Source organism: Equus quagga, chromosome 13 (genome assembly GCF_021613505.1).
Source record: "Equus quagga isolate Etosha38 chromosome 13, UCLA_HA_Equagga_1.0, whole genome shotgun sequence".
Taxonomy (NCBI): domain Eukaryota; kingdom Metazoa; phylum Chordata; class Mammalia; order Perissodactyla; family Equidae; genus Equus; species Equus quagga.
This window is the reverse complement of record NC_060279.1, coordinates 34,679,933-34,824,111: the sequence shown is the minus strand read 5'-3', so window position 1 is coordinate 34,824,111 and position 144,179 is coordinate 34,679,933. Positions and strand designations below refer to the sequence as shown.

Below are 144,179 nucleotides of genomic sequence, written 5' to 3'. Positions count from 1 at the left end.
TAAACCGTAGCACTAGAGGTGGAGGTGGTGAAAAGAGACTTGCAACTGTGTGTTTTCAAAATAGAAGGAATAGGACTTAATGATAGATTCTATCTGTTGTGTTAGAAAAAAAAGGAGTCTGGAATGACTCCAGGTTTTTGTTTGGAGAAGCTAGAATTCCATTAGGAATTACAACCAAGATAGATGAGATTATGGAAAGAAAAGATTGGGAGGCCAAACTGAGTATTTGGTTTTGGATGTTTAGTTTGAAATGCCTGTTATGATTCAGAGTGAAAAAATCAAACCGGCCATTAGGTTTAGGTCTAAAATTGAGAAGTATCCATGATAAAGACACTTATTTGAGAGAAATAATGAAAAGTTTAAGAGCTACTCTACAATGGTGGAGATAGCCATATGAACAAATATTTGGAATACAATGCTATGATTGCTGGTCAGAAGCCAGTATTCTGTGTTGTGGGTTATGTTGAAGGCATTAGAGAAGGAATGGCCAGTACTTCCTGCGGGATTACAGGACAGACCTCAGAAATTCCACTTAAACTGAAAGTCAAAGGATGATCAGTACACCAGGTCCACTCGTGGGGGAACTCCAAACTTAGGAAGTGGAGGCACGGAGATAGACAATGTTTCAGTTTTGAATGTTGTGGGGATTCTGAGTATTTGGAAATACCTGAAGCATAGAATGCCATTCTAAATGTGGTCCAAAGATGAGAATGAGCCTAGGAAATATTTGTTACTCGTTTGTGACAAGTATAGAAACTGAAAGTAAATGTTTAGGAAATTTTATAACAATTCAGCAGAGTAATTTTTTGTCTGTTAATCTAATAGTAAAACAAGAAAAGCTTGTATACATCTTTTTTGTTTTGTTTTTGAAATAATTATTTTCCTTGTATTTTACAGAGTTGTTGGCACAAAGTAAACTTGGGGGAAAATTGGTCTTTCACCTCAAATTGAGAAGCACAGACATAGAATATGAGGAGGGGAGTAAGGCCATATATGAGACTGGAAATAAGGAGTAAGACATACAGACCTTTGCACATCGTGTTGCATTATTTGGATGTGGGCTCATAGAAACAAAAGGCCATTTGTTTAAAAAATATTTTAAAAATCTTCTTAGAAAAATTTATCTCAAGAATATGTCAAAATTTACTAACGTACTAGCAAGTAAACCAGCAAGGTGATGAAACAATAAAAAAGTGCAAGTTTCAGGTATGTTATGGAATCGGAGGAGTAATAAATTGGGGAAACAGAACACTTATGAAGTAAGAGGGATTATAATATAATTTTACCGTTGTATAAGCCATCATTAAATGCAGAAGCAGTAATGCAAAGAATCAGGAATGCAAATTCTAAGACATTTCCTTTCTTATCTAATTCTTCCCTTTACTTGTCTGTTAAATATCCACCTGGTGAATCATCAGCAGTAGAATACAAATGTCAGAATCTCCACCTACATCTGACATATTCTGAATATGTATGTGTAGGGGCTGAGAGTATGGTACCCTCACCAATCTCTGAAGTTGTCCCCAAATACACTTGCATCAAATTTAATTTGGGCATATGTATCCACTGGTGTAAGAAAAATACACCCTTTCCAAAGTCAAAGAGAAGGTGTAATTTGGAGGAAATGTAGTGACAACAAACTATAATGAATAGAGAGACGAGCCATCTAAAATAGTTTCTACCTTGTGTATTTTATCAGGGCTCTAAAGCCAATTCAATGTTACACTTATCTTCTCCCAGGACAGTCTTCACATTGTTGGGAGCATGCTTTGTTCTCTGCTCAAAAGAGACATATGAAAATCACTGGGCTCAAAGTCTAGATTCTTAACTTTATCACTGCTAGTTTAGTGACATTGGGAAAATCCCTGCACCTTTTGTGTCTAAGTTTCCCCGGCTGGAAAGTGAGGAAAATGTCCTGATGTGGTACATGCTTCAGCTTTCTCTGACAAAGGATCAGCAAAGGGGAAGCCCCACGGGGACTTAATACAAAGACTGATAGCCTATGGCAGTGAAGATTCTAATGTGCCTACACCTGAAGTGTCATCAGAGTTTGGATCCTAGCTCAGTCCCCACCTCACAAAAGCCAGCTAGGACTTGTCTGCCCATAGCAGCATTGCCAACAAAGCCAAAAAGGTAACCCATCCTCCACCTCCCACCAAGATAAGCAGTATCCTAGACCACAAGACAAACTTCAAAGAATTTAAAAGGATGAAAATCATACAGAGGATGTTAAGATTTTCCAACGATAATGGAATCAAGTTAGCAATAAGTAACAGAAAGACAATGGAAAATCTACAAATACGTGGAATTTAAATGACTCATGGGTCATAGAGGAGGTCACAAAGGAAATAAAAATAATATATATAGCTGAACAAAAATGAAGTTACAATGTTTCAAAAGTTGTGGGATGCAGGTAAAGCAGTATAAAAAGGGAAATTCATAGCACTAAATGTTTACATTAGAGAAGAGAAAAAGTTTCTAATAAATAATCTACACCTTATTTCAAAAAACTAGAAAAAGAAGAAGAAAATGAGTGCCCAACTTGATCTATAGTTTAATGCAGTTCCTTTTAAAATCTCAGTGTTTTTTTAATAGAAAAGAGAAACTTATTCTATAATTTATATGGAAAATCACAAGCCTTTACATAAGTGTCACAGCCTGAAAAAGAAGAAAAAAATGGAAATAAGTACTCCTTCAACTATTAAGACCTACTGTATAGCTACACTACTCCACATAGTGAGATACTGACAGGTATGAACAAAGAGTCTGACTCCATTTTATAAAATGTGTAAAGTCCTTCCTCTTTTCCTTTTTCCACACATCGGGGAAAGCTGATAAGAAAGCCTGGTGCCCCTTCTTTTGTCATCTGTGGGAGGTTGAAACCATGCAAACCTCTGCACCAGAAATCTCACCCTGCCTCCACTCACTAGTCACTGAAAAACCCCCAACCCAGTCTCCTTTTTCAACCAAGTCAAGTCATTTTGGATGGAACTTTTTCATAAATAAAACACAAATTTCCATTTGTGATTATTAAAAGATCTAAACACACTCTAATGTTTAAGGTATAATATTGTTTGTGAAGTCTGAAAGTTGCTTGTTGCAGAAAAATTGAATTCTGATTTTCTTTTCTATTTTATTATGTATTTTTAAGGTGTACAACCTGATGACTCGATATATATATATATATATATATATATATATACATTGTGAAGTAGTCACTACAATCAAGCTAATTAACATATCAATTACCTTACATAGTTACCATTTCTTGTGTGTATATGGTGAGAAAAATTAAGATATGATCTGTGAGCAAATTTCAAGTATGAAGTTCAGGATTGTTACCTATAGTCACTATTCTATACATCTGGTCTCCAGAATTTATGCATGTCATAGAACTGAAAACTGTATTCTTGGCTGACCTCTACTAATTTCTCCCTCCCTACAGCTTCTGGTAACCACCATTATATTCTCTGTTTCTATGAGTTTGACGATATTAAATTCCACATGTAAGTGAGATCATATAGTATTTATCTTTCTACATCTGGTTTATTACAGCTTATTTCACTCAGCTTAATGTCCACTATGTCCATCCATGTTATCACAAATGGCAAGATCTCCTTATTTTCTATGGATGAAAAATTTTCCATTGTATGCATATACCATCATTTCTTTGTCCATTCTTCCATTGACGGACATTTAGATTGTTTCCATATCTTGGTTATTGTGAATAGTGCTACAATATAAGTATAATTCTAAAGGTTTTATTTTTTGATGTTACTGATATTGATGTTTAAAAATATCATTTTTTTGTTTTTTGTAACTAATATGAAGAAAAACAGTTGATTTGAGACCTTGCTAAATATACTTATTAGGTTTATAGCTTCTGATGTAGATTTAGTAATATTTTCTAGGTATTCAGTCATGTCATTTGCAAATGAAGAGTTTTATTGTTCCTTTCAAATCAATATAAATTTTAAACCTTTTTTTACATTATTGCACTGCATTAGACCTCCAGTATAATATTGTATAGAGACAGTAAGAGTGGTCATCTTAGGAAAAATAGTTCAATATTTCACAGTGAGGTAGGGTATTAGTTTTAGTTTTTCATAGAAATAGAATTTTTATCAATAATGAATATTGATTTTTACAAATGATTTTTCTATAAATATTGAGATGAGTAGCTTATTTTTTAACCTTTGTTTTGCTGATGGAGGGAATTCTTTTAACAGATTTTCAAATAATAAACCAGGCTTTCATGCTTGGAAAACATTCCTTTTCTCATGAAATATTCTTTTTATATATTGCTGGGATATATTTTCTAATAATTTGTTAGGAATATTTTTGAAACTACAGTGATATGTTATTGTGGCCTGCAATTTTGTTTTCTTATGCCATGCTTGTCAGGTTTCAGTCCCATTGTTATTCTGGTAACATAATTTAAGGTATAAATTGTTCTCAACATTATATTTCCTGAAAGAAATTGTGTAATTTTGTTTTTCTTTTTTCCTTAACTGTTTGAAAGAATTAACCAATGAAACCATGTGAATCTGGAGTTTTCTTTGGGGAAGTTTTATATTTGTTTAACAAGTATTGGACTATTCAGATTTTCTATTTATTTTTGTCACTTTTGATAGGTTGTCTTTCTAAGGGATTGTTTTTACCTAAATTTGTTGATCGACTTTAACTTCTTCATGATGTGTCTTCACACTCTAATTATCTGTAGGATCTGAACTAATACTCCTTTGTTCATTTATGCTTTTTCTAACAATTTTCTCTTTATCCCTGACCAATATTGTTAGGGATTTATCCATTTAACTAAGAATTTAAAGGACTCAAATTCTACTACTGCTGACAAATTTTTTCTATTATATACTTTTATTATTTATATCTTTATTATGTTTTTTTCTCCTTACTTTTTATTAATTTGACTAGTTCCCCAAAAAAATTAGATTCTTATTTTTTTAGCATAGATCATATTCTTGATAAATTTCTTTTTTAATATAAGAACTTGAATATAAAAATTTTCCTTTAAGCATTTTTTAGCTGTATTTTACCAATGTAAGCATTTTTTTTTATTATTATTGTTAGGCTAGAAATATTTTCTTATTGCACTTTTCTTCTTTGACCATGGGTTATGTAAAAGAAAAAGAAACATCCGTTTCTCTGGCTTTATTTGCCTGCACACTGCTTGTACCAATTACTCCAGCCAGAGGTTAATATACTTTGATTGGTCCAGATAATATCAGGTAGACCTCTTGGACTGAGGCATGGGTTGAGTGGGTAGGATATTTAACCATAAATAGAGTGAATGGAGATGAAACGAAGGAGTTAATAAGGACTTGAAGAGATTCAGTGATTCCTTTCATAGATAAAAATTATTAAACATGGACAAAAACATTAAGAAGAAAATTCTAAGTGACTAGAAAGTGACCAAAGTCAATGAGAAGTTTGAGAAAAAGGAGTGACATCATATCATGGTGGAGTGAGATTTTCCCCTGGGCCCTAGCCCCTAAGACATAATGAAAAGGACGTTCATAATCAACAGAGGACATCCACACAACACAATAGAAGTTTGACACATCCACATAGCAATACATCTAACAGTGGGGTTATGGACCCCCCAGAAGGTATAGGAAGGAGGTGAGCAGATCACCTCCCCCTCCCCAGTGGCAGTGATCTAGGTTGCAGGACTTCATGTGGTTGATAGTGTGCAACTCTGAGAGGAGAATGGGGAAAATGCAGCCCTCTGCAGGAACACTTTTGTTCTCAGAGTTGCTTCCCAACCTATGGGGACACCCCATAGGAGGCGGCAAAGCCATCATAGGGGGAGTACCCCCAACAAGCTGAGCAGAGCAGGTAAGCAGGCAGTGAGTGGAAAGCAGGAGCATGGGTAAGAAAGAAGCCCCTCCCTCCCTCCCTATGCATCAATTTGGCTGCTCAGCCAGAGCAGGGGATCCTCACCAGACTGTCTGCACCTGTGTGTGTGAAGTAGCAGTGGCCAGATGCAAAGTCCTATTGTTACAACTTCCCCTTGATGGGCACAATTACCAGGGGTCACAATGGGCTTGGAAAACACAGGTCCTGTCCCCCTCATTGGTGGCAGGGGGAATCTGTGACAAGATCCTATCACTATTCAATGGCAAAGGTCCACCCCATCAATCAACATGAAGAAATAGATTAACACTCCAGACCAGGATAAAAAGGCCAGTATGTAGAAAAAAATCCTGAAGTCACAGAAATTTATGATCTAAAGGAGAGAATTCAGAATAGTTAACATAAAGAAACTCAATGAGTTAGAAGACAACTCAGAAAGACAGTTCAATGAACTCAGGAATAAAATTAATGAACTGAGGGAATTCTTCACAAAAGAGATTAAAACTATAAAAAAAAAAAAAAGCCAAACAGAAATGTTGGAGATGAAGAACACAATGAATGAGATAATAAAAAAAAAAGAAAGAAAAAGAAAATCTGGGGATTGGTCCTGTGGCCAAGTGGTTAAAGTTGAATGTGCTCCATTTTGTTGGCTCAGGTTCACAGATTTGGATCACAGATGTGGACTTACTCCACTCAACAGCAATGCCGTGGAGGTCTCCCACGTAGAAAAATGTAGAGGAGGATTGGCATGGGTGCTAGCTCAGGCCAACTCTTCTTCAGGAAAAAAAAAAACAAAAAAACCCTGGAATCATTAAAAAAAGCAGAGCTGTCATTATGGAGGACAGAAATAGTAATTTAGAGGATAGAAATATAGAAGTGCTTCAGGTGAAGGAGAGAGAATAATGACTAAAAATAAATGAAGAAATTCTCCAAGAAATATCCAGCTCAATTAGAAACTGCAGTATGAAGATTATACATATTCCAGAGGGAGAAAAGAGGGAGAACAGAACAGAGAGATTGTTCAAAGAAATAACAGCTGAGAACTTCCCAAACCTGGAGAATAAACTAGTATAGATGTAAATGAAGCTAAGAGAACTCCTAATTACATCAATAGAAAAAGACTTTCTCCAAGCATATTAGTAAAACTGGCAATAGTCAATGACAAAGAAAAAATATTAAGGGTGACAAGGCAGAAGAAAATAATCTACAAAGGACTGCCTATCAGTCTCTCAGTGGATTTCTCAGCAGAAACTTTATAGGCCTGGATAGAGTGGTATGATAGATTCAAAATACTGAAAGACAAAAACTTTCAGCCAAGAATAATCCATTGAGTGAAGCTATCCTTCAGATATGATGGAGAAAAAAAAAACTTTCCAGAGAAACAAAAGATGAGATAGTTCATTGACACAAGACCCCCTCTACGAGAATGATAAAGAAGGCCCTCATATCAAAAAAAAAAAAGAGAGAGAGAGAGAGAAAGGGTTTACAAAGCCTTGAATAAGGAGATAACTATAAAGACAAAATCAGAAATTTGCAGATCTATATCATCACAGGTTAACAAACACTTAATTATAAATTAAAGATAAAGGGAAAGAAAGCATTGAAAATAACTATAATCACTTCATTTTAATCAGAAACTCACAACACAAAATGGAATAACAATAACACAAACTCACAACACAAAATGGAGTAACAACAATAACTTAGATGGGGAAGAGGAAAGATGTAGAACCTGCTTAGGCTAAGGACATAAGATGCTATCAGAAAATGGACTATTTTGTCTGAGATCTTTTTATATAAATATCATGGTAGCCTCTAAAGAAAAAATCAGAATAGAGACACAAATGATAAATAAAGAGTAAACTGAGAAAACCATCATAAAGAATCGTCAAACTGAATTGGCAGGTGGAAATACTTTGGACAAGAAACAAGGGAAATACAGAACTTTCAGAAAACAAAAGATAAATGGCAGTACTAAGTCCTTATATATCAACAATCAAGAAGAAGAATTAGACAACTTCCTTAACAGGCTGAGTAGATGATTGTGATAACTTAGGTAGGTCCCAGACTCAGTCACTTGATATCCATCTGCCAATCTCCAGAAAAAGATTAATGGTACAGGCTCCTCCAGATGTCATAGTGTAGATGCTTCACTGACTTCTAAGGACATTCAATCATGCAGCAATAATCCAAAACTATTTTTTAAAGGATCTTGTCTTTGCAAATACCTTTCTAAAAGCAGTCTTCATGTCCTTATTCCTGAGGCTGAAAATGAGGGGGTTTAGGAATGGGGTAATGACAGTGTAAGGAACTTCTATCAGTGTCTCATCTCCCCCTGAGCCTTCAGGCTTCAGATAAACAATAGAGGCAAAACCAAAGTGGATGATGACCACTGTGATGTGGGAGGCACACGTAGAAAATGCCTTCTGTTTACCCTCAGCTGAAGGGGTCTTGAGGACAGTGGAAAGAATGAAAACATAAGTGAGGATGTTGAGCAGGAAGGTGACCAGCAAACCTGACATTGAGATCACAGTTATAATCAATTCTATGAGGTCAGTGTCTAGACAGTTCAGCCTCACAACTACCCGCATATGACAGAAGAAGTGTTTGACAAGTTTGGGGCTGCAGAAAGAACCCTTGAATATCAGTGCAGTCTCTATCAGAGAGATAAAGAATCCTCCAGCCCAAGCAGAGGCCACAAGTTGTCCACACGCCATGTTGGTCATAAGCACTGGATATCTGAGACGGTTGCAGATGTCCAGGAAGCGATCATAGCCCATCAACGTAATGATGACACAATTAGTGCCACCAAGTCCCAAGAAGAAACACATCTGCAAGCCACAACCTATGACTGAAATGCTTCTACTTTTGGCCAGAAGATCTGCCAGCATCTTGGGGATGATGGTCAGTGTGTAGCAGGTCTCAGAGAAGGAGAGTGCACTGAGGAAGAGGTACATGGGGTTGTGGAGAGCTCTGTCCAACCAAGTAAGACCTATGATGGCCAGGTTACCTGTGAGAGTGAGAAGGTAGAGGCAAAAGAAGACCACAGAGGAATGTCTGTACATGTGGGTAAACAGAAAAGCCAATGAGAACGAATTCCTGCAGGATTGTCTGGTTGATCTTCATTGTTTGAATGTTTAGTATCTGAAAGAAACAGCAAGTAAATATTTACCCCTCAGTATGCTTTGAAAATTGTGATGTGGGTAAGAAAAATGATCAGTTACCAAGTGCTTTTTTAATTTAGTTTAGCAAAACACCATATATATGTAGGTGACGTGTTTCCTAATTTTTAATTCATTCACTTCCTGTTTATTCAGTAACCAATTACTGATTGGTTATGTCACAAGAAGACTTTTTCTGGACTATTTTTTTAAGAATTTTATTGGCTTTTAATATAATAGGGGAAATATTCTAATTGATATCCAGATGAAGGAGATGCGGGTGTATTAAGAAGCCAGATTTGAATCAGATTCTGAATGCTGAAAAAATTACCACATAGCTAATAGACAAACAGGGTCAAGGTTCAACATGGCAACTTTCATGTAATGTATGATCTGTAAATATCTACTGAGTGAAGTTTGATAGTTGACATAATAATTAGGGAACAAAAGATAAACAATGGCTTACAATTATTAGAGAAGTCTAAAGTCATTATTTCTTCTGAGAGAGGATATTTAGATCTGGTAATATTAAAGGAAAGAAAGAACATGCTCCCCTTCCTCCACTCTGAGGATAAAGAAAGAAGATACATCCCAGGACCCCTAGGATAAGTAGTGATTAAATAGAATATGTTCCTGTATTGATAAACAGAACGTTTATCCAAGCATAGTGCAGCTGGCAATTGAGATTGTTCCCATTTCTTCAACACCAAGCTTGGCATCTGAAAATGATAAAGGCTAGTCGTTCTATGAATTCTTTGATAATTCCACATCTGATTTAATCTCATCCTCCTCTGATTTCTACACCATGTTGTTTTTCTCTTATATTTAATGCAATACTTCAGCTTTGTATTATGTCATGCTATTGTTTCTCCTGTCCCACATGCCAACATGTTTAATAACTAGCATTTATAGAGTCTACATTTTGCCAGATTCTTTCAAAGGTGAACTGATTTTACTCTTCACAGCATAAATGTGAAGTGTATAGCACAGCTGTGAAATGTATAGGGCAGCTGTGATTATTTTACTTATGTTAGAAATAAGATAATTGTACCTATGAAATGACATATTTGTAACTAGAATCAAGCTGTCTTGATTTTAAATGTATATTCTTTTCATTTATCAATGTTTTCTTCCTCAGGAAGGAGACTCTGAGTAATATATTTCTGTGTTTCTTAGGGTGATGATATAGAGCATTTTAAGAAGGTAATAATTCCCTACACATGTTGGATGGATAAGTTAATCATAAAAAAATGTCCTGAATCTATAAGCAATTTCTGTTTCACTCAGTTATTCAGCATTACTCAGTATTTGATTTTGAGCATGGAGATGAACATATTTTCTACTCCTAATGTAATTTAGTTCAGGCTAAAAACAAACTTTCTCATAGCAATGTCTAGCTGGTCACTGACAGAAGAGGAAGTAGGAAAATAGTCTAAACTGTAAATGGTTCCAGAAATAATCCACAACCCTATAGACTTTACTTTATAGATCCCTTTGATTCTTTTGCCTTAGAGCTGACAAGACCCTTATTCTTTCAGTCATACAGGAATCACATGACAATCTTTTCTTATCTCCTATCTTGCTCTTTTCCTGTTACCTCTTCTTCTTTTATTGTTTCCCCCTTCTCTGTATCCACACCTTCTTATCTGTGAGTAGTTATCTCCCAATGAGAAGACTAAAGTGTATTTTTGTCTTCTTGCGTAAGTATAAACTATGAGGAACAGTGTCTAAATGATTCTTGAGCTCCCTCATGAGGCCTTTCAGTATAAGCCTCCTTAGTGTCCAAGTTTAGTGTGAATTTCCTTGGTATCCAAATCCATACTTGTAAATTATTGTTTCACTCTTCCCTATAAACAAACTTCTGAGGAATTCTGTACTGTTTCAGAAGACTTTCTCTCCATCTCAAAAATACTTGGTCCCAATACATCCTTCTACTTATCCTTAAGCCATTTTGGAAAATTCCTTCTATCACTAGAGCACTTTATATACTAAGGTTCTTAAATTCTCTTAACTCTTCACAGTAAGTCTATAAGAAATGCAATTATATGGATTGTGGAACTAAAAGATTAACTAAGTAAATAAAAAAGAAGAATATATAGGCAAAACAGGAAGTTGTTTTAGTACCTGGTGCGATGGTGCAAAACCTAAGCTCTTTCTAACATAACTACCTGCAGAACAGCCTGATTTCACATAATATGCCATATGTCCTCCAAGACAGCCAAGAGGGTTATTTTGAAATCCATCATGAAATTTAGAAGAATTTTGAAAATGTGAAGAATCAGCAAGACAAATTCCAAGAAAGGCACTTTCTTATCTAATTCTTAACTTTGATTGTGTGCTAAATACCTACTTGGTGGACCATAAGAAGTAGAGTATGAACATCAGGATCTTCACGTACTTCTGGCATATTCCTAATGTTTGTGTAGGAGGTGAGACTGCTATATCCCACCGCACTCTCACCTAAGTCTGAAGTTGTCCCCAAATCCACTTGCATCAAATTTAATTGGAAATAAAGATCCACGAACAAAAGAAACACACACTCTTTCCAAAGTCAAAGAGAAATAACAATTTGGAGAAAATTTAGCGACAGTAAATTATAATGAATAGAGAGTCAAACCATGTAGAATATTTTCCCACCTTGTGTATTTTATCAGAGCTCCAAATCCTATTCAGTATTGAGTTATTTTCTTCCGTGACAGTCTTCACATTGGTGGAAGCATGCTTTGTTCTCCACTCAAAGCAGATAGTTTGACTTTGTATGAAAATCACTGGTCTAAGATTCTGGATGCTTAACTTTATCACTGCTAATTTAGTGACATTGGAAATTCCCTGCGCCTTCTGGGTCTAAGTTTCCCCAGCTGGAAAGTGAGGAAAAGTCCTGATTTGGTAAAAGCTTCAGTTTTCTATGACTGCAGAGTTTTTTAACATGAGTTGTGAGGGTAAGCCATATGTGCTGTGATCCATTCTCACCACTCACTAAGTCGCAATGGTTTAGACTCATTCTTTCTACTAGTTTAGAGAGATTGTCTGATTATCATGAGGTCCCAAGGTTTCTCAGCATTAGAGGTTTAGTTCTCATTAGGAGACTCAAGGAAATTCCTGTCTTCTTTCATCAGAGGGAACAAGAGAATTTTTCCACTCAACTTTGTAGTTTGTTCTCATTAGTTACAGGGCTTTGTGTAACATATGACTTGGGGAATATGACTCCGGGAATCTCTGGGGATTTAAAACGTGCAGAGTCCATATCCTGCCCATAAACAAGGCTTCCTGCTACTTCATAAGTTTTATTTTGGCAGGGAGGAGAGTGCATGAGAAGTTGCATCCTAATGCCCATTGAATTCGCTCTCTCACTTGCCACAAACACACTTTTTCTCTCTCATCATCCCTTCCTGGATAGTAAGAGGCATTTACACTGTTTAAAGACTGTATTATGGGAGAACTCAGAAAAGTATAAGGAATAGTATCTTCTTAAAAGAAGATTTATACTTCAGTGGTGGAAAAAAGATAGTGCCTATGAAAAAAGAATTATACTAGTTTGCCTTTACTCACAGGGAACACGTTCCAAGATCCCCAGGGGATGCCTGAAATTGCAGATAGTACCAAACTTCATATATACTATGTCTTTTCCTATACATACATAACAATAATGAAGCTTAATTTATAAATTTAGAACAGTAAGAGATTAACAATAATAACTTATAATAAAATAAAAGAATTATAACAATATACCATAATGGAAGTTATGTGAATGTGGTCTTTTGCTCTCAAAATTTATGGTACTGTATTCACCTTATTTTTTGTGATTCTGTGAGATGATACACTGCCTACCTGATGAGCTGAAGTGAGGTGAATGTCAAAGGCATTGTGATGTAGTGTTAGGTTACTATGGGCCTTCTGACAATATGTTTGAAGGGGGATCATTGATCCATAATCATGTCAGTGGTTAGGTATCAGGAACAGATGATGTCAATGGTTAGTTGAACAGAATCATTGTGATACTTCAACTGTCAATATGATAACTGAGATGACTAAGTGCCTAACAGGTGGGTAGCATGGGTAGCCTATATAGCATAGATATGCTGGACAAAGGGATGATTCACGTCTTGGGTAGGATGAAGCAGGATGACTTGAGATGAATCATGCTACTCAGCATGAGCTGAATTTAAAACTTATGAATTGTTTATTACTGGAATTTTTCATTTAATGTTTTTGGACCATGGTTGACAGCAGGGTGACTGAAATCACGGAAATTGAAACCATGGATAAAGGTGGACTACTGTGTGTTGTAGTGTGCTGAAGACTAAAACAATGAACAGACAAGATAAGACAAACTGGACCAGGGTGGTCAGAGAAGGTTCCATGGAGGAGGAGTGTAGGGAAAGGCTTTTAAAAATAAGGGTTAGAATTCCCATTCCTCGTAGAATATAATATCTTCTTGTAGTCCACTACTTCCAATTATGTAATGACTACATAAAATTGATTAAATAAACATATTTCAAAAGTATATAATATAATGACAATGAGATTTTAAAAGCACTCAAAGAATATACATACTTGGGGTATAAGCACTTGAAGAGATGCCCAACATGATCAGTCACTAGGCAATAAAAATTTAAAACCAATGTGATTCTATTAAATGCTATTAGAATTTCGAGAAATAAAAAAATATTGACTATACTAGTGTTATTTAGGATTTTTAAGAATTGTAACTCATACACTGCTATTAGGGATGTAAAAATTATAAAAAAGCTTGGAATTTTGGAAAATAGAGTGCCAATTTCTTAAAAACTTTAATCTATTCAGATTCCAGAAAAACATGGTATATATTCACTTTTCTCTACTCTCCCCTTTAAATGCAACCAAATAACTTGGAAACAATTCAACAGACAATCATAAAATGACTGCATGGTGAATAGGAGAACATTATTGAGTATAATTAATAATACTGTATTGCATATTTGAAAGTTGCTAAGAGAGTAGATCTTAAAAATTCTCATCACAAGAATAAAAACAATTGTAACTGTGCATGGTGCTGATGTTAACTAAACTTATTCTGGTGATCATTTCACAATAGATACAAATATTGAATCACTACATTGAACACCTGAAACTAATATAATGTTATATATGAATTATGCTTCAATTAAAAAAATATAAGTAATTTTTTCTAAAAGGAGAAGATGGGTTGGTTAGTGACCTCAGTACTTGAAGAATGATACCACAGTGAATTCCAAAGGAATTTTTTTATCCCCCATATATCCTACACTGGGGTGTGGAGGACGCTGACACTTGCATCCTGAAACTATCAACAGTCCTAGGCAAAAAAAAAAAAAAAGAAAAGAAAAGAAAAGTAAAGTAAAAAGTAAGGTCCATTCTCTTTGGCAAAGACCTGGAAAAGGGAATCACAATAGGACTTAATAGGGAGACTCATAGCCATTGGCAGTCAGGAGGCTAATCTGCCTGCACCTGAAGTGTCAGCAGGGCTGATTTCCTAACTCAGCTCCCACCTCAAAAAAGCCAGCCAGGCCTTGTCTGACCATAGTAGCAGTGACATAAGAGCCAAGGGAGTAATCCATCCTCAACCTCACACCAAGATAAACCATATCCTAGACCACAAGATAAACTTCAAAGAATTTAAAAGGATGAAAGTCATTCTGAAGATACTATGTTTTCCAGCAATAATGGAATCAAGTTAAAAATAAATAAGAAAGACAATCATAAAATCTACAAACATATGGAATTTGAACAATCCATGGGTCATAGAGGAGGTCTCAAAGGAAATGAAACATACAACTGAATCAAAATGAACTTACAATGTATCAAAATTTTAGGGATGCAGCTAAAGCAATATTAAACACAAAATTCGTAGCACTAAATGTTTATGTTAGTGAAGAGGAAAAGTCTCTAGTAAGTAATCTACATCTTATCTCAAGAAACTAGAAAAAAAGAACAAAATTAGTTCCCAATTTGATCTATAGGCTCATGCAATTCCTTTCAAGGTCCCAGCAAGTTTTTTTGTAGAAAAGAAAAGCATTCTATAATTTATATGGAAAGTCATGAACCTTTGAATAACTACAACAATCTGAAAAAGAAGAAGAAAATGTAAATAAGTACTCCTTCCAATATTAAGATCTACTATATAGATACATTAATCAACACAGTGTGATACTGGCAGCATTGAAGAAAGAATCTGACTCTTGTTTGTTTTCTGATGTCTTTTAAACCTTTAAATGCCTTCCTCTTCTCCTTCTGCCACACATCTTGGCACACCAATAAGAAAACCTAATGCACCTTCCTTTCTCACCTGCAGGAGGTTCAAACCGTGTGAGCCTCTGCATAGAAAATCTCAACCTGCTTCCACTCCCTAGTCACTGTAAAACCCCCAAGCCAGTCTCCTTTCCCTGCCATCTCAAGTTATTTCAGATTTGCTTGGGAAGTGCCTTATAAATTGTGAGACACCTATATTTTTCTGTATATGGGCATAGAAAGAGAAGAGGAAAGAAAGAAAGAGAAAGAAAGAAAGAAAAAGAATGAAATAAAGGATATATAATGGAGATATAAACAAATGAACAAATAAGGATATGTGTATATATAATATACATATTTAAAATTATCCCATATATAATATTCCCAGATACTGTATATATTGATATTTAACATATTGCTATCAGCTCATTTTTTTCTTTTTCTTTTCTTTTTTTTTTTTTTGAGGAAGATTAGCCCTGAGCTAACATGTGCCATCAATCCTTCTCTTTTTGCTGAGGAAGACTGGCCCTGAGCTAAGGTCCATGCCCATCTCCCTCTACTTTATATGTGGAATGCCTGCTATAACATGGCTTGACAATTGGTGTGTAGGCTTGCAACCAAGATACAAAACAGCAAACTCTAGACATTGAAAATGGTATTAAAAGATTAAAAAAACATTCTGTTGACCAAGTATTTTATATCCAGCAAAACCATATTTCACAAATAAAGACAAAATGAAGACATTTTCAGATAAATAAAAATGGAGATAATTTGTTGCTAGCAAACATGCACTATAACTGAAGGAAGGCTGAAGGAAAATAAAACCCATGGTAACTTAGATATGCAGGAAAGAATGAAAAGCACTCAAAGTGGTAAATGTACAGTCAAATGTAAAGATCATATATACAGATATAACTTTTAATCTCTTTAAAAAGCCATATGCCTGTTTAAAAATTAAAACAAAGTGTTGGTAGATTTATATAAAGGGAGCTATGTCATTGCAAATTTTCGGTATTTTACTAGAAGTAATAAAATATTGTTTAAAAACATTAAGTTAAAAATATAAGCTTTAATCTCTAGACCAACAAATAAGACAATAGTGCAAGGAAAATATCTCTAAAGCAAACAGTTATACTAATGTTATACTAGTTTTCACATCTTACTCAATTTTGGATCCTTCTAACTAATACAGGTTACAAGGAATGGTCCGATAGTTAAGAGAATGGGCTCTTTTATTTTTAAGTTTTTCTTGTTGTTTTTATTATTGTTTTAAATTTTACATACAGTAGAATTCTTTTTGTTATGGTGTACAGTTCTGAGTTTTAACACATGTATCATTTCATGGAACTACCACCACAAACATACAAAAACATTCTATCACCTCCCTCAAAAGATACTTTAAAAAATTTTTAATTTAATTCAACTTAATTTCATGATATCATCCATCTATTCCACTTCTGGGTATTTATCCAAAGAACATGAAAACACTAATTCACAAAGATATATGCATCCCTCTGCTCATTGTTGCATATTCACAATAGCCAAGACTTGGAAGCAAAGTATGTTCCCATCAATGGATGAATGATATATATATATCATATATATAATTCATATTATATATATGATATATATATCACTAATATATATCATTCATATTATATATATAATGGCATACTACTCAGCAATTGAAAGACAAAATCTTGCCATTTGTGACAGCATGGATGGACCTTGAGTGTATTATGCTAAGCAAAATAAGTCAGAGATAGAAAGACAATTACCATTTAACTTCACTCTTGTGGAAGATAAACAAACGAACAAATACATACATACAGAGAACAGATTGGTGGTTACCAGAGGGGAAGGGGGTGGGGGAAGTGCAAAAGGGATAAAGGGGTGTGTATGCACAGTACCATACGACAATTAGACTTTTGGTGAAGACGACACAGTCTACAGAAGTCAAAATATAGTGGCATATCCCTTAAATTTATATAACGTTATAGACCAATGTGACTTCAATTAAAAAAAAGAGAGAATGAGGGAGTGACATCAGCATCATGGTGGAGAGAGGTCTCTTAGAAATCTTCCCTCTCCAATACACAATGAAAATCATCCATACTCCAACAGAGGACATCCAAACTCAACAGAAAAATCATCAGAGAGATCCACACAGCCATGCAATGAAGTGTGGAGAGGCTGGAAACCTGCCTGGAGGTGGAATGGAGTAGGAGAAATCTTCACTCCTTCCCCTAAAGACTGTGATCCATGACTGCAGGAGGCCTTCTAGAGGGAAGGAATGGGGGAGGGGATGTTCATGGGAACACCAAAGACTCCTGAGGGCCCTTGCCACCTAGAGGGAAGCCCACTACAGGGGTGAAAGCTTTCATTGAGGGTAACGTCATAAAGCCAACACCCAAGGAGAGCAGAGGGAGAAAACCCTGAGAGCACACAGGAGAAAGTGCCCCTCCTCTCATCCACTTAGAGTGGCTCCAGCCCCTGGGACTTCAGCTGAAGTCAGAGGGCTCAGAATGCATGGCTCTTGACCTCCACCCAGTGGTGACAGCTGGTAACTAGGACCTAATAATGCCAGGATGTGACAAAACAGAGCCTCTAGCAATATCAAACACAATATTAGATCTTCAGGTCAGAGAGAAAATGACAAGTATCCAGAAATCAGTCCTGAGGACACAGAAATGTGTAATTGAAATGACAAAGAATTCAAAACAGTTATCATCAAAAAACTCAACAAGGTAAAAGACAATGTAGAGAAACAATTCAACAAATTCAGGAGCTACTTCGCAAAAGAGATTGAAACTGTGAAGAAGAATCAATCAGAAATATCAGAGATGAAAGACACAATGGAAGAAATAAAACAAAATATGGATTCCCTGAACACTCAAGCAGACACCGTAGAGGAGTGTGTCAGCATAATCTAAGATAGATATGTTGAAGTGATCCAGATAGAGGAGGTGAGAGAACTAAGACTAAAAAAAAAAAAAATGAAAGTCTCTGAGAAATATCTGACTCAATTATGAAATGCAGCATAAGAATTGTAGGTATTCAAGAAGGAGAAGATAAGGAGAATGGAGCAGAAAGCTTGTTCAAAGAAATAATAGGAGAGAACTTCCTAAACCTAGGGAAGGAAATCCATGTGGAAGAGGCTGACAGATCTCCTAAATATGTCAGTGTAAAAAGACCTACTGCAAGACATATAGTAATGAAACTGGCAAAATTGAATGACAAAGAATGAATACTAAGGGCAGCAAGGGAGAAGAAAATAACCTACAAAGGAACCTCCATCAGGCTTTCAGTGGATTTCTCTTCAGAAACCTTACAGGCTAGGAGAGACTGTAATGACATATTCAAATCATTGAAGCACAAAAACTTTCAGCCAAGAATAATCTATCCAGAGAAAATATCCTTAAGATGATGGAGAAATAAAAACTTTCCCAGACAAACATAAGCTAAGGGAGTTCATAGCCATGAGACCAGCCCCCCCCCCACAAGAAATACTCAAGAAGGACCTCATACGTGAAAAAGAAAAGGTGAAAAGTGTTACAAAGCACAGAGTAAGGAGTTAAATAGGAAGACAAAATCAGAGCAGGATAGCAAATACTCAAATATAGCATTAAAGACAAAGAGAAGGAAAACACCAAAAACAAAGATAATCTTGTCATTTTAACCACAATCTCATAACACAACATGGAATAAGATGTGAGAAAACCACTTAGGAGGGGAAAAGAAAAGGGACTAAATCAGTTTAGTCTATGGAAATTAGAGGCCATCAGAAAAGGGATTATCTTATCCACGAGATCTTGCATAGAAACCTCAGAGTAACCACTAAACAAAAAAGCAGAACAGAGACAAAAAAAATAAGGAGAAAACAAGGAATCACAACATAAAAAAAATACATAACTCGATTGGTAGACCAAAATACATAGGAGAGAAACAAAGAAAATGCAGGAGAACTGGAAAACGAGTGACAAAATGGCAGCATTAAGCCCTCATATACTGATAATCACCCTAAACATAAATGGATTGAATTCTCCAATAAAAAGACAGAGTGGTGAGATGGATTAAAGAACAAGACCCAACAATATGCTCCCTCCAGGAAGTACATCTCAGTTCCAATGACAAACGCAGGCTCAGAGTGAAAGGATGGAAGACGAGACTCCAAGCTAATGGCAAACAAAAGAAAGCAGGTGTCGCAATACTTATATCAGACAAGGTAGACTTCAAGATAAGACAGGCAAAGAGGGGCAATATATAATGATCATAGGGACCCTCCATCAAGAAGAAATAACACATAAATATCTATGCATCCAACACAGGAGAACCAAAGTACATAAAGCATCTATTAAAAAACCTAAAAGAAGGCATTAATAATAACAATAATAGTAGGGGACCTCAACACTCCACTCACATCAATGGAAAGATCATCTCAAAATAAAATCAACAAACAGTGGGATTAAATGAAAAGCTAGACCAGATGAACTTAATAGATATATGTAGAACACTTCATCCAAAGACAGCAGAATACACATTCTTCTCACGTGCACACAGAACATTCTCAAGGATAGACCATGTGTTGGTAAATAAGGCAAGCCTCAATAAATTTAAGAAGATTGAAATAATAACAAGCATCTTTTCCAATCACAATGCTATAAAGCTAGAAATTAATTACAAGAAAAGAGCTGAGAAAAGGACAAAGATGTGGAGACAGAACAGCATTCTATTGAATGAGCAATGGATCAATGAAGAAATTAAAGGGAATATCAAAAAAAATCTGGAGACAGGTGAAAATAAAAATATACCACACCAATTCATATGGGATGCCACAAAAGCTGTATTAAGAGAGAAATTCATTTCAATACAGGCTCACCTTAACAAACAAGAGAAAACCCAAATAAGCAATCTCAGACTGCTCCTAATTGAATTAGAAAAAGAAGAATAAACAAAGCCCAACGTTAGTAGAAGGAGAGAAATAATAAAAATGAGAGCAGAAATTAATGCTATTGAAACAAAAAGGCATTAGAAAGGATCAATGAAACAAAGAACCGGTTCTTTGAGAAGATAAATAAAATTGGCAAACCCCCAGCCAGACTTAGAAAGAGAAAAGGAGAGAAAGCTCGGATAAATAAAATTAGAGATGAAAGAGGGGAAATAACAACGGATACCACAGAAATACAAGGGATTGTACGAGAATACTACAAAAAATGTATATGCCAACAAAATGGGTAATCTAGAGGAAATGGGTAAATTCTTAGACTCATACAACCTCCCAAAGCTGAATCAAGAGGAAATAGAGAATCTGAATAGAGCAATCACAAGGGAAGAGATTGAAACAGCTATCAAGAGCATCCCAAAGAATAAATGCCCTGGACCAGATGGCTTCCCTGTAGAATTCTGTGCTTCCCTACCAAACTTTCAGAGAGGATTTAATATCCATCCTTCCCAATCTATTCCAAAAATTTAGGGAAGATGGAACAATTCCTAACACATTCTATGAGATCAACATCACTCTAATATCAAAGCCTGACAAGAACAACACAAAAAAGGAAAACTACAGGCCAATATCGCTGATGAACATAGATGAAAAATTCCTCAACAAAATATTGGCAACCTGAATACAGCAGTGCATCAAAAAGATCATACATCATGGGGTTGACCCTGTGGCCAAGTGGTTAAGTTTGTGTGCTCTGCTGCAGGCGGCCCAGTGTTTCACTAGTTCGAATCCTGGGTGCGGACATGGCACTGATCATCAGGCCATGCTGAGGCAGCGTCCCACATGCCACAACTAGAAGGACTCACAACTAAGAATATACAACTATGTACCGGGGCGCTTTGGGGAGAAAAAGGAAAAAAAAAATTTAAAAATCTTTTAAAAAAAGATCATACATCATGATCAAGTGGGACTGATTCCAGGGATATAGGGATGGTTCAACATCCACAAATCAATCAATGTGATACACCACATTAACAAAATGAGGAATAAAAACCACATGATCATCTCAATAGATGCAGAGAAAGCATTTGACATGATCCAACAGCCATTTATGATGAAAACTCTTAACAAAATTGGTATAGAAGGAAATTGCCTCAAGATAATGAGGCCATATATGACAAACCCACAGCCAACACCATACTCAATGGGCAAAAACTGAACATCATCCCCCTGAGAACAAGAACAAGACAAGGATACCCACTATCACCACTCTTATTCAACATAGTACTGGAGGTTTTGGCCAGAGCAAATAGGCAAGAGAAAGGAATAAAAGGAATCCAAATAGGGAGTGAAGAAGTGAAACCCTCACTGTTTGCAGACGACATAATCTTATATATAAAATACCCTAAAGAATCTATTGGAAAACTATTAGAAAAAATTAACAACTACAGTAAAGTTGCAGGGTATAAAATCAACTTAGAAAAATCAATTGCATTTCTCTACTCTAAAAGCGAACTTACAGAAAGAGAACTCAAGAACACAATTCCATTTACAACTGCAAAAAAAGAATAAAGTACCTAGGGATAAATTAGACTAAGGAGGTGAAAGACTTATTCAATTAAACTATAAGATATTATTGAAAGAAATTGATAATGACAGAAAGAGATTCCACACACATGGATTACAAGAATAAACATAGTTAAAATATCCATCTTTCTTAAAGCAATATACAGATTCAATGCAATCCCAATCAGAATCTCGATGACGTTCTTCACAGAAATAGTGCAAAGAATCCTAAAATTCATATGGGGCAACCAAAGGCCCCAAATTGCTAAAGCAATCCTGAGAAAAAAGAACAAAGCTGGAAGCATCACAATCTCTGACTTCATAACATACTACAAAGCCATAGTGATCAAAACGGCATGGCACTGATACAAAACAGACACACAGATCAATGGAACAGAACTGAAAGCCCAGAAATAAAACCACACATATACGGACAGCTAGTCTTCCACAAAAGTGCCAAGAACATACAATGGAGAAAAGATAGTCTCTTCAATAAATGATGTTGGGAAAACTGGAGAGCCACACACAAAAGAATGAAAGTAGACCATGATCTCACACCATAAACAAAAATAAACTCAAAATGGATCGAAGACTTGAACATAAATCCTGAAATCATAAAACTCCTGGAAGAAAATATAGGCAGTACACTCTTTGACATCGAACTTAAAAGGATCTTTTTGAATACCATGTCTTCTCAGACAAAGGAAACAAAAGAAAAAATAAACAAGTGGGAGTTCATCTGACTAATGAGCTTCTGCAAGGCATAAGAAACTAGGATCAAAACCAAGACGACCCACTAATTGGCAGAAAATATTTGCAAATCACACATCCAACAAGAGGTTAATCTCCGTAATATATAAGGAACTCACGCAACTGAACAACAACAAACAACCCCATCAAAAAATGGGCAGAGGATATGAATAGACATTTTTCCAAAGAAGATATACAGATGGCCAATAAACACATGAAAAGATGTTTAATATCACTAATCATCAGAGAAATCCAAGTCAAAACTACACTAAGATACCACCTTACACCTGTTAAAATGGCTATCATCACTCAGACTAAAAATAATATGTGTGCGAGAGGGTGTGGAGAGAAGGAAATGCTTATACATTGAGGTGGGAATGCAAACTGGTGAAGCCACTGTGGAAAATAGAGTGGAGATTCCTCAAAAAACTTAAAATAGAACTACCATATGACTCAGCTATCCCACTACTGTGTATCTACCCAAACAACTTGAAATCAACAATCCAAAGTAACATATGTACCCCTATGTACATCGCAGCACTATTCACAGTAGCCAAGACATGGACACCATCCAAGTGCCCCTCAACTGATGATTGGATAAAGGTTGTACATATACACAATGGGATACTACTCAACCAGAAAAAAAGACAAATTCATCCCATTTGCAACAAGGTGGAAAGACCCGGAGGAAATTATGCTTAGTGAAATAAGCCAGACTGAGAAAGACAAACACCAGATTACTTTACTCATATGTGGAATACAAACAAGCACATGGACAAAGAAAACAGTTCAATGGTTACCAGGAGGGGGTAGGCCAAGTGGGTGAAGGGGAGCACCTATGTGGTGACAGACAAGAAATAATGTACAACTGAAATTTCACAGTGATGTTAACTATTATGAACTCAAATTTAAAAAAAAAGAGAATGAGTTCTTGAGTCCACTTGCCACGGTGTCACCAACTGGCTGTGTTATCTTGAGTAACTTATTTAATTTTTCTATGCCTCAGTTTTTTCATCTTAAAAATGAAGGTAATGGTAATAATCTTTAAATATTGTGAGGGTTCATTTCATGTAACAACGTTAGCAAAATGTCTAGCATTGAAAATATGTTAACAACAAAGAACTAATACAGCTCAACAACAAAAAACCCAACAATCCAATTAGAAAATGGGAAAAAGATCTGAACAGAGATTTCTCCAAAGAAGACATACAGATGGCCAACAGGCATATGAAAAGATGCTCAACATCATTAGCTATCAGGGAAATGCAAATCAAAACTACAATGAGGTATCTCCTCACTCCAGTCAGAATGGTTATAATTAACAAAACAGGAAATAACAAATGTTGAAGAGGATGTGGAGAGACGGGATCCCTTGTTCACTTCTGGTGGGAGTGCAAACTGGTGCAGCCACTAAGGAAAGCAGTATGGAGTATCCTCAGAATATTAAGGATAGATCTACCATATGATCCAGCTATTCCACTGCTGGGTATTTATCCAAAGAACTTGAAAACACAAAGGCATAAAGATCCTTGCACCCGTATGTTCATTGTGGCATTATACACAATAGCCAAGACATGGAAGCAACCTAGGTGCCCGTTAAGGGAGGAATGGATAAAGAAGATGTGGTGTATATACACAATGGAATACTACTCAGCCATAGAAATGGTGAAATCCGGCCATTTGTGACAACATGAATGGACCTTGAGGGTATTATGCTGAGTGAAGTAAGTCAGAGGGAGAAAGTCAAATACTATATGATCTCAGTCATAAGTAGAAGATAAAAACAACAACAAAAAGAAAAAAACATAACATTGGAGATTGGACTGGTGGTTACCATTGGGGAAGTGGGAGGGGGGAGAGCAAAAGGGGTGATTACGCTCACATGTGAGGGGATGCACTATAATTAGTGTTCGGATGGTGAACATGATGTAATGTACACAGAATTCGAAATATGATGTACATCCGAAAAAAAAAGAAGGATGCAAACAGTCATGTGAACGTAATAATGATTTTTTAAAATATAGTAGATTCATTTTCTAAAAGATTAGTGAATTTAATGAATACTAAATAGGTGTATTGAATAAATGTTAAAAAAAGAAAATATGTTAATAATTATCATTATTGTTTCTATTGAATCAGTGAGTGTGTGAAAACGTGTATTGGAAGTATAAATCTTCGCATCATTAGTATATTAGAGAAAAATGCACATTGAGAGTAAAGAATTAGATAAAGTGATAAACCTAGATGGACGTTCTGGACATTTTCAGGTTTTAGGACAATTTGAGCGGTAGAAAGTAGATTGGAAAACTGGATGCAGATATTGCAGTATAGTAGAAAGAAAAAAAATAAAAAGAGGTTGAAAATAAGGTAAAGTTGCTTTCAAAAAAATGTGTCTGAGGGGCTGGCCCCATGGCCGAGTGGTTAAGTTCGTGTGCTCTGCTGCAGGCGGCCAGTGTTTCATCAGTTCGAATCCTGGGCGTGGACATGGCACCGCTGGTCAAGCCACACTGAGGTGGTGTCCCACGTGCCACAACTAGAAGGACCCACAACTAAGAATATACAACTATATACCCGGGGGCTTTGGGAAGAAAAAGGAAAAAAAAAAATCTTTAAAAAAAAAAAAGATGTCTCTGAAAGAAATGCAGTAGATAGATATTGATACAGGAAGAAATTGAACCTAAGAGAAATCAGGATATTCTTCAATGTGTGAATATGAATACGTATGAGACTTTGAAACTGCAAACACCTCAGAAATGGTCCTCTCAAGCTCTTGAGACAACAGTAGGGGGAGATGAATTTCTGTTTTCTTACTATACATATTACAGTGTGAATTTAAAAGCATAATTAGAGTGCTGTGATCTTGAACTGACCACTTAAACTCTATCAGACTCAGTTTCCTCTTCTATAAAATGGAACTATTAGCACTTTCTGCTAGTTGGTTGTAAGTTTTAAAAAAGATTTAACATGTGAAAATAATATAATATTTAGCACATAATAGATATATAAATTATTTTTAAATCATGCTCCTAGCATCTCTTTGTTCACATTTCCTTTCCTATTTTCTCCAAAAGAATATTTCCAGATAATTAAAAGCACAATTACATGTGCTTCCCAAAACAGCACCCATTGGGACTGGAGAGCCCTCAGAGAGAGAAGTTGTTTTGATAGAAGCAGATAGGATTCACCACCTGGGGCTAGGGTGTGGAAGGAGATTTCCTGGTATCATTTGGGACATCACTCTTTGCTCAGAATGAGCTTCTGAGATGGATCTCAAGTCCTTTCTCCTGCAGGCAGGCCTTCGTTGGGGCAGTCTAGTGAGTGGCTGCTGAAAAGCAGGACTTGCCCTCGCTGTGAGCCTCTTCAGGTGAGTGGAGAATCCTCCCTTACCTAATCTCTCACATGCCTTGGTTCACAGCAGATTTTTCAGAGGCAGTAGAGCCTGATGGCTGATCTTCTGGATGAGCGATACACAACTTGCCCTGAGCCTTGATTCTTCCTTTGGTGCTCAGCGTGGACTCACATTTAAAAGGACTTGGGGAGGGATAACATAAACACAAGGGATTTTTTTTTTTAGATTGTTACCTAAGCTCACATCTGTTGCCAATCTTTTTTTTTTTTTTTTTCTCCCCAAACCACCCCCCCCCCCCTCAAAATACATAGTTGTATATCCTAGTTGTAGGTCCTTCTAGTTCTGCGATGTGGGATGCCACCTCAGCGTGGCTTGATGAGTGGTGCTAGGTCCACGCCCAGGATCTCAACCAGTGAAACCCTGGGCCGCTGGAAGTGGAATGCGCTAACTTAACCACTTGCCATGCCCCCAACACAAGGGATTTTTGTTGAACAAGCTGTTTCTTATTCTGTATTCATGTTAGTGAGTGTCCGACAATGTCCGAGAAGATTCGTCATTATTGGGAGAAATAATGTTAGATTAGGATTCCAGACACTTTTCTAGTCTTGACTCTGTGTGACTTCAAGCAAGTCACTTGATCCTCTTGGTTCTGTTGCCTGATCTATAAAATAATATCCATCAAGCCACCCTACCTCAAGTTCTAACAGGCAATATGTATGTGTCCAGACGTGTATTTTTATGTGGCAGTGTATGTATTATGTTGGTATGAATATATGTGTGGTACACATATTTACATATGCATGTGCTATATAAACTTATATGCATTTATAATGTATGTGCATGCCTGATATATGTGTGGATATGATCACTAATGTTAAATGTGCAGTGCATAGTTTTGAATGTGTGAAATGTGCATAATTATGTGTGAGTGCTTTGTATGTGGTATGCATGTTTATATGTGCCTGCATATGTGTAGTCATGTATGTGTTTTCATGCATGTGTGTGTGTGTATCTTTGTATGTCTGCGTGTGCATAAGTGCATTTGAGAATGGACCCATACATCTGGGTATCTAATGTAACAAATACCTTCTGAAGTTTGATGGTTAGCTAAGTCAAAACTTCATTTTTCAGTTACAACAGGAACAAAGAAATGAGGATCCACCTCATGTTGTCTTCTAAAGAAGCTAGGCATCTATTGACAAAGTGGAAGGAGTCAACAGATCTATCAAACATGTCACTTAGAATGGAGCACACCAATGCAACCTCCTGGAGGGGCTTTGTCTTCCTGGGCTTCTCTAGCTTTGGGGAGCTGCAACTCCTCCTTTTTGTGTTGTTCCTCTTCCTGTATCTTATCACCCTGACGAGCAATGTCTTCATTATTGTAGTTATCAGGCTGGACAGTCATCTTCACACCCCCATGTACCTCTTCCTTTCCTTCCTATCTTTCTCTGAGACTTGCTACACCTTGGGCATCATCCCTAGGATGCTCTCTAGCCTGGTCATGGGGATTAAGGCCATCTCTTACGTGGGCTGTGCTGCCCAGATGTTCTTCTCTGCCTCATGGGCTTGTACCAATTGCTTCCTTCTGGCTGTCATGGGCTTTGACAGATATGTGGCCATCTGTGCCCCACTGCACTATGCCAGCCACATGAATCCTACCCTCTGTGTCCAGCTTCTTGGCACCTCCTTCCTGAGTGGATACATATTTGGGCTGGGAATGACACTGGTCATTTTCCACCTTCCATTCTGCAGTTCCCATGAGATCCAGCACTTTTTTTGTGACACTCCACCAGTGCTGAGCCTGGCCTGTGGGGATACAGGTCTCAGTGAGCTAGGGATCCTCATCCTCAGCCTGCTAGTCCTCCTTGTCTCTTTCTCCTTTATCACTGTCTCTTACACTTACATCGTGGCAGCAATCCTGAGGATCCCCTCTGCTGAGGGGCGGAAGAAGGCTTTCTCCACCTGTGCCTCACACCTCACAGTGGTCATTGTTCACTATGGCTGTGCCTCCTTCATGTATTTGAGGCCCAAAGCCACCTACTCTCTTGAGCGGGATCAACTTATTGCTGTTACCTATACTGTGGTGACCCCTCTCCTCAACCCTGTTGTTTATAGTCTAAGGAATCGAGCTGTGCAGAAGGCCCTGAGAAATGCTTTCCAAGGGAGATTGCTGGGTAAAAGATGAGACCTACCTTAATGGCACAGTCTTCTCTCTACAGGATCAACATAGACCAGCAACTCTGGCCAAGGGGCCAGGTATTCAGGGCCTCAGGCCAAAGTTTTTCCACCCCCAAGCCCTGGGAGAGCCCCATCCTGCCTCCTGCACTTCCTTTATGGCTGCTGGGGAATGCAGAGGCAAGACTTCCTGCTCTGTTCACTGTGCTACCTCATGCTAAGCTCAGAATCTGAATTTTCAGATCCAGCCTCATAGATGCCACCCCTAGTTACTGAAACCCAACTCATTAAGAATTTTCTGAGTTGAACGAGATGAGGGAAGTTTGGAGTGCTCAAGTTCAAGACAGGGCTGGCTGGGGCCCTATCAAGGATACTGTAGAGATGTCTAAAATCATTACATAATTATATTATCCAATCTATACTATTATTTGGAGATCTGAAACTCATTGAATACCAGTTTGACAAATCAATTTGAATGTGTTGTTAAATGAAAGTTATTTTCTCTCTCTCTCAAGGGGTAACCGAGTGTCTTTCATCTTTTTAGCTAGTTGTCCTCTACCTCTGGCTCATTATTGCTTTGCCCTCTTCCTTTTAATTGGCTATTCTAGTTGGGTAGAATCTATTTCAGAAAATATATTTATTGCCTATTTTCCTTGATAATTGCTGTTGTTCTCTGATGGCCTCATATTCTTGGGTATCAGGTACCCTCCTCACTTGGGTCACTTCCCAGCATGGATCCTGTTCTTTAGAATTTTTGGTGGAGCCCTTTACCCTGCCTATTTCACTTCCCACCTACAATACATCATGCATGGTTCCAGATATTCTTAGGGATAAGTAAAGGTATAATGAATTTACACAGCTCTCAGGTAGGAGTTTGAAGACAGGTTCTGAAATTTACTGTGTGACCCTGGGTAAATTACTTAATGTTTCTCAGCTTCAATGTCCTCATTTATAAAATGGTTGTAATTTCATGGTTTGCAGTGTTGACTAACTAGGATCATGCATGTAAAGAATTTAGCACAATACCTGGATCATAACAATATTTAAATAAATATTGGCTGCTGCTATTGATAATGTGCTAAGCAAATTGATATTGGCTTTTGGTTTAGGAAGAGGTTATTCTCAGTGGAGGATGAGAGAAGTCTTCATGTCTGAAGCAGTACTTGAACTTTCTCCTAAAGGATGGGTGAGTTCTGAAAGTAGTAAGTCGTAAGAAAATATGTTAAGAAAAGAGAACAGAATAGCTACAGTCTCCATAGCAAGACAATATAGGCCTGTTTCAGAGTGTGGTGAGTTGTCCAGAGGGACAATGGAATGTTTGAAAATGTCTCCCAGGTGCTGAGATACTAAGTTAGCTTGGGTTAAGATTTCTTTGCAGACAGTGGTTTGAATACTTTGCTTCAGACCTGATCCTTTTGGCAGAGGGGGATAGGACACAGTAAACCTTTGAGCAGAGAGTAGAGCGGCATCGGGAAAGTGATTTGGAGAATTAATCTAGCAGTAGAGAGGGTGACAGATCTCAGCAGGGACAAAACAGAGGCAAGGAGATCAGTAAGAAATCCATTGTCATCATCCCAAAGCAAGGTAAAGAGACCTGAAGATGGATGGGGTATTGGAAACTGAAGGAAATTACAAACATAGGAGATTTTGAAAATGTAGGATTCACATGATTCAGCAATGAGTTAGGAATGGGGCAAGACTTGAGAAAGAAGGAAGAACTTATGTTGAGGGGATATTCAGATAGGAATCCATATTTTTCCACTCTTCCAGGGAAGAAATACATCCTATAGTTAGGATTTGGTGGAAATAAATTTTCAAGGAAGAAAGATAAATCCCAGAGAAGAGAATACGTTGTAGAGAAGTTGGAGAGTTAATTAGTCAGATGGTAGAAAGGGCCTAGATCAGGGGAGAAAGGCCGTGTACTCTGGGGTGCTTTTCACTACAGGCTAGAAGTAATCCCCCAATTGCACTGAGCCTGTTTGAGCAAATTCATTTCTAAAATCTATTCTGTCCATCTAGCATAATGTTCCCTAAATTCACATTGAGTAATGTTGAGTAAAGGTGTTCTAAGAATTGCAAAGTAATACTCAAATGTCCATCTAACTTCTAAATGTAGTAGTGTTAAGTATGGAAGGCTACAAAAATCACTTGGAGGGGTTTTTCAAAATACGTCTTCCTGGGAACCATCTCTATAGACTTTGACGCAATTTATCTGGGGTGGGGACAGGTTGAAATAGTTTACAAAATCTCCCTAGATGATTTGAATTCCCTTTTTTGATTAAGACTGTGACCATGTGCTCAAAAAAGAACCCTCCTTCCAGGTACACACACACACACACACACACACACAGCAAAGTAGAGGTCCCTCTGATGTGAACATGACCACACATGCCCAACTCATGGTCCTTTAAAGAGCCAATTAAGGCCAGAGTCTCTGGAGTCAGACTTCCTGAGTTTAAAGCCTAGTCTTGCCACTTTTCAGATGTGTGACCTAGGACAAGTTTCTTAACATTTCTGTGCCTCCATTTTCTTAATTGTAAAATGGAATCATGATGGTATGTATTTTATATGGCTTTTTTGTGATGATTAATACAGAGTCTTTAGAACAGAGCCCGTATTACATGAAGCACTCAATATAACCATCTATTATTATTTGGAGTTTCCAGATGGTATCACTTTAGGCTGTCCTATTTGTTGCCTAGTTGATGCTGGCTGAAGCTAGAGCCAGCAGTGTCCACCATCTTATATTTCATGATATCACCAGTCAAAGAAAAGCAAAGTTCTGTTACCTGGCACAACGTGTGACTGGAGAAGGTAGGAGGATGGATCTAGACCCAGAGACTTGGGAAGATTAAGTACTGGGAGATGGCTCAAAATATAGGAAACAAAAATGGCTTCCAGGCCAATGTTTGGCATGAGAGAGTCCCATAAAAAGTAAAAAGGAGTGTTCAGTTAAGAGTGGAAGAGTTTTTGAGACCAAACCAAGCGCAGGAATCATGAAAGAAAAATCAGAATGTAACCATAGGGCTGTGGCTCAGAGGCAGGCTCCAATCTATATGTTGTAAAGAAGAGAATTAGCAATAAGAAGTCAGAGATGCTGGTCTAAAGTAAGTGAACAGAAAGTCAAGAAAAGATAAGTATCAATTAGGGGAAACTTAACCCTGAGATTGAGAGACACATTTGATACAAGTTCTAATTGTCATATTATAAATTGAATATTTATAGTCCCCAATTAAATAATGTATGATAATTCCCATATTACAATTTTTTGCTTGAGTGCATAGGTAGTCAGAATTTAATTTCAGAAGGAGCTGTGTATAACTCTGACAGTTCCATATTCTTATGGCATTTTTGTTGATTCTTCAGAAAAACATTGTCATCACTAGCTTCTCTTTTATAAGATGGTATAAATGGTCCTTTGTCTTAAAGAGCATTTCTTGACCTATCACGTGTCTAATAATCTGATTTAGTCCTTGTAGGGCAGGGGTCAGGTAGAGAATGGAACCATACTCACCTTTGCCTTTGGTTATTTCAAGAACACATTTTTTAGATTTTCCACAGTTGGTAAATGTAATATTAAATTATACAGATTTTCTATGCCATATCGGGCTATACTTTTTTTCAACTGTAACCATTTTTGATAACTCATAATCAGATAATCAGACATTTAGACATTTATGAGCATTTTTTTCAAATACTTTTCTACTGTCATATTTCATAGTATCCAATTGTTTAAGCAAAAATCAGTAAAACCACTTACGAGCAGCAAAGATAGCTTTTTAGTTTTAACCAAAATTCTTTTAAATGGCCTCTGTGATAAGACTTGCCCTGGACTAAGGAATGACTAATTTATATGCAAAGGATAGTATTGAGATTTAAGATTGTAATCGAGTGGCTATACACCTGGGTTGAGAGGTGGAGACTGTTTGTGCAGGATATTAGCAATTTCACAACAGGCAAAGAAATGACCTAGGAATTCTCACAGCAAATGATACCATCAAATTTTACAAGTCTGGATGGAACATCACCATTTGAACCTGTTCAGACGAACATGACCTGAGAATTCTCTGAAGATAGTACCATCTCTTCCTGTTTTTTTCTTAATTCTTGATTTATAAACAATTATACTCACTCTTACACTAATAGGAGATGGAAGTAAATCAAAACAAATATTACTTTTTATCACATTAAAATTTAAGAGGAAATTTGGGGACATGAAGGATAAAAGGAAGTCCTGTTATGCTGGAATTTTGCTATTCTGAGAGTAATAACATTCACTTTAATAGGGAAGCATGAAAAAAGACAGATTATGAAGAAAATAGGTGCTATGCTGGCCTTCTCTGTATGGCTCCATTTTACAGAGCAAAATATTGGGGCTACCCACAATATCAAAATCTTCATTTTCAAATGTAAGAATTTAAACACATTCCAACGCTCAAAAGAAATTCTTTGTAAATCATCCTGGGTCTTTTTCATCTACTCTACCATGGCCCTTATTTACAGTGTAATTAGCTGCCCAGATTTATGTAACAGAACAATTCTCAAAAATGCAGAAGCGCAATTCGGTCAATAACATTTTATTTCACACTGCCCTATTAAAAAGAAATACTTAAAAAATAAATGCTTTTTTAAAAAAGAAAACACCTTAATCTATAATCAAAACAAAATAATAAAGCTATGTTGAACCCCAAAAAGTAAAAAATAGAAAGCTTGGCACCTCTCAGTGGTGACTAGCTTCATACAAAATAAGCCCAAGGCCTCCTCTTCTCAAACTCTGTTAATGCCTTATAGCTCCCAAGCTTGAGATTTTTCCAGGTCCTGCAATAAATGTCATAAAACACACATACACACACACACACATACACACACACACACACACTGGATTATCTTTCCACTCTTCATTCCTTTCTCCATCTTTCCCCAATACTTCCCACCACACCAAGATTTTCTATGATTCAGAAGAAGCTGCTTCTCCATTGGCAAAGTAGGAATTGGTGAAGCCAACATAGTCATAGCCAGAAAGGTGGCTTCGGCCCTCTGGGTCCACATATTGCTGCATATGTGAGGTACAGAATGACACTTGTTCCGGGGTTAGGGCCTGAAACATAAAAAAGAAAGATACAGTTATAAGGATTCAAAATACCTGGATCATTGGGGCTTCCATTATGCCCTAAACCCAGAAAGTGGACAAACTTTGGAAGAAAAAGCCAGCCCTGTTCCTATCGCACACTTTTCTCATAAATCCAAAATTTCTCATGAATAAGACCAATTCATTTCTTCAACTCAGCTCTGACCTCAAGAGTTTCATCTCACTTTGACTACATTATTTATCTCATTCACTAAATTTGATTTATTAAATAAATGGGGTTAAAAAATAGCCTTAAAAACTGAGTTGTAAGTTTGGGATTGACCCTGATAGTCACTAGAGATTGCCTGTAGGTTATTGAGCTTGGTCAAGACAACACGAATTGGTGATCTAAGCAAATGATATCTAGTATAAAGCCATATTTGAGCAAAAAAAAAAAACTGGGTTTGGCAGGGATGGTAGTTGCCTGTAGTAGGCAACCATGCTCAAGGTGAGCAAAATCTAGATTATGATGAGACCATAATGAGAATGGACACAACTGGACTCTGACCTGTTTCATGTCCTCTTTGGTAATATAGGCCTTGCCCTCTGCCAGGGCTTCGAAAGCATTCTCTATTTCATTGCTGGACTTGATGTTCTCTGACTCCTTGTCAACCAGGAATGAGGTATAGTCCTTTTTTGAGACATAGCCCTTCCTGTGGGAGAAACGGATCAAGAACTGTGCCTTCTCAAGATAGAGTGAAAGCAGGCCCTTTTCTCATCTTATTCAGTGTGTCAGAGACAGAGGGAAGAAAGATTCTCCAAGTGACTCTTTCAATTCAGCTCTCTGAGACCATGGGCTATGATCCTTATTTGACCCCTCTCCTCATGCTCTTACAGCCAAATAAGTGGTTTCCAAAGTTCCAGCCTCTGTTTCTACAGGAGTCATTCTGCCTGACTCTCTACTTAGAATTTGCGAATTTCCCATCAACACCAGTCTTTAGATACTTCAAGCTCTTCCAGTTGAGTTGAAGACCTTTATTTCTGGTCTTCTTTGGTCCTTGGCATTAGTAAGAATTACTCCCTAAGGTAACATGATCCCTCTATGACTCTATTCTACCCCTACAAGCACACAACAACCTCACCCCCATGAGTCAGCCTCTGAATCATCCATGTCTCCTTAGGATCTTACACATGTGAAGGGATTCTTCTCTCAAGGTCCATTCTCAGAACCAGCTGAAATTCACAGATCAAACCTAACCCGGGAATTAAACAAATTGCAGAGCTGGTGCCTGAGTTGTAGTTAGTGCCAGGAACTTCTGAGCTAATTCTAAAAGGGCACCAAAAGCTGCCCAATTCATTCAAGGTAGTCTCCATCTTCCTTTTCTTAAGGTGAACTAATTTCATATTTTATGACTCATTTTACTCTCTGTATTTGTCCCTCCAAGCCCCATTCCCTGCTATGGTCTGGCCCTTGGTCTTCCTCCTACCTTCCTGGATCAACAGCATCTAGGAATTTCTCAAACTTGGGCTCAGTTTCATCCTCCTCCACCATGGGCAAGTAGTAGTTGAGTGCTCTCAGGCAGGACCGGAAATCTTTGTGACTCAAGCGTCCTGTTAAATTCTCATCAAAGTGTCTAAAGAATAAAAAAAATTTATCAGATTCAATAGAGAACCAGATTAGAATAGAAAAGAACAGCTGTTGGTGCATCAGCTGGGGCTTTATTAACATGTCATAAGGTTATCAGAGAACTGAATGGAGAGCTTGCCTGTGTTTCTGCATTTTTTTAACCTAATGGATGATGGAAAAAGCATAAAATGTTAAACATGAAAGATATTTGTTTTCTAAAGTCCAGGAATCTCACAGACATATTAAAAACCATGACTTGAAGCAAATAACATATTTAGATCTTCATTTAAGATTCTACTAAGCCATACTGAGGGAAAAAAAAGAATGTTAGTTATTTAGAGATTCAATCTGAACGGTCTGCAAAACAAAGAACCAATCATCTATGAAGTTATACTCACTGATATATTGTGCTAAACTCCTTTAGTGTCTCCTCACTCACACCTAAGGTGTCTCTAAAAGGAAAAACATAAATCAACCCATGAAATAAAACAGAAAAATAGCAGAAGACACGTCATTTGAAACAGAGAGGAATTTTAGTGGGTGTTATGCTATTTGAGTCATTTAGTTCAGGCGTTGGCAAACTATGGCCAGTGGATCAAATCCAGTCATTCACTTGCTTTTGTATAGTCAGTGAGCTAAGAATGTTTTTTACATTTTTACATTCTTAAAAATAATCAAAAGAATAAAAATGTTTTATTAAACATAAGAATTACATGAAATTCAAATTTCAATGTCATAAATAAAATCTTATTGGAACATCTCCATGCTCATTCATTATGAATTATCAATAGCTCTTTTCTCTCCACAACAGTAGAGTTGAGTTGTTACAACAGAGATTATCTGGCTCTCAAAGCCTAAAATATTTATTATCAAGCTCTTTACAGGAAAAGTTTTCCAATCTCTGATCTAGATAATAATGCTGTCAAAAAGCTATGGAAAGCTAAAGCTTGTGTTATATAATTAATTTATTTAGAAAAAAGTGAATTTTGCTCTTCTCCTCTATAGCTTGAATGTTTCTTGATTTCTAGACATTTTAGAGGGAATTTCACAAAAGGAGGTGCTTTCTGAAAAGATCCACATAAGATGGTGAGGAGACTCTGAGAACTAGATGATGAGTAGATTCAGGGAGATGGGAGCGCTATCTCCTATTTCCTAATAGATTCCCATATAAAGAAAAATATCATTCTGTGGGTCAATCAAGAGAGGGAATATTAGTTCTGGAGATGATTTGTGTACTATTTCTGAAGCAGCTCTTTTATCCGGCACCCCAAACTCTAGCCCTTGGAATTAAGTTCCTGACACCTAATACTACCCACACCCTTCCCCACCCCTGGCCACAGGTTCTCAGTACTTGGCTTGGATCTGTTGCTCCAGGTTATGTTGCATTTCCATCCCAAGCTGGGAGAGCTGGTCCCACTGCTGGGCCAGCCCAATGGTGCTGTATTTGATGTCCAGGACCACAGCCTCTTCTAAGCTGTCCCCCAGGTCCCCAGTCTTGGTCAGATTACGCTTCATCGCCTGGATCTCCTTCTGCTTCTTCTGAAAAGAGACAGAAGAAGAGAGGCAGTCACTAAGGGTAGGAGATACAAGCATAAAGATGATAGAGAAGATAAGAAGTTAATGAGTTTGAGTTTCCCCTAATTGCTCCTCTTTAATTATTTTCAGAAATCTTCCTGTACTCTGTGAAAAATCATTTCTGTATTCCTCATTTATAAAATGGTAGGAAGGTTAAGTGATAAGACTCTGTCATTCTGGTAATATGTAATATATAAATCTAAGAGTTAGTAGTTACATACTGCAGATAGAGAAGAGAAGAATTTCCAGGATCGACGCACCATTAGCTCCCAGTGATCTGCATCATGAAATATCTGCACTATTGATTGTGGTTGAGCTTTCAGGCCTACTTAAGCTCCCCATTGTTCATTCTTGGGCCTCCTTCATCTGCTTGGGCAGACTTCCACAGGCTGCTCCTATCATCCAGGTACATTATATTCCAAATTTCTGCATCCAGGCCATGCTTTCTCAACAGGGGACTATTTTTCTCCAAGGAGAGGAGGAGTGAATTGATTCTGATGATGGGGATGGGTGTGAAAACATTTAGATATTACAATGGCTTATAGCCCTCCGAAAATCAATCCTACCCGGTAACGTCTTACTCTTTAGTATTTAAGTTCTTTCATTAGGGATAAATTAACTTTAACTAATTATTTTTTTCTCCTTGGTGGGGGCAATAATGAAAATAAATTTAAGAAACACTGTTCTAGCCTATTGCTTCATTCAATTGTCAAGAGATTATCTAGATTCAGTTGGATTATCTTATCATATCGTAAAATAACAGACGTTTGCTGATGCTCCAGGTTGTAGTCTAGGAGTTTTTGCATTTTTTTCTCTTAAAAATAAAAGTAACTCTATAATGTAGATATCATTAACTTCATTGTGTAGAGCAGAAATTGAAGTACAGAGATTGAAGTCCATGTCCAGGAAGTGGTGGCTGATGGTTAGAATGCAAATTGTTGGCAGGGTTGGCACCAGAGCCTTACGCTCTTGACTTTCAGGCCAGGGAGTTTACCTAAAAGTATCACTAGGGTTGCCTTTAAGTGTTTTTTCCTTTCATTACTTGTAACTCTGGCAATATCTTCAGCTAATGAAGACCATTACTTACTTTATTTGCTTCCAACTTGGATTCCAGAGTTCCTGTTTCTTTGAGCAAAGATCTAGTTAAGAACCAGAGGACAACATTACTCATAGTATCAGAGGTCAACATTTCACAGAGACTGACCACCTTAAAGCCCCTGTACTTCCCTACTTCTGCTTCTTCCAAGTTATGTGGCCTCTCTGAAATGAGTTTTCATAACACCAAATCTTCACAAAACCAAATCCTTCTGTCTCTTGGCAGCCTTGCCAGACATGCGAGAAGTGAAGCAAGGCCTGACCTGGTTCTTCTCTGTCTACAAGAAGGCTTCCCGACCTCCCTCCTAGTTCTTATTTTCAAACATACCCTTAACCTAATGTAGGCAAGACTCCACCTGGTGGAAGGCCAGAATGGTAGGAAGGTTAAGTGTTTCTCTTTCTCACGCTACATCTTTATCTGGGCACCATCAGATTGAGGTGGGATGAAGATGCCTCAGTACTAAGTTCTCCTTAACTAGTTCTTCCAGAATAATATAACAAAACAAGAATGAGGACATAAAATACTGACCCATCCAGAAAATAAGCTCTGGACATGGAGGTCCGGCACAGGAATCAGTGGAGAGAAAAAAGAAATCATACGTTAACATGGATTATTTCAATAATCTTCTTTCTCCAAATTGATGAAACATTCTAAATCTTTGATAGCCATAAAATATGAACCTGTTCCACCTATGGATCCCAAAGTCTCTCCCACACTGAGAACCTCGGAGCCTTCTGTGCTGCAACTTACCTTAGGATGAAGAGCTCAGGTGTCAGGAGATATGATCAATGTTGGGCGCATGCTGCCAGGGGTTGGGGGACCAAGACCAAGGCAGAGGAGGCTGAGCTGTGTTTCTTCTGCCTCTTTCCACGTTTTCTAGCCTTTACAGGGTTTCGTTTGGTTCACTGTCTGATTTATCCTTGTCAGTGGGTTTGTGTGAACAGTATATATCATAGATTTTCTAAACCACTACTTTAACTCTCAAAATTCTACAATTCTGACCCACCTATTGGGTACAGTCTACCAACTTCATTCATTTATTCTAATGTGTTAACACCTTATAAGTCTCCTCTTTTCCAGGTCACTTGTTCCAGAAGATGTGACAAACGTTATTTTCATATATAGAACATTTGCATTTAATAAAAGCAATTAGCATATATTATCTCACTTGATTCTCACCACAGGTTTAGTAGGCAGGCAACAGAATAGCTTCTTATTAGGTGTTCATAGGAGGCTCTGCTTCTGGTTGTGCCAATAAATACACTATATGTAACCTTGAGCAAGTCAATTTATCTACTGAACTTCTTTTCACACTTGGAAACAAAGATAATAAGGTCTGCTCTATACACTTTTCAAGGTTGCTCTGAACGTTAAGTGAGGCAATGGATACAGAAGTACTTTGTAAAGTACAAAGTGGTATGTAAGCATAAGTGACTGTTACTATTTTTGGACTGTAATTACAAGCAACAGGAGAAAAAGTGAAAGCATCAAGGAGAGAATACAGAATGGTACACAATGGGCAACAGGATGAAATTCTCATTTCTTGATTTTGAAGGGATTGATTGAGAAAGCAATCAATTCCAAATATAAAGCACAGGCAGGATATGGTGATTTGGGGACAATATAAATGCTGTGGGAGTCCCTCCTCCTCCCTTCAGATATGTATTTCATCCCTATGGTGAATGGAGTGTGTGACAGGAGGATTATGAGTTTCAAGGTAGCACAACACACCTGTTCTCTGAGACCCATTGAAGGAAGGCACTGGCATTTTGTTCAAACTCCTGGCACATCTCAAAATTCTTGACCTGTCTTGCCTCTTCCTTTTGTAGCTCCTGCTCCCGTTCCTAAAAGCCCAAATCACAGATAGTGGGGTGCACATTGAAGATCTTTCTCTGTGGTAAAATAACTGTTTTGTAGGCTCAGTTACACATCTTCCTTCTCCCAAATCTAACCTATCTTCCAGCCTGCATGTTCATATTTCTTTCAGGCCACCTCTTCTCATCTCCAAAAGGTGAAGAAAGCTATGTCACTTCCCATAAGTATTCACAAGTGTCTCTAAGATGAAGCCCAGTCACAAATAAGATAGCAATAAAGGCAAATCTTTATCTTCTCAATTTTTTTCACATGAAAGTTTTATTTATTTATTTATTTATTTTTCTGCTTTATCTCCCCAAACCCCCTCTGTACACAGTTGTATATTTTAGTTGCAGGTCCCTCTAGTTGTGGGATGTGGGACACCGCCTCAACGTGGCCTGATGAGCGGTGCCATGTCCACGCCCCGGATCCGAACCCTGGGCCGCCACAGCGGAGTGTGTGAACCTAACCACTCGGCCACGGAGCCGGCCCCTGAAAGTTTATTTAAATGAACATAAAAACAGTCTTAAAGGGAAAGGTAATAGTAACAAGCGTTTCCATCTAAAATTGGTAATGTTATGGGATAATATTTCTTTGTTAAACTTTTTTATATTTTCCATAGTTTCTATGATGAACATAATTATAGACAGACAAAAATTAAATACAAACACACAAAAAGGTACTATTGGAGGTGTTTATAAGATAAGGAATGCCTGAGATGACAGGAATATAGACTCTGAACATATATACAAATCCTCATGAACTTTTCATGATTGATTTTTAAAGCCAACTCTTGGAACTTATTTTTGCTTCCCTGAATCACTGCTAAACACCCAGAACCTTAAGGCTCTCTAAACCATGAGGCATAGGGCAATACCTACTGTGAACATACTTCCAAATTTTTCTTAGAAAATCCTATTTGTCGACTGCCATCCCAATATAATTATTAACAATTTTCCTTTATTTTTCAAAAGTCCCCCCAACTTGGATAGTAAATTCATTGGTCATGCTCACAATAGCCAAAGGAACTCTCTGCCATGCCCCAAGTTACCTTGATGATGTCAGATAGGTGCTTCCAGATCTTTTCTAGCACCTCCATTGTTAACCAGGTATAAGGGCTGGAAGGCACATTTAAGGCCTTCATCTGCTGGTCTAGCTCCTGCAAATCGTTGAAATCTGCTTGGGCCTTTGCCAAGGAGGCCAAGAAGACCTCATGGTCTTTCTGCAGCTGCAGAATCTCATTCAGGGAGACACAGTGCACAGGCTCTGACAGGTTCTCCTCAGCATTTTCACACCAGTTGTTGAAAGCTGAAGCCTTTTCTGCAAATTTCATGAATAACTTCTCAGCCTACAGAGAAAAAAAAAATCTTTATCTTTCCCAATAAAGCCCCTCAGCAAGAGAAGACTGTGGAGAAAAAAATGGCTGTCTTTCAATATTTTCAAGGTCAGCACTCTAACAGGGCAGAACTAAAACTAATGAGGACCATGTGATCTGATAGATGGACTGTGAGTTCAAGGTACAAACCCTGGTCTTGGTCTCACTATGTTTAATTAGTCAAGTATTCTGGTACCTACAAGTGAGGAGGTTGAATGACTTCTAGAGTTATTTTAGCTCCAAGATTCCCAAAGAGGCCAGGGTCATTTTCAATGATAAGATTTCATGATTTCTTATTATGAAGACTGTGCTCCAATTCTACCCGGTACTTAGTAAACATGCAAAAATAAATGTTAAATGAATGAAAGGATAAATGATTGAATAAACAAATCTTTTATGAGATAGGCAAATCTAGCCCATCCTTTATCCACTTCCTCTTTCTCTCCTCCAATCTTCTGCAGACCGCGCCTCTCTGATGTCTCTTTGTCTACACTGAGTTGCTTTCCTATCTTCCTTCTAAACTTTGTTTACGACTCATCTCATGCACAAAGCCACTGCTTAAATCCATTTCCTACCCTCTAACTTGCATCCCTATCTCTGCATTACTCTCTGGAGTTAACCATGTGCTCTGGCTGACTGAATTTCTGAATGAGAGAAATAACATGGATTCCAGACAGTAGGCAATCAATAATAGCTTTAGATTTAAAATGTGTCATAGATTTCTGGTCAGCAGATTCTACTTCCAAAGAGATTTATGCTGTGCAAACGAGTTTCATCCCCAAACATAGGGGTTACCGCAGAAAAAATTGGCCCAAATAAATGGGAAATTACAAAAGTATTACACCATTACATCTTGCCTGTACTCACTTCAGCAATGTATATGTTAAAATAGACCAACAAAGAAAAAACTAATTCATCCCTAGACAGGAAGGACATGAAATCCTAAGTGTTTTGCATTATTTTCATAAATTTATGTATCAACCAAATATTTTATAAACAGAAAATAAAATAACAAAACTCTTTGCAGTTTGAAAATCAAGTAAAATTGAGTCAGAATGTGAAATATCTTCCTAGAATAGATTTTATAAGTGTGTAAAGTTGCCATTAATTGATGTAAATTTTCCCTTAAGGTTTATTTCTGTACGTCCCATGTTCTTCAATAGAGTAGAAATTAACTAAGGGTCCAGATTGATTGATTTTTATTTTTGTTTCCTAATTCCCCTAACTCCATACCTTAACTTGTTGTTAGGTACAATACTTCTTATGGTCTGAGAGTGCTCAGTGATTTCACTGACCATCTTGACTTCCTTTTACTGTTGATATTTATTTATGATCAATATCCAATACCTTGATGGCCACTACTAGAAAGAATATTTTAATCACTTATATCGATATTAAGTTTAATGGTTTATACTGCATTTTCCCATCCATTATCCCTTTTAATAGTAGTAACACAGAACAGTAGGAGATGGGTGGTAACATTTATCTATTTCATAACTGGAGGAATCAAGGTTCAGAGGCACATATGAATTCTCCCAGCTAAGAAAGGTCAATACAAGATGAGAACACAAGTTTTACTTGTCTAGTATTTGAGTTAGAGAAAAGCAAAGGTATAACTTTGACTCCTGCCTGCCAGTTTTAGTTCTTCCATACACTAAGATCTTCCACCCTCTTGTCCTACCTACCTCTTCCATTACACGTGCCTGGCTTTCATCTCAAGTCAGCTGGATAACTGATAAGTCAGTCTAAAAAATAACTTCCTATCAATCTAAAAAAATAAATTACTTCTTGCTCAATAAGAACATCCTCTTGATTCTTTTCAACGTACTTATTCAAATGTCTATGGATTATCCAAACATGTTTCTAGTATCTATTTCTGAATTCCATGGCTAACATACAGAAAATCGAAGCCTGATCATGGCTCATAAATTTTTTTTTTACCTCCTCCAGGGGCAGCTGTTTCTCTAGCAATTTATGTCTGTGGGCTTCACAGGCTTCCAGCAGCTGTTCCCAGCGCCTCAGCAGGGCAGCATGGCGCTCCTCAATGGCTTCGGTCTGGCTATGCTGAGCTGCCACCAGTCGGTCCTTTAGGTCAGTTATCTTTGGCAGTCTCTCTTTCTGGAAGCTCTCCAGACTGGCATCCAGTGTGTCCTGAGAAAGACCCACAGAGAGGGTGTGAACAAAGAAATAATGCAGATCCCAAGGAGTTATTCACACTTGGGTTCTATCAGATGTTTATCGTGAACAAGATAAGGACGAGACAAGAGTTCAAGTGATGATGAAGGAAAAGGAAATATGACTTAGAAACTTAAGTGAACACTTAGGATTGGAATTATGGTTAAATTCCAATGGACATATGTTCTGTAATTAGATTTTAGGTTAAGTGTAAAGTTAATATTAAGGGAATATGGGAAGATGCATGATACGATATTTCAAATTTTCCAAATCAAAACTAAATCCTTCCTACAGCTCATATCCTTTCTAAGCCTCTTTTTTATCACTTGTTAGATTTTGTGTTTTTGTTAGTAGCAGTGCACTAAAGGCCTTACATATGCAAACTAACAAAAGACCTCCCACAGGTGCCAATTATACAAATGATTTTTTTTGTGGAAATGTTGATATCAGAATCAGAAAATTTGAGATGTTCCATTTCCAGATTTAACAGAATGGCTTATATTTGACCAATTCTCCCTTTGAGAACAACTTTAACTACTTGATGAAAGTACAAAAACTCAGTAGGTTTGAAAGAAATCAGAATGCAACTCAGGTAGCTATAACGTGAAGGATCAAAATTCCAGAAACAAGTGAATAGTATTGAAGTAAGATGGTAATATTCTCTGTTACTTCTCCCTTTGAAGAATAAACTAAAGAGGTTTAGTGGAAACCCTTGAAAGGCCCTAGGTGTAAGAGTAAACTGGGAAAGGTTAGGCCTAAAAAAATCTGAGTTATTTCTTGTTTCATTTAAATCTCTTGCCAAAAAGTAGGGGTTGGGTGGGATGGAGGGTGTTAGATTATAGCTTTAAATCAAAACTGATGAATTACTTTAAATGAAAATGGGCTCACTGTTCCAATGAAATAATCAAATTAGATAAATAAAGCAATGCTTAACCATATGATATTTATAAAAGCACTCTGCACTTCCATGTTCATTGTAGCATTATTTACAATAGCCAAGATATGAAAACAATCAGAGTGTCCATCACAGATGAATGAATAAAGAAGATGTGGTGTATATATACAAGGGAGCACTATTCAGCTATGAAAAAGAAGGAAATCTTGCCCTTTGCAACAACTTGGATGAACCTTGAGGGCATTATGCTACATGAAATACATTAGACAGAGAAAGAGAAATATTGTTTGATATCACTTATAAGTGGAATCTAAAAAAGCTGAACTTAGAGAAACAGAGAGTAGAGTGGTGGTTACCACAGGATACAGGGGTGGGGGATGGGGAAATATTGGTCAGAGGGTATAAACTTCCAGTTAAAAGATTAACATGTTCTGGAAATCTAATATATAGCCTGGTGATTATAACTAATAATACTGTATTATATACTTGAAAGTTGCTAAGAGAGTAAATCTTGTATTCTCACCACACACACACACACACACAAATGGTAATTATGTGATGGTTTGCAGATGTTAGTTAATTGGTGGTAATTATTTTGCAATATACAAATGTATCAAGTCAACAAAAATAAAATAAAATATAAAGACATAAATGTTAAAAAAAAACAACTAAAGGATGGAAATAGACATACACTACAAACACTAAACAAAAATAATTGAAGACTATACTAGCATGTGAAAACAAGACTTTAAATCAAAGTATGTTATTAGAGAAAAAGAAGACATTTCATAATTAAAAGTATGAATTCATCAAGATGATTTCATAATTCTAAATATCAACACAACTATTAATCTAGCCTCAAAATATATATAAATAACAAAGTATTTAAACAACCTGATTAACAACCAAAATCTGAAAGGCAACATAAACCACTGAAAAACGCAGTTTTCTTCAATTGTACATAGACTATTCAGCAAAACAGACCATTTACTCTATGCAAGTCAAGCTTATAAAACAATATAGAATATGTTTTTAAAGTAAAGTGGAATTAAACTCAATACAAACATCAAAAAATTAATGTGGAAATGCCCCATGTTTAGAAATCAAATCATATAATATTGAATAACCAATGGGTTAAACAAGGAATTGCATTAGAAATGACAGAAAGTTAAGTGAATGATAACAAAAAAGCAAGAACTTTGTGCGATGCAGCTAAAGCTGTGCTTAGAGAGAAATTTATATCCTTAAATTGATATAATAGAAAAGAAAAAAATGGCTAAATATTTGATAATCTAAATATCCATCTCAAGAATTTTTTTAAAAAATCAAGTTAATCCAAAAGAAGGATAAATATATAAAAAGGTATTAATGGAATATAATACAAAGGTGTAACAGAAAGAAAGCAAAAATTGGTTCTCTAATAAAAATGATGAACACCCAGCAGCAAGTCTGATGAGAGAGGGGAAGGGAGGGGAAAGGCAATCGAGAGAGGGAGAAAAAACTAGCAAGTTATCAATATCAGGAAGGAAGAGGGAACAAGATTACAGGTCTTACAGAAAATAAAACCACAAAATTCAGGAATGAAATAATTCTATGTTTTCAGCTTCTGTGTGATATGGGTCTTGGAGTTCACTAGAACCTGTTAACAAGGAGGCCTTGCTCTCACCTGTTTTGCCAGGAGAGCGAGAAAGCCAGCGAGGTCTGCACCATTTCCACTGATCTTCAGGCTTGCTTCCTTCTCAGCTAAAGAGCAAATGTCGTTAATTAGAGGGGGAAGATAGTTGCTCTTGTATTAGTCTTGGTAAGGAGAAAAGGAGTATTTACTACAGTCCACAAGAGAGCCTCTTGACTCTCAAAGTGGGTGATTCATTGAAATATGACAGCAATGGGGACCAGTGGATTTTTTATCTAGACTTATAAAGGATAAAACTGACTATAATAGAGCTAGGGCCAAAAGAACTTCTGAGTGTTTCATATAACAAATGAAAATTGCAGATTATACATAAATAATAATTTAATCAAACACATAGTTTATTTCCTAGACTGTATATTTCCCATGGCTCTATCTTTCTGTATATCACATACGACATCACCAATTCCCAATAAATGTGTTTGTGTTTTTTGGTATTATGGTACTTAGTCATCCCATCAGCATGTTTCTGTGTGTGTGTGTGTGTGTGTGTGTGTACATGAGTGTAATTGTGTCCAGAAAGGATAGAGTGAGTGATGAAGAAAGCCTCTCTCTTTTTCAAGGTAAGTGAGAAAGCCCCAGGAAACATTCTATAAATAAAATTTAGCAGCATTTCTCAAACCTAAGGCCCCTCATACATCATACCTATCCAGGCTTCTACCACGTCAACCTTCCAATTAAATTGCTGAAAGGCATATTCATCTTCTAACTGTGACTTCCTGGCAGCTATTGCCTTGGCCAGAGAAGGGGCCTTTTCATTGAGAGCATATATCTTGGCAGAAATCTTCTCCTTGTGATGACTTCCCTCCTGCAAAACAAGGTTGAGGAGAGAAGGAGAGAGACAGATATATTGATGAGCATCCAGGGCTAGAAATGTGAATTCTTTAGTACGATTAAAAAGCTCTCATCTCTCTCATTCCAAATATATAATTAATCTTCTCTAGGTCTAGTGTAATTATTATATTATTCATCCATGTCCAAGATGGTCATTTCCATTCCAGCATTTGGACAATCTTCTCACGTTTGCCCACAGAAGTGTGATGTTTTTAGCTGGAGTTGTCTCTGCTTAGGCTTTTTTGTATATCACTTTGATCAATGAGAGTTTGCAAAAGCAAGCATTTAAATAAAAGAATGATTCTCAAACTACGAAGAGGTTTCTAGTGGTATTCCTCCATAAAGCCTCACAAAGAAATGTCTTCACATTCTTATAATACTCAATAACCAAAGCAAGTGATAAGATCTTTATAAATGCCACATTCTGCACATAGTAAGAGTATCAACAAAGGATTTAAGAAAATTTGAAAGGTGTACCTATAAGAACTTGAAAAAAGAATTTCCAGAAAACAGGAATTGAACAGATAATTATTTGCTGACAACAGCAACAAAGACAGCCAGGAAGAAATTGTTAAAGTTTTATGTATGCTTTTAGCACTGCTCATGATTCTATATTTGTGCCAATCCCTTTTTGAAAATGATGATTTGACCTAGAATCCCTGGAGGCACTCACCTTGCCCAGGATGTCTTCTCCTTGAGCACACACACTTTGCACTCTGGTCTCATGGACAGCAAAGTCATTATCCAATGCTTCATGCTTCTTTAGCAAGCTCTGAGTAAATGAGTCAGTGAGAATCAAAGCATGCAAGGCTGAACAATCCATCCCACCCATATTCTGAGTCCCTTTGATGCCATTCAGCTAACTTGGCAGAATTGGTGAGTGTCCACTTCTTCCTGTACATCTCCACTAAATTCTTTTCCCATAACTCTTCACTTGCCAAAAAGGACAATCTTTACAGAAAGAAAAAAAAAAAAAACAGTCACAGGAATTCAAGTGACACTCCTTCTAACTTACTATGTTGTGGGGGATTGGAATTGGCCACCCCAAGATATGTCTCTTTGGGATGAGGATTATTTTGGGCTGATTACTTTTAAAAACTGCAGACATGAGAGGAACTCTGGAAAGTAGAAGTTACCCTTTGTTAAGAGACATTTACATTTGTAAAGGAAATCTCCATCTGGAAAGGTGTCTCCCTCTCTCCACCAGGAAGAAGAGGGGATGACCTTATCTTTAGAAACTCTTATCAATGAGGAAGGCAAGGACTTAAATCTGCATAATAACCTTACTCTTGTTTACTGTGCTTTTCTGGTGATCTCCCATAACTGACTCCCCCCCACCCAAACATCCTCCTTTGTAGCTGAAGATGGTATTTAAGATGAGAACATTTGCCATTTTGGTGAGTTGGTCAGTTTTCCTGAGTCTCTCCCACGTATACATGTTATAAAGCTTTGTTTAATTTTCTCCTGTTATTCTGTCTCCTGTGAATTTAATTCTTAGCCTAGTCAGCAGGACCTAGAGTGGGTAAAGGAAATGTCTTCCTCCCCTACAATGTGAACTTAAGCTTTTCTGGATTTTGGAATGAGTGTGTTGATCAAGGTCATGTATAAGGATTTCTCCACATTGAAACTTGTATAATTGAATGAAACATTGTATCTAGCAGAAAAATATCAAGAACATCCTATACTAAGAATGGATCCTAAAGGAAGGTAAAGCATTGAGCTGTCTTTGAAAATCATTCCAAATCTTCTCTGTTTCTAACTGCTCTCTGGAACCATGATGTCTGTGTAGCTGGTAGGATGGAGAAAGGGGTGAGGAGGAAGCATGACAAGTAGTACTTTTCCATCTTTTGTTGTATTTTCCTAAGTGTCATTTATACCAGCCCTCACCACCATCACCACCACCACTACCATCCACAGCTACCACTGCTACCACTGCTGACTTTCTTCCTCCTGTCATAAAGGCATCCCACCCATTCTTTTCTTCTACACCACATGCTAATCCAGGCTAAGGGAAGAAATGGATTTTGTATGACTAATATAGTTTTTAACTATCACATTTTGAAAATAAAGGAATTTCTAACACATGGTGTTCTTAGGCATTAAAATAAGATGGTTATTCCTTTTAATACAAGATGTGCTACATTATATTTTATGATTTTATTATTTTCATATTTATGCAGAAATGGTAAATGATGATTGGTCAGATGATACACAATAAAACACTGTCTGATTTAGCCATTTTTATATATGTGTGTTTTTATATAATAAATGAAATAAAGTCTCTTTATTTAAGGAGAAGATGAGGTAATTGGAAGCAAAGCTAAATTCAATATTAAATAAACTCTCTTTTCTCATCTTAGCCAACATGTATGGGCCCAGGAAACTAAAAATGCAGAAAGTCAATTTTTTCTTCATGAATGAGGACGTAGAAGGACTATCTAGATAGATATCTTAAGGTAACTCATGAGGATTATTAGCAATAAGTTCTTATAAAGCATTTTATTGGTATTTGTATGTCAGTTTTAAAACTTATTAAAATGAGACTTTGAATGTAATGGTCTAAATATACTAACTAAAAGACAGAGATTGGTAGAGTGGATTTAAAAATTTGACCCAACTATATGCTTTCTACAAAAAACTCACTTCAAATATAATAATATAAAAAAGTATGAAAGCAATTCTTCTGCAGTAAGAAGAAAGCTTTTTCAATGAAAGGTGCTAGAGCAATTGGACATTTGTGGGCAAAATAATTAGCCTTGACCTATGTCTCATATCAGATGAAAATGAGCTCAAAATGGATGATGAGTTTAAAATTAAAATGTAAATCTCTAAACTTTTGGAAAAAGGCATGGGAGAAGATCTTTGTGATCTAGGACCAGGTAATGAATTTTTAGACATTATACAAAAGCACAATCCATATAAAGAACTCTTAAGTTTCCTTCTATAGTTAAACAAATAAAGAAATGATCCAACTAGAAAATGAGCAAAAGACATGACAATATATTTCACTGAAGAAAATATTCAGATGGCAAATAAGCACATAAAATAACATTAAACATCACTAGCCATTAGGGAAATGCACATTAATACCACAGTGAGACATCATAATAGGCAAGAAATGGAAACAATATCCTTCAACAGGTGAATGATTAAACCATGGTACATCCATACCATGAAATATTACTCAGCGATGAAAATGAAGGAACTATTGTTACACACGATAAGCTGAATGAATCACCAGAGAATTATGCTGAGTGAAAAAGCCAGTCCCCCAAAGTTCCCTACTGTATGATTTCACTTATGTAACATTCTTGAAATGATGAAATTATAGAAATGCAGAACAAATCAGTGGTTGTCAGGGATTAAGGAATGGGTAGAGGCAGGAAGAAAGTGGGTGTGGCTATAAAAAAAACATGAGGGATCCTTGTGGTGATGATAATGGTCTGAATCTTGACTGCATCCATGTCAATGTCCTGGTTGTAACATGGTATTATAGTTTTGCTGGATGTTGCCATTGGAGGAAACTGGATAATATGTACATGGGACCTCTTTGTATTATTTCTTACAACTGCATGTGAATCTACAATTCTCAAAATAAAAAGCTTAATTTTAAAAAGGAGAAGCCTTTGAGAGTGTTTGATATGAAACCTTAAACTGCTTGAAAATGTACAGTGGTGTGCACATGTGACAGAAGACTTTCCAAATAAGAGGACTTGTTAGTTTGAATTATATGCTATTCAGGTTTTAAGCTTTCTTTCGCCAGTTTAGGCCTTTCCTTACAACATCTCATAAAAGTGAATTAATCTCCACAAAGAATTCTTGGTAAATCTCCAAGTTTTAAGGCTAGTGGGCACAGTTCTCAAGGTCCCGAAACAGTATTATATTATAATCCTTCTCTCAAAAGCTGTAAAAATCCACCTTAACTCAAGATCACACTGAAAACTTGTTCATTACTTTACTGGGAAACTGAATCCTGTATTTAAAAGTATCTTTAAATTGTGTAAATACTCTACGCACCAAACCCTTCTAAAGTTATATTTTCTACAAACTACCACCAATGGCCAGACATAAGAATTTTTCCAATTCAGTGCAACATTAGCATTTGAGAGAATCTTAGGAAATCTGTCAGTATAAGGAAAGACTTTAACTCACAGAGAGAGCACAAAGCATAGATTAAGCTTTCAGCCCTGCGTTCACACCTGATTGGTTCCATGATCTTGGGCAAGTCACTTACATCTCTGGACCTTGATTTTTCATATTTAAAATTGGTAGAATTAGCAGTATTTCCATCATCTTCTCCCACAAGGAAAAATATTATAATTTCCCAGGTGAAAACATGAGCTACTTAAGAAAAGATTCAAATTAAAGAGAAGAAAATTGATCCATTCAGCCTGTTGCTCACCTGAGTAGCAGCCAATGTGTCTCCAGACTCCCCTTGGGCAACGATAGCTTCCTTTTCACGGATCCAAGCTTCCTCCTCCTTAGCATTCTCCTTGAACTGCAAGTATTCTAGAGACTCTGCCAGTTGAAGCCCTCTATAACAGGGCAGTAAGCCCCAGTAAGGATAAGAAGAAATTAGTAGGCAGTGGGAGTGTAGCAGAGCAGCACAATCTCACAAGGCGGACACAGTTGATCTGGGCCACAGAACAATCTGACATGTGCCTATTGGTCAGCAGTGCTGAGCTCCTGTGACAAGGGGGAGACCCTTGCCCCCAGAAGTCCAGTTTTGTGGCATCATCTACTCTCTAGGAATCTTTGTTGGGGGAAGGAAACCTTGTCCAAACCAAAATGTCAAGATTTCATAATTGGAGAATAACAGCAGTGAAGCAGTGTCTCTACTCTGAGCACCGCCGTTCTTCTTATACAATGAAAGTATCATAAAATGCTAGAATCTCTCTTTTATTCCCCAGAAAAATATGTCTTCCTACTGCCAACAAGCATGAAATTACAGGCAGAAATTATTCTTCTTGCCTATATGGTTCTAATTGGGCATATGGCTCTAAGGGAAACATTATGAAGTGCTGCATGCAATGCTAAAACTAAGGACATATTTAAGTAAAACAGACATGGGGAGAATAACCCTGTATGAAGTATAGCATCTGCAGGGTAACAATGATAAAAGACAGCCACAAGTAAGTGCAGGAGTAGAGGTATATTCAGAACACAAGCAGTAATCACTTTTTCCTTGGAGAAATGAGGGAAAGCTTCGTGGATGATGTGGCATTTGAGCAGTGACTTAGAAGATAAATAGAGATGTGTAGTTGGGGAGAGAAGTCAATGCTGCATTCAATACCTACAACCCAGGAAGAGAACTGAACCTCCTATCCCCAAACTCACCGAGCCTTGGCCAACTCTTTGAGCTTCTCCCAGTGTTCAACAAACTGAGCAAGTCGCTTTTGGATCTCTTCTTGTCCCACAGCAGCCTTGTCACCTAGCTTCTCTGCCATATCCAGCACATTCTGAAGAACACACCCCCTCCATGTTGCATTATCCCACAGTCTCTCCCCATTTAGTCATAGTTCTCTGGCAAAGTATCTAGTCCTTCCTACCCTCCAGATCATTTCTAAACTCCGTGGTACTTAGGGTTGTCCTGAAAATCTTGGAAAAGTGAAGAAAGTTGCAACAAGATCTATCATGCTAAACTTCCCCCAGTATTTGGACCAATCTCTCGGTGTTTACACTGGGCTACTCTCCATGATCTGCTTTATGGATTATTCACAGTCGCAGGCTGATCCTGCTGCCAAACCAGACCCAGAGTTGCCTTCTTCCCATATGGCTTGGCTCAAGTACAGCTTTTCCAGATGGCCCAACCTGCATCCCAATTGTCAACAACGGTGCCCTGAAGTATAAGAGTGCTCCATCCAGGGAAGAGCACAGGTTCCTGTGCAGAAATCTTCTATTCAAGGAGACAAATTGTGAAGGAGAAGAGAACACTTATGAACTCTATGACTGACTTTCTGTGTGACCTTGGCCTGCCCCTTCACATTTTGTAGCCTCATCCTATTTGCCCAAGAAGGTCTACTATCTCTGACTATCTATGTCTTTCCAGGTTCATATTTGACTATTCATACCTGGATGGCAGGTTCATGTGCCACCAGTTCCCCTTCTAGGCGTTTGTGCTTCTTCATTAGGTTCTGAACCCCCAGCAGATCCTTCACATCGTCCTCGGAGCTCACTCGACTCAACCTGTCCCTGGGACCAAGGAAGAAAACAAAAAATTTAGAGTTTAGACATCTGAGGTCATCCTGGAACAATTGTTTTCTAAGAGTGTATGTGTGGCTAGGGGTGGGGAGGTGGTAAATTCTGGAACATTCTGGTGAAAATAACCACAAAGATAATTAGTGCCAGAGGCTTTCAGTGAAATTTCTGACTTATGCCAATACATACAAATTAAAATAACATACTAATCTCCATGATATGCACAGCCATAATAGCCTTCCCATTAGTTCCTCTTCCTGTCTAACTCTGTATCTTTCTGTCTTTGGTCAAGAACATACACTAATATTTTTCTTTCCAAAACAAAAAGTGAAAATTACACACACACATACACATATATAAAGAAACACATGTACATATATGACCTTCATGGCTTTTATTATTTTTGGCCGTTAATATCAATAATGAGTTTAGGTAGAATGGGTGTAAAGAGCTGACGCTCTAGAAGTCATGGCAGGTGGGTTGGTTCCGAGCATAAAATATTTGACCAGCACCACAAAGCACAACCAAACACTACACAGACAAAGTAGTATTATCTTACTGTTTCTAAAAAGTTCCAAAATGTCCTGCTTGCTGCCCTATGTACAGTGCTTCCCTCTAATTCATTGATTACTAGTAAGAATCATCGGGTTTGTAGAAGAGGAACATGATGAGGCAAGCTTAATGAGATGTAGAGAAAATAATTTGATTTACTAAGATTTTCTCAATCGTATTTTTTACAGCAAAAATAGAATTAGTGGGGCCATCCAGGTGGCACAGTGGTTAAGTTCACATGTTCTGTTTTGGAGGCCCAGGGTTCACCAGGTACGAATGTATGCACTGCTTGTTAAGCCATGCTGTGGTAGGCATGCCACATATAAAGTAGAGGAAGATGGGAAGGGACGTTAGCTCAGGGCCAGTCTTCCTCAGCAAAAAGAGGAGAATTGGCAGTGGATGTTAGCTCAGGGCTAATCTTACTCAAAAAAATAAAAAATAGAATCAGTAATGAAACTATAGCAGGTACCATGTAACATTCTCTGTACAGTGTCCAGTTTGGTGTCACAAAAGATACACAGGATACAGAAAGAATAACAACAGTGATCTCGTCAGCCTAGTAAGTTGTAAATGCCCACCTATCTTCATGAGCATTACACATTCTATGAATTGTCTAGAACATTCCTTTTGTTCCCAGAACTTATGTGAACCATTGCCCACTGCATCCACGCTTGTCTCCCTCTGCCTGCATCCAGTGAGAGAATTTGGGTAAAATAAAACCAATGTTAACTTTAGGCTAAGGCACACATGATTAAGAAGTAATACCAACTGCAAGAAACGATTATATATTTCATTTCAGCATCAAATAAGAACATGTTTGGTAGATTATCTATTCTGGATTATTCACACAACATGAGTTGGCAGTACATACTGTATCCAGGATTCCTCATTATCCAGGTCTTGGAAGAACTGGAACAAGGCATAGTCCTCTTTCAGTTTCTCATGGTGTGCAGCTGCTAAGTTCTGGACATTCAGGAAGCGGTCGTTGACATTATCCCTTTTCTCCACAATCTGCTCAACGTTGAATGTCCCACTGGAGAGCAGATCCGTAGCCAGCTGATTCAGGTCCTTGAGTGCATCCTAGAAAGTCCCAGTACACTCAGTGAATAGATTAGTACAGGCATTAAGTAGATCCTTGACTTTAACCACTGCTGGCTCAAGTTCAAAGACTGGGTCAAATAGATTGTTTTCAAAGATATTGAATTTGATTTTATGCTCTTTTAACTCATTGGATAAGGCCAAGTTCAGAGGACGATATAGATAGCGTGACTACATTACTCAAGCTGCACATTTGTCCTTCTGTGTCCTGTTCTTCTTTCTGATGGTTTCCCATATATTTGCTTCCTTTCCTCAACTAGAAAATAACACCTTGGTGGGTAAGCACACTGTCCCCAAACAGGACCGTCTTCTTCACAGTACTGAATTTGATGTAGATTGATTGGCTGAAATATTTAACAAGAACTACTCTATTGGTAACGTTCTTAGACTGGGCACAGAGCAAACCCAGCCTCTTCTGTGTCTGTTTTCATTCTAATTCTGCCTGCTGTCACAGGGAATATCATCAAGACCTGAAATCTTGCACTTAGAATGACTTAGGCTTCTTGTCCTTTCTGTATCTGTATCACCAAATAAAACTGATAACATAAAATCCTCCTGTATAAAATTAACACCTGCCAGCATGTTTACCACTGTTCATGGGACAAATCTCTGCTTGACATTTGAATGCAACTAGAATTCTCCATAGACTTTCCAGAGTTTATATGTAGTTCAACTTTACCGCATACATCCCCATCTGATTTTATTGTTTTTCTCTCTGATTCTATGAAATAAACTTCCATTTTCTTTCAAAGACAGGTGAAATATGTGGCTTTGGGTGACGGTGAGTTTATATGCATGCATCAGTAAAAAAATTTTAAAAAGATAGCTTTTAGGATACACTTCCTGGAGTCTTAGAATCTATAGTTTAACAATCATTGGTTAACAGTGACTGTTGCAACAACTCTGCAATGCATGTGTTTGACGTGGTTATAACTGCTGGCTGAGAACACTAAGGTCAGTTTTGCAAGGCTATGTTCTTAAACTATCTCTTAAGATAGAAGAGAGGAAAATCAGAAACATTTCCATTCCTCCCAGAGGACTTGGATTGCAGCACCACTTACCTCTCGGGTCAACATCTCTGTTTCCAATAGCTGATGCTTCTTGAGCAGGTTTCCTGCAGATGCCAAGTCCCTTGCCTGATCTTTCATGGCCAGCAGTGTCTCTGCCTGGGAATGGAAGAATAAGCAATAAAGCTTCCAGATGAAAACTATCTTTAAGGAGAACAAGATTAGCAACTATGCCCTCAAACTTCTCCCATGAAGAGTCAAGCAAACTGTTCATGCATAAATCCATTTATCTGACAAGTATTCAGTAGCTCCCATGTCCCCACCATTTCCAGGTGCAATCACCTCTGAGAGCCAGAACTCAAAGTCTCGGATGCCTGTGTTGAACCTTTGTTGGCGACTAGCCTCGTTGAGCTTCTCTCCTTTGTCAATTGTTCTTGTATACAGGTCATCCCAGTGTTTCTGCAGCTCTTCCAATTGACCCTAACCCAAAGAAATTGAGGGGTCATTATAGTTTTTAGGATCCTGGGTCCTATGACAACTTGAAAGGATAATGTAGGACGGCTCTGGAGTAAGGTACTAGTCAAAATCTGCCAGTACTTGAATGTCATACATTTTAAATAATTTATGTTTAATCTAGGAAAACAACAAGAAATGTTAGGAAAAAATTTGAAGAAAGGGTCCTGGGCTGATTACGGCAACTGATGTCTGAATGCCAGAAAACTTTTGGCAGTAGGGATAGAAAATGTAAAACAAGCATAATACTTAGGAATTAAGTCTAAAGCTTTTTTGGAGTTCTTGGTACTGACTATGATTGCAGTGATAGGATCTGAGCATCACTGTTTTCCTCCTTCTTTGTGCAACAATCAGAGGGAAGACTATTAACAGAACATCTTTCATATCCCTATACATGAAAACATTGAAAAGTAAAAAATTTCTCTTCCTGTGCCTTTGTAGCCCCCAACCCATCTTAAGCAGAATCCCTACCTTCACGATCTCTTCCTTGCCATCACATGCCCGCCGCTCAATCAGGGAATTCCCCATGTTGATGACTCGGTTCACATGCTCAGCTTGGCCATAGACGTCATTTTCAAAGGTTTGGTGCTTCAGGTATTTCCTCTGAAGGGAAAGCAGAAACTAAATTGCCATCTTATTTAGAGAAGCAAGATAAGGTAAATTCTGTTTATAAAGAAGAGTTAGTGTTCTATCATAACCAAAGTGATAATGACTTCTTTTTTTTTTTTTAAGGAAGATTAGCCCTGAGCTAACATCTGCTACCAATCCTCCTCTTTTTCTTTGCTGAGGAAGATTGGCTCTGAGCTAACGTCCATGTCCATTTTCCTCTACTTTATATGTGGGATGCCTACCACAGACAGCATGGCTTGACAATTGGTGTGTAGGTCCACTCCTGGGATCCAAAACGGTGAACCCTGGGCCACCGAAGCAGAATGTGCAAACTTAACCTCTGCACCACTGAGCCAGTCCCGATAATGACTTCTGAAGACCTGCTCCCCATTTGCCTCAGAAGTCCCTGAGGTCACAGACAGTGGCCTCAACAGTTAAAGAAATATTCAGTATAGGGAGATGGCTAATCATCCAACAATCTGGGTATGCTGAAGTTTTCCAAGATTCCTATTTTGAACTTGCCTGAATGTTGGTGGGGTCTTTGTAGGATTCATCATAGGCTATGGGCAGCATACTGCTGATCCATTCTTCCAGGTCTTCAAGGTCACGGTAGAATTGTTTCAGGTCAGCATAGTCGCCGAGTTTCATCCGCTCAGCAGTCAGCTGTGCTTTTAGTGCCTTCCACCTGGAGGAGGTGGCCAGATCACTCTCTGCTCTCTACCCTTCTCCCAAACTCTGATACCATATCCATGAATCTTCCCATTTTCCAACTTGTTCCTTCTCCTCTCATTATTTATATGTTTATATGTTATGTATAACATCATTTCATCATTTTCAAGTATAAACACAGTGGCTAAGCCAGGTAATTTCTAAGGTAACTTCTCTGTCTTTATTTTATGAAGTCAGAAAGTTTTCTAAAGTTTCAAGATAGTTTTAGGCATCTAGAAATAAGAAGAACTCAGTGTTACCCCAATCCTTAATGCTAGCAAAGAGAGCACTTTGCTACATCTTTCTATAGCTCACAAAACAATTTCTCAGGTCTGACCTGTCTAGCACATGTTGGAGCTGAGCAGCAATCTCTTCCTTGGCATAGTGGTCATCAGCTATGAGCCGTTCAGCAAAATGTTCTAGTTCTGTGATCTTCTTTTCCTAGACAAGGGAAAAATAAAAAGCCCAGGTGGCTGGAGATGATGCCCTTATTGCAACCCTGACCCCTCCTGGAAAAAAGCAGAGATATTCTTTGTGGCTAGACGAAAGGAAACAAAACCAGGCCAAAGGGTAAACACCTTACAAGGAGGTGGCTTTCAACTCAACAAGAGGAGAAACATTGATAATGATTCTGAGATGGGCTACTTGTGTAGTACTGAATTCCTTAAAGAACACACACTTCCCATGGCCAATATCCCACTTCCTGCCTTGGGTGGGATATTGGAATAGACAGCACGCAAAGTCACTTCCAATTCTAAAAGTTGGGTTTTAAAAGGCTGAACTTAAAGTAAGAAATTTCAATGCCACATTATGTCTTCGACAAGACTAAGACACAGTGTCAAGCTGCCCTGCCTACCTCAAACTTTTCTGTAAGAAGTAAATGGGAATAAAAATACTTATAAATCATAAAACTAAAGACTCATGTAAGATTTCTCTTATTATTACTAACAGTTATTATTGGAACTCTTGTATTACTTGTTATTACCTGGGTAGTGATTGCTGTGTCCAAATCATCACGTTTCTTCATCAAGGCCTCTAGACTGTCTAAGAAACCTTTATCATCTGACCTCAGGACATTCTCACGTGCCACCATCCAGCTCTCAGCCTGATCACAGTTCCCTTGGAACAACTATGGGGAATGAAGGTAGAGGTATATGATATATCATTCCAAGGGGACAGAGGAAATTATCTCACCCTCTCCTTTGATATTATATAAGAAATCCTCTAAGTGGTGCTTATATTCTTCCAAGAAGCATTCATACCATGAATCTTAGCTATACTTGACCTTTTACTCTTACCTGAAAACACAATTTTTATATAAGCTATATTCCTTTCTTGGGGTGTTATTTCCCATATCCTACATCTGGTGAATATTGGCTGGTTATTTCTTTAAGACTCTGGTAAACACTATGCTTCAGAGTAGTCTGTGACACTCTTACTTCCTTCTCTCAAAAACGTTAATCACTCCCTCTTCTTTAGCCTCAAAACATTCATACATTTTGTTTTATTAATAGTCATCTTACTGTACTAGGATGATCTTTCTACATGTATAATTTATCTTCTTAAGAAAATGGAAAATCCTACCAACTTTTGTGTTCCCAGGGCCCTGCACAGAGTAGGTTCTCAATAAAAATCAATCAATCAAACTGTCAATCAATAAATAAATTATAATAACCCCACTTCATGCCCAGGACTCCCTCTTATTTTATTTGGCACTTCTAATAGAGATAGGAGCAAAGAATATCAAATGATCAAGCTACAAAGCAGAGAATGCAATGTCAGATAGTCAAGAGACATCCTTGCATTTATAGGAGGAGAAGTCCAGTGAAATGAGTGCCAGTACTAACCATGTAAAATTTCATAGACAGAACAGACTGAGGCCAATCCTGCTTAATGCCTAGGAATTTCCTGTACCTGCAATTCCAGACACTGATCTAGCATCTTCTTGCGTTGTTCCCAAGCTTTCTCCAAATCATCCCTCTCTATCCTGACAGCTTTAAGCTTTTCTTCAATTTCAGGACTGGCATGGTGACCACTGATTATAAGTTCTGTAGCAAAATCTTCTAAGTCCTGGAAGGTGGGAGCCTTGGCATTCATGTCAGCATGATGATCCTGTGGGAAAAATGAGGAGGAGACTGGTGAGGCCAATGACATCTCACCAAAGTTGTTAAGTGAGGGATGGTTGTGAGGTCATGTGATCAGTGGCTATGACTTTTGTAGCCATACCTGATGTCGCTCTATCAAGATCTCTGTGCCAATTAAATCTTCAGCCAGCTCCTGTGATGATACCATGCCATGAATGCCACTGATCCAATTCTGTAGGTCCCTAGAGAAATAGAAATGTTGAGAGTGACAAGAAAACCTTGCAACTTGCTACAGGGCTGTCTGTCCTTGGGCTTTTTCCTCTCTAGAAAACATTTCCAGATTAACACTTTCTATTTGGCTTTATAAACTTCACAGATCTTAGGTTTGTTATTTTCATTGCCTGACAACAGTAGCAACCCCTTGCATTTGAAAAATCTCTTCACATATATTATCTCTTTCAATTCTTGTAATGATCTTGTATAGAATTCTGAGAATTATTTTTCTTCCATTTTGGAGATGAGGGAGTCAGCTGACAGAAGGTAAGTGATTCATCTGTGTGATATAACTACAAGACATCCGAACTAGAACCAAGACACTAGAATTCTGGACCAGTACATATTCCATTACTCTTAATTATTCCTGTTCATTTAAAGTGGATTCTTGGATTTAAAGATCATCTTATTATGGAATCTAAAGGAAGACAAGTCCTTCCTCTTCCTTTTATTCCCAATAGAATCCAGCACATGCTTCTGCCCACCACACACACACACACACACTCACACATGCACACACATGCACACACACAGACACTCTATGTTGTTACCTAAATCAGGGCCTATTTCCTACTCTTTTAGACATCAAGATGTTAGACAAGGAGGGCTAAGGTCCATCCTCACTAGAGGGTAAATGTCAAATAACCATGCATTGAGTTAAAATTATATATGATGGCCAAATTAAGCATCTCATAAAGAGTGCCCTACTCTTGATGCTAAATAGGAATCATGAGCTCTAGGGCAGAAAAGTCTCCTCTTTTGTAAACTGTTTTATTCACTTATTCAAACAACTAAGTTTTGTTGGTGCTTACCAGCTAGCAAACATTGTGAAAAAGACATATTTATGTCTTCTAGGAGCTCACGCTTTAGATTAAAAGAAAGAAAAAAGCAAACAAAATTTAGACACTAATACCTACTAAAAAAAACCCTGAAAAGCAAAAGTGTCATAAAGAGGTAAAATAAGATATTAGAGTTGCTCTGTGAGTGGGATTATTACTTTTCCAAGATTGAAAAGTGTGACTTTATAAAGGAAAAGAGGCGGCCTTTAATTTGGAATCTGAAGTCCAGATAGACTCTGTATATACAGGGATATATGCACATTTATATGCTTTTGGGGAATGAGTATGGACGTTGTTTATTTATACTGTGTGAAAAACTATAGCTTTCCAGAGATGGTGTATTGGGAAAGGGGTTGCCAAGTGCAACCAAAATCATTTGCCAAAATTTGACTCGTTTTTTTCTTCAAAAGTATTGCATTGTGAGCTACTACTTTCTGAACCCTCAATCCTAAATTCTCCTCCTAGCAGACTGATACTATGGGACAGAATGTGGGAATTGTTCCACAGATAAAGTATGTATTTGCTAGACTGTGAAAAGGTCTAGACTCTTTAGTAAGACATTGAAAATTCTCTAGGATTTCATCTCAACATTTCTAAATTTCTCTCCTGCTACTTCTCCTTACCCCTCTGACACACAAACACTGTGCTCCAGCTGCTCTCACTTCACAGACATGCTGCACATTTCTTCTCCTTGTGTCTTTGTGTAGATCCATATATTTGTTAGGATGCATGTTTGGGTTGTATTATGTTCTACCATGGTTATCTGTATCCTTCTCTCTCTCTCTAATAAAATGAAAACCCCTGTATCCTCCTACAACTCCTGACAGAACACATCATATAGTATGCACTCTGTAGAAGCTTACTTAATTGGCCTAGAAGGGATTACATTTCTTCAAACCTCAGTATTTTATGGCTTAAAGTACTGAACCTGGGAGTTTTGTGCCTAACCAGAGGTGAGATCTGGACAGAAAGGTGCCCACCAAATCCAGCAGTGAAGAGTACCCATACCGGGACTGCTCCTGGAAGCTCTACTCAGAGGCTAGACATGAAAATTGCCCACCCCACCTGGTGGAGCTCTTCCTTTTGAGCTTTACCTGGCCTTGCTGAGGAAGAGGTAGAATTTTTGGGCCTCATTTAGATTCTCCTTACGATCCTTTGTACACCCCAGCAGGTTGTCCCAGGCCTCATTCAGCTCCATTCGCTTCTTATTCAGGTCATCAATGGCATCTGGGTGGGCCTCACAGAGCCACTCTGCTGTTGCCCCCAGTACAGTCACCTGGGAAGATGCAAGAGCTCTGATAATCAGCCTAGAGTCATGCCTAAATTCTAGCAAAAGAATCAACCTGAGCCTTAGTGGTGCTCACTCTTCAAATAGACATCAGTGAGGTACAAGAACCTCTTATTACTTTATGAAATAACACCAACCCTTTGGTACACATGATAACTTGATGAAGCAGTCAAAATGGCATTACCATACTTTTTTAAGATTAGAAGGCTGTTAGGCAGGGTGGTTAAGTGACTGCTAGTTAGTAGCAATACAAATTATGGACCCAAAGGTCCTGAATTTAATGCAAACATCTTTCCAATATAGACATTTTCTGTGCTTCTTTTTGCTCTGCATGATAATGCCAAGATGCACGATGCCTCTGGTTCATCTGGAGCACTGGAGAGTGTATCTGGAATGTTTTGGAGTTCATTTTTGGTTGGAGTAGGATTAAGCTCATCTAATTACTTGTGAAAGAAACTCTGCATCATGCTCAGGCATAGTTCTGGTCATCCTGAGTATGGCAATTTCCTGTTTATCTTAGGCTGCTGGCCTCCAACTATCTTTTGTACATTCCGGTCACTTGGAACCCACTGAAGAGGTACTTGGACAACAGAAAGTTCATTTCCAATATGTTTTTCCTCCACGTTAATGTTCCTGGGGGATGTCCTTTTAGTGGCCTTGCCTTAGGGACAGTGTACAAGAACAAGTATGGAATAAGGTAAAGAGAAATGTAAGAAGAAAGGATTGGGGAACAAAACCGAGGACGAGGGTGTTGATAGGAATAAACATGAAGAGGAAAGTGCTGGAAAAGCTTGGAAGCACATGTCTCACCTTTTCCCCCAGGGGTGCGAGATCTCTCTCAAAGCCCTCATGCTGTCGCAGAAGAGCCTGAACACTGAACAGGTCTGAGCCAGGATCAGCGGCACTGAGGGCCTTGCACTTCTTTTCAATCTGCTCCTTCGTGTCATCTGCGTCTCTGGTACACAAGAACAGAGTTTAGGAGTAATAATGTGTACCAGAGGCAGAATAACTGGGCTCATAAGGAAGTCATCACTACCAACAGCATCACCATCTTTTTTAACGTGTTAGAACTTGGGTTTATTGACTCTTCACAACGACTACTTGAGGCATGGTTACTATTACTGTTCCCATTTTACATATGAGAAAACTGAAGCTTAAAGAGGCTATTTGCGCAGGGTTATACCACTGCTAAGTGGTGGAGCCTAAGTTTGAACCAGGCAGCCAGATTGCAGAGCCACATGCTTAACTATTATGTTTCAAGGCTTTCCATCTTAAGCCATTTGAAACAACCAGACTCATCTACATTTCAATTTTCCCTTTTCTGAATATTCCAAAATATATTTATACACAGCGAAAGTGTTTGGTTTCCATTTTGTTTGTTGGTATGTTTGTTTACTTATTTAGTTACATATATGTTTCTTAGCGTAGACACAAATTTGGAAATCAGACATAAAAAATTTTTGAGTCAACAGTTAGAGTCAATGTGATGTCTGTTGTCCTTTACTGTCTACTTCTGGTACAGGAATACAATTACTTAAACCTCTTATTTCTACTTCAAGTTTCATCCACTACCATGAAAAAGTATATAGACTGCTAATTACGTACCAGGGCCCAAACCTAGGCACTAGAAAATTGAAGTTGATTGCCTGGGAGTATCCTATGTGCGAAGTGAGGGATGTACTCCTGAAACACCTGATCTCCTACTATCCCTGTCTCAGGAAGAAGGGTTATACTAATGGCTATGACTGTTCTATAGTAATCACACTTGAGGATTTTTGAGTAGGTTCTAGAGCAGCACTGCTTTTTAGGGTTAAAATTCTCACCTGTGAAACATCTGGACAGCATGGGCACTGCCCAGCATCTGGCGCTGTTCATCTGCAAGCCGCTGCAAGGAGTCCCAGCGGGTATTCAACTCCTAAAAGAGGCAAACATATCACATTTTAGCTAGGGAGCTAACACAGATAGTTCTGTGGTGTGTGAAGGCTAGATGGGGTTTAAATTATGATAGTTTTCATGTTCTTTCTTTCATAAATTACATAAGCTTATTTCTTTCTTGGAAAGCTTGAGCTAGGGCCTCATTTATGCCAGTGCAGTTAAGAAAGGGATTACTTTCCTTCCCAAACTAATGTTCCAGGATGGAGCCATCAACCCTGGAGTAGCGATTGATGTTTGCTGCCACAAAGACTACATCACAACCCCTGAAAATAAGTGGAAAGTGTTGCCTTGGTAGTTAGAAGGTATTCTCAAGGAGAAATATAATAGCTTTCTGCACCCTGAATTGACTAAACCAAGAAGCCTCTTAGAGCCCTACTGTCTGCAGAGAATAAATAAATTGTTCCTATGCACATTCCTTCTCCCTCTTACCCCGTGTCCACTACCACAAAAAGAGGGAGAAAACTCATCTTTACTGGTTTATGACAATCCAGAGAGCTGGACTAGACATTGCATAAATATTCACTAGATCTTTTATGGAACCATAAGTTCAAATCTGAATCAGGTCTAGAATGCCCCTCCTCCGTCTCTGCTGATCTATATTCTTCTCCTTCTTTCATCAGATTTTATCAGAGCCGATCTGTTTCAGTAATGTTTCTTGATTAACCCCTTCTTACTATCACAGCTCCTTTATCTGCATTTTCTTTGTATCATGTATGTAAGCAATGAATTTGTTGTGTCTGTGGTGGTCGGGGGGAGGTGGAGCATGTATTGCAATTTAAGGATTTCTGATCAGCTCAAATGTTTACATGGCTGGACTATTTGGACTATTGTCTTTGATCTTTCTTGTAGTCAGCTCCATGTTCCCATTACCTTCTCCATGTTCTACCTGATTTATGGAATATGAAGTTGAGTATAAGTTAGAGGAAGACTCCCAAAGCTCAACCTAGTAGTGAGGAGAAAAGGAAGGAGAACTTAGTTACCTTCCGTATTTGAGTTCCTTCTGGTGTTAGAAGGCCTTCAAATAGAAGATCATCAGCTATGTTGTTGATATCCTTCAGCCGAGGCTCATTGGTCTTCAAATCCTGGATGGAAAAATTTGTCCAAAGCAATGTAAATCCCCTTCTCAAGAATCTTTTATACTTGTCTGCTTATCTCGCCTTCAATTTGGCTAAATATTAAAACATATTGCTAACTTCACTTGCCATCCACAACAAACCACCTTACTCCATTCTACCACAAGTAAGAGAACCTTTAAACTCCCTGACAACTGGTGGCTATCAAAAACCTGGCAAGAAAACTTTTATTTACCTGGAGTATGGAGTACCTACAGTTTCCTTGATTTCTTAAAAATATCACTACAGATTAAATTACATCACCAGAGGTGTCTATACTTGCAGCATATAATATTCTTTCCTACCAATATAAACTCCTTCACCTTCTACAGAATACCACTGACTGAGTTGCAATCTCTTTATATTAAAGTATTTGTAAGAAACAGCTCAAGGGGGCTCATCACCATGTCTATGGTGATGATATTTTTAATTATGTTATACAATGAACTTTCAATGAGTTTTCTCATGGAACTCTCATTCCTAGTTTTCTTTTATAATTTTACTCTTATTTTTCTCATTCTTATGTTTTCCAAAACTACACACACACACACACACACATATAAACTCTATCTCTATCTCTATATTTATTATCTATCTATCTATTGCTTTGAATTCCATTTGGAAGGTATCATAAAAAAAGAAAAGAAAAAGGAGTTTATACTGATGCTAGTTAAGATAATAGAATGAATCTGAGAGAATATAGGAGAATGGAAGGGTTTTAGGTAGGCAGAAACTTAGGAATTGTCCAGCTGTAAAGTCAGGTTGTTATTCCCATCTTCTCACCCCAACTTCTGCCCCATAAATAGACCTTACACAGAGTCCCAAAACACCCCATCTCAACCTGGGCATCAGCATGAACACAGTACAGTATAGGGCAAGTTTTTAGGAGACCAGCACTCCCAGTAGTATTTGGGAGTGGCAGGGACCGTGGCTGCAAAGTTAGGGTCACTAGTTTCCTCAGCACCCTCTTTGCATCTACAATACCCAGAGGAAGATGTGAAATATGGAACCGTCAGTGGCTTTGGGGAGGATATTTAGTAAATATGAAATTAAGGAGTTGCTTAAGAGGAGTTATAAGATAAAAGAGAAAAATGATAATCCTTAAAAAGCTGTCTAGAGGAGAAGGTTCCTCTTTCTCACCGTTTGGAACTCATCAAACTTTTTCTGCAGCTCCCAAACATCATCTAGGTCTACCCCAGTGTTTTCTGCCTTTTTCTCTCGGATCCAGTCCAGCATGTCTCCTGCCTCATAGGCCAGCAAAAACTCATTGTATCGTTGCAATAGACGACGTCTGCGTTCTTCTGCCCGATCAAGGAGGGAGCGATACCTGAGTGGAGAAATGAAAAGAACGGGAAAGATGGAACAAAAAGTGAAGAAAACACAGAAGAGTAGAAGTAGGGTGAGAGAGGGAGAGAATGAAAGGGACAAAAAGGAGGTAAAGGAAAAATCAATTGAAGAATGGTAAAGGAGAGGAGGAAATAAAGATAGAATGAAAATAGCATTACAAACAGAGACATACACACAGCGTTCCACCTAAAAATAATAAAAATGTTAATGTTCCAGTAGTGAGACTGGCAACATCCCTTCCCCATTATATGTAAGTGAAAGTTCCACAGGCCTGTGGACAACTGGATATGAAACAGCCTGGTATAGTAAACAAAATTTATATGAAGGTCAGAAGACCTTTCAATAACCTTGAAAGAATGCCAGGTGGGGAGTCAGAAGATGTGGCTTAATTAAGTGTCTGACCTCAGGCAATTGATTTAATGGTTCTGGGCTTCCCTTTCCTCATATCAAAACTGAAGTATCTGAAGGACGCTAAGTTTACTTTTAGCTCTTAAAATCTGCAAATTTGCAGGACATCTCTAGTCTAACAGATGCAGAGTCATGAGAAGTGTCTTTGGCCAGTAGGAAATGTTTGGCCAAACACTGTCCAGTTCTCCAGCCTCCAGAACTTACTGTTTCTCAATCTGTTCCTGGCGCTGGGTGATGCTGCCTGGTTCTTCTCGCTGCCGCTGAGGGAGCATAGGAAACTCATCATGGGCCAGCTTCCTGACATAGACAGCTGGCACAAAGCCCTGGTGATCATCAGCTTCCACCTTCCACCAGTCCTGAAAGGAGAGCAGATCCCCACTCCTTCCTTAGTTCTTGGAAAAGCTACAAATAGGAGAGGCTTCAACTCTCATAACTAAGTCTTTAGGCATGGACATGGGCTAATGGCCAAGAGAAGCAAACCTTTGCTTATGGGTGGCAAATAATTTTCATACATTACAAACAAGGTAAATAAGGAGTTTCAGGAATTGCAGAGATGAGCCTTTGAAATGGAGGAATCTGACATTTGATGTTAGACTCTTAATTTTGTTGAGGTTTTCAAAAACTAGTGACAGTTCTTTTAATGATGGGGCACTCTGTCTACTAGGAATTCACAAAAAACCCACAGAGCCAGAATTGAACTGGGCTTCTTGTGGGTGGAGCAGCTGTGTATGACAGTATTGTGCAAGAACTTCTCCTCCTCATCTCTCTGAAAATTGTGTGTTGCCCTGAATTTCACTTATGTGAATGCTTTATGTTTAAGTATCCCCCTGATCCCCACAGAGTATTTTTGGAGTGTTGCTATACTAACCACTCTAGAGTTAAACTCCTCAGAGAATAATGTACTGAAATGGAGAAGCCTGTGGGCACTGGCACACAGCTTATTTGATAATAAAACATCTTGCTTCTCTAAAAAATTCACTTGCCTTCAAAGTAACGATATCTGAAACTCTCTTCTTTTCTTCCCAATCATTTTTGGAGATAAATTAATATTAGAATATAAAAATTACTTGAGCTATTATGAAAAATATAGTTAAAATCCTAGCCAATATTTTATCAATATTCTCACAGACATAAGGTCTAAAGAAAATCAAGCTGACAAAAGACTTGTCCTTGATCAAGCTTCCCTTGACCTCAGCCATTGTTGTTCCATCACTAGGAACACAGGTACAGAAGAGGAACATGCAAAGAGACAAAGAGAAAGGGACAGATAATTCTTGTAAATATATTACAGAATTGCCCCTCATAGCTTATATGTCTTTAGACTAGTTACTTAAGCTCCTTGAGTCTTCATCTGGTTAACTGTAAAACTGGTATTATTATCCCAAAAGATATGTGCGTACAGGATCATACATAATATCTGGAGGAAAGAAAGTAATCAGTAAATTATGGTTATTTAAGAGAGATAACAAGAGAAAAATGTTGGCTGGCCAAAATATACATATCTGGGAGGGTTGGGAGAGATGACTGTGGAAGAACTACATGGTGGGAAGAAGGTTAGAAAGGAAAGTCACCTTGTTGATGGAACTGAGCAGAGTTAAGACATCACCTTTCTTCATGGTGACTTCTCGGTTGCTGCGGGCCTGGAAGTCATATAAAGCCATAACCCTCACTTCTCGAGCAGCTCCTTCCACTGGTGCAGCCTGTTGTTGCTGAATAAAAACAAGAAGCAGAACATGTCAGTCACCCATTGGAAATATATTCCTGTACAGCCTAACAGTGGTAGGAAGTCCCTGGGCCTAACAGGAGAGAGTTGCCTCTGGTTGGAAGCTCTTACATAGCTGCCAGTACAAAGAGATCACAATATGTTGTTTTCAGAGATACTGCTCAATCCAACACTTCTCAGGGGACAGACGAGCTGGGAAGTTTGAACAGAGAGTAAGCAAGTAAGTATGTAGTTTGTTGGAAATATATTAAGTACTCTAAGACACCAGTTCTTAAAGCTGGTAATAAAGGATTATACACATCAACATTTCAAAAAATTGTTTGAGAAAGTGAAAGACCCACTATCTCTCAACACCATCTCCATTTCCTGGGCTTCTACTGAAAATCCTTCCAACCCCAGGCCTTTACACTATTATTTCAAGGAACTGTGGGATTTCTTTTTTAGAGATGAGTGATCTACAACATAGGAAACACCACAGAATTTTAAAAATTGAGAACATAAACTGAGATCAAATATCTTGTATTTCTCTTTAGCAAGCAACCTGCTCTCCACGGTGTAGTCGTCTCTGATTTTTACTTCCTGCAAACATCTTATCTCCGAAAGAATGAACACAATATACAGCCCTTTCATAAGTAATGACCCACACCTTCTTCAGACTGGAGTTGAAGATTGAAGGTTTACCTCCCCTTGCAGATCTCTTTGATTTTATATCCTTCAAGTACTGTGTTTCCTCATAATGTACAATTCATAAGTCCACCCATTCTTGTTTAGATACCCTCTGTGCACAGCTTGATGAAGGCACAGAGTAGAAATTCTGTAAAAATATATATGACTTGACATGTGGGTCCATGTCTTTTGTCTACCCCCAGTGTATGAATTCAGAGCCTCTCATTAGAAAGAATTCCTTGAATGTAAGAAGTGTTTTTCTTTTTTCTTCCACTACACACAGGAGACACTTGTATCATTTAATTGATCCCAGCTTCGTCACTCTTTGGGACATTCCTTTTCACCTTGCACCCTAGCCATTCTCATATTCTCAACTATTTGTATTTCCAGTTTCCAAAAACTGCTTGACTATTTTATGCTTCAGTGCTTTTGCACTCACAGCTCATTGACTACAAAGGCCCTTCTCATCTTTGTCTGCATAGCAAACGACCTTTTTTTTTTAAGTAACTCAGATAAACTGGTTTGTCTCAGCTATGAAAATGTTCCTATCTTCGAGCATTCTTATTCCAAGAGAACGGAACACTCCTTTGTTTGAGACCATTTTTCCTGTTCATATAGCTATTATGTGCACTTATTTGTTAAAATTTCTGATCACCTAATATACCGTAATTTCCCTGCAAGTCAGGATTATTTTTATTCATACTTGCATGTATCAGACTTTTAATAAGTGTTGGTATAAAAAAAACTAAAGAAGGAAGGAAAGAAATCAGGAAAAACATAAGAAGGAGAGATGTGAATAAAGAAAGGAAGAAAGAAAGAGGAATAGAAAGATAAAAGGAAGGAAAAAGGAAAGCAAAAAGTACATTAACGAACACGTGATAGCACTTATTGAGAACTTGTCTACTAAATTCTGTACATGCTACAAAGATGCTACAATTCCTGCCTATAAGGATCATAAAACTTACCATTTTCTTTGCAATTGCTTCCTGGGTTATAGGAAATAAAAATCAGTAACAAAGAGAATTCCTTTTCTTCTGTGGTGAGGAATGTGATTCTTGTCAACCCTAAGTCCTTACCTGGAAGGCTTCTGCCTGATCCTGTAGAGCTTTCATACTGTTTCCAAATGCTTTGAGATCCACTAGAAAGGCCTCATGCTTCTTTAGAAGAGCCTGGATTTGTTGATGGGAAGATCATCAGAAGCAAATACAGGAAGAACACTGAGCATTCCTGGGGAGTGCTTCAACTACTATTTCGGGTTATACCAATCGTCCTAATTCCTGGTAAGAGACACTTTCCATCTGTATGTAAAGTTCTTTCTTTTTTTTTAACTCTAAATTTGCAAGTATCAAATAGGAGTCAAATGAACAAAAATTTCAATATTTTGCTTTAATCAAAACAAGGTCAAAATTGCACAAGCATTTTATCAACACACCCCAGCTCAAAGAGGAGACTGCTGATAATGTTACTTTGTAGGATTAAACATTAACATTATATTAGATGCCCAATTCAATTATTTCTAGTGCCAAAGATTTGTGAAATACTATACTAGCTTACCACTGGACAATGAACAGAACAAAGGAATGGATGTGAAATACTATACTAGCTTACCACTGGACAATGAACAGAACAAAGGAATGGATATAAAGTGTAATTCTGACCTTTGACGTTCTTCTTGCCCTAACATGTCTGCCTGATTTTATTTCAATAAAGTAATTAAGGTGCTTATATCCTAAAGCCATGGTTGGTTTGTGAAATCCCAAGGTTAGTTTGGGCAGTTTAGGACGGGACCAAGACAGGCACGGATCCCTAGTCATGCTTTTTCAGGTTTAGATAATCTCTAAGGAATCTATGGATTTCTGTGGGATTAGGAAAATGTAGTGTATCTTTTGGGACCTCCATCAACTCTGAGGTCATCCCTGCAGAGGAAGGCCAAAGGCTATCACACTGGAAACTCCAAATAATGTAACAGAAACTGTAGCTGTCCTACAATCTAATTCGGTATCATTCGGTGAGTATTAGACAAGGTTTATTCCCATGCCCACCTTACCTCAGCTGCTTCTTCATCAGCTCCATAGTTAGTGTTGTCTACAATAGGTTCCTTCTCTCTAATCCATGCTTCTGCTTCATGCAGGTCAGCCAGGTACTGCTGGAACTGGACAATGGCCTCAAGATCATTCTGCCGTCTAGCAGCTCGAGCCTGGAGAGACTCCATATTCTCATTCAAACTCTTAACCTTTGAGGCCACATCTTCTGCAGCAAAGTGTCCTATGGAGGGGTTGGAAAATAAGTGAGTGTTACCTTCATTAATGTCCACTACACTTCAATCCTTTTGATTGAAGAGAGAAAGGAAGGCATGAGAATGATGCTGCACGTAGTCAATATGACATTTTTTTTACCTAAATTCCTGGGAATTGGAATGTTGCAAGCAAGATTAAGCACTAATAGGCACTAATGGAGGATAGGTGTGTACATGTGGTGGTGAATGGGGTGTTACAGCCTACAATATACAGACTTGAAAATGGAATACCTATGTGTAGCACTAGTCAGAGATCCAAGAATATGTATTCTCTAGACTAAACAGAAATTCAACAGATTTCCATTTCTGCCCCCAAGGGACTTATTACTACAGGAATTGTTCTCCCCTCTAAACAGCTACAAAACAGAACAGACTATAGATACAATGATTTTCAGACAATAGGCAGAGGACTATAACTGCCGAGAGAAGGGTAAAAATGAGATAGGCCCTATGATTGTCGCAGTTCATGCCTGAGGCAGGTCCTAGGCTGCAGTTCTGGCAAGACTAACGCAAGCAGAACTAGCAGCCACACTGGGTTGAGGAGGCAGAGAGCAGAGTTGGAAGAAGACAAGATAGTTGGAGCTTGTGGAACAGTCCTGAAGAGAAGGTACTGCACAGAAATGGAGCTTTGAAGATAATGCAGAAAGGCCCCCCTAGGGTATTTGACTGATTACTCCTTAGCACACATGTGTAAGAAAACTTCTCAAGGGTGAAGAAAGGATGACAGTAGGAAAGCAGTAGGCCAAAAAATTCCTAAGGGTCACATAGGGCTGTGAATAATTAAAATTAGCACCCACCAAGGTGGAAAGATGTTATAATGCAGGAGGTAGAGTCTTCAGAAGGGTTACACCTTAGTAGTGGACTAATCTCTAGATTAGTTCCAGAATAAAGGCTCCCCTAGAAGTACCATAAGAAAGCACATCCGAGAAGCTCAATGATTGCCCAAGCTGAAGAAACAAAGAAAACCACACCAAGTCATATGGTAATCAAAGTGCTGAAAACCAGTGATAAAAAGCTTGAAAGAGTCAGAGGAAAAAATATATACATTACATATGGAGGAGCAAAGATAGTTATAATAGTAGACTTCTCATCAGAAACGCTGCAAGTCAGAAGACAATGCAGTAGCATCTTTAAAGTACTGAAAGAAAGACACTGTCAACCAAGAATTTCAGATCGAGTGAAAATTTGTTCCAAAAATCAAGGCAAAGTGAAGTCTTGGACCAATAAAAGCCTAGAAAATTTATGGCTAGCAGACCTGCACTACAAGAAATATTAGAGGAAATATATAGAAGGAAAGTTATAAAGGTAAAGTTACCAATGGAGACAAAAGAATGAAGAACACAAATATGTGAGTAAATATTAAAGGATTTTTTCCTCATTTCTTAATCTCTTTCAAAGCTAATTTATTATTAAAGCCAAATTAATAACAATGCATGGTGGGCTTTAAAAGATATGTAAAATTAAAATGTGTGACATCACTGTACAAAGGATGAAAGGGGAGAAATAGAAACATGTTTAAGGCTCTTATTCTACACATGAAATGGTGAGATACTATATGAAGTTAGACTGTGGTAAGTTAAAGATCTATAGTTTAAAACCTAGAGCAGTGACTTAAATTTTTGTTCCTGGAATACCTTTATAATTTTTTCTAATTGCAGTAACATTGGATTATACATTATATATCTTTCGGATGTACATCATAATATATTTCAAATTCTGTGTAGATTACATCATGTTCACCACCCAAAAACTAATTATAGTGCATCCCCACACATGTGAGCCTAATCACCCCTTTTGCCTCGCCGCCCCGCCCCCCCACCGCCCCATGGAAACCACCAATCCATTCTCCGTTGCTATGTCCCTTTATAATTTTAAAAATTATTGAGGACCCCTAAAAGCTTTTGATTATGTAGTGATATCTATTAATGGTTACCATATCAGAAATCAAAACAAAATTTTAAAACAAAATACACAAGTATATATTCCATTAACCATTGAAGCAATGGCATTATCACACATCATGTAGACTCCAGTAAAGTTCACTGTACACTTATGAATGAATGTGGGAAAGGCAAATAACATCTTAGCATCATTATGAAAACCACAAAACCACAAATAGAGAATCAGTATCCTACAATAAACATACCCACACACCCCACACAACTATAGCTAATAAACAACTATGGAGATAAAATGGAATCATAACAAATGCATAATTAATGCAAAGGAAGTAGAGACTGACAAAGAGAAAATAGCCATGATGCTAGATTTAAACAACCATTTTGATAATTGCTTTTTTTAAAAAATTGAGGTAACATTGGTTTATAACATTATATAAATTTCAGGTGTACATCATTATATTTCAATTTCTGTGTGGACTACATCATGTTAATCATCCAAAGACTAATTACCGTTCGTCACCATACATGTGTGCCCTTTTACTCCTTTCACCTTCCACCTTCCCCCTTCCCTTCTGGAAACCACCAATCTAATCTCTATATCTATATGTTTGTTTTAATCTTCCACATACAAATTAAATTATAAGGTATTTGGCTTTCTCTGTCTGACTTATTCCACTTAGCATAATACCTTCAAGGTCCACCCATGTTACTGCAAATGGCATTAAATTTAAATGCTGTAAACACTCATTAAAAGGGAGAGATTATCAAATTGCATAAAAGAAAAGCAAAGCCTAAGGATATGCTACCTATAAGAAATCTGCTTTAAATACAAAAAAAAAAAAAAAAACAAAGTATAAACAAAAGGATAGAGACAGCTGGAGTGGCTAAATTAAAGTTGCACTAAGTAGCCTTTAGGGTATCACCAGGGATAAAGAGGACTAGGTTATAATGTTAAAGATTTAAATTCATCAAGAGGACATAACAAGTTTAAGTGTCTGTGCCGGCAATAACAGCTTCGAAATACATGAAACAGACTGATAGAACTGAAAGGAGAAATAAATAAAATCCACAGTTACATTTGGAGATTTCAAGGGGAGAAAAAAAAGACAGTCACTATAGTACTTAGGAACCCCAAATAAACATTTTTAGGTTTGAAATATTCTTGAAATCTGAATTGTTGCTCAGCAATCTGAATTTTAAACTATACTTTTTATAGCTGGACACTGGTTGGCAGCAATTTATTCCTGAATTAATAGAGGAAAAATCCCAATGTAATCTGCATTGCTTATACCATATCTGGCATATGATGTTAGATTCTGAAAACCATATTTAAGCAGTAAGGATTTTTGAAGATGGGAGACCAGAAGGAGGAGAGACATTAAGACTATACAAAGTAAGAAATTTAAGAAAATGTTGCTGTTTACCATAAAGACAATAAGACATTGGAAACCTAAGACACGTCTTCACAGATCCGGAAGTTCCTATGTGGGAGAAGGACCTGATTTGTTTTACGGGACTTTGTAATTCAAATTCTGAATTCTGTAACTTCTGTAGAAAACATATTGATTATTAAAATAAAAATATTTTACTTAAATAATTTTGGCTTTACAGAATACTAGAAATGACTGGCTTATGAGGTAAGGAGGTTCCTACTACTAGAATATACAAAGAACATTGTATAATCTTCTGTCAGAAATGCCCAAGGGGAATTTCTGTACTGGATGGAAAGGTGGGGTCAGATATCTTTAAATTCCCTTGAAACCCTAAAATTGAACAAACTTCTTCCATAAGTTTGGCATAGTGATGATTGGGAAACCCAATCTGAATCTTACATACCTTCCTCTACCATTTTGTTTCCTCTCTCCGTTATCAATTGAATGCGTGGCTCATGGCTGGCAATGTCAGCCTGAATGACTTGGTGTCTGTTCAGAAGATTCTTGGAGGCAATCAAATCCTTGCCTACAGAGAAAAAAAAAAAATTCAAGTTCTGGTATCGTTTTAGTGTTTGGAATAAGAAGAGACTATTCCCCTTCTTTATATCTCTTGGATCTTCGAGTTCTTCCCTTTGAGGTTCTAATGATTGAGTGGGCCACCTGAAATTTATACCATTTGTCTGAATTAATTCTGTTCAGCTTTGTTCTTCCTCTTGCCTCTTTGTACTAAGAAAATTTAATTAATTATTCTATAAAAGATAATGAATAAATCACTATTCTTTTTGGAAAATAGGTAGAAAGGTATGTAACTTTTCAGCTCAAATTTCCAAAATTGTGTAACCAATTTTCTTTCAGCATATTGTGGTGTAAAAAGCAGTATCTTCCACTTACTAGCTTCTATAGGTGTCAGAAAATTATTAAATTCTCTAAACTAGGTTTTTTCACCATGAAAATGGTACAATGTTATCTGTTCTGAAGATTTTTTTTTTGGTTATCATTAGAAATAACTTTAAAAAAGTGCCTCACTCATTGCTTAACATTAACAAGCACATAACAAAAACTACGGATTGTTAATTTCCTTCCCCATGGAAGATCCCCAGTTCCAGCTGTCTACTTCATCCTCCCTGTCTTCTATCCATGCTTTACCTCTCTTCTTTCCAAAATTTCCCTCCCTGGCTTCACACTATATGCCTCTCCAGAAATTCTTCATGCCAGTCCACCCTTCAAAGAGATCCTTTCCTTTCTAGGAAGTTTTTCCAGACTAGCATCTCCATTGTTGTCATTGTTCAGCCCCTTATAGATGTTCCCAACATATGCGTATTGTTTGAATTATATTTATGTGCACTTTTTTTGTATTTCATTGCAAGTGTCCTGGCGCTGACAATGGTGAACTGATAGCTTCCAAATGAAGGAAAATTTGCACTTTATCCACTGCTTCAACATTTTTATCCTTGTAATAGCTCATATAGCTATAAAAGAGTCATTGACAATATAGACAAAAACACTTGGTACCTCAAACACTAACCATGGCTGCTCAGCCAACGACCTTGGCAATAAAAAAGTTAGAAGAAGTAGCAAAAAGCTGAGCATTCTAGCTCTTCCCAGAGGTGTTAAATTCATGGTGCTGTTCATGTCTGGTTTTAGGAGGTAAACTTTTCACTATGAATTTTTAAAAAATCTTCTTATGGAAGACTGGCAAAGTTTTCATGAGTTGAGGGGAAAGAGCTGAGAGCAAACTTTTCCCCTCTCACTGCTGTATCTCAGACCTCTCAAACAATCTGCAGACCGTCATCTTCTCCTTACAGCTCAGCCTGCTCAGGCTGTACTAACCAAGGTAGGTGGAAGCTGCTGAGGGTTCAGTCTCTTGGATCCAGGCCTCCTCGTCCTCTGTGTCTCTGTAGATCTGATGCAGGAGGAGAAGGTCAATGAGTTTCTTCTTCCGGGTGGCCAGTGGCTCTTTCAGGCCTTCAAACTGGGACACCAGGGACTCCCGCATTTCCTGTATGTCCCCAACCTCAGGATGGCCTGTTTCTTCAAAATATGTTGCCAGGTCTTTAAGGGTGTTCACTTGATCCTGAGGGAGAAATAAAATGGGTGTCAGGAAATCCCATCATTTAGTAGAAAGAGATGGGGGTTTGGTGGGGTGGGTCATGGGGAGAATCAGCTCGCATATGTAATATGTTAGGACTTCTAATCAAACAGAGTGAAATAGAGTGGGAGGAGTTGCTACATTGAGGACCACTTCATCAAACAAAGAGCTATTTATAGGAAAGTAGTTCTTAAACCATATTTCAAAAAGGACAAAATATTTGTAGAGCCAAAGAAATCATAAAAACCAGACTATAGAGCCTTAATTGTTTGGTAGTATTGATAAATTGTGGCCCCAAGGAAAACAGTGTGAGGCTTTTTCTTAGTTCCCCATCCACCTACTTTCTCTCTCTTTAAAATGAGCCTTAATTGTAAACAACCTGGATACTTCTGAGGCTTACGTTTGTGGCATAGCAGGAACAATGCTTATGAGATGAAATGTAATGTTACAAAAACAAATGTCAGAATCTCAGAAAGAGAAATGCGAAGGCCCTGCCTGGCCCACTACCTAGTAGTGTGAATTTGAGTAAATCATAGCCCCCATTCAGGCTGTATCTAAGAAAGGAGGAATACAGAAACAGGATTTTGAAGGATCTTCCTGGAAATAAAATTTTAGCCACATTCCTATATGCTAAAATAGATACGAGATGTATTTCATCTTTATTAGTGAGGTCAACTATAACTGGTCTGGTAGAAGCACAGTAGAGATAAGATTTTTGTTTGTTTGTTTGTTTGGTTTGTTTTTTGGGGTATGAGGTGGTGGTACATAAGAAAAGTTCTTCAAGAGATAGATGAATAGAAGGCATAGGTTTTATTTATTCTATTTTGCTATCCAGTGTTCAACCTATAAAGGGTTTGATTTATCTCCTCTCAATTTGGAACAAACCATTGGCCATCAATGGCTTCTGAAAACATATACTCACTTCTCCATACAGAATTAAGGCTTCATAAAGAATTAAAATTAAAATCTCTCACTAAGGAACTGTTCTCATCTCTTAGGAGAAACACATTAACTTTGGAAAACATCATAGTGTAATAGAGTGAATTAAGACATCATAATTATCATTATCATTATGGATCCACTTTACTACTTGAAAATCTCTACTGTAGAGCAAGATGCCCTAGACTGAGGAGATAGAAGACGTGACTTCTATTCTTGGTTGCTAGTCAATTGCCATTTGATCTTGGGAAAGCTCTTTCACTTTTTTTGATCTTAGTTTCCTCATCTACATAATGAGAACTTTGGGCTAGAGGATATTGAAGATCATTTCCACTGTCATATTCCATATTGAAAATTTCCTCTTTAAGCATTATATCTCAGCCTCTATCCCAAATAGGAGAATGAATTCTTGGTGATTTGCTGCCCTAACTCTCCCAGAGTAACATACTTCTATTACATGTTTACACAGGCTGTTCCTCTTCTTTGTATATTTTTGTTTACTTTTCACCATATCTCATCTTTTCCCTCCTTTGAAAATCATTGCAAACTCTCCTCCTCCACTTAGATTTAAAAGCTATCTTTATATGGTTTTCCAGCCTCCAGCCTTTTACTTTATTTCAAGCCCCATCAAGCCATTCTTAGAGCTATATGAGTGACTGTGTTTGTTTTGCTTTTTCTGTTTTCTGTAGATTATTCTTTCTTCCCTATTTTACTCTGAGTGACCAAAGAACAGACATTATAAAACTGTATTTTAACAAGATAGATCAGTGGGAACTTCTAGGAAACAGCAGAATCATCTTTACATACAAGCTAGAATTCCTGGGATGAGAAATTGAGTGAAGTGAGAATAGATTTCCACTGAGTTCTCCAGATACTCACATACAGTGTCTACACTCTAGAAACCTATTGGATACAGTATTAATAAATAATAGTCTGATGGGATGTCAGGGGATAACCATAAAACTAAGAGCCTGGACATCTGCATCATAGTCCCAGCTCTGTTGCTAATTTTCTCTGTGACATCAGAGAAACCAGTTTACTTCTATGGGTTTCGATTTTCTTAGCTAAAAAAAAAAAAAGGTAAGATTAAAGATATTTTCAAACTTTGAGTTGCAGAATGCCAGAACAAGAAGAGGCAATTTTATCCAAATCCTTATTTCACAGATAAGGATACAGAGTTAAAAAGGTGAAAAGACACATGAAAGATCACATAACTAGTCAGTAACAAGGCTATATATACAACCCAGGTTTCCAGATTGAGAATATGGAGTTACATTTGGAAGATTCAACAAAGTCTTATCAGCTATGGGCGTCTGACAAAAGACATCAGGCACCCAGGAGAATGGTTGGATTAGAAGAGATATTGGGAAGAGACAGTTGACCAAGTAAAATTTTAAAATGTTTACTTTTGGTTTCTTGCTCTCTTTCTCTTTTAATAATACCTACTTATTACGAGTGTGCTCAGAGCATATACAAGTGTTTTAGCCTACAAGTGGCCAAAGAGCAAGCAACAAACCTGACGAACAGCCACAGCAGACTCCAGAAGCCCATGTTTCCTGAGTAGATTCTGTACATCTGCCAGGCCTTTCCCATAGTCCTCAGAGGAAGCCTGCCACTTAACCTCCATCAGCCAGTGCTTCAGATCTTCTGCATTATTTTCAAATTGCAGCAGCTTGTTGGCTTTCTCCAACTCAGTCCCTGGGAGAAGACACTAGGTATCAGACAGGTACCATAACTGCTTCTCATTGCACAATAATATAGCTTCCATCAACTTAAGGAGCAATATAACATTTTGACATTGCAGTGGGAAAATATACAACTGTCTCACGTTTGATTATGCAAAAAATCACCTTAAATTTGTAGAATTTAAATGGTATTTGTTTTTGAAAGTAGTAGTGCTCTCAAAACAAAGATAAACAATAAGTTTATTCCCTGATGAGGTATAGAGCTACTGCATTTTAACCATGTTAGGTATTTTCATATGTCACTTGCTACTCTCTTTGGAGACCTCCCTTTCAAAAGTATTCAAATCCAAACACTGCGCTTTCCAAGAGAAGTATCAAACTTTGAGTTGGCTCAATTTGAAATTTTGAAATGTCTTTTTATAAATGCCTTTCTCAGAACCCTGCTACCTCCCTTTTTTGTACCTGTCCTTCATCGCAAACCACACCACACCACATAATTTTCTCTTCCATAAAATGTCCTGATTATCCTCACTGTACTCAGCTAAATTCTTTATTCTATGGCTTTATAGAAATTATTTGCATTATTTATGTAAAGCAATTATTTCTATCTCCTGATAGTGGAGAGTAGCTGCAACTTATTGTTATAGCCAAATTGGAATTTTTTCCTAAACCAAAAATCAGGGTGACATTCAACAAAATCAGTATTATGTACCTCTTCTGTAACTAAGGCAGAGTCTTGTCTATAGATGATGCTCATAACAAGGGGAATATTCACAGGGGAACCTCATTATTTGTGTCAACTATGACAATTGATTAATTTTGCACAGGAAGATGGAAGGTTACTTGTAAGTAGAGACTGTTTAAGCAGACAGGTGGGAATTTTTTTTTAAGAGCTTACAGCAGAGGCTGAACACTTTCAGACAGGTGACAAAAGCAACAAGTCATCAAGCCCTATTTATAAGAATGAAATATTGTAGGAACATCATATGTGGCATTGACAATCTTTTAATGTCTAATTTAATAACCTAGGTCATAAGATCTTGTCTCATCTTTAGAACCAAAATATATAAAATCTAATTTAAGGAAACTAGTTTTAGGTGCATAGGCAATACTGAAGTCATGGTTCCTGAATATTTATTCAAGAGAAGGAAGAAAAAGTGGGAGAAGAGTGAAGAAAACAAAAGGAATTTCCCTTAAAAAATTCTACATACATGAAGAAAACATAAAATTGTATAAATATATAGTGGGATAAATTTAGATTGGATTTCAAAAACTTCTTCACCAATAGGGGAAGCAAATGAGTAGCATCTCCTCTCATAGAGGTCGCCAGGTAAATTCGAGGTGGTAAAAGATGAAAACAGTAGGTTTCAGAATTTAGGAAGCAACTTTTCACCCAAACCTCTGCTTCTAACCTCTCTGTGCTGTAGCCTGCAGCAATTTCTCCCAGAGGCTGGCAACTTCACTCACACGAGCGGCTGCAGTGTCAGAGGCATAGTGATTATCCTCAATCATTTTCTGGACAGTCATTTTTAGGTTATTGAGCAGAATCTCATTAGCTGCCAGTTCTTCTTCAAAGGCTTGTTGCTTTTGTACCTGGCTCTTCAAGTTCTGTATATCCTGAGACAAGACAAAAAATAAAAGGAAACCAGAAAATGGGGCAGAAATTTTGAGAATGGAGGTTACTTCTCACTGTAAATATAACTGTACTAAGAAGAGAAAACAAGCAAGACCCGTCCTGGTCCAAGTACAGAGCTAGAGAATGCTTAGGAAACTCCTGTGACCAATCCCTCCTTCTCTACACGTGGCGAACTTGGCTAATCAATCCCTGCTTTTATTTCTACAGAACCTAGATCTTTACTCAAGATCATTTTGAATATGACACTCCATGCAAATATTAACAATCAATCAGATCTGTCACAAAAGATGAACTTTTTTTCTATCCCTGCCCTAGTACATGAACCATCCATTCATTGGCTCCAAAGAGAGAAGATCTGTTTACCCTGTATACACTGGAACCATAACTCCTCTAAAGAACACTAACACATATTACCAAGTTTCACAGAATGAAAGGTACAGATAAGATGCTCAGAATTCTATAAAGATATAAGACCAAAGAGATCAGAGGTATACATTTAAGACTACATGAGATTTAGAAAAGTGAATATTGTGAATAGATATTGGCCTAGAAACCAAGAGACTAATTCTAGCCCTGACTGTAAATGTGAAAGCTTGTGAGTATATATATGTGTGAAATAATAGTTTATATGATATAATATTCGTGAGTAAAAAACATCTGTTTTACACAACCGTAGGGTAGAGAAATCTATGGCTCAGAGGTAATTCAGGAATTTCCCAAAGTCACATAACCTAAAACTGAAGAGGGAGAGAATTCAAGCCCAGGGTCACCTTCTCCAGAATTTGTGATTCTAAAACTGATGTTAAACTGCCTTCTAAATAACTGGATAACTTTGGGCAATTCACTTTCCATTTAAAATCTCTGATTTCCTCATCTATAAAATAAGGAGTTGTTCCCTTCTAGCAACAAAACTGTATGTCTATATTATACCAAACTCTTAGGTTACTTTTAAGTTCACAGTAGATTTCAGTAAACTTGAATGCACATTGGGCTTAGATACAATATTTTCCTACTATAAGGGTGCAGAGGGGAGCAGAAGAGGTGATCCAGGGACAGTAAGCAGCTAAATGAGGAGCAGTCCCTTCCTTCCACCATTATGTTAAGAACCATTAGAAATTGTACCAGAGAAAAGGGGTGAGAGGCAGCAGCATATGTGGAAACAAGAAACTAGATTCTTGGCTTTTAGCTAGATATATAACCTTAAGGGAGTCATTGCCCTTCTCTGAGACTCTGTCTGCTCATCTGTAAAATGAGGTTCACTAGCTGAACCTTATCATCATTTCAGCTTCAAGACTCTAATTCCATGAAACATAAGTCCAATGAATATGTCCAGGGTCTGAAAATCCTCCTACTTTGTATTCTTCATCATCTGCCAACTTTTTCTTCTTGTTGATCCAGTTCTTTAGGTCATCTGAGTCCTGATACATCTGCTGCAGAAGCAAAGACTCCTTCAGCAATCTGCGTCGAACAGCAGCCCTGTCACGTAGGACATCCCGCCGAACCAACAGCTGCAAAAACCATGAACAAACTCACTGTCAGCAAAATCAAATATGGACAAATGAGATTTACCGCCCACCTTTATCACCGTCAACCCAACAGTTTCTATGACCCCAGTGCACAGGTAGATGCACATTTGGTACCTTGAACATACCTGGTCACGGATAGAAGCGATGTTCTCTGAATCATAATGCTTATTATCAATCAGTTTGGTTGCAGTCTTGTCTAAGGTCTGAAAAAACAACCAGAGTGATTTTCCCTCAGCGGCCACTGAGTAAGTGGATACAGTTTAGCTAGCTATTTAAGAGCGAGCATAGCAATATGGGAGAGCTTCCCACATTGCAAAGAGCACAAGTTTCAGGATCAGAAGATCTATGTCCTAGTTCTGATTTCTATTATAAATTGTATTTCAAAACATATATCTCAGGGAAGTTAATTACCCTCTCCATGCCACAATATTTTTAAAATCTAGGTTATGGTAAGTGAATTTTAATGTGACTGAAAGATGAGTATTGGATCGTCTCTTAAATTTACAAGAGGAAGCACTCTCAATATAGCCATGTTCAGTTGCCAGTCTATTTACCTATCTATCCATCATATATTTTATATATATATATATATATATATATATATATGTATATATATACACATTTATATCTCTAGCTGCACAGGGAGAAGAGTCAGAAATTGTAGAGGTGAATTTCCACTCATCTTCATTTATGAACTCCTAAAATTGCTAGAGCTCAGGATGGATTAGCTGATTGAGAATAGGAAAATGATCTAAAATAAATTATAGCATTTTATAAACAAGACACTGTTTGCTTTTACCAATGAGAGTCATCAGAACAATCCTATGGATTGATAAGGACCGTATTAAGCTCTGTATGACTGAGGATTAACAGAGAAGACTGGGAATCTTATTGTTTTTGTTGTTGTTGCTGGTGGTGATAGTATATGTGTGTGTGAGCTTAAAGCCAGCACCATCCTGGAAGACAGTCAAAGACAGAGTATATTGGACCAAAAAAGTCTTCCTCACCCTTCTCTGAGCCCTGCATATACATTGACCAGTTTCTGGGACATTGTAAATTATAGTTCACAGGAAAACTGTAGTAGAGTTAGATTAGAAACACAAAGATGAAGATATACTTATACAGGAATAGAATAGATATTACTTAGATATCTAGATATTACTAGAGAAAACCAAAAAGGACGTTACTGGAGAAGAAAACACTAAAAAAGTAAATTTCAAACATTTTTAACTTTTAAGTAGTGATTCTATGTCAGATATGGATTCAATAGTTTCTACTTACATTGCATAAAAAAGACAATCACACACTTCATTAGACAATATAAATGGCTTGAACTATTTAAAAACTTTCTAAACATGCTTGGTTGAATAAGAGATGTGGTGATAAAAATGGGTATGATTATTTTTCCTGATATCTTCTCTTTTAAGGATAATTCTCATGTAATGTCTGATAGTTATCAGTGATTCTACCTAAGGATAGGTATTGTATGAGATGATATATACAAACATTAAGTCAATGCCCCAACCAGGGCCCATTTCTTACTGTGATCTTCTCCTCCTGGGCAGTAAAGGCTTCCTCGAAGTCATCATGCTTCTGAAGAAGGGCTTCTACACTGCCCAAGGAGTTTCCCAGGTCCTCGTTTTCCAGGAAAGCCTATAGAAGACAGAAACATATAGCTCAGCTGTGCCTCAATGGTGAGAAACATTCCCTTTGGAATATCTCTGAGACAAGGACTACAAAAAGAGGTGAGGGGGTTGGAGAGCAAGATGGGAATTAACATGAAGTAATGTAGTAAGTAGAGACTAATATCAAATATCAGGACATTCAGACTTCCTTCCCAGTCCTCTCATAAACTTTATCACATTTGTCCACATAGAATTCTCCCAACCAATCTAGATACCAGTCTGAGATCTCAAAGCTGCCTTGAGAAGACCGATCACCTCCTCCAGGAAATCTCTGGTTAATTCTGCCTGACTCATCACAAATTTCTCTCTCTGACTCCTTTTGCAAAATACTTTTCTTTGTGTTCAGTTGAGGTTAAAGCCACTCTGCTATGTATTTAGGTAGGTTTTCTATACATTTGTCCATGAGGGAATTCTGGAACCTTACAGAGAGGGTCAACCTTTTCTTCTCCTTGTGGATCACTCTCCAGTTCCCGGGAACTGCTTCAGACCACAGAAGTGCTTCTGAGGGTGCTGATAGTAGTCATAGCGGTAACGAGGAATGGGAGAAATGATTTTGGAGGCTTGCTGAGCCCCTCCTGTTACCTCTTGTCTACTCATCCAACTGTCCACTTGCTCACTGTCACGGTAGAAGAGGTGCAAGTCCAAGCACTGCTCATACTGATGCTGACGCTTGTCCCACAGTTCCAACAGCGCGGCCCACTGATTGGCAAGTTCTGTCATCTTTAGAAGAAAGAGATAATGTATTGAGAAGATATTTAATGAATTTATTTTATCCTACATTTACTGGGCATCTAGTAAATGCAAGGTCTTTTGAAGGATACAAAAAGTGAACAGGAAATAGGCTTTTCTCTTAAGGCTCCAACCTTTAAGCAAATAACTGTAGTCTAGGAAAAATGGGATAAATACCATAAAAGAGGTACAACACACTTAATATGTATAAATAAACAAGAAAAGATTAATTCTGATTGGAAGAATCAGGGAGAAGAAGCATAGGATGTATCATACCAAACAGATTTAAAGGGCAGGGAGGGGGGATCAGGATTACAGGAAGACAGAAAGCCATGAGCAAATAATTACTCTAAATAGTTGTTAGATTACACAAACTGCTACAGAGTAAAGTTCAGTATCTAAAAAGGGTGGACATTTGGTGAAGTTCAAGTTCTAGAGTAGTTAAAATATCAGACTGATAAATTTGCATTCTTCTCTGAAAGCAAATAAGAACCATCAAGAAAAAAGTGTCATTCTCACTTGTAAAAGCTTTTGTTTCTGCCCGAGCATCTGCCCAAGAAATTCCATCTTATTAACACATATGCTGTATTAACTCTATCAAAAAGAGCACAAATTCTCAGAATCCCAAGACAACAGATAAATTTTTAAGGACTTAGGGTCCTGCTATTCCTTTGGCAGAAAATTGTTAGTAACAGAAATCCATAATATAATGTTCCCATAGAGTTCTGGGGGGAATTCAAAATATGGTCACCTCAATCTCATCCATCATAGTGCTTAAGGCTGAGCTTGGAGTCTAATGAAATGCAAAGAGCCTGCAAATCTTATTTTAATTATTATCCCAGGGAGTTCCTGTGACTCTGTGATTGGAGCAAAATCTCTCTGGGTCAGGGGGTTGAGAGGAGCCCCTGTGATCCAGGAGATTAGCGTAATGGCTAACCTGATTCTTCCATCAATGGAATTCTGAGTGTTTAAAGCTTTCTTGTTATTTAATGTAAATTTGAGACACACAGATATAGGAAAATCAGTTTGATCTGAGGTTGTATGGAGGAGAAAAGAAAAGGCACAGGTGCCAACCATGTGCCAGGCACTGTGCTAGCACCTTAGGGAACCCAAAGATGAATAAGGTGCAGTCCTCATAGAATTTACACTCTAGAGATAAGCATTGGAAAGTGATAAAGTGGAGCATATGTGACAAGGCAAGATGGTATGGAAGTTTCTTATTAGGTAGAAGGTATCAAGATGAAAGTAGGTAGGTTTGTGAAATGAAAGCTCAGACGTGAGGAAGCACACAGCATGTCCTGAGAATTTCAAATGACTCAATTTAGGTAAAGCAATTTGAGAAGGAAGCAGTGTGAAATTTAGGCCCATATTATTAACACGTTTACATGACTTCTATCTTCTTCCCATTCAGAGATTATCATATTATTATGAGATTAAGTGGGGGCTAAATAGCTATCAAAATTTCATGAAATTTGTTAAACTACATTACCTTTTCCTGAACTTCCACAGAGGCTTCATGATTTACATCCAACAGGGCTTGACCAGTCTCATCAGCGGATTGAAATCGGTCATCGTAAGAGTCAATCTCATGCTGTGGCCGGAAGACAAAATATCTTAAAATGCAGCAAGAAACCTTCCAATATTCTCGGCATTGAGTCAGGGCACCTCCCTTTTCCTCCTACTGGGGAGGCCTTTCCTGTCTACCTTGTGCTGCTGATGCCTGTCTAGCAGGGCTTCCCCACCAGCCACATCTGTGGGCAGCTCATCAGCATTGATCAGAGTGGTCTTCTCCTTCATCCAGCCTGAGAGCTCATCATAGTCAGATAAGAACCGCTGGTACCTGAGGGAAAGGTAAAGTAAAGGACAGGAAGGAGAAAGTAGACATAAATGGACTTTGAACAAAAAGTCAGGGTTGGGTTGAGCTAAGATGATTGCTCCCATTTCCCTGATCTGCTTCCAGTTCTGTTAGTGGCACAGGTTGCAAGGCCTTCACTTCGGGTTGTCTATTCCTTGAGTAGATGTGTCATTGTGTGATGAGGCACATGGGCATTGCATTTCCAACATCACGAGATCACACCTATCCAAGAGGCACATAAGGTGGAGTAAAATATTCTTAAAGAGGCCAATAAATAAGCAAATAATAGATAAATAACAGGAAGCACCTTGTGAGGAGGGGGCCTAGAGTTAGGATTAGGAGCCCTCATATATCTTAGTTCACCCTAAACTCTTTCAGTAAAAAACAAAAACCACTAAAATGGTTACCTATTCAAAAATTAAATGCTCATCATTTAATTTTAAATCATAACAATGAGATAGATAAATAATGTTTTCTGGTAATTTAACGACTAATTCTGAAAATTGACCACTGACATGACACCCAGTTTTTTGGCAAGCTAACCCACATTCAGGAAAAAATTCTAGATTTTTTAATTACTATTTTATTTTTTATTTTTTTATTTTTTTGATGAGGAAGATCTGCCCTGAGCTAACATCCATCACCATTTTTCATCTTTTTTTTGTTTGAGGAAGATTAGCCATGAGCTAATATCTGTGCCAATCTTCCTCTATTCTGCATGTGGGTCATACCAAAGCATGGCCAATGAGTGGTGTAGTTCCATGTCCAGGATCCAAACCCACAAATTCAGGCAGCTGAAGTGAGGCGTGCTGAACCCAACCACTGCGCCATGGGGCCTGCCCCTCTAGATTTATTTTCATGCTCTTCAGCTTAGAAATTGAAATTCATTTCAGTTAGAGTCAGGATTTTGACATTTCTCAAGCTGCTTTTCCAGCTCCATGGGCCACTTCATAGCCTCCTACAACTATACAAACAGAGGAGGACAGAAGGAGTGCAAGAGAGGGGAGTCATCATGCTGAACATTATATCAGCTTGCAAAGGACTTCCCTTGGCAAATTAAATCTTCTTTTGCCTCTACTGAGCAAGCAGGAGGGCTAAATCTCTCACTGTTTTACTTCTTTCACTCTTTTATTTCTGCTTTTTGTATTATACCTGGACCCTGTAGAGATAAGTAGAGCAATAGAGAGGAGGGTTTTCCCACCCGTAAGAAGCCTGCAGTTTTGCAAATCTGTTGGTATCCAAGGCCTGAATGTTCTTCCAGGAGGAGACCAGATCCTCTTTCATCTGCTTGATCTGAGGTGCATCCGAAGGATGAGAAAGCTTAAGCTTCTCTGCTTTGGCATATAACTCTTTCACCTTTGGGACAAAACAAAAACCTAGTGGGAAATCCAAGCACTCAGAATCCTCCTGGCAAAGTTTCATGGGAGGGATGTAACAAAAAAATCATATGAATAATAGTAATACATCAATGAATTAATAGTGACATATTTCAATTAATATACTAATGCACTATATTAATAATAAAAATTTACTGAGCACTTTTTTGTCTCTTATTGTGCTAAGCACTTCACATGCATTTTCTTGTTTTATAATCTTCCTTTCATAATAAAATAAATTATAATTTATTTTATAGAGCTCCTTCGCTACCCTCTATACAATTTCTGTAAATATTATTGTAGGAATCAGAAAGAAATTTCTACCCAGGAAAATTTCTGCCAAGAAAGTTCCATTAGTGCCAGACCATTTTGAGTACAATAGGGCAAAAATATGAGTGAATACGAGTGACTTTCCACGTTTACTATTAGTCCTTTCATTATACTCAACTATAATCAGGTGTTATCTAGAATTTAGTATTTCATCTCCATTACTCATCAAATCACGAGATTTTATTTTAGATTATTAGAAAAAAAGACAAAAGGTTAAAAAAAATGAGCCAGAATTAAAGAAGAAATAGAATGGTGGAAGAGTTTTCAGAAACTGAACTCAGGAACAGAGCTATGGTTAAAGCACAGCAAGTGGGGATCTGCCTGCTGGCTGACTCCACTGTAGACACTCAGGAATAATTTGCTTAAGTTCTGGTTAAAACTGTGAGGAGAAAAAGTTAGGATTGGAATCATTCAATAATACAAGCTTGCTCCAGGTTCTAGTATGCCTATGTCTGCCCCTCTAAGTATCAGAACTGGGTTTTTCCAGGTTCCAGAAGAGAACCCAAAGGTGGGTTTAGTAAGCTCCATGTTTACTATAAAAGGGGAAGAAGAAATATCTTCCGTTATCTACTGATTGAAGGAAAAAAAGCAGGATTCACCTGCAACAGAAGAAAATATGATTAGATAAAAGGAAATATTCTCTGGCCACAGAGTATGGAGTGAGAGTAGCAAACCATTCTTGGAGGTATCTTTTTTTTTTTTAATCATAAAATACATTACAAAAAACACAATATTTTCTGAAATATTTAAATAAAAGTAATTCAAATAAAAATAAGAGATATCCAATATCCACATACGAGTTATGAACTAGAAGGAGGAGGTATATTCAAGGGCCACAGAATTTCTCCTTCATTGAAAAGTGAATTTACCGTGTCCTCTGGAGGCAAGATGACCACTAAATGCTTCCTCTAGCTCAAAGGGCTAGCCATTCCTCCAAAAGTACTTACCTTGTCATCCATGACTGCGAGGTTCCTCTTAAGTGTCTTGTGGCTGTGAAACAGTGCCTCTGAGCTAACAAGATCTTTGCCATAGTCTTCAGAGGTAAGCTGAGGCTCCTTCTCCTTGGTCCACAGGATGGCTTCAGTCACATCCCTGGCAGATATCCACATGAGCTCCAACAAAAGAAGATGCCAGGCATTGCAGGGCAAACAGAGCACATGGCAAGGACCACTCTACCTCACCCAGTTAGCAATTACCATGTATTCCTACACACTAATAAAAGGTAATGTAAAGAATTCTTGCTTTTAACTGTTTCCATTGAGATGTAGGGACCCAGGCATCCTGACTATTGAGCCTCCAGATATACTTCCCATGTCAGGGTCAGCTCTCCATGCATGTCTTTCTTCCCAACTCCACCTTCCATCCCATCCAATTCTTAATCTGCTTTCTTTGTCTCTGAAGAGCTTCCATCACTAATTCACTAGTGTTATTTTTATTGCTTTGAGATCCATTTGCCACAAACTTGGCTTTATGGTGGGTGTCAGTTTTCTTAACTATTCTCTCCATTGCTATCTTAAAGGCAAGCACATGATCTTCTTTGTTTTGAGATATTGGCCAAGGATTTCTAACAGTAGACACAGGCTAACACAAATAACAAACATGGTGCTGTTGCAGAGCTTCCTATACTGTGGTGGCAAGATTCATACCTTTTGAATCGCTGGAAGTCTATAGCATCGGACAGTGTTTTCTGTCGCTTGAGAGCCAGACTGTAGAGACGTTCCCAGGCAGGATTCACCTCATCCTGCTTTTGCTTAATCAAAGTCAGCTTAGGATGGTTCTCCTGTGGGAGGAAAGCAGTGCTGGAATTATACAAAGATGAGATTATTCCAAAAATCATTTAAACCCTTCTCATTTCATATTGGTTCATACTTTATCAGAAGTGGAGAACAACCATTTAGCCAGATACTGACCTTCTCCTTAGCCTTGTTCCCTAGCTCTAACCTGATCCACATTACCAAAATCTAGGAAGCCAATCTTCCAGATATTGTTTTTTGCCCACAGCACTGGACTAACCTACTAACACAGGTTGCCCAACCACGTGGTTATTTTCACAACTCCACCTTGTTGATGCCTGCTAAATCCCCTGAAAATCCTAGAAACCAAAGAACAGAAGAGAAAATTCCTTTTGTGAAATATGACTGAATTTTCCAAAACTCCTGTATGGTGGTTCTTAACTCTTTTGGGTCCTGACATCTTTGAGAATCCAATGAAAGCTATTTCTCTCTTCTCAGAGTTGTATACACATGAATACATATATAATTTTGCAGAAAATTTCACACCTTCTTGCAAACTATCTGAAGCAATGAGATTTATGAATACTAGATTAAGCTAGCAACATCAACTTATTTTGATACTTGCCAATTTTGAGTAGTCCCCATATGCCAAAGTCCCTGTTTATTTTCAGTTCCATTCCCATTCCAAAGCCTCTTCAGACAGAATTTTCTACGTTCTCCTTCCTGAGTGTATGGCCCTTTCCATTGTAGCTGTGTGGGCCCAACTCCAAAAGAACAGACAATACACCCTGTATTGTTTTAATACTTCCTATGGTAGATTAGAAAATGCGGTCACATTATTTTGCCACAAGGTCCTCTTTTCAAGAGGTGAAGTTTATTTCCTCACTTTGGATTCAGGTTGGCCTGTAACTTGCTTACCAATAGCATACAGCGGAAATGATATTCCCTGAGCCCCAGCACTTAGACCTCAGGAGGATTTTCAGCTTCTATTCTCACCTTCTTGGAACACTGACACATAAAGGAGCATGGTTTACTGAAAAATGAGAGGCCATGTGGACAAAGGCTTCCTTATCCTTGCCAAGGCCCCAGACATGGGAGCAAGGCCATTTTGGCTCCTCCACCTGAACTGAGCCAACAATAAATGCAGCCACTTAAGAATACCAGGTGAGGTCTGGAGAACTGTCCAGCTGAGCAGCTGAGTCACTGAATCATGAATCAGTGAGTCTGACTCAATCAGAAGCAAATAACGTTTGGTATTTTAAGTTTCGTGGCAGTTTGGTACATAGTAATACATAACCAAAAAATCTCCACAATAAGAGAAAGGTGTTGGAGGGAGAACATTTAAGGACTGTTGGAAATGTGGCCTGGAAAAAAATTGAGAAACAGGTTACTTTTCCTACTCCAGTACCCATTTATCCTGTAATCTTGTTTTTTTTTTTTTTTTTTTTTTTTAACACAGACAGATCATTCCCATTATAGAGCTGCAGTGACAAAGAAATCATAAATGGAAAAATATAATAACCAACTGCTGGAGTTCCATGTTCCTTTATATACATGCAAAATCAGACAGGCTTCCCAGTTTTCTTGCATATACTAGGGTAATTATTCACACATTGAGTATTTGTCTGCTTAGATATTGAAAACTTATTTAAGAATTCTCTTAAGTCTATGAAGGTAAATCTGCCTCCTTTCCCTCCCACCTCACAAAAAATCATGTATCATATCATATATATCATAATAGCCCACCATTATTTCATATTCTTCACTACTTTATTATGGTTCTTCTTCATGAAGAAAGAGTGTTGCATAAGCATGAGTAATTAGTCTACTGCACAGTGCAGGAGTTATCTTATTGTGGATTTACTTCCTCCACACATGCACACACACACATACCACTCAAACCTCTGTATCCATGGGCTGGCAAGGGATGAATCCAGAGAGAAGAAACTGCTCTGGGCATGTTACTCCAGGGACTTGAATCCCTCTGTTTTCTCACAATGTCCTATAACTTTCATGTCGCTCCTACTAATGGCCAGAAGTTACTCTTGAAGATCATACTCTTTCCCTAGAATGACTCTTTTGTTCCCCACCTCACCTCAGCACACTCATTGGCATATTGGTTCACTGCATCCACTCTCCTCTTTCGAGCTGTTAGGTCCCCTTGGAACTCTTCAAACTTCCTATGCAGAATCTCTGTGTGCTCCCAATCCTCACCCAGCTCCACAGATGTCACAATAGCTTCCTGTAGACACAGAAAATTTTATTGAGTCACCAGCAAACATTTAGGAATTGCTGCAGGTCAAATGCCCAAAATCCTTGCCTACATTCCCAGGATAACCTGGAAGGAGATACTGGTGGAGCCTGGGAGAATCCCTTCAGGAGAAAGCCAGAATCAGGAGTACATTTCCTGAGGTGACACCGTAGCCCAAAGGACAGTGTTCTTTGTGGTAACCCTTCAGAAAGACCAGGGGCATTGTTGGTCCCAGCCCATGGAAGGACCCTTTTACATTTTGGAAGATAAAACATACATTTGAAACATAAAAGTGAATTTGTCCTGGTTCTACTCAATTCAACATACTGAATAACTACAAAAGCACTGTGCTAAGCACTTGCTTGTGTAAATCTTCAGTCCTAACTATAATATTGCTCTATCTATTTGGAAAAATGGAAAACTCCACAGTTATAGGCACTGAGATATAAGGTTCTAGGTAAAGTGCTGGCAATATCCTCAGCCTGGACCCATGATAAGAGCAAAAATCTAGGAGAAGGAATTAAGGATCATGGACAGTAGAAAAGAGACAAGGCTAGATCATCTTTCAATGCACAGTTTCTGCATAAGTCCTGCCTTCTCTATATTCAGGTCCATACATTTAGACTTATGCCTCACATTTGACAAACAATGTTAATAACTCCCAAAGTACTCCTAAATCTTCTCAAAATTCCTCCATCTTTCAAGGAACAAAGTCCAGGAACAGATACACTGACTTCTTTATGAATAGTCTGCATTAAGTTTACATGGATGCCTAGGACACAGAGGTAGGAAGTCTTGTATGTCCCCATACCTTGTCTGCAATCCACTCCAAGATGTCAGCACACTCTTGTAAGTACTGGTGGAACTTCAGGGCCTGCAGCAGCAGGATACCCTTCTCCTGAGTCAGCTCTAACAACAGGTCCCACAGATGGCGCAGTTCGTCCAGATGTTTCTGTGGGGAGGAGAAGCAAAACCACTCAGTCACAGAGAATGTGGAGCAAGTGCAGACTCAGAGACTTGTATAGGGAAGGACCTGGATAAAAATGTCTCCTCCCATTCATGTGTGCATTAATTCCTCAACAAATATTTAAAGGAGGAAATAGGATTTGTATGGAAATAGCTATTAAACCCAGCCATATATTATCTTTCATAAGATAAAACTTTTTAGCAATGCTTTGGGGTTTTAGAGGATGAAGTGATTACAAACAATAAGACAAGATAAAGTAAGTATTTGTGGAAGAATGCTCATTTTAACTGAACCTTGAGGAACACATAGAATTTTGATAGGTAGATGATGAGCAGAGGTGTTCTAAGCCCTGGCAAAGTCACATAAGAAACAGCACGAACTGTTTTCCAGAAAGTATAAGAGCTACAATTTTTCGGGCTTATAAAGGGAATCAGCAGTACCAAAGCAATAAGAGGATTTTGAGACTATATAGTTGAGGGCTTTGATGCCAGGTTAGCTTGAAGATCCTGTAGTACATATCTTGTAAAATTGAAGTTGTTGTCTATGTCATGTCTTCAAGAACCTTGTATCTTTCAACTACTCGATTGCTCAAGGTAGCATGTAGACCACATTTTTCTCTGAATCCTGCACAATACAATCTGACATAGCCCCAGTGATTCTGATGGATGTGAAGATGTTTCAAACATTTTTCAAATATTTTAATTAAAGTAGGGAATTCGTGGCACAAAAAAACTGCAAATAATACAAAAATGATTTCTATCTTATATCAAGAAATAAGTTTTGAGATTTTCTTGTTAGAGATTCCTCTTTCTAATAAGGTTTTATTCTAGTTAAAGTCTATATTCCTTGACCATATTTTGTTGACAGTAAAATGGGATAGAATTTGTATGCTAAATACAGAAAGACCATTCTCAATTTTTGAACATGTAATACAAATTTGTTTTAACAATTAAAAAACTAAACAGTAAAACATTCACTCTTACAAAAAATATCCTGAGTTGGCTATATCAACAAAAACATATTGGAAGCATACACAGATTAAGTCAGAAAAGAGCTGATACATTAATAATGTGCTCCAAAGTGGTGGTGATCTTTAGTGTTCAGGGAGGACTTTCTGAAGACGAATGATTTTAAGAGTTTTTCAACCATGAAGGTTTGGAGAATTACGATAGTGGTTATAGCATTGGGCTGTGAAGAGAACGAGGCATCATAGACAAAGGGAGAAAGATTTCAGAGAAAATTCATATGGGAGAGCATCCCTTGTTTGAAGAGTTTAAGGGACAAGGAATCTGAAGTCATACAAATAATTAGAAAGGTCATTTGGGAAGCCAATTCATCTGGGACATGTAGAACCAGGTTGAAGTGGGCTTGATCTTGAGCCAATTTATCCTGCATGGCATAAAGAGGAATGTGATGCCATCACAGACAGCTTTTGTATCATAGCTCTTCTCCCCACCCCAAGGGACACAATGACATTCCATCATTTTTCCTGCCCCAATCCCAGTAGAAGATAAGAGGCAGAAGCCCTTATTCTAAGCCAACTACATCAAGGTTTATATCCAATATAATCAATTAAAACCCTGATAACATAATCAACAACTAGAAAATTCTATTCAAGAACCCTACCATACATTTACCTTCGTGTCCTCATGGGCAAAATGTCCCTCAGTAAATCGAACTCTCCAGATTTCTTCCAGTTCAGGAATGACCCTTGATTTTGCTTGTACCTCTGCTTCAAAGGATTCATACTTCTGATATTTCCCCTGAAGTTTAGAAATTGGAGTTTATAGTGAATGAAGCCTAGTCTCCTGGACCATGAAGAGATCCTCTTGCTCTTCGTTTTGCTTTTAGGCAGAACTACTTGTTTCCCAACCTAGCTTAAGTGATAACCCATGACCATCGCTGGAAGAGTCACATCCTAAAAGAAATGGTTACTCTAGGAAGAACCACTGCACGTAGGTTTTCAAAGGGCCCAGGCTCAGTTAGGAAGATTTTTTCCTCCCCCTACTTCTTTTGGGGAATTTCCACTACATATCCTGTTGTTTTAAAGTCTCAATTGCCTTCTGTGGGAATGAAAGAATGTAACACAGAGGTTTTCCTCTTCAGAAAAAAGGACCTCCTCTTCAGAAAAGAACTAAGTGCTGTTGAAAGTAGAGCGCAATGAGGGAGATGATCATAACAATAATGGCTTTTTATTTTTATTGAGAGGTTTTTGCATGCGAAATTATGCTATTGTTGTCATATATAAATTACTCCATTTAATACATATCATTTTGTCCTTGTTCCAGGTGCTCTTTCGCCAACATCAATTACCCCTTTTAGGCATGTAACCTTTTCTTCTGATCATGACTGCACCACATGTCATAATACAGGTAGCAGTGAGAGCTTCTGCTAAACCTCTCCTCCTGGGACCTCTCATTTGGACTTCACAAGGGGCATGAATAGCCATTTGGGAAAAAAAAAAAAAAAACAGGAAAAACCTTGGTTTACTCATGTCTTTCTGAGGAGAGTAGAGAGCAGTTATTTCAGAAGCATAGATATCTATTCACCTCAATTCCATCCTTCGTGTCACAAAATACTGAAATCACTTTGATCTCTCAGTCACTGTTTGGCCCATAGCTTAACTTCAACTGAATATTACACTCACAGAATGCTATCTAGAATGAATTTCCTTTGTACATCAGACACTGAGGCTGAAGGAGTTGAGGACATGGTCTATTTAGAGGCAGAATTACTGTCCTTAACATACAGTCTAATCTTTCTATTACGTCATCCCCCTACAGTTAACCAGATGTACTCTTATATTATTAAAAGAATGTTTTCCTCCCTAGAGATCTTAGGGTCTGCTCTGGGGAAGTCAATGGAACTGAGTGACCTGTATGTTAGTTGGGTCTTCATAGCTCTTATCCTCTGCAATCTTAAGTTTCTCCATGATCCATTTCTCCAGGTCATCTGCATCTCGTCTGAAAACCTGGTAGTGATAAGACTCTTCAAGCTTCTGACCCCTCTCAGCAACCAGCTCCTTGAACCTCTGGTACCGATTTAACACCTCACGACGCCTCTCCTGGATCTCCTCTGCTGTTTCCAGCACCTTTGGCCCACCACTCGCCATAGCCTGCAAATTAAAAAGCTTCTGTCTATTGCTGGTTCTCAAATCTCTAATTTGTTGTCCCTTTTATATGTCCCAAGGCATTTATTCATATTGGACTTATGTTAAGATATCTTTAAGCCTGTAAATTCTGTTAAAAGGATTGTGATACATTTATATAATTTTAACCATACACAGCTACCATCTAGGCTAAAATATCTTGATCATTCAGAACACTTCCAACTTTTCACATAAACTTATGCCAACATTGATTCAGTTCTACAAATAGAATTAATTTGGACTAATGATGGAAGAGAAGCTTAAAGTAGCAAAATCACAGAGTTTTAGATGGATAACATAAATGCAATTTTATTGTTTTCAAAGGTTAAAAAGGGTGTTGACAAGTACTGATCGTTCTGAACGTAATTTAATGAATAATTAAAAATGACTTGCAATTAACTTGATGAGTGATATACAAAAAAGTTCGGAAATATTTTCTTATTACTTAAAAGTATGTCTCACATATCATTTACTCTTTTATTTGCTTTATTCACAAACACTACAAGTCAAAAGTTCAGTACATCTTCTACACAAGTATTACAAATTTTAAATTATTAGCATCTCAATAATTGGCTTGTGCAATATAAAGCTAATACTGTCAAACTGCATAAAATATCTCTTCCCTTATAGTGAGATCCAAACTGTTTGTGACAATATCTTACAAAATCTCTGTAGGATCCACCTTCATTCGTCTGGATTTACGTATATTTTCCTCTAGCTTACTTCAGCCAGACCATTCAATACAAAGTTTAAATTTTAGTTTCCTTTTTCCTAAGTGTAATCCCTACTCTGTGGATGGCCTTTACTAGTTTGGCTGTAGAATTAAATCATCCTATGAAGATTCAAATCTTAATTGTGTATTATTTTGCTCCAAGTTACCTCGTTATTCTCTGCATGGAACCCTCATAAACAGATCATTGCGGAGGTTTGGTGCTATATAGCTAAAGCTTAAGGTCAGCTTTTAGAAGACTAGACATTAAAAAAAAAGAATTAAATTGAACTTCTCTATTTCTTAAAAGGCAAAAAACAATTCTTAATTATCCTGTCAAAGACAGTAAAGAAAGTTCAAAGGAGAGAGACTTCCTAACTATATTAGTGACAAATTATACTGTAAGGAATTCTGTACTCACAGTTTCCTTTGGAAAGTGTTCTGCTTTTCCTAAAAGTCAAGAGCGTGGCAAGATAAAATGTATCCAAAAGAGAAAGAGAAACAATTCACATGGAATTGTCTAGTCTAACTCAGATAGAGATGACAGAAATGTTGCATACGTGGCAGAGACCAAAAAAAAAGTTCTCTTACTTGGGCCCAGAATCCCGCCACCTACAATCAACATTATCTTCAGGAGACAGATTCAGCAGAGGCAGCCGCTAACTTTCACAGTTGCTGGGTGACTCAGCAGTTTGGGTAACTATATGGCTCTCAAACTTTCTTAATAAGACTTCAGAATAAAAAAAGAAAGCAAGGTTTTTAGATCAAAAATCACAAAGAAAAAACATACTTATAGATGTAAGAGAAAGTGGCTGTGTTAGGACTGTGTTTTTTTTCTTTAATTCATTTTAGATTTTATGTCTGAGAAATATAAATCAGGAAAGAATTCTGGGTTGTTCATTCTTCTGTCTTTGTAGAGAATTACAAGAACTCAGGAGTCCTTGTTCCAACCTATCTCTAGGAAAAATAACTCAACAACTTCATCAAAACCCAACTGCAGATGTTTAACAGTCTTTAAGTCAACAAAATATCCTAATTCTTGCTGTAGAGTCTTTGTCAAAGTAGGAAGAAAATTTTAGTCTTGGTCTCACAGATTACAGTTTAAAAAGTCTTATTTAGCTGTACCCTAATCATTTAAATGGAAGGAACAAAAGAATTAGGATATATGTGTATTTATTTGTATTTGATGAAACAAAACTTAGGATACCTTACTTGAAAAACTAACGAAGTCACAAAATATTTGAAAATGGGACAGACTTCTAAAATGTGAGATAAAAGTCATCCTATTTTATATATTATTTTTAGTGGAGAGAAAAGGAGGCAGAAATTTTTCTCCAAAAGCATGTGCTTTTTTGGCAACTTTACAAGAATGCAACAAACAAACAAAAAGAAAGTAGTGGGATAGTTCCAACCCTCCTACAAGCCTGTGGGGCTATCCATGCCAAATTTCATTTCGGTATAAATCCAGTTTAAATGATCTAGCTTTCCTGGTCTACTAGAGTAGATAGAGCTTCTACATTTCTAGTTTTCCCTGTTCCTGGATCATCTCACCCAAAGAAACTGGGAGACATTTAAATTCCCTTCTTGAAAGTCTAATATTACTTTGCTTTTCCACATAGGTTCATTATGTTCAAACCAAATTTGGGTACTAAAGAAAGGAACACAAATCTTAGACAGTGCATTATAGCACATGAACAGAGGAACCTCTATCTGGAGTTGGGATGGGGAGGTGACATTATTTAATCTTTATCTAAGAGATAAGAACCACTATTGATTAGAATCTACCATATCTTAGTTCATATATTGACATGATTAATATACATTAATGTCTAATCTTTAGACAATTCTGTGAAGCAAGTATTATCATCCCCATTTTTATATGAGAAAACAGTCTCTGAGAGGTGGTCTCTTCCCATGGTTGTTTGGTTTATAAGTATTTAAACAAAGCGTGAAATCCATGCCAGTGTGACCATCAAGACACTCTGCTCCTCATCTGTTTTAGTCAACCTTCTTTTAGTTCATCAACATTTCTGGTTGTCCTTTTTCAGGATCCTCTCACCAAGAGTGCCAACCATGTGATAACCTTGTCTCCAAAGAATAGGGCCCAACCAGCAGGATTGGTCATCACGAAATAAAATAAAAGTGGATAAGAACAATAGCCTTTAGAGCAGGTAGCAATGTGGAAGTGCACAGGAGACAGTCAGAGAAGAGGTTTTACATATTAAAACAAGAGTTCTTTGAGTTTTCAGTCATTGCAGCCAAGATACTCATGGTAAAAGTTTCCCTAACAGCACTCAAGCTGTTCCTCTGGCAGCTGCTGACGTTAAATTCAGTCCCACCCTATCTTCTCAGGCCCTTTAGATTGACATGGTTTCTCCAGTCCCTGAGCATTGTTTACCATTGTTACTATGAGTATTAGGGTGCTCTTGGGATTGATAGGAGGACATGATGAGAAAATCTTAAACTCTGGTGGCTTAACACTTGGACCACTGACCTTCTTGCCACTTTTATTGTTTCCCAAGAATTATTATTGGCTCTGATCACATAAAGACCATAATAAGAGAAGACTCAGGTAAAGAATGCATGAGAGATAGCATGGAGGTATAGAATCATGTACAATCTATAAAACCGCATGTTGCACTGTACCTAAATGAGTGCTGATAGGTTACAGAGGAAGCTAGAGTTGCTCACAACCAGCTTCATTAAAGAGAAGTCTTGCATTCAGTTTTACAAGGGTGGGAGTAATTTGGAGGGCTGTTGCACTTGGTCATGGTTATCAGCTCTGGGCAGATCTGTACTTCACACATTACTTTAATCAGCACTACCCAGCTTGCCTCAGCCTCTGCTCAGTTATCAGATCTTCTTTTCTTGAACTCAGAAACTCTAAGAGATGCTTTATATCTGAAACTTCTGAAGTCTCTCCAAATTGTATCACTAACATTCACATGACGTTTCCCGTAGATTTTTTGGAGTCCAACTTTCTCAGCTCATTTACCAACAAGGAAAACTAGGTTAACTTTAATGTAAAACTAATTTCTTCTCTATGGAATAGAAATCATTATTTTATTATTTTTAAAATTTTATTTCTTGTTTCTCCAGAATTAGTTCTCATTTAAAAATGTCTCCAAGTTTGACTTCCAAATGCGTCAGAATATTACACAACATCATTTAAAAAAAATAAAAAAGAACTTTCTGCAATTAGCTGTTTCCACTCTAACTCTTACTACTTCAGGTCCTCTAAAGTCATTTGTCCCTAAACTGTATTTGGAAATTTATATATTTTTCAAGTTTGCAGTCTTTTTTTTCCCTACCTTTATCAGTTCTCATTCTCCTTTATTTATTTTATTATTTTTCTGTTTTATTTATTTGGCATTACTGCATTGAATAAGAAAAACCAAACCCACAATATTTCCTTTATACAATGAACCATGTGATTGAAAGCTTGAGATAATGGAAAGTATTCTGTATTTGAAACTGAACCATCTAATTTGAAAGCTTTCTTCCACCATTTAATTGTCAGATGATCACTGGAAGTTTGCTTAAATTTTATTAAGTACATTATGGGGATAGTAAGGACTAATCTACCTACTCCAGAGAATTATTATTTGACATGAATTAGATGGGTGATTTAAAAACACTTTGTATTTAAACTTACAGAGTAAAAGAATCACTATAGTTAATTGACATAAATAATGCCAACTGCATATATTTCAACTACTTCAAGTCATACATTTCACTTTGAATCGTTAATTTTGAAAATCAGAATGTAAAGAGCAAAGATACGACATGAGATACTTTCTCAGAAATATGTGCTTATCTTTTAAAGAATGATTTGCAATGTATCATTAGAAGATCTCAGATAAAATCGCTTGATGTCCCCATCCACTAATAATTATCTCTGTGTAGTGACCCTGAAGGAAGCCATGTAAGCCTAAATCCTTACAAACCTTATAAAAACAGCATATTTGGTGACATGGCCCAACTCAGGGTAAAAATAGCTGGGCTAAAAAATATTATTTTTCATTAGAATAAAGGAAAGTAGGAGCAAAGTGCCTGGACTAAACATTATTTTCCTTAATAGCCATTCAGACGGAACTATGAAATTTAATTCTTTTATTTAAGGGACTGAATTCCCAGGATATCAATGAAAGTCCTATTTAGCATCTAAGTATATGCCAGTCATAGAAATTTGAGTGGATTATCTGTGACATGTTTCGGGAAGAAGAAGAAAAGAAAAAAGATTGGCAACAGATGTTAGCTCAGGTGTCAATCTTAAAAAAAAGAAGAAATGAGACTCCTGGACAGTGAGTTTAGAGATTTAATTGGATATTCAAATCATTCATTTATTATATTTTTCATTCATTCATTCACATATTTGGTGAGAGCCCGCTATGTTCCATGTGCTCTGCTTAAAGCTCGAATGAGAGGGATCCCTAAAAATCAGCCAATGTTCCAAACAGACAAATTGCTATGTTCCTCCTGGCCAGCCACACTATGAGATTCAGCTTATGTAGTCAACTGCTTGTTACCTAAGAACACACTTTTATAATTAGCAGAATTTTTTCTCTTTATATTTCTTTTCTGCCTAGAAAGAATTAATATCCTTCACCTTCCCTTTATATAACCCCCTCTCTTGCTCAGAAAAAGAATAAATCAGAGTTAAGCTCAAATACTACCTCTTTGTGAATGATTCCACTTAGATTAAATTTTTCTCTTCATGGTACTCCCATGGAAATAAATTTTGCACTTTCCGTGTCATGGCTAATATTGCAATACCATATCTGCTTCTCCAATCACTTTGTATACTCCATTTTAACCCGATGTTTTGTACTAAGTGCCAGTAGATATGGGTGGGAGTGAATTTTATTAAAAGTAGACAGATAAATAGCATATGGCTGAGCAAGTTTGGTTCACAACTATATGGCAACTTTGACCTGAATTCCGAAAACAGAGGAAAAATTTGTCATCTCCGTTTTTTCTGGAGATGAATGCAACAAATTCAGTTCTTCTGAGTGGGCACATCCTATGTAGTCCAAGCAAATAACATGTAGAAAGAGAAAGATATAATTGGAGTAAGAGAGCGTACTTGACAACTTGATCTCCAATACATTTTAGAATAAGGTAGGAAATAAACAAATACATATATGAAACAAATGCCTTATCCCAGTTAATGGAACCATCATCCTTCCAATTCTTCAGGCCAAATTTCTTGGAGTCACTCTTGTCTCCTCTCTCTCACAATCCACATCCAGTCAGTCAGCAACGTCCTTCAGTGACACCTTCACAATGTATACAGCATCCAACTACTTCTTAAAACATTCACACTACTACCCTGGTCCAAGCCATCAACCCTTGCCCGGATTCTTGCAATAGCCTCCGAACTTGTTTACTTCTGCCCTTGCGCCCTTTCAGACTGTCCTCAGCACCATGAGAAAAATCCTACTAAAAAGTAAATTAAATAATGCCATAAAATAACTAAATAATATCTGCCAAAAACCCTCGAATGGATTCTCACTTTGCTCCAAGTGAAACTCAAAAGCCTTTACAACGGTAATTTAGTTTTTACATAATTCTTCCCCCACAATGATTTTTCCAACTTCATCATCTATTTCTCCACACTCACCTCAGTCACTCTATCCACACGCCACTGGAATGCCCCTACCTCGGAGCCTTTGCACTTCTATTCCCTCTTCCTAGAACATTCTTCCTTGAAACATCTACATGCCTAGTGTTTCTTTTCCTGCACTTCTTTTAGTCATTACTCAAATACCAACTGCTGAGAGAGGCCATTCCTGATTTGCCTATTTAAAATTAATCATATGCCAGCCCCAAAACTCCCTATTCCCTAACCTATCTTACTATTTTTTCTCCATACCATCACTTCTTACCATTGAACATACAATTGTATTTTATTTAGGTTATTGGCTACCATTCACTCATATTCAGATTTCATGAGTGCAAAGATTTTGGGGGTTGTTTTGCTATAGTTTTATATGCAATGCCTAGAACAGCAATTAGGATAGAGTAGGCATGTAATGAATGATTAACCAATTAATCTTTATTTATAATTATACCATATATACCTTTTCTACCCTTCCCAGGTTGCTCTGGTGTATAGAGCAAGTTCTTTGTAATGCCCAAGACAGGGTTAGTTTAAAGTCCCTATGGTTGATGGGAATGTTATAATCAGGTAACCATAATGAGAACATTCGTATTATAGAGGAACGTGGTGAAAGTGTTAGTGGTATCAGGCTTTGAATATGTATAAATGAATAGGTTAGACTAGTGGTGGGAGGAGAAACTTTGAGCTTAAGAGTAAAATACCAAAGAAATATATAATTTCCTAGGTGTATAATGACCAACATTTTAAAGCTTTCAGCCTGCAATGAAGTTTTAGAATGTTCGTGCATACATACTGTGAGATAAATTAAGCTGTATTAATTTTGGGGGACACTGATAATATATAGGAAAGGGCTATATAATTAAAATTAAAAAAGAACAGATAAGAAAATTGTGTAACACTTTCATATACTGGAGATTTATGCGTATCGATTCTGTAACAATACTTCACTTAGAAAAGTACAATTAACATAATTAATTCGTCAATCTATCAATAAACTAATTTCATTTCTCATTTCTTTTGAAATACATTGAGAATAGATATACTACTTAAACCCAGCAACACTTCTTGTGTCCCTTTTTCTCTCTTCTTTTATTTTTTACACCAGGTATTCTCCAAAGACTTTCTCTTACCAAGACCTCTCCACCCTCAACCTATAGCTTTTCTCTCATTTTCCTTCTCTTCTCTGTCAGAGCTCTTTATTAGATAGCATTAGCCTCTTCTATAAGAACTTTCCCTTCACTTCTGTCTTTCCATCTGACTTTTACGTATCCTAAGATTTAGGGATCAGGATGAGGTAGTGGCTATGGGACAAGAGTGGGAAAATGAGGCTGATAACTATAGGATTCAGGAAGGTGGCTAGGGAAGGGTGAAAATCTACTAACATTTGCATAGTAATAAGCTTTATCCCATCCCAGCTGAGGACCGAGTCCTAGAGAAAATCACCCTTTATGAAGCATGTATTAGAAGAAGCATCAGCAGGAGAAAAAGCCCTCAAACAAAATAGGATGAAAAACAGAGTCCTGCATTCTGAAAGAAGAGGGAGAAAAGATGGAAAAGGGAAGAGCTGTTGTCCACTACAGTTGATCAGCTGGCTGGAACAATCAGAATGCAGCATGGTGGTATCAGTTTATTCATTCAACAGATATTTATTGCTTAACTAATAAATACCATACATTTGATTACAGAGAAAACAAAGATTATGTTTTTTGATTTATCATGAAAAAATACTGATTAGTTAACGAATACATTAGTTATATTGCTTTTCTCTTTAAAGTCAATTTTTTTACATTCATTTCTGGAATTTAAAGTATTCTTCAATAACCTCCTTAACCTGAGATTCTCTGCCATAGTCCTTAACTATCACACAACTTCAACCAACCACTTTATGTCAATTTTTCTTCTCTCAGTTTTATAGAAGCCTACACATTCTCCTAGCTTCTTGCTGTCATCAATATTGATTAAGTTGATTTGGTGTTTGACAAAATGGCCTCTACTAACTTGACACACATAGGCTCTCTACAGTTGGATGCAAGCACACAAAGATGGTCTTCACACCTGTTATTCACCCAGATATCAAATTAACATTGTGTAGTATTGCTGAGGTACAAATGGTGAAAAGACTTCGTGATAGAACCTGCTAAAATATGTCTAGACTGCTATTGATCAATACACGAATACTCGGTTTAGAAATTATTCTTTGACTATATCCATTGGCAGTACTGTGGCGACAACTTATTCTTTTTTTTTTTTTTTGAGAAGATTAGCCCAGAGTTAACTTCTGCCAGTCCTTCTCTTTTTGCTGAGGAAGACTGGCCCTGAGCTAACATCTGTGCCCATCTTCCTCTACTTTATATGTGGGACGCTTGCAAGTGGTGCCATATCTGCACCTGGGATTCGAACCTACGAACCCTGGTCTGCCAAAGTGGAACGTGCGCACTTTGCTGCACTACAGGGCCGGCCTCAGAGAACTGATTCTTATGAAGAAGATTTTTCAAATACCATATCTTACAAAACAAATGTTTCAATGGTGTTAAAATTAAAGTTAATATTTATGCAGATCATCTCCACAAAATGAATTTATCATGAATAAATCGAGTGGCAGAAAGTATAATTAACAAAGTCAGATCCAAAAATACATAAAATTGGATAAGGACTGAAAGAAACTATTGAATTCAGTTATTAGTGAATTTTATTTATTGATGACTTTTGAGAGCCCAGTTTCAGTAAAAAGGTGATGGGAAAAGAAAGACTGCAGAGAGTTAAGGATAAAAGGAACCAACAACTATACAGACTCCTGACTATTAGATTTTACTTGGGGTCCCTGGACTGATGAAAAAAGATTTTAGCTTGACCCATGTGCTTTTTTATAGCTTCCTTTATCTCTTTATTCCTCAGACTGTAGATAATGGGGTTAAAGAAGGGGGACAAAACTGCAAAAGCCAGAGCAATGGCTGTATCCCAGAATAAGGAGTAGGTGGCAGAGAAGCGTAGGTACATGAGTGCCACACTGCCAAAGAAGAGCAAAAAGACAGTGAGGTGGGAGACGCATGTGGAAAAGGCCTTGCGGCGGCCTTCAGCTGAACGAATACGTAGAATTACAGCCACGATACCAATGTAGGATGTGAAAATGAGCATCACAGCTGTAACAATCTCCACTGCGTGGACAACATCCACTACCTGAATCATGATGATGGTTTGTGTGTCTGTACAAGCCAGGCGTAGCACTGGGAGGAAGTCACAAAAGATGTGCTCAAGGTGATTCGAGCCACAAAATGGTAGTGTGGAGATCCAGGCAATCTCAGGGAGGGGTGTGATAAAGCCACAGACACAGCAACTTAAAGTCAGTTGGGCACATAGCTGGGGGGTCATGATAGTGGGATAATGAAGAGGGCTACAGATGGCCAGGTAACGGTCAAAGGCCATAGCTGTCAAGAGACAAACCTCACTGATGCCTGTGGCATGGAAGAAATACATCTGCAGGAGACAACCATTTAAGGAAATGCTTTTCTTCTCACTAAGCAGGCTAGAGAGCATCTTTGGTATGGTGGCTGTGGTATACCAAATCTCCAGGAAAGAAAGGGCATTGATAAAAAAGTACATGGGAGTGTGGAGGTGAGCATTCAGCTGGACCACTGAGATGATGACCAGGTTTCCAATAATAATGAAAGTATATATGAAGAGAAGTGGAACAAAACACATGACAGAGTCTCCCCAAGAATAAGGGAAAGCAGAGAAGATAAACTCCTGAGCAGCAGTTTGATTGAGGCTCTCCATCTCCAGGTGGGAAATAAGGATTTCAACTCTCAGTGCACTCAGGCCTTCTAGGAGATGTCTAATATCGGTCACAGAATAAATACACTTACCAAATGTCAGCCTCTGGATAGATCCCTGTATTGCAGATGTAGAGGAAGACAAAGGATGAAGGAAATAGTCCATATTCCATAGATGTTTACAACTGATGTAGTATGGAAAAAAACCAGTCGGAAAGCACAGTCAATATTTTAGACCAGTGATTCTCAAATTTTAGGATGCATCAGAATCATTTGGAGGGCTCGTTAAATCTCAGATTGCTGGTCCCCATCCTGAGAGTTTCTAATTCATTGGGTCTGGGATAGGGACAAAGAATTTGCATGTCCAGCAAATTTCCAGATGATGCTGATCCTGCTGGTTAGGAGACCACATTTTAAAATCATTACATTTAAACACGCATTGAACTAAACAAGGCATTGAAGGAGTAGCAAGGTCATGTTCTTTCCCATATTCAAGTCTTATTGATTCCCTAATGATCTGCCTACAACTGTTTCAAAATTCTTTCCTCAAGTTTCCAGTTCCTCATCTGATTCTTGGCATATGATTTAATTGAATATTTTGATGACAAAGACAAACCATCATTTGTGAATTCCACTCTCTTCCTCTCCTTTCTGCCTCTAAATCCTCTCTCTCTCTCTACATATATATATAGATATAGATACAGATATACATACATACATACATATAAACCATGATTCAGAGAATATTCAGAGGAGAAAAACTATCACAAGAAAGTAAATACCTACTGTTTAAGCCACTTAGTCTATGATACTTTGTTATGGCAACCTTAGCAAGCTAATACACCATCCTTACGCCCAGCCCTCAACTAGTTTTCCTTACTGACTTTCTCATTTTTGTTCATTTAGATACCAACTTTACTCATTTTTATATATATTGTCCCCTCATTTCTCAAACCTAATGAATCATCAAGGCCTGCTTCACTTATTTTTTCTTGCTAAATCACTATATCTTTTATTTCTGTTGTATTCACCTTAATGTGATGCCTGGTCATAATGTTTAACACTATTCTAACAGATTTTCAAATGTCTCTGCTTCCAGTCTTTTTTCACATAACCTCATTCTCTCAGGGTTAATCTTGCCAGAGCACCAGATTGCCCATGTGACTTCCCTTCTATACTTAAGTTTTACATTCTTACCATTCTATTCCTTCAAATTTATTCCTTCTTTAAAAAGGAAACAATCTCAAATCCTCTAGGATAACTTTTTCCTAATCACTGAAATAGGAAATAATAAACTTTATTGTCTGTCATTGATTAAAAATCTTGCTTTATGCATGCCTTAGGAAAGGTCACTTTATTAATAGTTTCTAATTTATATTAACTATAGATGTATTTGTTCATTGATTATGTGGCTAAGCCCCATCAAACTCTTAACTATGTCATCTCCCTTTAATACAGTACTGAAATTACTTTTTTGCTATGTCTGTAGAAAACAAGCCATCTTATCTCCTGTTGCTACGGCAAATTGTTAATTACCAATCCAGTTTAGCAAACCTGTTGTTATTCCAAACATATCACTTTCATTTTCTGATCTGTGAATATTCCTAAAGGGAATCTTTCCTACCTGAAAATCCTCATCTCCCTTCCAATCCGTGCCTCCTTTTTAAGCTAACCAAATCCTACATGCATCTTTTCTAGTTCTAACAAGCTAAGCCCACATATCTCTAATCATTCTATCTCTATTCCCTGTGATATATCTATATCTTTCTATCTAGCTATAGTTATATAGATAGATGTATTTTTCTTCTTAAGTTTTCTTGATTTTTCATATACATATCTGGTCTTTCCCATAAGTCTCAATATCCCCAATAGTAGTCACCACATTTGCTAACTATGACTCTCAGGACAGGCTTCTATGAACTGAACCAGGATACTATTTCAAGAAGATGCCTTCTGAGCAGACCCTTGCCTAATTCCCTTATCTCCTGAAGAGATATGGTCAAGCTAAAGAAAGGATAAGGAAGATCTGAACCAAAAAGAAAAACTATTAGACTTTACCCATCCCACACTCCTCTGTTTTTATACAAAACTCAGTGATAAGAAGTCTAGTCAAATGTCAATGATATTAATGCCCAGCAGCTAACTGGAAATCTTATTTGATTCCTGAAATACTGATTCCAGAAACATTTCAGAAAACAGTCACAATGCTCATTTGTGATTTTAAAACAATCCCTTGAGCTTTGGCCCCATTTTTAGCTCACCCATTTCCTGAGAAATTCAGTGATTGAAACCTTTACACTTTGTACTAACTTTCCCTATAACAATATTTCCTAATTCCTCCTTGCTCAACCTTCCCAACAGTTGCTCACAATATTTACATGCACTCTAGGGCTATCTATTGTCATATGGGTATGTTGTTCTTTCTCTGTCTACCTCCCATTTCTCAAAATTAGCTAATTCACTGACTTTGCTGCTGTTGGGTTCCAGAGTTGGAATCAGCATGAGTGAAAAGTCTCTCTCTCCCTACCCCGATGTGGTCAACTATATAGAGCTACTAAGACAGCTGTCCTTTGTCCTTCCGCTATGCTTCTACCCTGAGTCCTCCATCTAAACTGCATTTCCTTCATGAGTCAGTGATATATAAATCTGACTGTCCCTGCAGAGCTCTCTCCCTGTACAACATGTGTGTATGTGTGCGTTTTTCCCTGAGCATATCCAGCATGGGAAGATAGATTCTTTTGGGAATTCTACACAGGTGAATTAAGATAAGTAGGAAAACAATCATTCTCATGATGGTTCAATTAGGAAAAATAGTACAGGCTGGTAATTAGGGAAGTGCAAAATCCAGGGAATTCCAATCCAGCACAAATGAGATAGCCTAGAAGCTCGAGGCATTGGAATAAATGTTTTTCTTCCTATTTACTTTTACTGTGGCACTTCTGGTTAGATTGCCTTTAAATGAATCAAAATGCTGAATATCCAAAACTCAGATTTGAAGGACATTGATACAGTAGAGGGGAGGAGATTCGTGGAACAATGTAAAGAGGGATCTGGGCTTATATCCTGCTTACTTATTTCTAGGCAATTCAGCTGAATTTAGGAAAACCAACTGGCCTTTTTAATGTTCCACCTACTAGTCCCATATTGAAATTTAGAGGCAGTGTTTTAGCTAATAACATTGATTTCTTGCCCCTGTTTTGTCTTTTTTTGAACATAGAGGTCAGAGGCCTTTTCAGGAAGAAAAATGAAAGGGAGGGTAGTCTCCCAAAGGTTAAAGCAAATTAACAGCTTTGTATGGTACTCTATCAAGATTGTTTCCACTGTCTTTCATTTATTCACTAAAACTTCTGAGAGTAAAAAAGGTTAATGTAATGTGATTCCTTTCGTTCAGAAAATCACAGTCTAACATAGAAATGGGTACAAATGAACACATCACAAAATGGTAAGCTCCCTAACAGATACAAGAACAAAGTGCTTGCAGAGGGCAATTAATTCTCCCTCATGAATTTAGAAAAGGGTTTGCCAAATATAACTAAGTCTAAAAGAATATAACTTCTTAAGGTTCTTGGTCTGGAAATGGTGAACTGAAGATTCAGTCCCAGATCTGCTCGATTCCCAGAGAACACGCTCTCATATAGATAAGGCTTGGAAGAAGGAAAAGTGGGAGGCCTCCCTGGTGTGCCGGCAGGGAATATACTCTCTTTGTATTCTCTACAAAGTTGTCTCTGAAGCGACTCTCACTGTCTTATGAAGTCAGAATCTGACAGCTTACCTTTTATTTTAGACACCAAGTCTACTGTTTACCTTCCCAGATCTCTCTCTATTGTCTTTTAACAGTAATAAGAGGTTTCTAATGTTGAATTCACAAAGCCAAGATCCTAGAGTATTTTATGTATTCACTTTTAACTAATAACATATATTATTTTAAGAAGAACAATACACAAGTATGTCCTGGAGTAGAATTCTTCCTACATTCTTCTCTTCTTGTTAGTTTTCTTCGTGTGCGTGGGTTGGGGGGCAGCAGGGAGAAGGGTAAATTAGAGGATTTCTATGAATTGTCAGACTTGAGAAGAAAAGGATGTCATTAGTCTAGTAGAGACAGCAATGCAATGTTAACCAAGAGAGTTTGGCAGCCCAGGGATGATATGGATAAGAGAAATGAAGATCAAAGACTAGTGGTTACTAATACCTTAGAAAAACATTCTATGTTTACTGAAAGGAAACTGCGTGAGTAGGTTGTTATGTATAGATGACCTTAAAAATAAAAGACAACATTTATTGAGCACTTACTATGAGCCAGGAATTGTATTAACTGTATGAATTGATTTAATCTTGAAAAGAACTATGGGTTATACTAATTTTACAGATGATAACACTGTGGCATTGAAAGGTTAAGTAGCCTGTTGAGAGTCACACAAGTAATAAACATTAGAACCAGATTTCAACTCTAGAAGCCTGGAATTAGAGCCACTACTATGCTTTTATGTCCTGGTTTCTGTTATTGGGAGAATCTTTTTTGGCAGAAAAATGGTTCCTGGACTGGTACTATTTCTTTAGCTCTGTGCTCTGTGTTACAGAGTATGTTTCAGGAAAATCTCTTCTCTATCCCATGGATGAAACTCATTAACTATTTTCTTTTGTTAGAAGAATGGTGATATCAGAGAAGTCTCTCACTTTTTCTGAAGTTTTAATTGCAAACTCAGCTTTCCAGGGCTCAAGACTGAAGCTGGTTGGTGTTAGATATAAAAATGATGAAGTTTTGGGTGGTTAGTAATTTGGAAGATATCTGTAGTGGTCTTATGAAAGTAGGTAAATTCAGGGACTCTTGTGGGCCTTACTGTCCTTTAACTGCAATTTCTAACTTTGTTTGAGCTGTGTCTCTGGATGAAACTTGACATGAATTTATCCTATAGATTATAAAGATAATAACATGGATTATTATGATCTATCAGAAGGGCTATTTACTTCTGGGAGTGATAAACGTTAACACAGTTCTACATGTTTTCTATAATCTACTTTAATACTCTTTAATATATCAATAATAAGTATAAGCATAATATATATAATAAGTATAAGCTTATGGCCATTTGATATAATAGAATTTCTCAAGGTCTATCCATAGTGCTGATTATTTGTTTATTTATTTGTTTGTTTGTTTGTTTTATTCCTGAGTGTAAATGTACTTTGATAGATTTTGCTTATATTTTAAATCTTCATATAATTCTTCTATAGAGTCATATTTTTTCTGAATAATTTCAAATAACCTACATTAATTATTTGATGAGAAAAACATTTAAATTGAATTGCTGTATTTTTGAGTATCATTATGGACATAAGATTTTATAAGCTTATTTTTAATTGATAATATATATATTTTTCAAATTTTAATTTATCTTTTTATATTTCACTCCAGAATCTATTGAAAGCAGCCTTGCCTGAGGCCACAAGACTTTCTCTCTTTGACTGTCTCCTTCCCCATGATATAGAATAAGCTCTCCTTCAAAAAGTTCTGATTTCTTTATTGAAAAAAGCTATTAGAAACCCAAAACTGAATTTTAAGAAAATAAATTACATTTTTTTTCCTTTGAATATATTTCACATGGGAATTGAGAGCTAGACATATATTTCACTAAAAATCACGTGTTCACATTGATAACTTATGCTAACATTGTTCTTCAAAAGATAATTATTGATTCTAACTCTGTAATTAAACTATACTTTATACTTGTATCAGTTAGTAATGCTCTTAGCTTATTTGATCCCAAACTGACAAATCATTTTCTTGGATTTTCCTTATGGTTGCAAAATGAATCTCTAAGTACCAGGTATAATTTATTCATTCAAGGCACAAACTTGTCTGACTAGGAGTCAATCAGCAGAAGCTCTCTCAGAAATTCTAGCAGATTTTTGCCAATATCTCAGTGGTGAGAACCCCTTAACAGCAGTGGATAAAGAATAATGAGTTTGGGTATGGGTTTTGGATTAGACAGCTGAGCCAACAATATCTGCTATATCCCTTCTCACCAATATTAAAATATGACTGCAAAAATTAAATTGGAATTTAAAGATTTGCATAATTTTAAGTATTGTATTTGTTTTATGAGACTCTATAAAACACAGTGGTTATTTACATAATAACACATTTAGTTGAAAACCCACAATTACATTTAATTCTATATCATCAATTCCAAACTCAGATAATGGTTACTTTTAAGTAGTACATAACATAAAGTTATGTCTAGGAAACTGACATAGTTGCAGCCATTTTAGATTTATTGAAAAAGTCCAATATTTTCATAAATTATAATATGCCATGTACACATTTTAATTTCTTTGCACTTTGAAACATTATAACAAGAATGAAATATGTAGTGATTTTTTAATGAAAATTTATAAAACAAAGGATTCAATAGAAGAATTGGAAACAGAATAATTAAGCAGTTAAAAACAACAAGGAAAAAGAGCTACTACTGGCTATTAAATGTATACAAGATTATTCTACTCTGGTAATTTTCAAATACATGTATATTTAAATTTGTCTTGTTTTGCCTAATTAGATTGGCAAAGATTACAAGCAGTGATATATACACTATGTGGGATGATGTATTGAAATATAAACTCTCAACGTTGCTGGGCATGTACATTTTTATGATATTTGGAATGCTAATTTGATATTATCTATTCAATTTTTAAAATCTCGAATACTGTTGGATACTGTAGCTATATCTCTAGAAACTGATCTTACAACAATATTGCAGCATGCAAACGTATAAGGGTTTTCACTGTGGCCTTGTTTATAATTAGAAGTAACTGCAATAAAATTAAATTTGCACCAGTAGGGATTAAATTAATAACATAAGGTATGACCCTAATACAGAATATTATGAAGCAGTTATTTTATGTGGAAATAATACATACCCATGCTGTGACTTGGAGAGACATTAAAAAATGTATTGTTAACTCAAAATTTCCAAACACTGATCACATGTGATCTCTTTTTGTAAAAAAAAAAAAAAAAAAAAAAAACATATTTACATCTAAATTTACATTGAAATTTTTTATTTATTTTCCTTCTCCCTCTTGTTTTTCCCTCTGTATACTATTTTAATTTGTTTGAAAGATATTTTCTCTTTGTATGAATTCTCCTAAAACATGCATTTGTTTTTCGTGTACGTTTACTTTTAGTTTACTTAAATTCTATTCAATTGATTTCCTTGTATTGCTGACTTTTTTCACCCAGCATTAATTTTTAGCAATCATTTGTGTCTCTGTGTTCATTAAGTTCATAGCATCTAACACTTGTATGATCCTTTGAAATATTCACTCATCATATAAGTACCTATTTTCCCCAAAATAGGCCACAGATTGCTTCCAACGACCCAACACCCAAATGTCTTCATGCATGCCAATTTATAAACATATGCGAAAATATGTCTTTTGGAAATATTCCCAAGATTACTAAGACAGAGGATACACTTGAATTTAATTTTATACCAGGTTTTTCACTAGAATGGCTACTTCAGTTTAGATTCTCATCAACTGGGCATGTGTGTTTCTTTGTCTCTGTAGCCCCTCTAACACTGAGCCTTAGTAAAGAGGTTAAGCATTTCTTTATGTAATTATTAGCTGTTTGAGTTTCTCTCCTTTTAAGTTGCTTGTCTATGTCATTTGCCAATTTTCTTCTGTTTTCTCAATTTTCTTGTTTCTCTGGAGGAGTCCTTCTCTTTAAGTATAATGACTTTTCTGACCCCAAATAAATGAAATAAATATGCAATAAGAAGTGATATTATGGTTTCAGACAAAGACATACTCACTAATTTACCTAACACGGCAGTTTCTACTTAGAGAATATAATATAGAATTCATATGAATTTTGTGCTATATTTGGACTAAGCCAAAATATTTTGCTAATGTACAAATGGCAAGCCACAAAGACAAAAAAGAAGAATCTTCTACAATTCTTCAATATGTTGTGCATATTTCTTGTCTCCAGATGGTTTGAAGAGCTTTTGTACTTAGCATTTATTTCACATTAAAAGATTTTTAATGCCATAAACTTATTTTCAAGCACAGATCAAGTGCAAGATGACTATAAGCCACAAAAATGATGAAGAAAGTGGTGTATAAAGGAGAATGTAACTTCCCAAGAATGACTTCCTTACATCTTTTCCTCTCCCACTATCCAATTTCAGGTCTTCAGCACCTGGTCTATTTCTAAGTGACCTCAAATCCCTTTAATGTGTAAAAGTTCCTTAAAGTGCAAAACAGGCAGCATGGTTAAATAACTACACATTTGATGTGGGTAATCTTTCTGAAAATGATAGAATTACTTTTAAAAAATAATCAGGAGTACACTTCTAAAATACAACACAAAAGAATATCTTAAAATTCAATCATAAGCACTAGTTATCAAATTTTTGCAATCTTAGGATCATTCAGTGTCAGACAAAGCCCATACAGTAGAGTACAGAAATTTATTAAGTGTTTCACACAAGGATATTAGAACAATTATCACTTAGCTTCATCTTCATGACTCTATTAGCTGCAACAGATTGAGTTAGACTGGACTTCAGACTCTGGGCTCTGGGTTTTGGACTCCAAGCACCAGTTTTCAAGCAGGTTATGTTCAGGTCAGCTCCACAAGTCTCTCATTTTCTGAACCAATGACTCTCAGAATTATGGTCTCACAGGGGTTCAATGCAGAAAAGGAAGCAGCTACCTGGAACAAACCCAACTACAAAGGCATATATTCAGTTTCGATAAAGTCCATCAATATCCCAACAGTAAAATAAAGAAAAGAGACAATTAAAGTTGTGGGTCAGGAAAGTATACACTGTCCGCCATGATTCCATTCATTGCAAGGTTGTGGATTTGTAATTCTGTTACCGGGATGTGCAGAACTAGGGCCAACAACTCAATTTACCCAAGTCCCTTATTATAATGGTACTGCAATTTCAACTTGCCAGTAACAGAACTGATATGCTCCAAAGAATAACTGGACTTTTTACCTAATCTATACATCAGTTGCCGTGCTATTGAAGTTGTATTGAAAGTGTTACATTAATGCATTATTTATATAACTATTTACAAAAGTAATCATTTTTACCAAGAGCGAGCTATAAACACATTTGCACACTTTCCTTTAAGTCCACTCCTTGAAATTTACCTTGAAGCACAATTTTTTTAAAAACAGAAAGAACTTTATGCAATAAAATGATAACTGTCATATATGGAAACATGAATAAATTTTAGTATATATTTCTGAGTTTTAAAATATTGATTATCAAATCACATAAGTATCACATTAAAACTACCTTGCAAATTATGTATGCACTGATGTGAAAGGGAAAATAGACAATTTTTTAGTGGTGAATTAAATTGTTAATGTTTGATTGACTATAGATGTAAATATATGCTTTTATTATGTCTTAACACTCTTATACACTCATGTTACATGAGATAGTAAGTTCCCACGAGTAAGGATGTGATCTGCTCTATTGCTCTTTATAGAGCAATATGTAGTTAACATGGCACCAAATTTAGTCCATCTAGGCCCTATTCATGACGGCATCACATGCAGATCACACCAGTACATGTATCTTAAATTATCAGCAAGGCTGAATGGAAAGAAAAAGAAGATAGCAGGAAAAAATATATGGTCTGGGTGCCAGGAATTCTTGTTTCTTCTTCATGTCCAGTAACTTACTGAAAAGGTTTAGACAAATAACCTTAGCATCATGGAGAGTTAGCACATACTTTCACTATACTGCATGGGCTATATAAGGACACTAAGAGTATGGTAAAAACACTAGATATCAAAGAAAGACATTGAGTAGTAAAAGTAATACCTGTTAGTATTATTAATATTTGTACAATAATCACTTTTATGTAAAAGAGTAAATTAAAAATGAGCAAAATTAGAGACACAGAAAACATTCCATTACGCTAGAAAGTAAGGAGTGGAATTGTTATTTTCATCATCTCTTAAATCCTCAGAGGACTTTCTTTAGTAGTTTATTCACCAGTTCATGGGAAAGAAAGTTAGACTAATTGTATAATTCTTTTAAATTCTAGTCTCTTTGAAGTCAATATTTTGTGAAGAAGTTCCATTTGTATAGAGAACTGCAGACTAAATTGCCTGCTGGATACGTTAAACACCTTTTGAGGGCAAATGAGTTTCTTAATAGCATGTTTCATATCCTTATTTCTCAGGCTATATATGATGGGATTGAAAAGGGGAGCAAATACAGAGAATGTCAGAGCAATGGTTCTGTCCCAGAATGGTGTATAAGTAGCAGAGAATCTGAGATACATGAGGGCCACACTGCCAAAAAACAGCAGGAAGACAGCAATATGAGAAGAGCAGGTGGAAAAGGCCTTTTTACGGCCCTCAACTGAAGGGATACCCAGGATAACAATGAAAATTCTGATATAAGAAAGAGAAATAATCAGACCTGTTATTAGAATGGCAAGAGCATGAATCACATCTTGTACCAGGATCACAGAGTCATCCGTACAGGCTAAATTTAATAAAGGCATGAAATCACAGAAGATCTGATGGATTTGGTTGGGGCCACAAAAAGGTAGAGTAGATATCCACACAATCTCAGGTAGAAGGACGAGGAAACCAAAGATACAAGAGCCTGCAGACAGCTGAGCACATAGTTGAGGGGTTATTACCGTTGGGTAGTGGAGTGGGTTGCAGATGGCAACATACCTATCAATAGCCATGACAGCCAGCAAGACTCCTTCAGCATTTCCAAGTGAATGGAAGAAGTACATCTGCAAGAGGCAGCCACTGAAAGAGATGGTCTTTTGCTTGCTAATCAGATTGGAGAGCATTTTAGGAATGGTGGCTGTGGTATAACACATCTCAAGAAATGAGAAGATACTGATGAAATTATACATAGGATTGTGAAGGCGGGCATCCAACCTTACAGCAAAGAAGATCATTAGGTTCCCGATCACAATAAAGGTGTAGATGAAAAGTAAAGGAAGAAAGTACAGGAAGCCACGTTCCTGGAGCTGGGGAAATCCGGTGAAGATAAATTTGGTCACTGCTGATAGATTTCCACTCTCCATATCCCCAGAAGAGCTACCTATGAATGAAGGAGAGGGTATACCCAGCTGACAGAGAAGGAAATCAATGTAATGAAAATGTAAATATTATTTTGGTTAGCTGATATTTTTGTTTTTTAACATTTTTCAGATTCAAAATAAGCACTAACTTGCCTATATCTCTAGTTGTTTTTTTTATTTGGGAGACAGTGTAGCATAATTATTAATAACATGGGTTCAATTCAAACATACTGAGGCTGAATTCTCATTCTGCCACTTATTAGTTGAGTGATAAGGGACAAGTTACATAATCTCTCTGAGCCTCAGTATCTTCTTTTGTAGTTGAAAAATATTAGTGCAATCAGAGTTGAGAGTATCAAATGAATTAATATATCAAAGTACCTAGTATTAATGTTCAATATCTTTTATTATAATTTCCTTCCTAGAAGTTTTTTGAAAGAATAATATTAACAACATCTCCTTTAGATCTTGCTCATTCTTCAACTAATTGCTGCATGACTTCTTTCTCTACTCCTATATGGAAGCCATCATGTCCTGTGTATCAATCACATGATAATTGCAAAACAATGGAAAAGTTTCAGTCTTTATATTATGACTAAAGTTTTGCATCAGAAACTACCGATTTCTACTCCTTGAAGATTTTCTCCCTTGGCTCTCATGAAATCACTCTCTCCAGGTTTGCCTTACTTCTGTACAGAAGCTTCTGCTCAGGTATTTTGTTGTATCATTGTTTTGTTATTTTATGTGTTATGGACTCATTCTTTACCCATCCATTCTATAAATGGCTGTGTACTCCAAGTTCCTCCTGTGGTCTCTACAATCACGTCCTTCCATATTGTTTGCTGATGAACACGTACTTTCTGTAGTTTCCAGTTCTTTCAGATCTCTATCTCCAGCACAGATATGTTTCCTGAACTTTAGACCCACATATCCAATATTGCTCATCTGCCACTCTCTCATGCAATTTTCAGAGTTCACCGTGATTTTTCCTAGATCGTTGCTTTTGTGAATGCTAACTCTTTTTCTGAAGGCCTTCTTACTCACTCCTCTTCATTTGAATAACTCCTTGGCTTTCTTCAAGTTTCAGCTCAGCCACTGCTTCCTATCAGAAGCCTTAGGACTGCTGAAGTGGTCTTATCTCCTTCTCTGTATTCACACACACGCACATACACATATAAACAAATACACACAAATTTGGATTTATTCTCATCTATGTGTCCTCTAGAGGGCCTCTGCCATAAACTTTACTATGTTTTATGGTAACTTTTGTTATTTGTGTAACTTCATTAGATTGTGAGCCTCTATTGGGGCAAGACCAACCTTTTGTCTTTCACAAACCCTAGCATATATTAAGCCCTTTAAAGTAGCTTCCTTTTTAATGAATAGGTTTAAAACAGACTTGCAAAATAACTAAAGCCAGAAAAATCCAGAATTCAGACAGATAGGAAGGAATAGTATAAGCAGTCATGTCTTAGACCGTCATAAGGTCTAAATAACTGGATGTTATTTCTGATTGTAAATATACAGAGCCTGGAGCTCCAAAGATGGAACTTTCTCGTACGTTCTAGTCCAATGACATAATTCAAGCATCTCCAAATCTTCACATATTAAATGTTTAGTGTGTGTCTCATCCTAAGCATAGGAAATGAATACTTTATCCCCAGATCTCAGTGACCATAAACTCACCTCTGCCAAATACTGTAGGGTTCTTCCCTTTACCTGAGTTTCTGCACTCCTAAATGTTCTCTCAACCTCTCTGGAATGGTTGTTATAGCCAGCTTAAGGAAAACACTAAAGGGGAAATGAGCTCCACTAAGGCTTTATTCTGTGGTAATAAGTAGAAACCATCTTTTCTCTCATGAGGTCAATTATTAGAGCACCTCTGCAGGTTCTTCTTGTTAGATCTCCAGGTCAACAGGGAATCAGTGCTCCAAGGAAGACTTACAGATTCTGGTGACGATTGTTATCCTCTTTCTTGTCAACATTATGATTTAACCAGCCAGTCTCCATCTTGATATGGAATTAGGGGGGTGCTATACAAAGAACAGCTTTGATAGGACACTGTTCTTACCAAAACACAAGAAATAGGACAGTATTGAAAGTCATAACTGGCATGTTAAATATTGCAGATGAGTTAATCAATAAAAAATAGAACAACTTCTGTGAAAATATGCCATCTGGAAAAATCTTCCAGTACTAAAGAAGAGGATGGAAGAATGCCGAGTTTATTGATATGTGCTTCATTTTTTTCTTTTGAGGAAGATTAGCCATGAGCTAACTGCTGCCAACCCTGCTCTTTTTGCTGAGGAAGACTGGCCCTGAGCTAACATTCATGCCCATTTTCATCTACTTTATACATGGGACGCCAACCACAGCATGGCTTGTCAATGAGTGCCATGTCCGCACCGGGGATCTGAACCGGCGAACCCCCGGCTCCTGAAGCAGAACGTGTGAACTTAACTGCTGTGCCACCAGGCCAGCCCAATATGTGCTTCTTGTGTATCACTTTCTTCCACTCATTCTTTCTTAACTTTCTATAATTTTCTTCTCACTTCCTGGTCATGAAGAAATAATAGCTCCAGAAACTTTATGACCATATCAATTTGTGCCAAAAATGGAATTCTCCTGTGTGTAGGAAGACATCATAAAACAGTGTTGTTCCAATGTAATAATAGATATTTTGCCATTCAAAAGCAAATTCAGTGAAGTTTCTTTGTGGTAGGATGAGTAACTATGGAAACTAAATTAAAAGTTTATGTGACAGAGTAAATGTCTGAAAATAGCCATAAAAATGTGGGAAATGAAGACTACTGAGAGAAATTTTTAACTACTAGATATGGAAACTAACCATAAAGCTGCAATTATCCAATCAATACAGTGTAAGGACATGCATAGGTCAATAAATTAGAAAACCAGATAACCAGTCCAGAGACAAATAGGGGGAAAAAATGAAAGACTTCTTGTAGGAAAAAGGTGGTTTTTTTATCACTGGGGAAGAAGACATTTAATATGAGATCTGGGCATAAGTATATCCATCAAAAACAAAATAATATGAAATCCTTACTTTGTACCATATCCAAAAATTTCTTAAAAAATATTAAGGAACAAAGAGAAGAAACAAAAAGTTTAAGGAGATATATATATATATATGTATATATGAAGAAATTCTAAATCAAGACAAAGACATAAAACTGTAAAGAAAAGATAGCTAGCTAACTAAAATTTAGAAGATGATATCCCTCTCCAATGGAAATATAATTGTGTATTTTTTTTAAAAAAATTTAATTATACATAATTCATGTACAAAAAAAGTGCACAAATTATAAATACATATCTCACTGAATTTTTACTCTGTGAACATACCTGTTTAATCACTACACAAATCAAATATTCTATTTTATCACTTAGATAGTTTGCTAACTGTTTTTCGAACCTTCGCTATCATTGTGGATTTCTCTATTGCTCAGTATAATTCCATAAATTTTTGTCATAAATATTACGCCTATGTTGTTTGAAACATACAAATTTAGAATCGTAAGTCTTCTTGGTGAATTGACACTTGTATCATTAATAAACATTGCTTGCTTTAAGTATATTTTGTTCTGACATTAGTATAGTTATATCACTTTATTTAATATTGGCATGGCATAACTTTTTCATCTTCTAATTCCAACTTCTCTGTATCTGTATATTTAAAGAACATATAAGCAGCACATAGGTTGTTTTTAATCAAGGCTAACAATCTATTTTTTAATTAGAATAGTTCAATTACTTTAAATATATATCTGTACATGTGTATTACATTTAAATTAAATATTTACTTTAAAGTATATATGTAATAATCAAAAATACACATAATGTATATAAATGTTATATATAACACACACATATGTACTTATCTACTGTGTGTACTTTTTGTGTCTTCTATTTTCTTAAACATAATAATCCCAAGCTAAAGTGCATGTCTGATAACTCCAATATCTGGATCTCCTGTAAGTCTGTCTCTCCTGTTCATTTTTAGTTTTTTGATCTTGTCTCTCAGTTTTTCAGGTAATTTTTAAATCAAATGCCAGAAATTGTTTATGAAAATTATAGAAATAACTGAGGCTGTGGACTATGTTATTTTCCTCAAAGAGGATTGACTTTTGCTTCTAGCAAGCAGTCACGCACATTAACTTCACCACCGTGGATTTAGCTGATTGAGAGACAGGCTTCAATATTTTTAAAGGCTAGTCCCCTTCTGCATAGTCTTTCAGCAAGAAAGGAGCCCTTCTGCAGTCCCTACTGATAGCCTGGTAACTTATAAAGTCTTTTTCCTTTTTTATGGTTACTACTCCCATTTTTGCTCCTGCCTCAAGCACTTTGTGCCTTGCTGCACTCTTGTTTAGACTCTCAGCCTCCTAATCCTCAACTTTAGTGGAGCTTCTCCACCGATCAACTTGGCCTTGATCTAATTGTTCACTTAATGTCTGGAAAACATCTGAATAAAAATTTACTTGCTGAATATCAAATTCTACCGTGTGTTTCTCTTCTTGCAGGGATCTTGGCCCTTAATTGCCTCAGTGTTGATAGCTGTCCAATACCTCCGAATAGTTTTTTGTTTGTTTTATCCAGCTTCCTTGGTATTTTTAGTGAAAAGTTAAGTCTAATACAAGCTATTTCATTTTAATTAGAAACAGAAATGGTTTTTTTGTCTGGCTTTGTTTTACGGTATTTTTTCTATTAGAATCATTGTAGAAGTTTTAGAGTCTCCTCAGTTTACGATACTCTCTCTTTCTGGAATTTCAATTTCGTTAATATTGCATTTCTAGGATTTATCCATGTCATCAATCTTGCAGGACACTTTATCTTTTTCTCCTTTGAATTTTATGATATTTTCTCAATTCAAAATTTTAAATCCCTAGCTTGGCTTTCTAGAGTGTTCAGTTTTGTCTTTATTTCTTCCATTGCATTTTTATAGTTTGTAATTATTTTTTATTGATCACTAACCTTACTGTCACAAACTGATACACTTCAACTATTAAAAGTCCTCTATAACTTCATTATATATTTAAATTTAGAATATTTAAAATTATTTTTTGTGATCCTTTCTTAAGTTAAATATTTGCTATTATTAACAGTCTATGCTCATTTTTAAGCTGCATTAACCTCCTTCCAATTGTTGCATTACATACCTGAAAATGCATGCTCCAATACAGTGTTGTCTTTTACACACATGCGCACACACACACACAAATCCCCAAGTGGCACACACTAAATATACACAGAAATACATACACGGTGTTGGGAGTGGGGTAGGGGACTTGTGTAAATTCAAAACAAACAAACAAAATATATAGACATTAAAAATTAATTGGACACATTTCCGAAATCATTTTTTTCCCAATTAGTCATGAAACAGAGTTACACATCTTACTCCCCTGTGGTAAAGTTCATATGAGTTTTAGATTGTATAGAATGTATCATGTCTTAAGAATTTTCAAACTGAAGTTTTCTCATTAGAAATATAGTATATTTTGGAGGGTCGTACACTAAGAGAGGGCATGGAAGATCCATGACCCAAACCATCTCCATATATTGCTCGACGCATCTTTTCCACTGGGTTATTTTTACGTTGTATTTTTTGTAATAAACCTGTAGATTAAGAAATGCAAAAGTGTCCCAAGGCTCATGACCAGTGAACAAAGATTTGAAAGGGGCAGCCAAGTGCCTATGTCTCCTGATCAAGAAAATAGTCCATCCAAAGTACCAGTAACATATGGTGAACTCATTGCCTTATAATATTACGAATCTCTCCCAAATGATGATGGAGGAAGGAGAAAAAATAGATTTATTTTGTTTTAAAGATCTAAAGCAAATGGGGCTAAGCCCAGCACTATTGTCCTTAGGCTGCAAAGGCAATAAGCAACAAAACCTAGCCTAGCATAGCATACACATTATCTAGGGCTCAGACAGTGGTGATCGAATATATTTTTGACAACACCAGAGATATTTCCTCCATCTAATTACTGAATTTGGTAAATTAGAATACTTTGTCAAACCAAATTCATATTAACTACCATTTTGCCAGACATGCTTATTTTTAACCTTTGAAAATAATCAGGAAACATTTTTTTTCCTTAAAGTTTCTCTTGAGCATAGTACAGTAACAGAAATTTAATTCTAAGAAACATTTTATATCCTCCTTTGAATATGCAATTTAATGTAGATTATCTATGTTTCTCCCGTGATAACTAAACTGTTTTTAGTATCAGCAGCATTTGGCAAGCTTATTTTTCAGATATAATCTGCAGTTCATCTGTTCACTGTTTCTAGAAATAAAATCATTTCTATGAGAAAAAGCATAAATTAACAAGGAAGGAGAGTAACTTAATTTGCTTTTAGAAAAAGAAATGCTTAATTAATTTGTCTGTATTTGTCCTAATCCAAGGGTTAGGAAATCTAGAGATATAACGTGTTGAATGACAACAGTGCCACCTTTTTGTGACCTCGCAGACTAGCCTTAACTGTGGGCTTGAGTCCTAAAGACAGTTGCCACAGTACAACTCAGCTTCATGTTTGGTTGGGCAGATGGGCACCAATGACAGCAGTGCAGGAGGACGTGTTTGCATGGTCTGTTTATTCTCTAATTCTAATAAGTTTGTTGCTTTCAGAAGCAAGAAAAAGTTTCTTCTCCTCGCCCATGCCCATTTTTTTAATGCACCACCAGAAAAGGATAAACAATTGCACTATATCAAGCCCTTTGCGACATTTGTAGAAATCAACACACTTTTAGATTAGACAGAATCATTTTTAAATCTTAGAGTGTGTGTGTATGTGCGTGTTTGTGTGAGGGAGATTGGCCCTGAGCTAACATCTGTTGCCAATCTTCTGTTTTATGTGGGATGCTGCCACAGCGTGGTTTGACGAGCAGTGCTAAGTCCACGCCCAGGATCTGAATCTGCAAACTCCAGGCTGCTGAAACGGAGCATGCAAACTTAACCACTACACCATCAGGCCAGCCCCCTCATTTTTAAATCTTTTGATTTGTTTTCCTTTAGTTTGGAAAGTTCTGTATCACTTAACTGACAATGGCAAGCTTTTGTACTTGGCAGCATCTCTTTAATGTGTTATATGTGCTCCATGGTCTCTCTGTGAATTCTCCTGCACCTGTGGTCCATTTTCCTTTCCAACACATGCTGCTGGAAACTTAGGATCTAACATATCAGTTCTGATTTCTGGTTGCCCATGGAACAAGAATACAGATTTCCTGGGGAGTCCACCATGAAGCCGTGAATTGCAATCCTTTGTCAAGTAGAGATTTCATTGGTGTAATTTTTTGTTTGCTTATTGGTTTTTGTTTGTTTTTTCATTTGTGATTAATCTAATTCATGTTCAAAATTGTTGGATAGAGTGTCAAATGCCATATTGGCTGGAAATGTGTAATCGTATCAAACAGCCTCCTCTCCATTCCCAGGTGCATTTATCAGCAATGCTTTAATTTTAATGGTTTCCTTGTTAGGACTCAGAATTCTAATTCTTATGGCCAATGTGGATGCAGCCAAAGTTTACTGCAGGTAGCCACGAATGTGCCTTTTTTCTCTTGGTTGTGGAATCTTAAATGCAGACTTTTGAAGCTAAGATGTCCCAACTTTACTTAAGAACATCATCCACCAAAGGATGACTAAGAGAAAAATATCTAAGCCAGCCACTTGATGAGTAGAAACATTCCAGATATCCATTAATTAACCCCTGCCCTAATCTATATCTATCAAAATCCAAGTTGTTTTGTTTGGAATTTCCAACACTTTTACCAAAAATGTTACTCCAAAATATTTCTCAAATAGACCCTTCTCTTGCCTATACTGAATTCCCTTTAATATATACGTATACACTATGACTTTAAGAAATCATTTAAATTTTCTCCGTTGAAATCGCCTTTTCTTGTTTCTCAGGACTTACCCAAGTTTTTATTTGTTTTGGGGGGATTAATGTGAAGCTCTTGTTTTGTGTTTTGTGTATCTTTATAGGTTCGAGGCCTCTAAAGAAATTAATATGGATTTGGCTTTGGTCATTTTATTGGACTTATTGAGGGAGAAAATTTAAATGTGGGATAAAATTATTATCTTCATACCAAAATTTGTACTTGTGTTTTATAAAGGTAATTATAATGGTTGTGCATAAATGATGATAAAAACTTAAATTAAGGCAATAGTTTTGGCTATGGCAAAGAAAGCTTTTAGAGTTATTTAGTTAAAAAGTAAAATGAATCATGTGTTTTTTGAAACTACCATTCAACAGATGCAAAGGCTTTTGACTAAAAATGTTAAAGAAATTGAAGATACTTAGCCTTGGAAACGCGTGCAATGACTAAAATTCATATCTCTGTGTATCTATGTGTAACAAAGTGTATTACTGTAAATAGTGTTCTACATTGTAGTTTTCCTATGAACATGTCTGGCAATATTAAAAATTTAGACCTACTAAATATATGCGCTTACTATTCTAATGGAGTTAATTGCATAACTAAAAATAAAAGCATAATTTACTTTAAGTATTATTTTTGCTTTTTCTTATATATCTGCATCTGGACAAACCTACCCAGGTAATCTATGATCCGTAATTAAATAGAAAACTTGCCCAAGATCTATTACCTGAACAGAGACATAATATCTTGAAGCACATGGCCAACTTCTGAAGTGCAATTCTAACTCTCCACAGCGGCAAGCAATTTTTTCTTTAATTACAATTTTTTTAGAAGAAAGAAAGCAAAACTTTCAACCCCATAATAAAGTTCTTGATTATATACACTTCAAGTTTCATAATGGTGACACAGAGTATAGTTATGTTTTCCTAGATATAAGGGAAATAATCAGGGTAACAGACAAAAGGGTCAGTGTAACAAAGAGCTAGTTATAGAGTAATTTCACATTTTAATCTGTTAGAGAAACATTAAAACAGCAGAAGGAAACCTGTGGTTCCTTCCTCTCTTCCTTCCTGTGTTCAACTCCTTTTGAAGACAGAAGAGTTTTCTAATTGCATTCTTCATGTCCTTGTTTCTCAGACTATAAATGATGGGATTGAAGATTGGGGCAAGGACCATGAACATCAGTGCAATGGCTGTGTCCAAAACTAGTGGGTAAGTGGTATTGAAGCACAAGTACATGAGAGACACACTGCCAAAGAATATCAGGAAGACTGTGAAATGGCCTGCACAGGTAGAAAAAGCCTTTTGCCGACCCTCAGCAGAAGGAATCCTCAGGATCACAGCAGTGATTCTTATATAAGGCAAGGCGATGATTAGGACTGTAATGATCATGGCCACAGCATGTATCACATCCTCAATCAGGACCAAGGATGTGTCTGTACAGGCCAGGTTCAGCACAGGGACCAAGTCACAGAATAGCTGATGGATTTGGTTGGGCCACAGAAAGGCAGTGTGGAAATCATTACAATCTCAGGAAGTAGGATGAGGAAACCAAAGATGCAAGAGCCTGCAGAGAGCTGAGCACACAGCTGGGTTGTCGTGATCATTTGATAGAAAAGAAGATTGCAGATGGCAACATATCTGACAATAGCCATGGTGATCAGCAAGACCCCCTCTGGATTCCCAAGTGAATGGAAGAAATGTATCTGCAAGAGGCAGCCAGTCGTGGAAATGGTCTTCTTTTCACTGATGAGGTTGGAGAGCATCTTGGGAATAGTGACCGTGTTGTACCAAATCTCCAGAAAGTTTCAGATACTGATGAAATTATACATGGGATTGTGGAGAAGGGTGTCCAGTCTTACAGCAAAGAAGATCAATAGATTCCCAATGACAATAAAGGTGTAGATGAAAAGTAAAGGAAAGAAGTACAAGAGACTACCATCCTGGATCTGGGGAAAGCCAGTGAAGATAAATTCAGTCACTGCCGATAGGTTTCCACTCTCCATATCCCCAGCAGAGCTACCCATGAATGAAGGAAAGGGCACACACTGGCTCACAAGGAGGTGGAAGAGAAAAGAATAAGTATAGCTAAATAACTTGAATGAATAACAAGGAATAACTTGGAGGTTTTATTTTTTTCCTAATTTCACACTATTGTGCATATTGACCAATATTTGATATTTTTTTCTCACCTACTCCTTCAGAAGCACAATCTCAGAAATAGGTGTCTCCAAATGTTTTTAATGGTACACAAATTAGTTAAAAGTATTTTCAGTTTAGCCTCTAGTGTAAGTATTTGCATTTATAAGTTATACACATATTCTATATTATGACATAATAATTCAAAATATTATATTATATAATAATAAATTTTAAAAGTAAGAAGCATGAATAAAAATAAACATAATAGAAGTTATATTATTTTTCCTTCCTACCAATTGGACCATCTTGCACATTTCTCTTTGGAGATCTCTGTTCTAGAGGATTAGAATGTAGAGCTGGAATCTACACTGAAATTCCAGTTATGCCTATCATTACCTCTGTGTCTTTTGGCAAATTGCTTAATCTTTCAGTCTTAAGTATTCATTTGCAAAATGAGATTAAAAATAGTACCTATGTAAGAGGGATGCTGAAGGATTAAGTAAATACCTGCAAAGGACCTAAACATTGCCTAACTGGCAACTTCTTGATATGGTAATAAAGTATAACTCAGCACACCTCTCATTCTTCTGTAACACTTTGCTGCGTGCTTCCTCCCTGCTGTTCCATGGAAGCTCTCCTGACCAGGTTAAGCAGCACCTTGCAGATTACTAAGGGAAACTATTCAGTCTTCTCTGGCACTACACACAATTATCACCCCTAATTGAGGCTTTTCTTCCTCTGCTCTGCAATTTCATTCTCAATAAATTTGACTCCCAGTGGCACTCAGAGGTGGTTCTGGCTTTGGCTTTTTCATTTGTTTCCCTTATTTTTATTCATACTCTGATCCTTACTATTAGTTTCCATCTTCTCTCTTGCATTAACTTGGCTGCTTTTCTTAAACTCTTCCCCAAGTGTTTATGCCCCCCGGGTTCCCATCATCCATTCCAACCTCTATAATTCCATATGCTCCCTTGGTAACCTCACCCACTTACAAGATTTCAACTATTATTACTCCCAAATATTTTTCTTCAGCCGAACTCTCTTTCATAAGCTCCAAACCAACATATTTGACGCTGAACTCTCTCTAGCTTCGCCTCTTCGTATTCTCCGACTCCTCTCTCCCTGTAATCCCAGTAATGTTTGTGCTGCTTTGTGAAATCATGAAACCCTCCTGTGTGTGTTACCTCCTCTAACTGGAAAATAGCGTGCCATCCCCTCCCCTCCTCACACAAAAACACTGTATAATTCTGGTGAAAGTATGGATCCCAGAAATAAATTGCCGGGGTTTAAATTCTCTCCACCGCTTTGAAACTCTGTGACTTACCTCAAGCTACTTAGCCTTTCTACGCCTTTACTTCCTCATTTGTAAAATGGAGAAAATATTAATACTAGCTGATAAGGTTCTGAGAATGGCCAAATACTTTAAAATAACAATAATAGCATAGTATAGTATGATACTGTATTGACTCACTTACTGTGGCAAGCACTGTCCCAAGCACAAGCATATACTTCTCATCTAATGCTCATAATGTTCTAGTGAGATAAGATTATTATCTCCAGTTTACATATGAGAAAACTTAGGCACATACAGGTTAAGCACTTTGTCCAGGGATTTTCAGCTGATAAAGGGCAAAATCAGAATTTAAATCCATGCACCATATTTCTAATGGCATGCTCTAACTCGCAGACACGTGACTGCCTCTACCAATATGTCTAAATATATTTTAAATGCTCAGAGTAGTGTCAAGAATACAGCAAACACTGTAAAATATTGGGCATTAATACTTGGAGTTTCTGTATTGTATTTATCATGTTGCATAATAATCATCAACTTATTTGTTTTACCTTCTCTGGACTGAGTTCCTCTCTTAGGGTAGTGAAATGTCTTTTATTTCTCACAGCAACTAAAACAGGGTTGGCATGTAAAAAATGGTTGGTGTCAAATAAATTAACTTGGAACCAAGCTACCAGGTACAATTATAATTAAACCCACAAGACAGCCGTGGATAAGTGAGCAAAGAAAACTGGGGACTGTTTTGAAAGGGAAGCACCACAATGCAGTTTTGATGAGAGTTCTAATTAAGTCTGGATAAAATGACCTCTCAAAAGATGGCATGATAAATGGGGTATCTTGTTTCATATATACCTGTGCCCAGCACCCAAGTGGGTAGAATTTCTTCCTAAACTTGCCATTACCTCCAAGCAACATTTGGAGCTTCTACACTCTTTCATAATGCAGTCTTCAGGTTATTCTTATGCATCGTGAGTGAATTTTTCCTCTCCAAGCCTTAGTCTTCTGCACTCACCTCTACCAAAGGCCACAGGGACTCCTCTGCCTGTCTGGGTCTCTGCATCCTTGATATCCCTTCAGTCCCTCTAAAAGGGGATTTACAGTTATCTTCATGGGCATCCCAGGGAATAGCAGCAAGGGGAAGCAGGATCTATAAGGGATTCCTCCCCTGCATCGCAGTGGAGAGCTTCACTTTCCCTTACGGAGTTAATTAGAAGAAAGGTCCCCACTGTAGTCTCTTCTCGTTAAATGTCCAGATCAAAGGTGTCAATAAATATTTTTTGTATTCATCTGTACTCATCTTCCTAAACATTGTAAGCTACCCTCTCCAACACTGTGGTTATTGTCTCAGCTGTGCGTGCCTCTACCAGGGCACCATGTAAAGAACATGTCATGGTCCTGCTCTTCTTACATGAATATATAGATGTGAAAAGTCTTGAAGGAAATATACAACGACCAGAAAAGCCTCTTGAAAAAATATTTAACAGAAAATAACACCATATCATAATAAACATGTCATTGATATTTTGTGTCAATATTGAAATGAAGGAACATCGCATTTTTCACTCATGCTACAAATGCATGTGGATCTCTACCTTAAACAATTCACGTTGGTGCTGTCGATCTCTCTATTCACAGCCAACATCTCACCTTTTAGCACAGGATTATTCTGTACTCCTTGTGCTCAATCTACCGCTCTGTTGAATATTCAAAGTTCTTATTTTTTTTTCCAAACCTAGTTGATTTTATCATATAATCTTCTTGGAAATATGTATCAGATTTTGGGCTGGGGAGATACCATGCTTTCCTTCTCTCTGAGTTTTGTCTAACATTTTTTCCTATGACTTGGGGCCTACTTTCCTCAACTGACTTCTTACAATATTTTTTCTTGAAACTCAAAAATTCCAACTGGAAAAATTGCATTTCTAAAGATTTAGCATAGCACGAAAAAATCTCTCTCTCTTCTTCTAACAGCTTTATTTATGTGCATTCTGTATACAAAGAATTGCACACATGTAATGTATATGATTTGATGTTTTTGAACATATGCAAACACCCATGATATGATCAACACAACCAAGGTAACAGGCATATCCAACCCCTCCCACAGTTTCCTTGCATCTTGTTTGTGTGTGTGTGTGTGGTTTTTTTGTCCTTTGTTTTCTGTATATGTTAAAAACACTTAACATGAGATCTATACTCAAGAAATTTTGAAGTCACAATGCCATATTCTTAACTATAAGCACTATGTTGTACAGTAGATGTCTAGAACTTATTCACCTATCATGACTGAAATTTTACACTCATTGAATAACAACTCCCTATTTCCCCCCACCCTTCAGCCCCTAACAAACATAATTCTATTCTCTGTTTCTGTTAGTTTGACTATTTTAGATACCTCGTATAAGTGGAGTCATCCAATAGTTGCCCTTCTATGACTGGCCTGTTTCGCTTAGCATAACGTCTTCCAAGCTTATCTATGTTGTTGCAAATAGCAAGATTTCCTTCTTTTTAAAGGCTGAATAATATTGCTCTGTATGAGTATACTACATTTGCTTTATCAATTTATCTCACAATGGACACTGGGGTTGTTTCCATACGTTGGCTATTGTGAACAGTGCCACAATGAACATGGGAATGCCGATAACTCTTTGAGATCCTGAAGTCAATTCTTTCAAATATATACCCAGAAGTGGGATTGCTGGATCATATGGTAGTTCTATTGCTAATTTTTTGAGGAATTCCCATAACTGTTGCAACATTTTACATTCCCACCAAAAGTGTATAAGGGTTTCAACTTCTCCACTACCTCAGTAACACTGGCTAATTTCGTTTTTTTGGTAATAGCCATTATAACAGGTGTGAGATGATATTTCATTGTAGTTTTGATTTGCATTTCCATGATGATTAGCGATGTCGCGCAACTTTTTATACATCTGTGGCTATTTGTATGTCTTCTTTGGAGAAACGTCTGTTCAAATCCTTTGTCCACTCTTTAATTGGGTTATTAGGGGTTTTTTTCTGTTATTGAGTTGTAGGAGTTCCTTCTAGATTTTGGAAATTAACCCTTTATCAGATATAAGATTTGCAAATATTTTCTCCCATTCTGTAGGTTACCTTTTTATTCTGTTGATTGTTTCCCTTTCTGTGCAGAAGTTTTTAGTTTGATGTCGTCTCACTTGTCTATTCTTGCTTCTATTGCTTGTGCTTTTGGTGTCCTATTCAAGAAGTCATTGCCAAGACCAAAGTTGAGACAGAAGCTTTTCCTTTTTGTTTTCTTCTAGGAGTTTCACAATTTCAGGTCTTATGGTCTTCAGTCTCTTTTGATCTGATGATTCAAATATTCTTTAACTCAGGACTATTTTCCTTTACTTTCAATTATTATTTTTCCTCTGTTTTTTTTTCCTTCTGGAATTCCTGTAATCACGTATGTGATCTGTAGAATATATGAATACATTCCCTGTATACTTTTTTCTTTCCTTTTATTTAATCTTTACCTCTTCATGTGGCTCCATGAAGTTCTGGAATATTTTCTCCAGGCAGTCTTCTACGTCATTTTTCTCATTTTCTGTAGTGTTCAATTTATTCTTCAATATTCCCTTTACATTTTTTCCAGTATTTTTTACTGACAGATACCATCTTCACAAATCTTCTTGAAAATTTAAATAAGAAATATTGTAATTCTTTTTTTAAGTTACAGTTAGTCTGTTTGATGAAAGAGCATTTGCTTTCAGTCCCCAAATCTCTCTGTCTCCATCTCTGTCTCTCTTTAATTATAGTAATCTGTCAAGTAATTATTGGGCCATGCATTTAACACAGTTAATGGTCTTAAAACATACAGTGTAGGGGAAGACTGAAGTGATTTTTTTAAAGGCAATCTGTGTGTGTGTGTGTGTGTGTGTGTATGTATGTATGAGATAACATATATGGATACAAAAACTTACTACAGAACAAATATGCCAAAGATCGAATTGCTCATAGCAAATATGGAAGTGTCTGCCATGAAGTCTAATATCAGCTATGGATGATTGCTGTTGTGCCAAGGAGTTGCACTTTTTGTTTTTGTTTTAGCAGCCTGAGATTACCTGGGTGTTTCATCACTTCTCTAGCTCATGTATTTCAGATTTACTTTTCATACACTTCTCCAAACACAGCTCCATTGTGATTCTATTTCATTCCATTCCTTCTATCCTGAGTTCTGAAATGGGCCATGGTTCTCAGCATCTGCTTTTCCAAGCTTTGATCATTTTTTCCGTAGCTTATGTGTAGAGCCCTATCCATTTAATTCCTGGGTTCTCCTCTCCTATTTCCTTGTCCAATTGGATCTCATACCCATTCATATAAGTTTAGGGATCAACTGAGGGCACTCTTTTTCTCCAGTACTTATAATATTTTAGTTTCATTTTATTTTGTTTATTCTTTGTTCTGATGTTGCTGTTAGGTTTTAAATATACATCTTTATTCATTGCTGGACTACCCAATAGACAGACTCAACTGGTGTTTTAGGTACTTTATCCAATAAGATGCATGATTACTTACTTTTTATTGAAAGAAAAGTGATATATGGCATTTTGGGGTGTTAAAATAGCCATCACGAATGTTCTTGGGCAACATTATGTATATTTTAATCTTTGTTATTATATCCTTAACACGTTTCAGTGTGTAGGATATCTAACAGTTTATCTAGTCCTGATTTTGCTTATTTCTATAGAATTTTAGAATTTCTATAGAATTTCTATAGAATTCTAAGAATTCTACATAGAATGCTTCTATATAGGATATAGAAGAAAATCTAAAAATGTAGGTGTAAGCTGTTACCCTAATACAGAAATCTAAAATTGCATTTTAGAAAATTAATTCCTGGTGGCAATGCAGAGAACATATTTCAAAAGAAACAAAAATGAAAGCAAGAGTAATAGCTCAGAAAGGTATATATCTATATCTATCTCCATCATCTATCTATCTCTCATCTATTATCACCTCAGAATGTGTTTGAAACTACTTTCAACCAAATAGTTTAATTCAATCAAATTGAATGAATTCCACCTAAACAACCAAAGCGAAATTAAAGTTGAACTTTACTTGACCCCAGAAAAATAATAGTAACAAAAACATTATAATAACCATAACTAAGTATTCCTAAGTATGAGTTTTCATTTTTAATATATAACTCTCTCTTTTAACATTTTTTAAAACATCCATAACAAATGCCAGCAATTATTGACAAAGAATATTAACAGCAACACTTATTTTTGCAGTTGGTCTGTTATACACTAATCTACACACTTACATAGAGTAACTCACTTAATTTTCATAATAACCATATGAAGTTCTACTTTTAAAATATATTACTTTTACATCCATATCATGGAAGTCAAAACTAAGATACAGGAAGATTAACTAATAACTTGTTCAAGGTCACAAAGCTAGTATGTGGTACCAGTGAAATATAAACCTTAACCTCTTCTACAGATGTTATACTCTTAAGCACTGTGTTTTATAGTCTGTAGTTGTTACTAACGCTTATAGGATAATAATAATGGTTATATAATAGCAATAAAACTAATGTCATAAAATATATATTTAATGGCTTAAACATCATATTCCCTTTCTATTGTTTATCCATCTGTGCAAGTCTAAACAAGTAGTCTGTGATATCTGAATTGAACATATATAAATAGAATAAACATGTATGTGAGAAGAAGAGCTGAGATAAATAAACAGAAAATATCAGTGTGAAAAGGAATGACTTATATGTTAATTTTATGATTTAATATGTTAGATTAACATCCAAAGTAAGAGGTGCCTGTGAGCCAGCATTATCTTGCAAATTCATTAAACACTTTCGAAGGCAGAGAAGCTTCTTTTTTTTTTAAGATTTTATTTTTCCTTTTTCTGCCAAATACCCCCAGTATATAGTTGTGTATTTCTTTCAGTTGTGGATCCTTCTAGTTGTGGCATGAAGGACACTGCCCCAGCATGGCGTGACGAGCAGTGCCATGTTCACGCACAGGATTTGAACCAGGGAAACCCTGGGCCATGAAGTAGAGCATGTGAATTTAACTACTCCGCCACTGGGCTGGCCCCCAGAGAAGCTTCTTAATTGCAATATTCATATCTTTATTTCTCAAGCTATAGATGATAGGGTTGAAAAAGGGAGCAAGAACTGCAAACATCAGTGCAATGACTGTGTCCAAAATCGGTGGGAAAGTGGCAGAGAAACGCAGATACATGAGGGATACACTGCCGTAGAACATCAGAAAGACGCCAAGATGAGATGCACAGGTAGAAAAGGCCTTCTGGCGGCCTTCAACAGAGGGAATCCTCAGGATCACAGTGATGATTCTGACATAAGAGAGGGCAATAATCAGGACAGAGGAGATGATGGCGATAGCATGGATCACATCCTCAAACAGAATCATGGATGTGTCTGTACAGGCCAAGCGCAGAACAGGCTCAAAGTCACAGAAGATCTGATGGATTTGGTTGGGGCCACAGAAGGGCAAAGTGGAAATCCATGCAATCTCTGGGAGCAACACAAGAAAGCCAAAGATGCAGGAGCCTGAAGAGAGCTGAGCACACAGCCGGGGGGTCATAATAGTTGGGTAGCGAAGAGGGTTACAGATGGCAACATACCTGTCAATGGCCATGGTGGTCAGTAAGATCCCCTCTGAATTTCCAAGTGAATGAAAGAAGTACATCTGCAAGAGGCAGCCAGTTATGGAGATGGTCTTTTTCTTACTGATTAGATTGGAGAGCATCTTGGGAATGGTGGCTGTGGTGTACCAGATCTCCAAAAATGAGAAAATGCTGATGAAATTATACATGGGAGTGTGGAGATGAATATCCATCCTCACTGCAAAAAATACAATGAGATTCCCAAGAACGATGAATATGTAGATGATGAACAAAGGAATGAAGAAGAGGAAGCTACCGTCTTCAAACTGGGGGAATCCAGAGAAGAGAAACTCTGTCACCATAGAAGTTTGGTTGCTTCCCACCATGCTCTCAGCAGACTTAATTGTTCTGGGTAGAAAGATACAGCTCACTCCCTAGATGAAATGTAAAGAGTCAGATCACTTGATTCATATAAGAGTCAAAGATATAAATGCTTTAGGTAGATGATTTACCTCTATCATTTTTGAATTCATTAAACAGATACTCATTTAGTACCTACTCAGTGGCAAGCACAACTGTAGGTTTGTTGAATTCAGTAGTGAGGAAAATATCTCTAATTTCGTGAAAGTTATAGGCTAATGAAGGAGACAAAATAATAAATAAATATTAATAATGTCATGTTTATAAGCTATATTAACTAAAATAAGAGATTGATTTCAGTTAAGAAAGGACGTAAGTAGACTTTATAGGAATAGAGTAGGTTGTTTTCCAAGGGAAAAAGTGCTATTGGAGATTCATAGCAAAGGATAGGAAAGAATAAGATTAGTTGGGAGTAGTAAGAATGTAGCTATATTGGAATGAGACTCCTGGACAAATGACAAAATACTGATAAATTAGACAATGGCCAAATATGTCAGAATTGAGAAAGAATGTCCGAGCATGATCTGGAACCCTGGCTTAAAGATTGTTCTATGTTGGTTCAGAGATTAGCTTCCCAGGCTAGATGGTGTTTTTTTTATTAGTAGCTTAATTAACAAGTCTTCACTCAAGCTTCCAAGTACAACATCTAAGTGAAAGTATTTTGTTCCTAAGAAAATCTCAGCTCTAGGTAAATGAAATTTTGTAGTGATCCACATCTTTAGGGAAATCATCAGTAGTAGCTTTGACTCATCACTCTTGCAAAACCCAACACCAAGTGGAGAAAGAGAGTGGTGCGAGCCTGTGGAAGTCATTGGAATAGACTTGCCTTTCCTGGTCTTCTGGACTCTGCAATGCTTCAAAGAGGTGAATGGAAGCACTTGGAGAAGCCCAAGAAAAAAAATGTAAGAACTAGGGCTGCCTTGAAATTCACAGGAAGGTTTAAACTGGCTCCGACCCAAGGAGAAAGAATCAGATTGTGGTTGGTAATTGACTGAAAGAGAAAGGAAAGAAATTTAAGTCATGTAAAATTTTTGAATAAAGGAATTGGACTTAAGTTCAATGAATAGGAATAAAAGAAGAAGGGAGTAAATCCTCCTACTCAACCCTCCACCTGAAAACTACATACACACTAAGGATTCTGGTTCCTGGCTAAAAACCTTTCTGATTTTCCAGGCCTGACCATGGACAGATACAAAGTCTTTCCCAGGTAGGACTCCCAGGGGAAAGCTGCCCTACCCACCGCAGACTTGGTGCAAAGCCAGTGCATTGCAGTCAAGGACTCAGATTCCCCTGGCCAGTCATGCTCTTTGCATGTTTACCTTCACTCCAGAGTCTTCATCCGAGCTGTCTTTATTTGAAGACTTGGGCCAATGTCTTCTTCAGGCACCTCTGCTGAGGTTCCTTATGGGAGGAGGAAGGGAAAAACTTGAAAACACTTTTCCACACTCTGACTTAGTCTATTCCACGTCCTCCCCTTTATGTCAGGGTCCATAAAACTGCTGGAGCCTTCTGTTCGGCACTTCTTCAATGGTGAAATGACCTCCATGTCTGTGCTGGTCCACCTGACCATTAATCAGTGCTCAGTTTCATGGGGGAGATGAAACCAGGGTGAGGAGACTCGGCACTTTCTCTAGTTTTAGACTTTTGCTCATTCTATCAAAGTGACTGATTAAAAGCTTCACTGTAACTTTCATTTAGGCTCACTGTTGCTTAAATCCACTACTAACACCTGACAGTTCAATTCTCTCTTAACAATAACAGTGAACCCTTGACACATTAAGACATTGGGGAAGGGGCAAAGAATATTTACACCATCTCTATTTGCAAATCACTATACAGATGTCTACTACTAATTCCTTAGAACTGAGACATTTTGGACCTCTAATGCAGTCACAGATATTGTCTTAATTTATTTCTAGCATCTCTATTTATTTTCCCTAAGCGACTGATGTTAATCCTTTTAATAGAATCTGGATGCTTACATTTTAGCAAAATCAATGTTCTTCTCTACAGAAATTATTGTGCCAATTAGAAGCATATCTGTTGAAGACTTGGGAGGTGAGAAATGAGCTGACCCAATATCACCGGGAGAAAGGAAGATGAGCATAAAAATTTGATCTAAGGGTAGAGATTCGGTTCAACTTGAGTCAATATTCTGGGATAAGATTTTCAGTAATTGGCTTCCCTGATATATCTGACCTCTCTATATTCATGATCTTGTTTGGTTTATATTCATTTGACTGGGAACAGAGACCAGTATGTAAAATGGTATCCAACTGGATCAGAATTAACTTAGAAAAAATTTGAGGGTGTGAAAGGAGAGGACCATTGATATAATTACTAGAGGAAATGTCTTAATTATTTAATCCATCACACCCCAGACAAAACATAACATCATCACTGATTTTTAATCCTATGAGTGTATCTCCTCCCTCTGAGCCTAACTACATTCAGCCACTCATGCAATCTCAAATATGTCCCCAAATATTGTTATTTAAGTCAACAGAAGGAACACTAGTTAATTGTCTTTTCCTTCTCCCCAGAAGGAATTCACTTTCTCCTTGACTCAGGACAAGCCAGCATCTTGAACTCCTGTGCATAATCCTCTTACCTCTGGCAGAGACAATGAAGTCCCTTCCCTTTCCTGCATTTATGCAGTTTAAGTCTGGTTCATCAACAAAGACTATTGTAACTATTTCTAAAGCCTTCTTGGGGAGATTTCTTTACTGGAGTATTTTCTCTGATGACTAGAGAAAAACAGCAATTCCATTTCCCCATGGATTAATTAGTGGAAACCTCCTCCTCTGATCTTTTCTCATTAGTTCTCTTTAGTGTTAGGACTCCAAGAGTCTTCATAAATTGTGGGCCTCCTTTGATAAATCTATCAAATTTCTCAGAATAAATACACATGAATACAGATTCTTATGAAGTATTGCTTTCTACAGATTAGGGATTTTTTTTTCACTTCCCTACCTTCTGAAAGGATAATGGCATTTTTTAAGGCCTGTTGAGGTTCCCTGAGGAAGACACACTAACATTGTTGCCTGTTAGAAGCAGTGCTGTGAGAAGTTTACTTTGCTGAAGATACTCCTTTAGCACAGATTCTAAATGTAGACCACTACCTCACTGTTTGAGCCCACACATACCTAAATAGTTCCAGTGGTGCCGATGAAGACTTTAGCATGATGTGAGAATACCAATAATCTCTATATTGCAAAGAATATGGAACAATCTTAATACTCCCCTGTGTCCATGCCCCTTGCAAGGTGATTTGGCAGCAATTCCCATCGAGAAGTGGAAACTCTTTCTGTCCCCTGGGTCTCCCTTGGGACTTGGTTTGGCCATAGAATGCAACAGAAGGCTTTGTACGCCAGTTCTGAGCCTTGTCCTCAAGAAGCCCTGCACATACAGGCTCTGTCTCAACATCCTAACCAACCATCCTGTGAACAACGCAGACCAGCCTGCTGGAAGATGAAAGACCATGTGGAAGAAAGTATACTTATCTTAGTTAATGTTGTCCCAGTTCATCCAGCTATAGACAGCCAGCTACTGACCCTAGATACATGAGTGAACCAGGACTGGAAGAACCACCTATTTGATTCTAGCCTAAATTGCCAACCTATAAATTATGAGATAAATAAAGTTTCTCTTTTAAGTCACTGATTTTGGGGGTGGTTTTGTTTTGTAGTACAAGATAATCAATATGGTCACTTAAAACACCATTTCCACTTCCACTTTTGCTCCACTTCCATTCACTATTCATACTACAGTAAGAATGTTAATCTAATATAATTTCTTACTTAAATCTCTTGATTGTTTTTGCTTGGCAATTGGAATAAATTCCAATATCTCACAACATGACCTACAAAATTCTGCATATTGGCTGCACCTGGTTGATTCCTTCTTAGTCTTCAAGCGTCAGCTTAAATGCTGCTTCATCAAAGAAGTGCTCCCTGCCCCTACTTCTAAATGAATATCCATATTTATGAATTCTTTTTACTCTTACCATTATATTGCTCTAGAAAGAATTATACCATTTTGACATCCCATCACTACTGTCAGAGAGTGCATATTTTCTTCATCACATATAAATTGTCATTATTTTTAAAAATAAAACTTGGTTTTTAATAAAGTACAATACTTTATTATAAATAAATGAGAAATGACAAATAAATGCAAAGTTAAAGATAAAACCCATCTATTAAATGTGTATCCAAAGTTATCAGAGTTAAAGCCCTAAGTTCATTTTGTTTTCAAATTTAGGGTCATAACCCATACGTGACCAGTGAAATCAGTTTCAAAAATATTTTTACTTACTTTTCAGAAAGATTGGCCCTGACCTAACATCTGTTGCCAATCTTCCTTTTTTTTTTTTTTTCTCCCCAAAGCCCCAGTACATAGTTGTGTATGCTAATGGTGGGTCATTCTAGTTCTTCTATGTGGGATGCCGCCACAGCATGGCTTGATAAGCAGTGCGTAGGTCGTGCCCAGGATCCGAACTGGGGAATCCTGGACCTCCAAAGTAGAGAGTGCTGATTAACCACTTGGTTATGGGACTGGCCTCTAGAAATGTTTTTAATGAAATAGAATAGAAGAAAAAAGAATTGAAAAGATGCAAAGCATCATATGGAATAAGCATGTTTTTGAAAAAAGTTTTTTTGTTGTAAACATGGATATGAATATGTAAATGTATATGTGCATGAGTCCAATATTATGATTTAAAATACATTCTTTATTATGAATCACAGCTCACAAATTATTTTTTGATCTCACTTGCTTCTGAATACCTCATTTCTCTGCTTTCATTGTTAGTTAAACTCCATGAAAGAGTTGTCTGTACTTGAAATTTCCAATTTGTCTTTGATTCTTCTCTATTAAACTACTTCAGTCAGAATAATGTTGTCCTAGACCGGTGCTCACTACAGTATAAGCTACATGAGGGTAGGGACTTTTTTTCAGTTGTTTAAGCACATAAAATAGTGCCTGGCGTAGGAGCCTCAGTAAATATTTGTTTCATGAATAAAGAAATGGACCAAATAATTATTCCTTAGTGGTTTAGTATCTTTTAAAATCAGCAAGATTTTAGAGCTAATTATAGCAATATTTATTAGAATCAAAACTCATTATTCAAATTTTGCACTGAGGAATTTGGGTATATTTAGTATTTTATGTATTTTCATTACTTAAGGTATTTTTATCTATTACAATATCAGATCTACCTTGTAATTCTAATTTTAAATTTGTAATTAATTTATATTTTTTAAACCAACTTTATTGGAGTAAAGTTTATAGTCAATAAAAATCACACATTTAGTCAAGATATTATGCTTGTTATTTAAAACAAATTTTACTGTGTTTATCACAGTATTGAAACTTTTAAAAGGATTTAGCTTTAGCCATATTTATAAGAGTTTTGTTTTCTGTGTGTTTTTTTTTTAGACTATAAAGATTATTTTTTAAACCTGGGGAGACTTTGTTTATTGGGTCAGAAAATTGAGATACTTAAAGAGAAAAGAATGTACATCACCTTTAAATATAGTTTAAAAAGATTTAACTGCCAAGTTTATAAACCAGTCCAAAAATTTGTCAAACACCTTTAAAAGCAAATGATAAAATTGGATACTAATAGATTTTAAAGCAAGAATTCAAAGATCAAAGAATTGTGTTTCTGAATGTTTACCAGAAATAATTTTAATTTTGTAACCAAAGAAATTTCTATGTAATTTTCTGTATACAAAATTTTCCCTTATGGATATTAAAAAGCTCCATTAATGTAGGAGAAGATTTCAATTTACAAGCGTGAGAGGGGATAAAGTATAGAGTTGGATCCCTGAGGCATGGAAGGGAATGGGGTCTGGAGCTGACCTGAAGTTGACAGCTAGCTCTTTCTTCCACTTTAGCACTCCTAAAGGGGTCCTAAGATTCATCTAGCTGCTTGACTGAAGTTGATGGAGGCTTTTTTCTTGTGTCCTATACTACTGATATTTCCATTCTTTTCTTCCATCACCTTCTGGCTGGCTTCCTGCTTTTTATGATATCACTGACAGTTGCCCTGTGTCCTTGGTTTTTTTCCCATATGCACTGGGCAAAAGCTTCTTTTTCTAGAGACAATTTACTCAGTCCCTGAAACTATTAGTGTAGTTTTGTAGGAGGAAGGCAAGGACATTTGTCCCAGAGGATAAAATATGTATGAACTTTTTAAAGGTGAGTATAAGCTCCAAGACAGAGAAAAAGGACAGGATGAACATTCCAGAGCAGAAAAGCAATAAGAACAAAGGCACTGAGGTATGAGACTGGCATGGCAATTTAACATAACATAAGATAGAATGTATTTAATAGTAGTGATAGTAATTTTAAAAAAGTGAACACATCAAGGTATAACTATATATTTTTACATAATTTACACATTTTATTTTTGGTCCTAAACTCATATATTTTATCTACTTAAACTTCAAGTTTCCAAGAGTGTTTGTTCTGGAATTTTCAAAACAATATGAAAAATAACCCACAAAAGAGTTGATAATAACAATGGGACACAAACATCATGAGGTCAGCAGCTATATGTGCCGAATAATCATTGTAATATATCAGGAGAATATATTCTTATGGCGGGATAAAAGTCTCTGAGCTGACTGGTAGGAAGCCAGCCTTCTTGGTATGGCTAAAACCACTTCACTGATGCATATCGTTAATCTTTCTAAAATAAAAAGTATAATAACTGATTTAAGGATATTGTGAATATAGAATGAAAGAGTAGGTAAGAGAAATTTTTAGGTGTGCAGGGAATAAATATGATTGTTGTTTAGCCCTGTATCCTCTATTGATTCATAGAAGATACTGCCATGCTATTTGGATTTACAAAGCAGAGGAAATATTCCATTATAATCTGCAAATGAAATAAAGGTAGGTAAATCACAGAAGACATCCTCTGTCAGATGAAACAATAGGTCTTAGGTTACAAAAGTGGAAAGAATACCCAAGCAGTAACATGAAAACAAGACATGCACAGTGATTCTAGAAACTGATTTGTTAGAATTTTAAACTTGTGGATATGGTATTTCTTTAAACAGATGTGTCTGAACTCTTATTGGCTTCCAGAGACATTGAACATCTTTGGAGAACACAGGACTTTCTTGATGGCATCTTTCATGTCTCTGTTCCTCAGACTGTAGATTATCGGGTTGAAAAGCGGGGCAAGAACAGCAAACATCAGTGCAATGGCCTTGTCCAGTATTGGTGGGAACGTAACAGAGAAGCGCAGGTACATGAGTGTCACACTGCCAAAAAACAGCAAGAAAATAGTAATGTGAGCCACACAAGTGGAGAATGCCTTCTGACGGCTTTCACCAGAGGGAATCCTCATGATCACAGTGATGATTCTTAAATAGGAAAGGGTAATGATAGAGACAGAAGTCAGAATGGAAATAGCATGTATCACATCTTCAACCAGAATCATGGATGTGTCTGTACAGGCCAAGCGCAACACAGGTTCGAAGTCACAGAAGAGTTGATGAATTTGGTTGGGGCCACAGAATGGAAGAGTAGACATCCATACAATCTCTGGCAGCAATATAAGAAAGCCAAAGATGCAAGATCCAATGGAGAGCTGGGTGCATAGTCGAGGGGTCATAATGATTGCGTAGCGCAGGGGGTTGCAGATGGCAACATACCTGTCGATGGCCATCGCCGTGAGGACTAGAGCTTCTGTGACCCCAAGTGAGTGGAAAAAATACATCTGCAGAAGGCAGCCAATGAAAGAAATGGTCTTCTGTTCACTGACCAGGTTAGACAGCATCTTGGGGATGGTCACTGTGGTGTACCAAATCTCCAGGAAGGAGAAGATGCTGATGAAGTTGTACATGGGGTTGTGGAGACGTGTATCTAGCTGGACAGCAAAGAAGATAACGAAATTTCCAACAATAATGAAAATATAAATAAAGAGCAAAGGAATGAAGAAGAAAAGGCTGCCATTCTCAAACTGAGGGAAATCAGAGAAATAAAACTCAGTCACCATTGTCAGATTCTCTTGATCCATGTTTTCAGCTGTTTCACTTTTTGGCTGATAGAATAAAATACAACAGTTAGAACTCTGTACATTCAAATAATAAATAGACACTTCCTTTTTAAGCAATTAAAACAGCCTTAAAATGAAATTTATCAAATAAAATATACTATGTGAGTTGCTTTGCAAGTTATAAAGTGAACCCGTTTAATTTGAAAATATGTTTTAGTAATTATTACAACTATGTTATCAACTATTCTGTTAGGTAAGCAAACAGTTTTACTAGTTGGACATATAAATTGGCACAAATTCTCCTGACTTTCACTTTGGAAATCTTTATTAAGAACTGTGAAACTGCTTAAAGTCACCTTTCACCATATAACCTAACAAAAATGCTTAAAATATTAAAAATTATGTACAAAAATATT

General features: G+C 37.1%; 8 protein-coding genes across 8 annotated transcripts; 1 reads left to right on the top strand and 7 right to left on the bottom strand.

Annotated features, from left to right (window-relative positions):
- Positions 1-8,069: 8,069 nt before the first annotated feature.
- On the bottom strand, positions 8,070-9,036 carry LOC124249572 (olfactory receptor 10X1-like). The gene is given in 2 exon segments (XM_046680637.1): positions 8,070-8,922; positions 8,924-9,036. Coding segments are annotated over 2 exon segments (930 nt in total). The 5' UTR covers positions 9,001-9,036.
- An 18,095-nt stretch (positions 9,037-27,131) lies between these two features.
- LOC124250168 (olfactory receptor 10Z1) lies at positions 27,132-28,073 on the top strand. Its single transcript, XM_046682010.1, has one exon. It carries the CDS (start codon positions 27,132-27,134, stop codon positions 28,071-28,073), a length of 942 nt encoding a protein of 313 aa, XP_046537966.1.
- A 4,938-nt stretch (positions 28,074-33,011) lies between these two features.
- SPTA1 (spectrin alpha, erythrocytic 1) lies at positions 33,012-96,155 on the bottom strand. The gene is made up of 51 exons (XM_046682008.1): positions 95,919-96,155; positions 94,681-94,806; positions 92,888-93,028; positions 91,921-92,067; positions 89,739-89,872; positions 89,040-89,184; positions 87,588-87,742; positions 86,236-86,371; positions 86,021-86,122; positions 84,385-84,522; positions 83,660-83,770; positions 82,243-82,320; positions 81,944-82,099; positions 80,368-80,572; positions 78,787-78,968; positions 76,073-76,316; positions 74,646-74,768; positions 70,660-70,877; positions 69,689-69,781; positions 67,795-67,932; positions 66,428-66,579; positions 65,609-65,795; positions 64,337-64,438; positions 63,245-63,336; positions 62,232-62,376; positions 61,228-61,409; positions 59,164-59,263; positions 58,852-59,049; positions 57,923-58,066; positions 57,275-57,378; positions 56,752-56,914; positions 56,092-56,223; positions 55,450-55,587; positions 55,162-55,266; positions 53,874-54,082; positions 52,324-52,444; positions 51,590-51,711; positions 50,655-50,787; positions 46,926-47,024; positions 46,064-46,226; positions 45,395-45,471; positions 42,600-42,809; positions 40,335-40,631; positions 39,161-39,273; positions 37,958-37,975; positions 37,421-37,472; positions 36,110-36,297; positions 35,157-35,210; positions 34,619-34,765; positions 33,700-33,844; positions 33,012-33,161 (listed from the first exon to the last, which is right to left on the bottom strand). The coding sequence occupies exons 1-51, from the start codon at positions 96,153-96,155 to the stop codon at positions 33,012-33,014; spliced, it is 7,251 nt and encodes a 2,416-aa protein (XP_046537964.1).
- Positions 96,156-105,331: 9,176 nt separating this feature from the next.
- On the bottom strand, positions 105,332-106,297 carry LOC124251563 (olfactory receptor 6K2). Its single transcript, XM_046684450.1, has one exon. It carries the CDS (start codon positions 106,295-106,297, stop codon positions 105,332-105,334), a length of 966 nt encoding a protein of 321 aa, XP_046540406.1.
- Positions 106,298-116,334: 10,037 nt separating this feature from the next.
- On the bottom strand, positions 116,335-117,408 carry LOC124250166 (olfactory receptor 6K3-like). The gene has a single exon (XM_046682007.1). The coding sequence runs from the start codon at positions 117,373-117,375 to the stop codon at positions 116,335-116,337; it is 1,041 nt and encodes a 346-aa protein (XP_046537963.1). The 5' UTR covers positions 117,376-117,408.
- An 8,884-nt stretch (positions 117,409-126,292) lies between these two features.
- Positions 126,293-127,284, bottom strand: LOC124250165 (olfactory receptor 6K3-like). Its single transcript, XM_046682006.1, is given in 2 exon segments — positions 126,293-126,774; positions 126,777-127,284. Coding segments are annotated over 2 exon segments (990 nt in total).
- A 7,486-nt stretch (positions 127,285-134,770) lies between these two features.
- LOC124251562 (olfactory receptor 6K3-like) lies at positions 134,771-135,715 on the bottom strand. Its single transcript, XM_046684449.1, has one exon. It carries the CDS (start codon positions 135,713-135,715, stop codon positions 134,771-134,773), a length of 945 nt encoding a protein of 314 aa, XP_046540405.1.
- A 7,118-nt stretch (positions 135,716-142,833) lies between these two features.
- Positions 142,834-143,784, bottom strand: LOC124251560 (olfactory receptor 6K3-like). The gene has a single exon (XM_046684446.1). The coding sequence runs from the start codon at positions 143,782-143,784 to the stop codon at positions 142,834-142,836; it is 951 nt and encodes a 316-aa protein (XP_046540402.1).
- Positions 143,785-144,179: the final 395 nt, after the last annotated feature.

What these genes read in the sequence shown, in the direction of transcription:
- LOC124250168 (XM_046682010.1), top strand. Translation starts at nt 27,132, where the DNA reads ATGGAGCACACCAATGCAACCTCCTGGAGGGGCTTTGTCTTCCTGGGC.
- SPTA1 (XM_046682008.1), bottom strand. Translation starts at nt 96,155, where the DNA reads ATGGCGAGTGGTGGGCCAAAGGTGCTGGAAACAGCAGAGGAGATCCAG. An exon ending in AAACTGCAGGCTTCTTACGG is followed by an intron (nt 86,372 to 87,587) that starts GTGGGAAAACCC and finishes CCTTTCCCTCAG; the next exon opens with GTACCAGCGGTTCTTATCTG. An exon ending in CTGCTGTGGCTGTTCGTCAG is followed by an intron (nt 76,317 to 78,786) that starts GTTTGTTGCTTG and finishes TTTCTCCCTCAG; the next exon opens with GATCAAGTGAACACCCTTAA.
- LOC124251563 (XM_046684450.1), bottom strand. Translation starts at nt 106,297, where the DNA reads ATGGAGAGCCTCAATCAAACTGCTGCTCAGGAGTTTATCTTCTCTGCT.
- LOC124250166 (XM_046682007.1), bottom strand. Translation starts at nt 117,375, where the DNA reads ATGGAGAGTGGAAATCTATCAGCAGTGACCAAATTTATCTTCACCGGA.
- LOC124251562 (XM_046684449.1), bottom strand. Translation starts at nt 135,715, where the DNA reads ATGGTGGGAAGCAACCAAACTTCTATGGTGACAGAGTTTCTCTTCTCT.
- LOC124251560 (XM_046684446.1), bottom strand. Translation starts at nt 143,784, where the DNA reads ATGGATCAAGAGAATCTGACAATGGTGACTGAGTTTTATTTCTCTGAT.